The following is a 144,179-nucleotide window of genomic DNA, read 5'->3' as shown; positions in this document are numbered from 1 at the left end:
ACAAATGGGGAGAATCTCACACTCAGGTCCTTGTGGGTTTCCTGTCTGGGCATCTGGTTGGTCACTGTGAGGGCAGAGTTCTGGTCTTGCTGGGCCGAGCTTCAGGGCTGATCTTGTGTTCTGCTGTTCCAAAGACATCTTGAGCTTTGAAGACGAGAACTGTTCAGCCAGGCCAGTGGCTCATGTAGCCTGGCACTGATAGACTTTTCTTTGAATTTATCTAACCCTCTTCTAAAGCCATCCACCTCAATGGCTATCATTGCTTCCTGTGGGAACGAATTCTGTGTTTTAGTTGTGCGTGCCAAGCCACACCAGCTTTCAAGAATCAAGATATTCCAGATAGGGCTGGAGTAACCATTAAGCAAAATAAGCATGTATGACGCGGGTGGCGCTGTGGGTTAAACCACAGAGCCTAGGACTTGCCAATCAGAAGGTCGGTGGTTCGAATCCCCGCGACGGGGTGAGCTCCCGTGGCTCCTGCCAATCTAGCAGTTTGAAAGCACATCAAAGTGCAAGTAGATAAATAGGTACCACTCTGATGGGAAGGTAAACAGCGTTTCCATGCGCGGCTCTGGTTTGCCAGAAGCGGCTTAGTCCTGCTGGCCACATGATCCGGAAGCTGTACGCTGGCTCCCTCGGCCAGTAAAGCGAGATGAGCGCCGCAACCTCAGAGTCGGTCACGACTGGACCTAATGGTCAGGGGTCCCTTTACCTTTACTTTAGGGCATGAAGGGAAGAGGGGCACCATGAAAAATTCCCATTGAACACTAATTTCACCAGCATTTTCACTCCTCAGTGTAACGAAAAATGTAGAAACAAAATTCAGCCGTGCTGAACTTTATAAAATAATTGCAGAAGTCAAGGCTGAGTGTGCCTTTCCAAACGTGGACATTTGCTTTCGTATATTTTCAACACTCATGTTCACCAGTGGCTCAGCCAAGCGTTCCTTTCCTCAGTTGAAGTCAATTAACAACCCCAACAGAAAAACTATGCAACAAGGCAGGCTGGATACCTTATCTCGACTAAGTATAGAAGCAGAAGCGTTACGTGAGATTGGTTTTGAAGATCACAGACGTTGCAGTTAGAAAAAGCAAGAGAAATTTTTTCAAATACAAATAAAGTGGGAGTATGCCAAAACAAACATAATTTTCCATCTTACTGTCACTTCCGTTTCATTTCGACAAAATGAACTTTTATTTTACGGCTTGTTATTGTTTACTTTTTGAATCAGATATATATGGGCGCACCAAAATCTTTTAAGTGCGTAGGGCCTCTAAAAGTCTTTACCCATTTAAGTAATCTGTATTCAGTTATTTTTAAGAAAGAAAATGAAGTACTTAAATGTAAGAGAAATATGGAAACTGCAAAGAGACAGAGGGAAGTGAATTAACCAGGTTAGTGGAACAGAAAGAGTGTGATGGTAAAAAGAAAGAAAGAAAGAAAAAAGATGGAATACGAACGTAAAGTCTTTCTAGGAATTTTGTGTATAGAATATCCAAACTATGGTTTTTTTACTCCTTAAATAATTTTGTGTATTTGACAAAGATATTTTCTTTTTTTCTTTCTCTTTGTCAGGCAAGGCCTCTTTCCACCTGCCTTGCTCCACCCTCTAGTCTCTGCTTCTCAATTTGTATTGCATTATTTTATGTACTGTGGCTTTCCATTGCTTTATTGGTTATAGTTTAGAAATTATTTATTGTAACTGCTGAGTAGATTTCTGTATAACTTTCTTATGTTGATATTATCATTATTATTTTACACTATCCTAATGATTGTTGAATGTTTCTTTTATTATTATTATTATTATTATTATTATTATTATTGATACAGCAAGAAAAAAACACAAATACCAAATTACACACAGGAATAACAATAGACACATAATTTTCTTAACAAACAATAAAACATAAATTGGTCTTAACACTAAAGACCCAAGCTCCCGTCGATTCCATATTTCGATTTCATATTACTTATTGCCAATACACTCTTTTATCACAATTAAACTTTTCCTTAATATATCTAATTGCAACTATTACTGAAGTTCCTCGAATGCTGCAACAGAATTTAAACTACTATATTTATCTTTCAAATATTCTTTGAAAACCTCCCATTTTGAGACAAATTCCTGTTTTGATTCATTCTTTATTTTTTTCTGATACACCGTCTAATTTGGCATATTCTGTCAGCTTTTGGATCCAATCCTGTATAGAGGGGATTTCATTACTCTTCCATTTTGCCGCGATCAGAACTCTTGCTGCCACCGTCGCATATAAAAAGATACCCTTCCTCTTTTGCGGAATATCCAGATCTGTTATTCCCAGGAGGTAGGCCTCTGGTTTCTTGGTTTCTTTTATATATATATATATATATATAGCTTGCTTATTTTAAAGTTTTGTTTTACCATCACATTTTTGCATTGCATTAGATTGTTATAAGATGTGCATTTTTTGTTTCTTCAGCTCGTAAATTGCCTTGAGAGTTGCAAGATAGAAAGATGGTATGTTGTTGTTGTTCTTGTTGTTTAGTTGTGTCCGACTCTTTGTGACCCCATGGACTAGAGCACGCCAAGCACTCCTGTGTCCCACTGCCTCCCACAATTTGGTCAAACTCATGCTGATAGCTTTGAGAACACTGTCCCACCATCTCATCCTCTGTCGTCCCCTTCTTCTTGTGCCCTCCATCTTTCCCAACATCAGGGTCTTTTCCAGGGAGTCTTCTCTTCTCATGAGGTGGCCAAAGATGCTGTCTAGGTTTGTCATCGCTTTTCTCCCAAGAAGCAGGCGTCTTTTAATTTCGTGACTGCTGTCACCATCTGTAGAGATCATGGAGCCCAAGAAAGTAAAATCTCTCACTGCCTCCATTTCTTCCCGAAAGACGGTATACAAACTAAAAATGACGACGATGATGATGAATACTTGTGCACAACGCCATTCACGTGGACCTCTTCCTTCCCCAGCTGGGTTCCTGGGGCAAGGAGGATCACGTTGACAAAACCAATTGCTTCCGAGTGGCGTGTCGCCCTCGGAACAAGCGAGCTAATGACGCTTGCCCGCTGGTGGGGCTTGGGAGCAATTAGCTCTCGCAAATCCCAAGACAAGCAGTCTGCAGGCGGACTAAAAGGTCTCGCAGACAATGGAGGCCCCTACGGCCTCGTGGACCTCTGTCAGGTCCGTGAATGTCACTCGCCACCGCAGAGGCCGCGCCGGCCCTTTGATGGCCGGGAACCCCAGGCTTTGGAGCTGGGCAAGGAATGTCTTCCCGGTTTGGGGGCTAACCTGTCAGGTCCCCACAGTTGGCAGAGCCAAGAGGACCCAGTCAATAAACAAATAAGAAGGCCGAAATTGTTTTCCTTTTGTGATGCGCTTGTCAGCATTAACATTCCTGGGATGTTGTCCGACCCCCGTCCCTTTGTAACGGGGACTGAAGCCGCTTGCCGTTTCCCGACGGCGGTTCATTTCTGGACATTTGTTTGCCAATCTGTGCTCAGTTGACGGGAGCTAATTTGCAGATTAGCACAATTGCTTGTTTGCATTCGGGTCTTCCGGCAGCTGAGCAGGAAAGAGGATTTCCAATGCACACACCCAAATACCCACCCTGCTTTCGCTGTGTGGGCAGGGTGTGCGCTTTTGTGGCTAGAGTGATGCCCTGGGAGCAACGCCAGATTTAGGGTGGTGCGGGTAGGTCCCCCCCATGCAAGGTGCCAAGCTGAGGTGGAGCAAAACCGAGAAGATCTGTAGTTGAGAAGTTCCATTCGGGGGCACAAGAATTTGGCCTCACACAGGGCAACTGAATTATGTGTTCCTTGGAAGACAATTTGTGTTCCTTGGAAGACAGGTGGAATGTAAATGTTTTAATAAACAGCAGAACTACAATTCCCAGCACCCACAAACTATAGTTCCCAGTGTCCTGGTGTGTGTGTGCGCTTTCAATGTATGGTGTGTACACAGCCACTGATTAGTTACTGTCCTGTGCATTATTTCAGCTGTCCATGGTGTGGAAAACGCCACTTCGCCGACAGATTTGGAGATGCCATCTTGTGCGCAGTACATGGAATCAGGGTGAGGAGCAGCATCGCATCCTTTGCTTCAGGCTGCAAAATGGCTTGATCCTGCCCTGCCGGCAAAGCTGCTCTTACGCCCTTAAAACAGATAGCCAGCACGCACGCCCCCCCCCATCAGTAGACAACCTCCAGGATATGGAAATAATTGTGCCTGACTTAATGGAAGTTATCAGCAAGTTTCCTGCCAAACTGAAGCATCGTGCACATGGCAGGAGAGATGTAATTCACAAGTATTAATAAAACACACACACACACACAGAACAGCCCAGCAACCCAGGGGCCGCGGCGCACTGATCACATCAGCCCAGATGTTCGCGAAATGAAAAACAGCCCCAGTGCGTGGCCTCTTGTACTGATGTAAGGGAATGTTTAACATGTGACAGGGTCATTATATATCACAGAATGTAAGAAACGTCATGGAGAAGGATTTCAGCGCAGTCTGAGGGAATGTGGCATTGTTAACTATTTCAAACGTAGCTGTTTGGTGCAGTCAGAAAAATTCAGAGAGCCGTGTAAGAAGGAGCGACTCCCATTGAGAGCGCCTCCAGATGAACTGTTTGTCAAGCATTTGCCCTGATTTGCTCGCACAAAGCTTGTGCAGGGCTTATACTACGTTAGATCACAAGGAGCATTCATTTCTAACTGCTTTGCGGGGTGTTAAACATCTCCCCTTTGATCCACCATTTCCATTTCCCCATCGCCTTCCAACCCACAAAAGTCCATTTTTAAAAAAGAAGTGGATTTCTTGCAACAAGCACTTTTGTTGTTGTTTAGTCGTTTAGTCGTGTCTGACTCTTCATGACCCCCTGGACCAGAGCACGCCAGGCACTCCTGTCTTCCACTGCCTCCCACAGTTTGGTCAAACTCATTCTGGTAGCTTCAAGAACACTGTCCAACCATCTCGTCCTCTGTTGTCCCCTTCTCCTTGTGCCCTCCATCTTTCCCAGCATCAGGGTCTTTTCCAGGGAGTCTTCTCTTCTCATGAGGTGGCCAAAGTCTTGGAGCCTCAGCTTCAGGATCTGTCCTTCCAGTGAGCACTCAGGGCTGATTTCCTTCAGAATGGAGAGGTTTGATCTTCTTGCAGTCCATGGGACTCTCAAGAGTCTCCTCCAGCACCAGAATTCAAAAGCATCAATTCTTCAGCGATCAGCCTTCTTGATGGTCCAGCTCTCACTTCCATACATCACTAAACAAGCCCCTTCATGGATCACTGCATTGCTGTGGCGAAGGGGCTTGAATAACTCAGAGAAGCTATGAACTATGATGAGCAGGGCACCCAAGATGAACAGGTCATAGTGGAGAGTTTTGACCAAATGTGATCCACCTGGAGCAGGAACCTGGCAAGCCACTCCAGTATCCCTGCCAAGAAAACTCCATGGACAAAGACAACAAGCACTTTAATCCATGCTAATTGCACAAACCTCACAGAGTTGCAGTTCCCAGGACCCTTAAACTAAAACTCCCAAGATTCTTTGAGGGTAAGCATTGTGATTTAAATGGATGTGAACTTTATGTATTGCCTCTGATGCCAGGCAAAAAAAGGCGGGTGATAACAAGCAGTATGTTACAATGGCTGTGAAGACGGATGAAGGCTGCAGCAAATAAGAATCTACCAGTCGCTGTGATACTCATGCCATCGGGATATAGCCTTACTGCAAAGACTGTGCGTTGGTCAGCGTGCCCTGGTGTACGCACATAAAACAAATTCACGCGCAGGCGTCTTCCAGAAACCCACCCTAAACCCAAACCCCCAAAAGTCCCATGGCAATTGGCAAACTGCAATGGGGGCAGTGAAATCTAGAAGCCCCTAGTCATGAACCGGCACATGGGTGGCGGATACAGATTCAGTCGCTCTGACTCAAGGAAAGAGGCAGTTGAGCAGCTCGGCAGCTGTCTCCATGACTGAGCAGCCCTTTTTAGGATCCACTCTGCTCACCCCGAAAAGGGGGAAGGGCTAGAAAAGGTGCCCTAAACGTAGTCTGCCTCCCTTTCCGCCTGACCGGATCCAGAATTGGCCTCCACATTCACTTTCGAACTCACTGTTAAAACTGTGTTTATGGAAGACAATCTTACTGGCTACGAGGGATCACCAAAGACTCACGCAATGGGACTTTCATTTTCTCTCTTCTCCCCATGCATTCCCAACCCTCTGGAGCAGATTTTTTTTGGGGGTATGCAAGACAGCCATGGGCAGAAGAAGAGGAAGCTCTGTCATGTCTGTCAAGCGAGCAGAACATCAGTGCTGGGTACAACCTGGAGTCTTGCCATGTATTTGGGCATTGTTATTTTCTAAATAAGTTACAGCATGGGTAGGCAAACTAAGGCTTGGAGGCTGGATCTGGCCGAAACGCCTTCTTAATCCGGCCTGCGGACGGTCCAGGAATCTGCGTGTTTTTACATGAGTAGAATGTGTCTTTTTATTTAAAATGCATCTCTGGATTATTTGTGGGGCTATAGGAATTCGTTTATATATACCAGTATATTTTTCCAAAATATAGTTCAGCCTACCACATGGTCTGAGGGAATGTGGACCAGCCCCCTGCTGATCCCTGAGTTACAGGGTAGAAAGGGCATTGCAATTTGCACCTCCTCACAAAAAAGCACTCAATGGAAGTTTAGACTTCTGAGAAATCAAGGCTTCCCAGCGCATTCTTGTGTGAGCTCCTGTAAAGGTAAAGGTAAAGGGACCCTTGACCATTAGGTCCAGTCACGACCGACTCTGGGGTTGTGGCGCTCATCTCGCTTTATTGGCCGAGGGAGCCGGCGTACAGCTTCTGGGTCATGTGGCCATCATGACTAAGCTGCTTCTGGCGAGCAAGAGCAGCACACAGAAATGCCGTTTAGCTTCCCGCCGGAGTGGTACCTATTTATCTACTTGCACTTTGACGTGCTTTCGAACTGCTAGGTTGGCGGGAACAGGGACCGAGCAACGGGAGCTCACCCCGTGGCAGGGATTCGAACCGCCAACCTTCTGATCAGCAAGTCCTAGGCTCTGTGGTTTAACCCATGGCGCCACCCGCATCCCTATGTGAGCTCCTGTACCAATTTGCAAAACACCATATCTGTCAGGGAATCGGTTGGGTTCTCTGTTTTGCTGAGCCTCTCAGGATTGCTCCTCTCCATCCCATGCTCTGTACCCTTGGACTGCTGAGCAGCAAGCCCCCGCCATCCTCCAGGGGAACAGGGGGCATGGGGAGGAAGCACCCCCTGCCTCTTGGGATGAGCACCAGCAAGGCAGAAGACCATCTGCTCCCTTCCATTGGAGGGTATGTAACTTTGAGCAACCTCTGCAGCTGGAGGCAGCCATGCTTCTGAAGAGGAAAAGGGTAAAGGGTGGCGCTGTGGTCTAAACCACTGAGCCTTGGGCTTGCCGATCAGAAGGTCGGCAGTTCAAATCCCCATGATGGGGTGAGCTCCCATTGCTCGGTCCCAGCTCCTGCCAACTTAGCAGTTCGAAAGCACGTCAGGTGCAAGTAGATAAATAGGTACCGCTCCGGCGGGAAGATAAATGGCGTTTCCGTGTGCTGCTCTGGTTTGCCAGAAGTGGCTTAGTCATGCTGGCCACATGACCCAGAAAAACTGTCTGCAGACAAAACGCCGGCTCCCTTGGCCTGTAAAGCGAGATGAGCTCTGCAACCCCAGAGTCGTCTGCGACTGGACTTAACTATCAGGGGTCCTTTACCTTTTTTTTTAAGGTAAAGGAGCCCTGGATGGTTAAGTCCAGTCAAAGGCGACTCAGGAGTTGTGACGCTCATCTCACTTTCAGGCCGAGGGAACCAGCGTTTGTCCACAGACAGCTTTCTGGGTCATGTGGCCAGCAGGCTAAGCCACTTCTGGCGCAACGGGACACCGTGACTGAAACCAGAGCACATGGAAACACCGTTTACCTTTCCGCCACAGTGGTACCTGTTTATCTACTTGCACTGGCATGCTTTTGAACTGCTAGGTTGGCAGGAGCTGGGGCAGAGCAACGGGAGCTCACTCCGCCGTGGGGATTCGAACCGCCGACCTTCCAATCGGCAAGCCCAAGAGGCTCGGTGGTTGAGACTACAGGGGAATTTCCTGCAGGTTTCCCATTGGAACAGCTGTTTTGAGAATAGGATGCTGGACTATGTTCTCAGTTGGCATAATAATATTGAAGAGAACTTTGCCGCATGGGCACCTATGAAGGAAGTGCAAATGTGCTCTCTTTTTTTGGATTACATAAATTATCCTTTCAGAGGCTGAAATCCACACCAAGGAGGGGAACATGGGGCTGGAGTTTCAGGAGGTCCGTTTACACTTGGGTCCGTTTCTTCATGAGCGAACATGGCACCGTGATCTGCTTTCCATTTGCTTGTCAAATACCAGCACCCTTAAAAAAACTAAAAAGCCATGGCACTAAATCCACCATTCTAACCTAACATCTACCCACAATTACTGCAGAAATAAGTCAGCAATTTTGAATTATACAAGCACAAAGGAAAACATCTGTAACCAATCACCATTTTTCTTTTCTTTTCCTCACCCCCCCCCCCGCCCCCAATCTCCTTTTGGCCATTTTACGTCTCGAAGTTCTCTACACAGTTTTTGCAACCCTTGTTTTAAAAAATAAATAAAAATACTAGTAGTAAAAGTTGTTTTTTTAAAAAAAACACACACACCAAACAAACGGTCTCAAGGCTGGGAAACACATATGAACTGGAGGTTTAGCCTGAAGAGAGAATTTTTACGGCTGACTTATAACCCCCTGAAAAATAGGGGTTTATAATGGAAATGCTGACAGACCTATAACTAGAACAACAATGTGCGTAGAGGAATTGAATTTCCAAGTTATCTCCTGGCTGCTTTATGCGAGCAACACAGCGGCAGGAATCTGTGCATCACACACCGCAAAGCACAATTTATCAATTGCAGGCAGCCCAATGAAATAAATATTACGGTTCTCTTTATAGGGAAATGCCTGGAATGATAGGCGGTGATAATGGAGCAACTCTGCATGGGTTTGTATCTACTATATATTTTGGGAAATGGTTTGTTCATTTGTTCTCAGGGGCCTCTTGCGATATCATTGGCAAGCTATGAATGAGGGCTCCCAAGATTTGGGTGGGGGGTTCTCATCACTGACTGCATGCCAGCCTCCGCCATTTGGGTTCAAGGTGGTGAAGAGAAGCAAGATATGGGTGTGACTTTGCCATTTTTATTTATTTACTTTGTTAAACAGGAAGGGCTGTTTATCCTGTGGTAGGCGTGGCAGTCCTCATTGGTGTTTGGACGCCGGTCGCCATTTTGAATCCAGATGCTGGACCCCAACGTGACTTTGGTGTGGCTGGTTTTTGACACGACGGGTAAAAACTCACAACTTACATTCAAAAATCACGATGTTTTTATGTTTCAGGAAAGTTCCAAGGCAATGTCAGGCACTCCCCTGCTAGTGTGTGTATGTGCGCTCGTGTGTGAGAGAGATAGAGAGAGGATGATTTGGCCTCTAAGTTTTTGTTTTTATTTTACAATCAATTCGGGTTGGCACTCGACCATGATCAAAGCTATTAGAGGGATGGATTGCACACAAGATGATAGATAGATGATAGATGATAGATGATAGATAGATAGATAGATAGATAGATAGATAGATGATAGATAGATGATAGATAGATAGATAGATGATAGATAGATAGATAGATAGATAGATAGATAGATAGATAGATAGATATAGATAGATAGATAGATAGATAGATAGATAGATAGATAGATAGATAGATAGATATAGATAGATAGATAGATGATAGATAGATAGATAGATAGATAGATAGATAGATAGATAGATAGATAGATAGATAGATAGATAGATAGATGATAGATAGATGATAGATAGATAGATAGATAGATAGATAGATAGATAGATAGATAGATAGAGATATAGATAGATAGATGATAGATAGATGATAGATAGATGATAGATAGATAGATAGATAGATAGATAGATAGATAGATAGATAGATAGATAGATGGTAGATAGATAGATATAGATAGATGATAGATAGATAGATGATAGATAGATGATATATGAGAGAGAGAGAGAGAGATATGAGATGATAGATATAGATATAGATAGAGATAGAGGTATAGATAGAGATAGATATAGATGATAGATAGATATATATAGATGATAGATGATAGATAGATGATAGATAGATAGATGATAGATAGATAGATAGATGATAGAGGAGAGAGAGAGGGAGAGAGACCCCTTCAAATGTACCAGGTGGAAACATGTAGATGCAAGAGTATGGTCAAAACGAGACATTATACCAGGCATAGGCAAACTCGGCCCTCCAGCTGTTTTGGGACTACAACTCCCATCATCCCTAGCTAATAGGACCAGTGGTCAGGGATGATGGGTGTTGTAGTCTCAAAACACCTGGAAAACTGCTATCCCGAATAACATTTTTTAAGGGAGGGGCTGGGGATGAGTTCATGAAACCAACGGGGCTGGAAGTCAAAAAAAAGAAAAAAAAAAGAGCCTGAGACACACTGCTCTCTGGCTTCATAGGATCGCCTCCTCGATCCAGGTTTGTGGCCGTTGCCGCCAGTCCAGAAGTGGATGGTTTTGCGGCTTCCGTGTAAGGGAAGAAAAGAGGGAGGTGACAATTGTTCTAGCAGGTGTGTGCAAATGGGGCGGAACAAAGGCGCTAATGGGAAAAGCAAATGGGAGGCTCGCATATCTCAGGCGCATGTTAAAGCCATAGCATTGTGGGAGCATGTATCAGATTTTTTTTTAAAAAAAAATGAATTCAATAATATTTTCCCCACCCCCTCAGACTGAGTTGAGCAGGGCAGGGGAGTTGAATTAGTTTCAAGAAAGGAAGAATCCCCATTTAGAGCTCTCAGATAAACCGAGAGGGTTATTCTGCTCTGACCCACAAGCCATTTCTCTCTCTCTCTCTCTCTCTCTCTCTCTCTCGTCCACATTTCTGCTTGTCCTGGCTTTTGATGATATTGCATACCAATTCATTCCCCTGGGTCCGAGAGATTTTATTATTGTTCCTCGTGGTGCCTTGCAAAATCCGCTCTTACCCGCTGAATCGGATCTTATCAGACGCATGGAAAATCCAAAGAGAGTTTGAGCTTCAATCCGGCTCGGAAGAACGGATTTTCGCAAGGCACAAACGTGGAACGAGAAATGCTCCCGGAACCTCTGAGAAGGAACCGGTACAGGAACCCAAATACAGGTCTAGCAGAAGTGTGCATAAGCCCTCAGTAGCTCTCAATACCGTTGGCCGTGGTGTCCACCCAGACCATCTCTGAGTTGGGAGCTGGTGGCACAGCGATGCCATGGTTCTGAAATCTAGGGTCCCAATCAAGGGAAGTCATGTTGTTGTTGTTTAGTCGTTTAGCCGTGTCTGACTCTTTGTTACCCCATGGACCAGAGCACACTAGGCACTCCTGTCTTCCACTGCCTCCCTCATGCTGGTAGCTTCGAGAACACTGTCCCACCATCTTGTCCTCTGTCGTCCCCTTCTCCTTGTGCCCCCCCATCTTTCCCAACATCAGGGTCTAGAGGGACGCTAGAGATAAGGAGGCTGCCTGGGAGGGGGGAGGTAAAGACAGCAAGCTTGCAAAGGGGGAAAACAGGAAGACTAAAGCGATAAGCAGAAAAAATAGTAGAAAGGGAGAAGCAAAAAACTGCTCCAGCTAAGGACAAGGCACTAAGGCAAAGAAGAGGGAAGGGAGTGTTGAAAGGAAACAGCTGATCAGTAGGATCGGAAGAGGGATAAGGGATGCTAATGGAGGCTGCCTGGGAGGGGGGAGGTAAAAGCCCATGGATCCTCAGGATTTTTGCATTGGGTCACCCCAAATTCACCATCAGATCACATAACATGTCCATGGCTACAGTCTGCACCAAAAACAAACAAACACACCCACTGTTTTGTGGGGCCACAATGGCACAAAAACGTGGTGCCAAAGCACAGATCCACATGGATCCTTAGGATTTTTGCATTGGGTCACCCCAAATTCACCGTCAAATCACATATCATGTCTGTAGCCACAGCATGAACCAAAAGAAATCATACATCCACTGTTTCTTTCAGAATATTTTTTCCTTCTTTTCCTCCTCTAAAAACTAGGTGCGTCTTATGTTCAGGTGCATCTTATGGAGCGAAAAATACAGTATACCAAATAAATAAGTAAAACATGCAATGGGGCTCCTTCCCACACCAATGCAGCAGAGGATTATGGGACATGTTTTGCTTTCCTGGTTGCTTTGGCAATCAGCAAACCGCGGAGAGAAATGTTGCTTCCATATTTGCCTTGCCCCGTTCAATATTTGTTATTGGAGGAAAAAGCCTATCTCCTTTTGATGTGATCTGGAGCAGAACAGGCCCAGCTAAGAGATTACTTTCATATCTTAATTTCCCCCCCGAGGAAGAGCTTGTATGTTCAAAATGTGTCAGGGAATTAGTTTGGCCGTAAATTATTTTCTGCACCTGGCCGTCACTGCGCTACAGAGCCTCCTTGCTCTGCGGCTGAGGCCTCCTCCGTCTGCCTGAAATCCCTGGCGAATGTCCACCACGTGTCCCCAAGTGTTTTGAGACGAACGTCTCCCTCCTTTGCACTGAACGCGTTCGGCTCAGCACACCCCACGGCGCACGCAAAGCGAACCTCTTGGCCGGCTGCAGGAGAGAAACCGGCCCTCAAAGGCTCCCGAGAACGAACAGCCACCAGGAATCGTATCCAGTTAGCCTGCATTTTTATTGCCTTAAATTTATGCAGCTCCATGCTGGGCAGGAGGGAGGGAGGGAATCCCTCTCCTCCACCGCTGCATTTTCATAAAAGTTTGCAACAAGTCAAAAGGTAAATAGGTTAGCTTCGTGCTGCAATAAATTGTGCTTCCCCCTCTCTTTACAAGCTCTCCAGCTGTTTATGCAAAAATGTAGCAGTAACAATAAAAGCGAACCGATAGTCCCTGCACATTCATTTCGCCGTAATGAAACCTCTCCCCCCCACACATGGTCTCCTGCAGTCACCTTCCCAAGAGAGGTGTGTAAGGTAAAGGTAAAGGTAACAAAGGTCCGTATAGTTAAAGCTATGGTTTCCCCAGTAGTGATGTATGGAAGTGAGAGCTGGACCATCAAGAAGGCTGCTCGCCGAAGAAATGATGCTTTTGAATTATGGTGCTGGAGGAGACTCTTGAGAGTCCCATGGACTGCAAGAAGATCAAACCTCTCCATTCTGAAGGAAATCAGCCCCAGATCCTGAAGCTGAGGCTCCAAGACTTTGGCCACCTCATGAGAAGAGAAGACTCCCTGGAAAAGACCCTGATGTTGGGAAAGATGGAGGGCACAAGGAGAAGGGGACGACAGAGGACGAGATGGTTGGACAGTGTTCTCGAAGCTACCAGCATGAGTTTGACCAAACTGCGGGAGGCAGTGGGAGACAGGATTTCCTGGCGTGCTCTGGTCCAGGGGGTCATGAAGAGTCCGACACAACTAAACGACTAAACAACAAAAAGTAAAGGAGCCCTGAACGGTTAAGTCCAGTCAAAGGTGACTATGAGTTTTGCGGTGCTCACCTCGCTTTCAGGCTGAGGAAGCCGGTGTTTGTCCACAGATAGCTTTCCTGGTATTGTGGCCAGCAGGACTAAACCACTTCTGGTGCAACGGACACCATGACGGAAACCAGAGTGCACGGAAACGCCGCTTACCTTCCCGCCAAAGCGGTACCTATTTATCTACTTGCACTGATGTGCTTTCAAACTGCTAGGGTGGCAGGAGCTGGGACAGAGAAACATGAGCTCAGCCTGTTGCAGGGATTCTAACACCGACCTTCCGATCGGCAAGCCCAAGAGGCTCAGTGGTTTAGACCACAGCACCGCTCATCCCTCATGCTCCAGAGAGATGCGTGTGGCATTCTGCACCGTGGAAAGGCGTCATTTTCACCAGGTGGAAGGAAAAGGTACTTGTGAGCACCTTCCCAGACTCCTAAACCATTGGCTTCAATGACCAGGGCACTGAAGCACTTTACTCCTCTTGAATCTATTTATAAAAATATTTATATACCATGGACTGTAAAAAAACCAAACAAAAAAAAACAGAGCAATTTACAGCAATTGTACATAAAAACCACACCACAAAACATACCATGGAAAGTATAAATCAGAAATCAAGTAACGGTTGTACAAAGATGTGTATTTAATGGCCTGCATAAGCTTGCCAAAAACGTTTTCAGCTGGCATTTAAATGATGAAACACAGGCCACCTGCTGAATCTCTTATTAGCAGAGTATCCCACAAAAACTGTTGTTGTCAGATGGGCCGCACCGACTCAGGGGGTTGTGCAAACCTAAATTTCTCATACGCACTCGAATCCCTCCTGCAAAATATGGACAGTCTAGGGGTGAGCAAAAGAGGTCCAGATTGAGTGAGCTCCTCATTTCTGACTTTTCCATTTCATTTTGCTTCAGAGCTGCCATCTTTCCGTTCCGCTAATAAACAGCGTCCGCTCCTCAATAGTTCCTACTGGGCTGGCTCAGCAGAATCACAAAGCAACGTTCCTGAAAATATTGCCCTTTCGAAAAGCAGCATCTTTTTCCATGCGGCCTCATAGCAACACCTGGTTGCCGTTGTTTAAACAGCACTGCTGTGCCTGATCTCACAGGGGAGTCCTCGGAGCAGCTTTTAAACACCTGCTTGCAGTTTTACAGCCAACAGCACGAATACCTTCCTAAAGTACAAACTAGGTGCAAAAATTCATGCAGCAGGTGAAACTGCTCATCTGCTCATTAAGTTGTGGCTTTTAGCATGCAGCTCCACAGTGCAGGAACACACAATACATTAAGCATTAAAAAGTTCCCTAAACAGGGCTGCCTTCAGATGTCTTCTAAAAGTTATGCAGTTATTTATCTCCTTGACATCTGATGGGAGGGCGTTCCACAGGGAGAGTGCCACTACTGAGAAGGCCCTCTGCCTGGTTCCCTGTAACTTGGCTTCACGCAGTGAGGGAACCGCCCTCAGAGCTGAACCTCAGTGTCCGGGCTGAACAATGGGGATGGAGATGCTCTTTCAGGTATACTGGACCGAGGCCATTTAGGGCTTTCAAGGTCAGCACCAGCACTTTCAATTGTGCTCAGAAACACAGCTGTCATTTTGGGCCGATGAAGCTCAAATACAGGAAATGAGGCGTCATGTTTGAAGTCCCAACAGGTGTGCTGGGGCCAGGGGGTAACCCGAGAACTACGGTCCAGGTCCGGTCCAGAATCCATAGGTTCCACTAGGAGTCAGTCCAACAGGGTCAAGGCAGGACACGAGGCAGGAAACCAGGCAAGGACAGGTACAGGATCTCAGGCAGGGTCTGGCATACAGCAATGTTGCTCCCACAACCTGGGGCGGGGTCCAACAGCCTGTTATCTTTGTCAGGGTAGCGGCCGGTCCTGATCCCCCGGCGGCTCGCCTCCCTGTTTCGCCCGAAGGCGAGCACTCTTCCTGCGAGTACTCAGGTCTCTCCTTCTCTCAGACCTGAGTCTCTGCAGCTCGGGAGACGTCGGTGGGTTACTAGACCCAGAGGCCGCCTCAGCCTCCCCTGACCCAACCGGTAGTGGAGCAGCTGTAAGTGATGGTCCAGCTGGAGGCAATGAGGGAATCCCCGCATCTGGAGCCAGGGCAGGCTCAGGCCCCTGACTCGGCCCAGCTGGTGTTTGTTGCAGGGGAACCTGTGCAGACTGGGACTCTTCAGGATCAGACCCCAGACTTGGTTCAGGTGATGCCTGAGGCAAAGGATCCGGTGCAGACTGTGTCTCCTCTGGTTCCGAGTCTGAGCCCGAGTCCCAGGCCATCACAACAGACAGGGGCCACATTTGTCCAAAAACATTGGTGTCGTGAGAGTGCGTGTGACCCCCACTCCCCACTCCCCTGACCTATCCTGCATTTTGCCCTGACCAAAGGTGGCATCCCTAGAGGGAACACACCTCCACTGTTCAAAACAGGCCTCATCCATGTGTCACGTCCTATACGAACAACATCCACACACCTCACCCAAATGGCCCGCTGGAGACTTAGAGTCACTTCCTGGTGTCACATCTTAAAAAAGATAATCTTGGGATCTGCCCCCCCCCTCCTCTAAGGTACGCAGAGTATTTAAATCTTCCAGCACCTCACAGCTCTCTAATCCTTTCTGCCAGGCACATCAATAAATATCCCAGAGATGCATGGCAAAACATTTCTTCTTTTAATAACTCCAGCAGCATGGCAGGGCTCTTCCTCCCCACTCCATTACATCATCATTATCAAAGTCGAAAGGAAATTAATTTTGTTTTCCGAAGGCTTGGCAACGAGTCGGCTTCGCCCGACATCTGCTGTTTTCCTACCTAGGTCATTCTCCGAAGCACAGTCTCCCCCCTTCTTACTTCTCATAACAGTTTATCATGCGCTGCTCTTTGCCAGGGAAATAAAACGTGCAGCGAGATTTCTCACCGGCCCCGTAAAAACGTGTAAAGCTAACCCTAAAGCCGATAGTCATCGTCTATATTTCACTTTCAAAATAGGTTGGGGTTGGGTTTTTTTTGCTGGTTTCGAAAGAGAGAGGCAGAAAGAAAAGAGAGCAGTTTGGCCGGGGGGCGGGGAGAGCTGGGGGCGGACATTGGAGGAACTTCTCACCAAAGACTGTCAAGCAAAAAAATAACCTCTCTTGGTCTCTGCCTGAAATTTATTACTCTCCCTGCTGCATTTTGTTTTAACAGATGGGCCTTTATCAGCAGGGTCTATGGGCAGCCTACCAGTTCCTTTCAGGAATGGGGGACTGTCTCTATTGACTTGGGCTCTTATCTCGGCACTTAGAGCTATATTCGGACCACAACATTCTAGCGGTTTTATTTTCATTTATTGATGCAGAAGATAAAGCACAGAGAATCTTATGTTCTCCTGAGTGCAGCCAGGCTACCTCTCATAAGCCTTCCCTGGCCCTGTGCGTTGTCGACAGATATCGAGGGTGGCTGTCACGTACATAGCCTCCAAGTGTCCCGATTTCCCAGGGACAGACCCAGAATTACAAAAGCCACCCTGGCTTCAGATTTGATCCCAGAATGAATGAATGAATCTTTATTTGCCTCAGCCACCGGCCATAGCAATAAAACAACAATACGATATACAAAGAACAAAGATTTTTTTAAAAGTCAATTATATAAAATGCATCTTAGGGTTTTGAATCAATAGTTTTAGTATGTGTGAAATAGTGGATCAAGATCAAATAGTGGATCTTATTCTGATTGCCCCAGCTAAAAACCTTGCCACCTTTGCAGTCGCCTGCTCATCTTGATCTGCCAAGAGAAGGGACACTGTGGCAGTGGTTGGGTGACCAGGAATGGACAATAAAAGAGGGGTGATAACTTCATTCCTCAAGACTTTATAAAGAGTGCAAGCCAGAAGGGCATACACCACCAATTCGGTACTGCCATCTCCACAGGGACATAAGCGCTTTTCGTGTGGAACTTCTTGGAATGGTCCCAGAATGTCCCTATTTCACCCGCCAGTACTGAACTCGGGCAAGAGGATGAACCGGTGTCTGTCCTGACCAACTGTGGTTGCGAATGCCTGCGGCTGTGAAGGAGCAACCCATTTCCTCTCTGTGGCCTCTTGGTTGTTGTTTTTCAAATGCTTTCTTGCATGCTCTGTTACTTTTGGGTCGCTGTGAAGTGCAACCCGAAAATATTTAAGCTGAAGCGTATTCATCCCAAGGTATGACTGTAAATATTATTTTTTTAAAAAGAGAGAGATGCATTATAAGTAAAAGCACACATTCCACTCATGTAAAAACACCAGGCAGGCCCCACAAATAACCCAGAGATGAATATTAAAGAAAAGCACACATTCTACTCACGTAAAAACACCAGGCAGGCCCCACGAATAACCCAGAGATGCATTTTAAATAAAAGGACACAGTCTAGTCATGTAAAAACATGCTGATTTCCAGACCATCCGTGGGCCAGATTGAGAAGGCGATTGGGCCAGAACCAGCCCCTGAGCTTTAGTTTGCCTACCCTTGCTCTAGACGGTCCAGAAGGATGCTATGGTCAATAGTATCAAAGGCCGTTGAGAGATCCAGCAGAACTTATACTGTAAATCTCTACTGTCTTCCTCTTCTCTAGAAGGTTGAGGAGGAAGGGGTGGATGGTCTCCACCATGTCTCCTCAGCCGAGTCCCTCACACCTTGTCTCAGCAGGTTTTTGGGAACAAGTGATTTTAATGATTAGGCTGGTGCCATGTTGTTTTTATCATAATGATGGCTTTAATAGATTTTATATCTGTATATCGTTTTGATCCTATAAATGCCCAATTGTTTTCTAATTATTGCTTTACAGTGGTACCTCGGGTTACATACACTTCAGGTTACAGATGCTTCAGGTTACAGACTCCGCTAACCCAGAAATAGTTCTTCAGGTTAAGAACTTTGCTTCAGGATGAGAACAGAAATCGTGAGGCAGCGGCGCGGCGGCAGCAGGAGGCCCCATTAGCTAAAGTGATACCTCAGGTTAAGAACAGTTTCAGGTTAAGAACGGACCTCCGGAATGAATCACCGTATTTTTCGCTATATAAGATGCACCAGACCACAAGGCGCACCTAGGTTTTGGAGGAGGAAAACAAGAATAAAAATATTCTGAATCTCAGAAGCCGGAACAGCAGGAGGGATCGCTGGCAGTGAAAGCAGCAATCCCTCTTGCTCTTCTGGCTTCTGGGATAGCTGCGCAGCCTGCATTCGCTCCATAAGACGCACACACATCTCCCCTTACTTTTGGGGAGGGAAAAAGTGAGTCTTATAGAGCAAAAAATACGGTAAGTACTTAACCCGAGGTACCACTGTATTGTGATTTTAGCTGCTCTTGTTTTTATCTACAGATAGGTAGCTGTGTTGGTCTGCCATAGTCAAAACAAAAAAAATTCCTTCCAGTAGCACCTTAAAGACCAACTAAGTTAGTTCTTGGTATGAGCTTTCGTGTGTATCTGAAGAAGTGTGCATGCACACGAAAGCTCATACCAAGAACTAACTTAGTTGGTCTTTAAGGTGCTACTGGAAGGAATTATTTGTTTTGTTTTTATCTGTAAGCCGTCAAGGGACAATGTGGGGTATAAATAAATTTACAACAACAACAACAACACAATTCTAATCAAACCTAATGTTCCCCCAAGCCTAGCTGCGCCCCTGTGGTATTTATCAAGGCACCAACTTCCTTCTCCAGCTCTGAACCCCAGAGTTAGCCTACCGCTGGTGTTTTCTGCTGCCCTTTTTAGCTCATGAACTTTATTCAGCAGCAGTCCTGGCCCTGAGACAGCATGGGGGAGTTGCTATCTCTTATCCCCAGTCCAGGGGTCTGTTTCTAACGCAGCTACATTGATAAACGGCGCTCTGATTTTGCTCCATAACAAGTGAGAGATTAAGCACTAGGGTGAGAGCTGCTGCTGCTCTCTGGCTGCCTTGGAGCTGGAGTTACGGTCCTGAGGACTTTTCTAAAAGAATTCTGAATTGGTGCAATAGCATCCCTGCACAGGTGGGACAAAGGAAGGGGGTGGATGTGAGAGAGAACTGTGCAGCAGCCAGCTTTCAGGGACTGAAGCGACACGAAGGATAGAAGAATAGAAGAAGATGGAGCCAAATGTCCAACTAGGTAAAGGTAAAGGGACCCCTGACCATTAGGTCCAGTCGTGACCGATTCTGGGGTTGCGGCGCTCATCTCGCTTTATTGGCCGAGGGAGCCGGCGTACAGCTTCCGGGTCATGTGGCCAGCATGACTAAGCCGCTTCTGAAGAACCAGAGCAGCGCATGGAAACACTGTTTACCTTCCTACCTATTTATCTACTTGCACTTTGACGTGCTTTTGAACTGCTAGGTTGGCAGGAGCTGGGACTGAGCAATGGGAGCTCACCCCGTCACGGGGATTCGAACGGCCAACCTTGTGATTGGCAAGTCCTAGGCTCTGTGGTTTAACCCACAGCGCATGTCCAACTAGCCATTTGCAAAAAACAACAACACCTTTGTCCAAAAAAGCTCCACAACTCTTGTGTCCGGATTATTCCTTTTTAAAAGCCATCTGCTCTGCATGAAGCAGGCGTCTTTCTTGGGAGAAAAGCAATGACAAACCTAGACAGCATCTTAAAAAGCAGAGACATTACCTTGCCAACAAAGGTCCGTATAGTTCAAGCTATGGTTTTCCCAGTAGTGATGCATGGAAGTGAGAGCTGGACCATAAAGAAGGCAGATCGCTGAAGAATTGATGCTTTTGAATTCTGGTGCTGGAGGCGACTCTGGAGTGTCCAATGGATTGCAAGAAGATCCAACCTATCCATTCTGAAGGAAATCAGCCCTGAGTGCTCACTGGAAGGACAGATCCTGAAGCTGAGGCTCCAAGACTTTGGCCACCTCATGAGAAGAGAAGACTCCCTGGCAAAGACCCTGATGTTGGGGAAGATGTAGGGCACAAGGAGAAGGGGACAACAGAGGGCGAGATGGTTGGACAGTGTTCTCGAAGCTACAAACATGAATTTGACCAAACTGCGGGAGGCAGTGGGAGACAGGAGTGCCTGGAGTGCTCTGGTCCAGGGGGTCACGAAGAGTCGGACACGAATAAACAACAAGTTGGCCATCAATTTGAACGGGTCTACTTTGGAGAGAAGGAAGAATGGATGCATTGCATCGAAACTGCATAGGGAAGACCAGTTGGGTTGGTTTGCCTTGCCAGAAAACAGCACGCTTTGGGACTCACAGCACACTTCTCTTGGGATGACTGCTCCTTCTTTTTGATGCAGGAGCTCGGAAGCTGGAGGGCCGCGAGAAGAAACCAGAGACTCTCTAAGATGGAAGGAAGAGGCCTCATTGGTCAGGAGTAGCCAATGGGATGCCCTGCATCTGCTGCTAAACTACAACTCCCATCGTCCTTGACCATTGGCGTTGCTGGTTGGGGTTGCTGGAAGTTGGTGTCCAGCAACATCTGGGGAGAACTTCTGTATTAGGTCCTCTATCCAGTGGTGCTTTTGAATTCTGGTGCTGGAGGAGACTCTTGAGAGTCCCATGGACTGCAAGAAGATCAAACCTCTCCATTCCTAAGGAAATCAGCCCTGAGTGCTCACTGGAAGGACAGATCCTGAAGCTGAGGCTCCAAGACTTTGGCCACCTCATGAGAAGAGAAGACTCCCTGGAAAAGACCCTGATGTTGGGAAAGATGGAGGGCACAAGGAGAAGGGGAGGACAGAGGACGAGATGGTGGGACAGTGTTCTCGAAGCTACCAGCATGAGTTTGACCAAACTGCGGGAGGCAGTGGAAGACAGGAGTGCCTGGCGTGCTCTGGTCCAGGGGGTCACGAAGAGTCGGACATGACTAAACGACTAAACAACAACAAAGCTCTGCATGAAGATGTACAAATGATCCTTACTGTCTAACCTCCCCGTAAACAAAACACAGCAAATACTGAATAAACAGTTGCCCTTGTTAAATCTCCCTGCAGTATTTGTGCAGACAAGTCAACATGAATGATCAAGAAAGCAAACAAATTGGAAAGGACCTGCATTTTACAACTGTGTGTGTGGGGGGGGGGGGAGCTAAACCCCTCCCCATTTTTCCTGCCTGCACCCTGACGCTTGGAGCACTTTCTTTGCAGCCCAGTTCTGATACCAGAAGGGAAGTGGCTCAGAGGAGAAAAGTTATTCATGCTGCAAGTTGCTCAGTTGCTCTCCCCAATAGGCACCATTGCTCCACTGGGTTAGGATGGAGAAACATGGTTTCCCCCAGTCTTCGCGGTCAAGGTACAACTAAGGGTAGGGGTGGAATTCAATTCAGCTCACATTCAAAGGCGAATACATGAATCGAAACACAGCCATTCTTCCCAATTTGCACGTCCCTGAATTTTGCAGTGCCCTTCTCCAGCCCTCTGATAGGTACAAAAATGGAATTGCTAGGGTAAATTGCTAGGGGAAAACACATGGCTCCATACAATGAATCCTGGAAACTGTGGTTTGCTCAGCGCACTGGGAATTGTAGCTCTAGGGGAATAAACTGCATTTCCCAGCAGGGGCCGTCTTAAGCATATCCGGCGCCGTGGCGCAAACAGTGGTGTAGTGTGGGTTGTCAGCACCCGGGGCAAGGCAAGTAATTTGCGCCCCCTAACCTGTGCTCAGCGCACTGGGAATTGTAGCTCTATGGGAATAAACTGCATTTCCCAGCAGGGGCCGTCTTAAGCATATCCGGCGCCGTGGCGCAAACAGTGGTGTAGCGTGGGTTGTCAGCACCCGGGGCAAGGCAAGTAATTTGCGCCCCCTAACCTGTGGATTTGCGCACCCTAACCCTAACCCCCAGATGTTGCGCCTGGTGCGGCCGCCCCCCCTGCACCCCCACGCTACGCCACTGGGTGCAAAGATCCCTCAGGCGCCCGCCCTTTCCCCAGAGTTGTCAACCCCTTTTTTAGGGCTGGAGGAGGCGGGCAGTGGCTGGAGGGCAGCTCCTATGGCAGGGAAGAGGCGGAGGCTGAACACAGTGCCTCCCAGCTCAGCTGGACGCTTCGTGCTAAAGTGGCCATGGCAGGCAGCACACCGAGTGAGCGAACCTGCGCTGAGCGAGCGAGGGCGCGTGCACTGCTCCTGCTGAGCGCCGGCTCAGTTTTTTCCCTTTTAGTCTTCTGGCGCTCTGCAGAATTCGGTGCCTGCAGACTAAAAGGGGGGAAACTGAGCTGATTCTTCAGCGGGAGCAGCTCACACACCCTCTCTCACTCAGCGCGCTCATTCGGTGTTCCCTGGCGCCCTCATGAACTTGGCACCCTGGTGCCCTGCGCCACTAGCCTCTATGTGTAAGACGGGCCTGTATCTGTGCCTTAAATGCATGGTCTGAATGAGACCCCTGCTGCATCTGCTTTGGTCCTTGGCCTTACTAGCGAAGGAGAGAGAAAAGGAAATCTGGGTGCATGAGCAACAACTGTTTCTAGGCTGGGTTTTGAATCATAACGAAAGCATATCGGGCTCCTTGGGAGTGTCACCCAGCTGCAAGAAATTCCTCCCCTCCAGCCCCCTTTGATGGGTCCCCAGCCTTTCTTTGTGTTACACTCGGCTAAGGACCACATGCCCTTCTGAAGTGCGGCCATGCTTGAATTACTTCATCTGCGTATAAATTTCATAGTTATTTGAAACACATGCAAAACGCAGATACCAATGTACTCTAAAATTGATTAAATATCTGCCTCATTAAAGTATAAAACCTGCAGCGTAAGAGGCCCCTCTGGAGTCTTCACTTTGCATTAAGGCTGCTAACCTTTGCCAGCAAAATACTATTCTCATTTTGGCCGGGGTTTAAGGGTGCCACATCCGCACTGTAACAGCTGCCTCTTTCCATGAGAAACGGGCGCACAAAAAGCTTGCAGAGAGAGGCCACGACAATACTTTGGCTCGCCTTTGAGTACAGCAGGGGGTGAGGGAGGTTTCTTCAATCCTAGGGCCATGTTACCTTCTGGGCAGCATCCCGAGAACCATGTGCCTAGGAGAGGCAGGATTAGAGGCAAAAGTGGGCAGAGGGTATTTTAGGGACGTGGGTGGTGCTGTGGTTGAAACCACCTAGCCTCTTGGGCTTGCTGATTGGAAGGTCGGCAGTTCGAATCCCTGCGACGGGGTGAGCTCCCGTCGCTCTGTCCCAGCTCCTGCCAACCTAGCAGTTCGAAAGCACACCAGCACAAGTAGATAAATAGGTACCACTGCGGCGGAAAGGTAAATGGCGTTTCTGTGCGCTGCTCTGGTTTCGGTGTTCCGTTGCGCCACAAGCGGTTAGGTCCTGCTGGCCATATGACCCGGAAAACTGTCTGCGGACAAACGCCGACTCCCTCGGCCTGAAAATGAAATGAGCACCACAACCCCATAGTCGCCCTGGAGTGGACTTAACTGTCCAGGGGTCCTTTACCTTTACCTTTTTACCTATTTTATGAACGAAGACATTACCTTTGGCAAGTCCCTTCCAACTTTACAATTCTAGGATTCTGTGATTGGATGTTCATAAGTTCTAATGCCTCAAGGTCCATAAATAGCAACACCCTAGAGGTCCCGGGCCCTAAGGAAGTTAGATTGGCTTCAACCAGAGCCAGGGCCTTTTCAACACTGGCCCCGGTCTGGTGGAACGCTCTGCCTCATGAGACCAGGGCCCTGTGGGATCTGATTTCTTTCCGCAGGGCCTGTAAGACAGAGTTGTTCCGCCTGGCCTTTGGCTTGGAGCCAGTTTGATTCCCTCCCCCTCTTTCCTTTTCCTTTTTCCTTTCTCCTCCTGTGATGAGGCTGCAGTTTAATATTTTAATGTTTCAATATTTTAATGTTGTATTTTAATCTTGTTTTTAAGTTGTATTCATTCAACTTGTTTTTATTATTGCTTGTTAGCCGCCCTGAGCCCGGCCTTAGCTGGGGAGGGCGGGGTATAAATAAAAAATGTTGTTGTTGTTGTTGTTGTTGTTAATGTTACAGGAGAGGGAGAAGAAACTTTTCTCTATCCACTTTCTTCGAGCCGTGCGTGATTTAATAAATTATCATGCTACCTCTTACTAATCTTTTCTCTAAATTTAAAAGTCCTGAATGCACCAACCTTTCTTGCCTGTTGCTGCACCACTTTGCTAAATGCTACCTCAGCTGGAATAAGGGACACGGGTGGCGCTGTGGGTTCAACCACAGAGCGTAGGACTTGCTGATCAGAAGGTTGGCGGTTCGAATCCCCGCGACGGAGTGAGCTCCCGTTGCTCAGTCCCTGCTCCTGCCAACCTAGCAGTTTGAAAGCACACCAGTGCAGGTAGATAAATAGGTACGGCTCCGGCGGGAAGGTGAACGGCGTTTCCGTGCGTTGCTCTGGTTCGCCAGAAGCGGCTTAGTCATGCTGGCCACATGACCCGGAATTTGTACGCCGGCTCCCTTGGCCAATAAAGCGAGATGAGCGCCACAACCCCAGAGTCAGCCACGACTGGACCTAACGGTCAGGGGTCCCTTTACCTTTTTAGCTCAGCTGGAACCCACTTACCTGGTTGCTTGGAACCCAAACAAAGTGGAGCAGGATGAATACTGGGATCCTGGTTGTCTACTCTCCTCCGTATTTTTTACCTGTTGCCCTTGCAGCTGTGGCTGAACCTGGAGTACAAACTCTGGTTCCAGAGCAACCAGCTCTCTCTTTCAGAAACAGGACTCAAGGATCCTCAATTAGGGTTCGGTACGCCAATCCATAGCCTCTTCCTGGCCCTGACGTAAACAATGCCACGGTTTTATTTTATATTTCTGGAGGGGGAAATGCAAACGTAGAAAAAAACACATTTTGCTTTCATGATTCTTATTAATCTAATGTTCTTATTGGCATACCACGATGGTCCGTGAGAAATTAAGAGATGTGGTCAGTGGTCCCCAAAATCTTTGGGGTGAAAACGGAACTGAAATGAAAATATCTGGCAAACCCCCAATCTGAATGTACCTAAACTCTTCTCTGGAAACTGAAATGAGTTCTAAATTAACTTCCCCCGGTCAAATGCCAATTTTCCTGGAGCCTGATTCCCCCAATAAAGCAAAGCAAAGCAGTCAGGAAGTAAAGATGGAGAGCAAAAGGAAAGCTGCAAAATTAAATGGCTATTCCTTTGCATGTGGAATTTGGTGCAAAATACTTCCCTATAAATAGTTGTCCATAAACGCAACTGCAGCAAACGTATTTGGTAAATGCCGGGGTCAAAGGTCCTCGATGTTTATAGCCTTGTAAACTCAAAGGCAAGTAAATTTATTGCTGGAATGAGTTTCTGAGTATTGGCCACCATAAAAACCCTCCACTCCAGGTACGAGAGGCCTCATCAATTCTCTCTGCAGCTATTGCAGGCTTGGGGAGCCACCATTTGCTTAGAAATTCAAGCAGATATAGAATCATAGAATCATAGAGTTGGAAGAGACCACAAGGGCCATCGAGTCCAACCTCCTGCCAAGCAGGAAACACCATCAGAGCACTCCTGACATATGGTTGTCAAGCCTCTGCTCAAAGACCTCCAAAGAAGGAGACTCCACCACACTCCTTGGCAGCAAATTCCACTGTCGAACAGCTCTTACTGTCAGGAAGTTCTTCCTAATGTTTAGGTGGAATCTTCTTTCTTGTAGTTTGGATCCATTGCTCCGTGTCCGCTTCTCTGGAGCAGCAGAAAACAACCTTTCTCCCTCCTCTATGTGACATCCTTTTATATATTTGAACATGGCTATCATATCACCCCTTAACCTCCTCTTCTCCAGGCTAAACATGCCCAGCTCCCTTAGCCGTTCCTCATAGGGCATCGTTTCCAGGCCTTTGACCATTTTGGTTGCCCTCCTCTGGACACGTTCCAGTTTGTCAATGTCCTTCTTGAACTGTGGTGCCCAGAACTGGACACAGTACTCCAGGTGAGGTCTGACCAGAGCAGAATACAGTGGCACTATTACTTCCCTTGATCTAGATGCTATACTCCTATTGAGTATAGCCAGGTTTGCCATTTTGAATCCATCCTGGGCTGCCTGCTCAGTCATTGGCCATTTCCTGGGTAGAGATGTACCACTAGGTGAGCAGCTATAGGGTTTCCCTTGGATCTGGTCCTATAGTTACAAACCCACAAAGAACCTTCCGTCAGCCATGGCTGATACAATCACAGCTGTGACTCCTCCAAGAGAAAGATAGATTGACCTCAGTTCTTCATGCCCTGACAACATCTGGTTTGGACTACTGTAATGTGATGGACATGGGGCTGTCCTTGGGGACCACTCAAAAGTTCAACAAGTACAAAACACAATGTCTAGATGCCCAGGGTCAGCAGAAGACCTTTTGCTGCTAGAAGTGGAGAAAGAGATGTCTTCTCCCCATTTCACACACAGAAGCCAACAGCAGTGGCAGCTGAATCTTGTTCCAAACCACAGGAACCAACTCCTAGGAGCTGAGGTCCCTTCAGCCCCCCTCCAATAAATTATTTGAGGGGCCCAGGGGCCCACAAAATTGGTCAGCATTGCCATTGAAACGTTTTGCATGAGCCACATCTAGCAATTGATTATACAGGGGGGGACTTACTCAAGTTGGCACCCCTGTTCTAAACTAGTAATTGGATAGCATCTTTCCCTGCACCTGAGAGAGCAGACTAGGTTAGGGGGCCCAAGATAGTCTATGTAGTATACAAGGTAAGGGATGTGGGTGGCACTGTGGTCTAAACCACTGAGCCTTGCCGATCAGAAGGTCGGCAGTTTGAATCCCTCAACGGAGTGAGCTCCCATTGTTCTGTCCCAGCTTCTGCCAACCTAGCAGTTCGAAAGCATGCCAGTGCAAGTAGATAAATAGGTATCACTGTGGCGGGAAGGTAAATGGCGTTTCCGTGCACTCTGGTTTCTGTCAAAGTGTCCCATTGTGCCAGAAGCGGTTTGGTCCTGCTGGCCACATGACCCGGAAAGCTGTCTGTGGACAAACACCGGCTCCCTTGGCCTGAAAGTGAGGTGAGCACCACAACCCCACAATCACATATGACTGGATTTAACCATCCAGGGGTCATTTACCTTTTTTCTTTTTTCTTTACCTATGTAGTATACACAGTCCTGTCCTCCAACAAGGGGGAACAGCTGAGGGATGGATTGCTCAGGAGAAACCATGGGCATCATCTGTCAGAGAAGGGCAGGATATACTGGTAAATGTGGATGTCAAAGTTATGATGGACATGCTTTTAATTCAACGGGCAGAGAGAAGAGAAAGGGCCAGCTTTCCCATTCCATTCAGTCATTTGCTTTCTATGATCAACTGAAGTTTCTGCATCCATTTTTACAGAATCTTTTCACTGGGTTCTGAGGCTACCTGTAAACAATTTATTTGGTTATTTCTTGAGAATGTCTCAAGATTCTACTTCTGAGGAGGACCATATTGCTCAAAATGCGTAAGGTATTCCCTTTTTGCTTTTACCAGCACCTCAGACCCCCTCTGTGTGTGTTGTTCCATAAATTTTTGGACATGTTTTAATTGTTGTAACCCATCTTGGGACCTTAGGGTGAAGGGCATGTGATGATGAAACCTTTTCCTGATGTTTAGTCAGAATCTCCTTTCTTGTCCAAAACATCTGGAAAGCATCAGGCTGGGGAAGGCTGTTCTAGAACACTGATATGTTCCTCGGCACTCCACTTGCCATCAAACACTGGAACTATTGGGATTTACTTTCCAGTAAAACCATCACTGAGCAAAACCCAGCTACTGGGAATCATAGCAGGGCCTGCTCAGTGATGGCACCCTGTGTTCCCACAATAAGGTAGGTTGTAAACTGCCCTGTGATCGCTGGATGAAGGGTGGTACATAGATTTAATTAATAAATATTAAGAATAAGCTCAACTGGGTAGCAGGGGTCAACAAACTTTTTCAGCAGGGGGCCAGTCCACTGTCCCTCAGACCTTGTGGGGGGCTGGACTATATTTTTTTTTGGGGGGAATGAACCAATTTCTATGCCCCACAAATAACCCAGAGATGCATTTTAAATAAAAGGACACATTCTACTCGTGTAAAAACACGCTGATTTCCGGACCGTTGCAGGCTGGATTTAGAAGGCGATTGAGCCACATCTGGCCCCCGGGCCTTAGTTTGCCTACCCTTGTGCTAGAGCATGGTGCTGATAACGCCAAAGTTGCAGGTTTGATCCCCATAATGCACAGCTGTATATTTCTGGATTGCAAAGGGTTGGACTAGATGATCCTTAGGGACTCTTCCAATTCTATGATTCTCTAGATAAGGCAAGCTCTGATTTAGGCTGGTTATCCATTCCGGATGAAGGAATGGGTTTCCCAAACCCAAAACTGACTGTGCAGGCATTTTTAAACTGCACCAAAATCCCCATTTTAACCTGGTTTCCAGACTCCACCAAGGGCTGCATAGCATCTTTGTTTCTGTGTTAAACACAGACACTGCAAGGGGGATGATTTACTGCTTTGTCCCCTGTAACCCTCTCACTTTTCTTCTCATCTGTCTGAACATGGGGTGGGGTGGGGGGGTTAAAACCCCATCCCTTTTGACAACACTACCTTTTTCCATACATTTGTACATTTTTACTTTTGATCAATATTTAACAAGTGGTTTGTAAATCGCCCAGGGTACCTTATGCAACAGAGTCAATAAGAAACAAACCTATTAACAAAAACATTAAGATACCAGGTAGCTCAAAGCACAGTGAATTGATGACATTCAAATTCTGAAACCAGTACATGATTACATGATTGTATTAGTAATTGAAACCTTCCCAACTTTAACATGAAAACACAAAATTTGACATCATGAGCAACTCATGTCACTTTTAAAGTTAAAGACCAAATAATCCTTTTTTATACTTGTACTCTGCAAGACTCTAGGTGTTTTAAGGTCTGTTTCCCAACCCCCTAAGATGCAGCACAGTAGATGTGGCAGAATCGGGAACCCCTTCATGCAGGGTTCTATCCCTGGTGCCTCTGTGCATCGGCAGAGCCCATATATATATATTTTTTTCCGGACTATTGCCACATCCACGGAAGCGGGGCAGATACATGCTTTTCCTTTGTGAAATTGTGCATATTGTGATCCTGTACGGTTTTTGCGATTGTTTCTAATTGTTTTTTACCCATTCTGTGTGCCGCGGCCCACGCTGGAATTGTTTTTACAGCATAGGAAGGGATATAAATCTGGGAAATAAATATAGGCTGTTTTGACACGGATCAGGAATGTGGTTCACAGGGAGTTTTTCGGCTATTTTATGGGCAGACTCCCACCTCGCCTGCCCTTCTGCATGTGCTGGGCTGCATGCTTGATTGAACTGAAATCAGGTATTCCACAGGCGACGGCAGCCAAAATCTCAAAACATTTTAGGACTTTTTTCCCTTTTTTTTTTAAGGGCATGAAAAATCAACCTTATAAATCAAATTCACAACACTGTAGATTTCAGGCGGCTTTGTGACACCTCCTGGAGAATATCGGTAGCGCAAAGAGACACGCACGATCTCATCTCCTCACAAAGAAACGTTTGAGACCTACTGGAGCAAAATCTAATCTTTCCTCCGGTATTTTAATAGGAGGGCAAAGAATGTGTTTCCTGCTTTAATCCAGACAGAATTTTGAATAAGTCTCTGTGTGGAGAAATTAATCCCTGTCACTTTTGGTTGTCTTTGCATTTTAAATCGCCGCCGATAATGCACCGAGTTCCAAAGCGCACCAGATAATAGAACTTTAAGGTGGATTCCAAACTCCCCCTTTCCTCCCTCCACATCAGCCCCCCCCATTGCGTCAACACGGCATGTTGCGAAGGATTATCAGTGGGGTGGGGTGCACTCACAGCTTGCAAAAGATGCCAGCAGGCTTAGTGCCCTGCACAAAACAATGGTTTATTCCAATACGGGGATGGCGAACCCATGGCTTTGGGCAAATCCCATCTTCCCTGACTATTATCCATGATGGCCAAGGTTGATAGGAAATGGAGTCCACCTTCTGAAGGGCCAGAGCTCCCCCATGCCAGCTCTAATGGATGGCAGACTGGGTGCAGCCTCACCCCAGCCTAGTGGGAAGAGAAACTCAGTGAGTAAGAGAAAACATTGCTGCTACTTACTTAAACTAGGGTCGGTCTTGTAGGAGACCGTAGTGCCCACAGTCTTGGAGGGTTTCAAAAGAAGATTAGGCAGTTCATGGAAGAGAAGGCTATCAATGGCCATGATGGCTCTGCCTCCACAGTCAGAGGCAGCAATAATAATAATAATAATAATAATAATAATAATAATAATAATAATAATAATTTATTTATACACAGCCCATCTGGCTGGGCTTCCCCAGCCACTCTGCGTGGCTTCCAACAAAATATTAAAATACAGTACAGTGGTACCTCAGGTTACAGGCACTTCAGGTTACAGACGCTTCAGGTTACAGACTCCGCTAACCCAGAAATAATGCCTCAGGTTAAGAACTTTACCTCCGGATGAGAACAGAAATCGCGTGGCGGCAGCGCGGCAGCAGCGGGAAACCCCATTAGCTAAAGTGGTACCTCAGGTTAAGAACAGTTTCAGGTTAAGAACGGACCTCCGGAACGAATTAAGTTCTTAACCCGAGGTACCACTGTAATGCATCAAACATTAAAAGCTTCCCTAAACAGGGCTGCCTTCAGATGTCTTTTAAAGATAAGTTAGCTACTTATTTCCTTGACATCTGGTGGGAGGGCGTTCCACAGGGCGGGCGCCACCACCAAAAAGGCTCTCTGCCTGGTTCCCTGTAACTTGGCTTCTCGCAGTGAGGGAACCGCCAGAAGACCCTCAGCGCTGGACCTCAGTGTCCAGGCAGAACGATGGGGGTGGAGACGCTCCTTCAGGTATACTGGACCGAGGTTTCTGAACCCTAGTTGCTGGACACCTCAGGAGGGGAGAGATGCTCTTGTGCACGGATCCTGCTTGCTGGCTTCCCAAAGGCATCTGGTTGGCCACTGCGAGAACAGGATGCTGGACCAGATCTGGCCTGATCCAGAAGGCCCTCCCCATGTCCCACCGGGATCTGAAGCCCAATTGGCAGGAACTTCTCTGTGGTGGCTCCTCGTCTTGTCTCTAATGACCCTTCTCTAGCAGAAGGATGCTTTCTTTTATTTAGCCAGGGCTATGGTCCACAAGTAGTAGTTTCCCAGTAGTGATGTATGGAAGTGAAAGCTGGACCATAAAGAAGGCTGATCGCCGAAGAATTGATGCTTTTGAATGATGGTGCTGGAGGAGACTCTGGAGAGTCCCATGGACTGCAAGGAGATCAAACCTATCCATTCTGAAGGAAATCAGCCCTGAGTGCTCACTGGAAGGACAGATCCTGAAGCTGAGGCTCCAAGACTTTGGCCACCTCATGAGAAGAGAAGACTCCCTGGAAAAGACCCTGATGTTGGGAAAGATGGAGGGCGCAAGGAGAAGGGGACGACAGAGGACGAGATGGTCGGGCAGTGTTCTCGAAGCTACCAGCATGAGTTTGACCAAACTGCGGGAGGCAGTGGAAGACAGAAGTGCCTGGCGTGCTCTGGTCCAGGGGGTCACAAAGAGGTGGGCACGACTAAACGACTAAACAACAACAACATGGTCCACAAATTGACTTGTAAATATGTGGACTTGATTTTAGCTGGCTATCTGTACTGAGTTCATACAGAAGCAACTCACAACTGGGGAAGAGCTTCCTGGCAGGAGGTTATATTGCTTATAGAGCAAGGCAAGTGGGCAGGTTGGTATGGTTCAAACGCATCAGCGGAGCCAATCTGGTGTTTCTGCTGTCATGTTTGCACAACACAGACCTCCTCCCACCTCCCAAGCAGTAACTGTTGCAGCTCCACCTGGTGAGCCATTTCTGAGTTTATAGTGAAATATACTCAAAGTCGAGAGTGGATTTCATGCCCTTTATTCAGCTCATAGTGGTGAGGAGGAATGGAAGTTCCCCCACAATATCTGCTTTATATACATTATTTACACAATGGGCCCAACGTGATTGGCTAATTCCGGGATTGTCCTGTAGGCCAATCAGGTTGTGGATTCACTTCCACCTGGAGCTGGATTGGGTGGCTCCTGCGGACCAGTCAGACGGCTGCATTGTTCTAGGACCAATCAGACTGCTGCATTCTGAATCCTATTGTTCTAGGACCAATCGGACTGCTGCATTTTGGGTCTTATTCAACTCAGTACATAACAATAGGATGTTTTAGCTGCGTTATAATTAATTAGAATTATAATTGTTATGCAGCAATAAAACTGCTAGCACATTTGCAAAGCTAAGCAGGGTCTGGTATGGTTTACAATTGGATAGGGGACAGCGTGTTGAGATTCCTGCATTGCAGGGGGTTTGAAGAGATGACTCTCAGACTCTACGATTCTATTATTATTACCTGTCCTTCACCAGTAGGCCCCAAGGCAGGTCCCAACATATTAAAATCAGTTTAAACTTGATTACCGTCACATCTCAGGTAACAAAGGCCAGGGCAAAATGGTGCATCTTCTGCAAAAGTAATATGGTGAAGAAGGCAGATGGACATCTGTGAGGAGTGTAGCCAACAACTTAGGAGCTGCTACCAAGGAGACCCTGTCCTGGGCCACCAACCCTGGACTTCTCTCTGCAGACCTGGGAGGGGCTGTAACTAACCTGAACACTTTTAATTGGGCCTGGAAGTGGACTGGCAACTGATATGTGCTTTCTTGCTATACCATTCGGTGGGGAAGTGGGGTACAAATTTAAGTACGCAAATATATGACCCCACCAGGCCAAATTCTTTGTGACTGCCATTAAACTTAGAGAACAAGCCGTGCTACCGTAATGACTGGGACACGGGTGGCGCTGTGGGTTAAACCACAGTCTAGGACTTGCCGATCAGAAGGTTGGTAGTTCGAATCCCTGCTACGGGGTGAGCTCCCATTGCTCGGTCCTTGCTCCTGCCAACCTAGCAGTTCGAAAGTACGAAATGCAAGTAGACAAATAGGTACCGCTCCGGCGGGAAGGTAAACGGCATTTCTGTGCGCTGCTCTGGTTCGCCACATCACCCAGAAGCTGTACGCCAGTTCCCTCGGCCAGTAAAGCGAGATGAGCGCCGCAACCCCAGAGTCAGCCACAACTGGACCTAATGGTCAGGGGTCCCTTTACCTTTACCATAATGACTAAGGCTTTAAATGACAATTTTAGGTTATATTTTAGTGATTAAGATTTAACTGATATGTTTTTAACTGCTGTTATATCTGTATCATCCCTGTTATGCCCTACTGCAAATTTAAATGTATCCCTATTGTGTGTTATGACCTCCCTGATATCGTATGTGCGCTGGAACTGGTCTGTGACCAAAATAATAAATCGACGACGACGACCCCACCAGCGCCCCCTCTCATGCGCTGTTATTGCCTTATTGCAATACAGTGGTGCCTCGCAAGACGAAATTAATTCGTTCTGCGAGTTGTTTCGTCTTGCGATTTTTTCGTCTTGCGAAGCACGGATTCCCTGGGTATTAATGGTTTGAAGAAAAAGGAAACAAACTCGCAAGATGTTTTCGTCTTGCGAAGCAAGCCCATAGGGAAAATCGTCTTGCGAAGCAACTCAAAAAATGAAAAACCCTTTCGTCTTGCGCGTTTTTCGTCTTACAAGGCATTCGTCTTGCGAGGTACCACTGTATTGCCTTGTTAGTAGATCTTCTGTTATTCCTCTGGTCAGTGCATCTCTCTCCGCAGGTTCTGAGCGTTCCCTCTGGATGCAAGCGAAGAGGTAATAAACATATTTGTTTCATTACAACGTCTTTTAAAATCATATATATATATATTTATATATATATGCCAGATAAACACCACTCAACCAAGTGTAAGCTGACCTCCAGCCAAAGTACACATTAATTATCCAGCTTAAGTCAGGCGGATGCTCAAGGGAAGGAGAGATAAAGTTACCCCCAGCTGAATACTTTGTAGTTAGCACAAATGTAATATAAAGCGAACCAGAGTTTGTCAAGTGTCTGTCTGGATTTTCAGTTTTCATTAGTGCCCTAATTAAAACCACATTTCTCGACTATATTACCTATAACAAGAAAGGAATGAGAAACGAGGTTGTCAAGGTCAGGCTCTCCCTGCTCTTAACGCTGAGGATCTGCAGGCCACGGGGCTGGATTTTGGTGTAAACCAGAGCAAGAGGGGTGGAATGTCACGTCGCAGCCGAAACCTTTTTTGCGGGCAAAGAGGCGAGCCCATGAGATCACTTCCTCCTAACCGCCAACAGAACGCGTTTATCGGGTCGGCGCTTCTGAGACAGGGAGGTGGGCAAGGGTGGTGGCGGGCAGAAATGACAGGCACCCTGGGCCTGTGTCTCGTGACCCCCGTAGCCTCAAAAACGGGGAGCAGGCGAGGTGTAATTTGGGCTGTGCCTCACTACTTGTTAGTCCTAGGACCAGGGTCAGATTTAGGTTTGATGAGGCCCTAAGCTACTGAAAGGGATGTGGGTGGCGCTGTGGGTTAAACCACAGAGCCTAGGACTTGCCAATCAGAAGGTCGGTGGTTTGAATCCTCACGACGGGGTGAGCTCCTGTTGCTCAGTCCCTGCTCCTGCCCACCTAGCAGTTCGAAAGCACACCAGTGCGAGTAGATAAATAGGTACCACTCCAGCGGGAAGGAAAACAGCATTTCCGTGCGCTGCTCTGGTTCGCCAGAAGCGGCTTAGTCATGCTGGCCACATGACCCAGAAGCTGTACGCCGGCTCCCTCGGCCAATAAAGCGAGATGAGCGCCGCAACCCCAGAGTCGGTCATGACTGGACCTAATGGTCAGGGGTCCCTTTACCTTTAAGCTACAAAATGTAATGGGGCCCTTGATATGTCCAGCTGCCAACAACAATTTTTTGTGTGTTTAATATATGCTATATGGTAATTTATGGACCTAATAGGAATCTATAGCCATTTGCACATAACAGTCCGTGCAGAATGTAGGCACCCTGTATATAGAAAGGAGCAAACCAGTGATATTTGAGGGAGCAGGCAAGCAGCCGGGGCCCATGACTTACATCATAGGAGCCTACACAACATAAAACACTGTTGCTATGTGTAGGTTTTATTTTATTTGTTTATCTTATATTTTAGAAATGTACATCCAGGGTTTTTTCCCCTTTAATTTTCTTGGGGGCCCCCAAGAGAGCGGGGCCGTAAGCTATAACTTGTTTAGCTTATACCCAAATCCGGCACAGGTATTATGGCAGGGTGCCAGACAGATACAATGAGAGAGAGAGAGAGAGAGAGAGAGAGAGAGAGAGAGAGAGAGAGAGAGAGCGCGCTGCCATTTGGGTGCTAACCTCAGGTGGCAGAAGCGCTCAGCAAAGACTCTCTGGTGAAGATCTTCATTGTGGTTCTTCAACGCCTCTTGCCTGCTTCTCCCTTTGGCTGGAGAATGAGAGATGTTACGTACTGAAGTTCTCACCCTGGGGCAGCAGGGGGATACTGTAGATAGTTTTCACTCAGGTCCACATATGCAAATAAGGGATTGAAAGTGACGTTCAGTGATTGGATAGTTACAGAAAGCGGTTACTGTTGCATTGTAGTACAGCTCTATATAAGCAGGCTGGCTGAACCCTTCAGTTCAGTTCTGTTCCGGCCTGTGAATAAACAAGAGCTGTTTGAAGAATTGCTGTGTCGTCTGGTATGTTCACCCACAAGAGACAAGGATCCTGTTTTGCACATAGAACCACAGGTATACAGAGCTGGAAGGGACACAAAGCACCATTTGGTCCAACCCCTTGGAATGCAAGAATCATATGACTGGGGAAGGGTAAGCCATCCCATCTACTTAGGTATGGTCCCAGTAGACCTGAAGGAGCATCTCCACCCCCCATCGTCCAGCCCAGACACTGAGGTCCAGCTCTGAGGGCCTTCTGGCAGTTCCCTCCTTGCGAGAAGCCAAGTTACAGGGAACCAGGCAGAGGGCCTTCTCGGTGGTGGCGCCCGCCCTGTGGAACGCCGTCCCATCCAATGTCAAGGAGATAAAGAACTGCAAAACATTTAGAAGATATATGAAGGTAGCCCTGTTTAGGGAAATTTTTAATGCTTAATGATTTATTTATTTATTTATTTATTTATTTATTTATTTATTTATCTATTGGAAGCCGCCCAGAGTGGCTGGGGAAACCTAGCCAGATGGGGGGGTATAAATAATAATAATAATAATAATAATAATAATAATAATAATAATGTATTATTATTATTATTATTATTATTATTATTATTATTATTATTATTATTACAGACTCTAGAACAAGGGTGTGGTGTTGTGTGTGATTCATCTCTTTTACATTTTCATTCTTAGCAGGTACAACAAATTATCCCAACCCGCAGACATCTGTATGTGTTGCAAGGCACTAGGATTTCATGCATTAAAAAAAAAAACAACAGGACAATGTTTCGTTTGCCAAAAAAAAAAAAAGCCATGAAATGGGAACCATAAAAAAAAGGATTCCTTTTTTAAAAAGAAAAGAAACCCAGGCAAATGTTTCTTTTTAGAAATAGTGGCTTGCTTTTAAAAAGGGTCAAGGGCCGGGTGGGAAGAGAACGTCCCGTGTGTCCCTCTCTGCTTGAACCTCCTGGACGCTGGTTGTTGCCAGCTCTCGGGCGAAGGGGCTGCTGGGCTGGGGAACCGGGTTTCTCTCCCAAATGTCCTTTTGGCAGGCAAGAGGCCCTCCGTCCCAGCCGGCTCCAAGACCACCGCAAGAGGCAGCCGTGTGGCCTCAGGTGCCAGCAGGAAGCTCTCGGGGGCCCAGATGTTCTTCCTGGGGGGGGAAGAAAGAGCAGGAGGCTGTGGCATCTGGAAGCATCAGCTGCCAAGAGGGGGCTCATCATCTGCCGCTCGCAGGTGCTGCCGTTCCTGCTGGCACGCGAGGAGAGCGGAGCGAACCTGACACCCCAAGAGGATGTGTTTTCGGCTTAGCACAGCACAGGCTCCTTGCGGCCGCCCAGAGGCTGGGGCTGCTTCGAAGCATCCCAGATGTTCCTGCAGGCCCTTCGGTCCAGGGTCTGCTGAATGCATTAGGGCTGTGGAAATGCACCAGGCTCTCTCTCTCTCTCTGTGTCTGTTTCTCTGTCTCTCTCTCTCTCTGGCACAGGGGCTTCTGAGATCCCTTTGCCTCTCAGATCTTTTGTAGCCAGGGCCGGATTTAGGTTTGATGAGGCCCTAAGCTCCTGAAGGTCATGGAGCCCTTGATATGTCCAGCTGTCCTTTGCCAACAACAAATTGACACTGTTTTTTGTGTTGAATATACGCAATATGGTAAAACCTAAAGGGACCCCTGAGCATTAGGTCCAGTCGTGGCCGACTCTGGGGTTGCAGCGCTCATCTCGTTTTATTGGCCGAGGGAGCCGGCGTACAGCTTCCAGGTCATGTGGCCAGCAGGACTGAGCCGCTTCTGGCGAACCAGAGCAGTGCACGGAAATGCCGTTTACCTTGCCGTTGTACCTATTTATCTACTTGCACTTTGACGTGCTTTCGAACTGCTAGGTTGGCAGGAGCAGGGACCGAGCAACGGGAGCTCACCCCGTAGCGGGGATTCGAGCCACCAACCTTCTGATCGGCAAGTCCTAGGCTCTGTGGTTTAACCCACAGCGCCACCCGCGTCCCTTTAGATACCTATTAGGTAAAACCTAATAGGTATCTGAAGCCAATTGCACATGTTGCCATGCAACCACTCCATGCAGAATGCAGGCACCCTATATATATAGAAGGCTTTATAGGTCAGAACCAGCACTTTGGATTGGACCTGGAAGCTAACTGGTAGCCAGTGCAATCGGACCAGGATCAGTGTAATATGCTCAAACCGTCCTGCTCCGATGAGCAATCTGGCCACTGATTTCTGCTCTACCTATCTATCATCTGTCTGTCTGTCTGTCTGTCTGTCTGACCAGAGTGGCTGAGGCAACCCAGCCAGATGGGAGGGGTATTATTATTATTATTATTATTATTATTATTATTATTATTACTTCCCCAGCCATCATCTGGCTGTGTTATGCCACCCACGTGACAGGGACTCAAGGCAACTTGCAGCCAAATTTTAATTTCATTCCGTTTATCTGTGGAAGGCGCTGTCCACGATCCCTTCCCTTGCACGTTTTCCCTTTACAGCCATTCTGTGAGGCAAGATCAGTGGAAAGGTTGCCATTGGCTCAAGGTGACAGGTGTCAACGTGTATATAATGTTGATGTGCTTCGAGATCCAACGAGGGAGAAGCTTTGTGATGTAGAACGGGATGAACCTTTTTAATCAGAGAAATATTGGAGGGTTTGGAATGCTGTCTGCACAGGCCTCGATGCCCACTAGGGCAAAGGGGCTGCAACCTATAGCCCTGGGATGGGCAGCCCTCTGGATCTGACAGGGTTGGTGCAAATAGCAGGCGAATTGCCTTCTTCGGCTCACCTAATTCTGGCCCAGACTCCCAGGGGTGCCCTGATGAACATTCAGAGGGTGCAGCCTTTGGGTCTAGGTTACAGTACTGCGACCCACAGCCCTGGCACAGCCTGGTCACGTCATACATGCATGGAAGGGACACATACAGCGTTTTCTGTGGACCCAAAATTCTGCCTTCTTCTGCCATCCAGAAAGCAAATTTGGGATGAGTATTGAAAGCCAACAGCTCCCCCTGCTGGCTATTTTCAATATTATTGAATATTACTGTATTTGTGATAGGTAAAGGTAAAGGGACCCCTGACCATTAGGTCCAGTCGTGACCGACTCTGGGGTTGCGGCGCTCATCTCGCTTTACTGGCTGAGGGAGCCGGCGTACAGCTTCCGGGTCATGTGGCCAGCATGACTAAGCCGCTTCTGGCGAACCAGAGCAGCGCACGGAAATGCCGTTTACCTTCCCGCTGGAGCAGTACCTATTTATCTACTTGCACCTTGACGTGCTTCGAACTGGTAGGTTGGCAGGAGCAGGGACCGAGCAACGGGAGCTCCCCCCATCGCGGGGATTCGAACCGCCGACCTTTTGCTTGGCAAGTCCTAGGCTCTGTGGTTTAACCCACAGCGCCACCCGCGTCCCCTATTTGTGATAAGTTGTCTATTTTCAAGTTATGTTTTTGTGATGACATGCTTGTGTTGGATCAGATTGTTATAAGGTCTACGGTCTTCATTGTTTCTGCAGCTTGTAAACCGCCCTGTTTATGGTAATATAGAAAGGCAACGTACAAATTAAATGTGAAATGAAATGAAGAGGAATCACAATTAATCTATGATTCTATGAAAGTTTAGCATTCATCCCCTGCACAGATTTTTAATCTCCGCCTTGCACTCACCCAGCTAATTTAGACCAATGGTCCCAGTTTCTTAACAGCATATTTGCATTCCAAAGGGCCTGAGCAGATCACCCAGCAAAGAGCATTTCTTTACGGAATTGCAATATTTGTGGATGAAGCCGCTTCCTCCAACATCCTTCGTCCTCTAGCTTACAGGAAGAGGAAAGCACACGATGCGGGTGATGCGAGGCGCGTCGACCGGCCGCTCATCTCCAAAGACGGAGGAAATCCCCATGTCTAAACAAGGATCGTTAAACTGTAACATCTGGAAGGCAGGCGAGCTGTCCGCTGCAGAAGATCTCATCAAAGGACCTCGGATAACGTGCAAATGCGTCCCTGAGGGCCCTCTGGCCTTCCAGCTCCTGCGCCGAGAGATGATAGCGCAGCCTCCCTCCATCTGTGGGGCTGACAAGGAGGCCTTGGGAGAGCATTAACGCAGAATTAACACACAGAGGCAAATGCATAGTGAAGGGTTTGTCCCAGCCAGCGCGTGTGAGGCCGGTGATGTATCAGTTTGGGAAGTTACAGTCCAAGTGGGGCCATGCATCAAATCCTGGGAACAATTTAACACAGTGTTTCTCAAACTCGGGTCTCCAGCTGTTTTGGGACTACAACTCCCATCATCCCTAGCTAGCAGGTCCTGTGGTCAGGGGTGATAGGAACTGTAGTCCCAAAACACCTGGAGACCCAAGTTTGGGAAAACCTATGCAGTTTCGATGTAATGCATCCATTCCTCCTCCTCTCTAAAGTAGATCCATTTAAATTGATGGCCAACTTGTTGTTGTTGTTTAGTCGTTTAGTTGTGTGCGACTCTTCGTGTCCCCCTGGACCAGAGCACGCCAGGCTCTCCTGTCTTCCACTGCCTCCCACAGTTTGGTCAAACTCATGTTAGTCGCTTCGAGAACACTGTCCCACCATCTTGTCCTCTGCCGTCCCCTTCTCCTTGTGCCCTCCATCTTTCCCCACATCAGGGTCTTTTCCAGGGAGTCTTCTCTTCTCATGAGGCGGCAAAGTTAAGGAGCCTCAACTTCAGGATCTGTCCTTCCAGGGAGCACTCAGGGCTGATTTCCTTAAGAAATCAACTTAGGTCCACTGATTTCAGTGTTGAAGCTTTTGAATTATGGTGCTGGAGGAGACTCTTGAGAGTCCCATGGACTGCAAGAAGCTCAAACCTATCCATTCTTCAGGAAATCAGCCCTGAGTGCTCACTGGAAGGACAAGTTTTTGTTTTGGAAATCCACATATTGGCATAAACCCTAAGAAATTGTCTTCTGTTCCTGGTGCCTTTGCAAAAGACAATAGAATTCCTCCCCTCCCTTCCCCCCAAAAAGTATGTTATAAATCTGTTAAATAAAGAAAATAAAAGCACACAGGGCTGGGTCCCGTTCAATCAGGAATCACATGGTGACTGGTGTGATGTCACAATGTGACATGCTGATGTCACAGGAGGTCAGGGAATAGAAGCGTGCAAGTCAACACAAGTGATCAGATACTGGACTCATCTACGCTAGTGAAGAAAAAGCGTTTTATATGCGTTATAACAATGTGACACCAGAGGGCGCTGTGGAGTTCCATCTTCTGCCAACGTGATTTCCCACTGAGGTTTATAACACGTTTTCCTGAAACGCTTTTTGGATGTGTCTAGATCCATCCTTGACTTAGGATGCTGTCATCAAAGGCAACCGAGGGCATGTTAAAAGAATAACAATCTTTTTTTCTTGAGTGCACAAAAAGGAACCTACTAAGAGTTTTCCTGGATCAGGCCAATGGCCCATCTAGTCCAGCATGCTGTTCTCACAGTGGCCAACCAGATGCCTGGGGAAAACCCACAAGCAGGTTTTGAACACAAGAGCATCTCTCCACTTCTGTGGTTTCCAGTCTCTGGTATTCAGAAGCTTTGTTGCCTCCAACCGTGGAAGCAGAGGATAGCAATTGTGGCTGGTAGCCATCGATAGCTGTCTCCTCCCAGACTTTTTCTAATCCTCCTTTAAAGACATCTAAGCTGGTGGCTGTCACTGCCATGTCCACTGCCATGTCCTTGAGAGCCAGTGTGGTGTAGAGGTTAAGAGCGGTAGTCTCGTAATCTGGTGAACCGGGTTCGCTTCCCGCTCCTCCACATGCAGCTTCTAGGTGACCTTGGGCCAGTCACACTTCTCTGAAGTCTCTCAGCCCCACTCACCTCACAGAGTGTTTGTTGTGGGGAAGGAAGGGAAAGGAGAATGTTAGCCGCTTTGAGACCCCTTCGGGTAGTGATAAAGCAGGATATCAAATCCAAACTATTTTTCTTCCTTCCCTGCCCTTTTTTTGAAAGATGAGCGCCTCCTTGGTATGCTTCAGGGACAATCCAGGGATTTAAGGAATGGAGAAGAGGCAGGCCTCAAGGCAAGAAGTAATCCCAGTGGGAGAGGTTTAATTTGAATGCCAAAAGGTAGCCATCAATAGCTCTCTCCTCCATGACTTTTTCTAATCCTTTAAAGACAGCTGGTGGACGTCATTGCCATGTCCTCCAACATTTCTCAGTAGAAAATTGGGACGTGTGTCAGCCTCCCCTGTCACAGCCCCTAGCTGGCAGCTGCCCACTCTCTCCCAGTGCCAGATTTACGTATAAGCTAAACAAGCTATAATAATAATAATAATAATAATAATAATAATAATAATAATAATAATAATATATTTATACCCCGCCCCATCTGGCTGGGTTTCCCCAGCCACTCTGGGCGGCTTCCAACAGAATATTAAAATACAATAATCTATTAAACATTAAAAGCTTCCCTAAACAGGGCTGCCTTCAGATGTCTTCTAAAAGTCTGGTAGTTGTTTTTCTCTTTGACATCTGCAGCTTAAGCCCCCACTCTCTTGGCCCCCCCAAAAAAAATTAATGGGAAAAAAACCCTGGATGTACATTTCCAAAATATAAGATTAAAAACAAATAAAATAAAACCTACATACAGCAACAGTGTAGGCTCCTAGGATGTAAATCATGGGCCCCGCCTGCTAGCCTGCTCCCTCAAATATCACTGGTTTGCTCCTTTCTATATATAGGGTGCCTACATTCTGCATGGACTGGTCGCATGGCCACATGTGCAAATGGCTTGAGATGCCTATTAGGTCCATAAATTACCACATTGCATATATTCAACACAAAAAACAGCGACAATTTGTGACAGCTGGACATATAAAGGGCCCCATGACCTCCAGGAGCCTTAGGGCCTCATCAAACCTAAATCCGGCCCTGGCTCTCTTCCATCCTCACGCCCTTCCTTGGCCTACAACACACCTCATGCCGCCATGACAGAGGTGGCAGCTTTGGTGGCATAGCTGTCAACTTTCAGATTTGAAAATAAGGGATCAGCAGCCTTGAAAATAAGGGATCAGCAGCCTCACCTGTCCCAGGGACAGTCTATGGGATATCTAACCATCCGGGATAGCAGCGGGAAGCAGCGGGAAATGGCGTAGGAATAAGGGAATTTCCCGCAAAAAAAAGGGAAGGTTGACAGCTATGTTTGGTGGCAGTTGAGGGGGCGGCAAGAGCGTTACTCATGTCTGCTGCCCCTGCTCCGGTGGGGAAATGTCTTCCCTGCGGACAAGAGTTCCACTTCGCACAAGTGCTGGCTCATCCTCCTCTTTTTTTAAAAAAAAATAATAATTTTTATTCATTTTCCAAACAAATTTTATACAATCAACAGATTATTTTGCACTCATTCTTCAATTTTTGACTTCCCTCAGTTTCTCTGTCAATCTTTCGTAAAATTTCTATTTATTGATGCATTTCTAAACATATTGCCTTTCCCAACTCCTTTTCCTCTTACTCTCTTTTTTGCAATATTTCTTACTATCTCACAGAGTCTCTTCAAAACCAACAAGTGTCGTCTGTACATCACATATATTTTTCAGATATTCTGTAAATTTCCCCCAGTCCTCAATAAACTTTTGGTCTTTCTGATATCGAATCTTCCCAGTCAATTTGTCCAGTTCTGCATATTCAGTCAATTTCCTTCTCCATTCTTCCACTGTTGGAATTTCTTCCTGTTTCCATCTTTGGGCCAGAAGTATCCTTGCGGCAGTCACTGCATATTGAAACAGTTTACAGTCTCTCTTATTAATTTCGTTTCCTACCATTCCTAATAGAAAGGCCTCTGGTTTTTTAACGAACGTATATTTCAACATCTTTTTCAATTCATTGTATCTCATTTCCCAGAAGTCTTTCACCCTTTTACACTCCCACCACATATGATAGAAAGTACCTTCTTTTTCTTTACATTTCCAACACTTATTGCATGTTTTATACATTTTGGCCAGTTTAACTGGTGTTACATACCATCTGTAGAACATTTTCATTACATTTTCTTTCAACGCAGTACATGCCATAAATTTTAACCTTTCATTCCATAATTTCATCCAATCATCATACTGTATATTATAACCAGTCTCTTGCCCAGTGTATCTTTACTGCTTTTACCTCTTCATATTTTGTATGCCACTCCAGCAACATTTTATACATTTTAGACAGATTTTTATACTCATTATTCAATACCTCATCCTCCTCTCATGTCTGGTGGCGGCGGCGCTGGAGGGGGAGAACGGGACATTCCCGGGTGAAATCAGAAGACAGGGGAAGGTTGTCTCGCAGTTTGTATGTCAATTTCTCCAATTCTGCAGAGTCCATCAATTTCTCTTGCCACTGTTCTTTTGTCGGGGGTTTCCTCATTCTTCCATCCTTGTGCCATTAAGAATCTTGCCGCCGTTGTCACATACATAAACAGATTCTTTATTTTCCTTGGCAGGTCTTTTCCTACGATCCCTAACAAAAATGCTTCCGTTTTTTTTTACAAATGTTAATTTAAACATTTTCTTCAACTCATTATATATCATTTCCCCCCCAAATTTAATTTCTCTACATTCCCACCATATATGGTAAAAAGTCCCTTCTTTTTCTTTACACTTCCAGCATACATTTGACCCGGTTTTGTACATTCTTGCAATCTGTACTGGTGTTATATATGTTATATGCCATCTATACATCATTTTCATATAATTTTCTTTCGAAAGAGAACAGTCTGTAAATTTTAAATCTATTCTCCACAAATTTCCCCAGTCTTCAAATTGTATATTATGTCCTGAATTGGACTCCTTGGCAGGTTTTGAATAGACATACACAAATTTATTGTTTGTTAACATAATAGGCAGATAATTTAAGGATCTTTATAATCTTACAATATGCAGAGAATAACATGTGTTGGAAAACCAGAGAGAGGAGCTGAAGGAAGTCTTGGGGGAGGGAGGGAGGGGGGGAGGGTTCTTCTTGGAGAGGGGGGAGGGGAAAATGGGGTGTGTGTGAAGATGATAGTTTTTGATAATTTATTATGTTGAAATTCTTAATGTTGTTGTTGTTGTTTAGTCGTTTAGTCGTGTCCGACTCTTCGTGACCCCCTGGACCAGAGCAGGCCAGGCACTCCTGTCTTCCACTGCCTCCCGCAGTTTGCTCAAACTCATGCTGGTAGCTTCGATGACACTGTCCCACCATCTCGTCTTCCGTCATCCCTTCTCCTTGTGCCCTCCATCTTTCCCAACATCAGGGTCTTTTCCAGGGAGTCTTCTCTTCTCTTCTCATGAAGTATTGGAGCCTCAGCTTCAGGACCTGTCCTCCCAGTGAGCACTCAGGGCTGATTTCCTTCAGAATGGAGAGGTTGGATCTTCTTGCTGTCCATTAGCTCTCATTCTTAATAAAATAATTCTTAATAAAAACTATTTTTTTTATTAAAAAAAAGAAGCCAGGGAAAACTTCTGTAATTCCACGAATGTCCCGGGAAAACAGGGACACTTGGCGGCTATGCACTGCCTCCTGGAAGAGCAAGGTGTTTTTAGGCCCTGTCAGAAAAGCTCCCAGGAATCATCCTGTTAATTCCGCCTCCCTCCTGGCGCTCAAGAGAACTCCCTACCCTGAAGATGCAGCCTCTGCGTCTTATTTGCGTCTCTCCATCTGCTTTCTCTCTCTTTGTGTGTGAGTGCACGTTCAGCGGCCCCCCAACTGCGCTCTTGAACCTTGGCGACCGGCCAACGCAGCCCCCCCCCCACTTTTTCACGTCTCGCTTCCAATTTCCATCTTATTAAAGACATGTCCTAACTTCAATGTGTGTAACATAAACAGTATCGCAAAGAGGAAGAATTAAAGCAGGCTGTCCCTGAGTGTAGCTGCGAGGGCTGGCGGAGGACGGGGGGGAGAGAGGAATTTCACCGCATGCTTATTTCATCTTGAGGGGGCGAGGGAAGGGGGGGCTGCTTGATGCTCAGGCACAAGATGAACCCCATGTTGCTTTTTCCACAACGCATTTTGGCCCCCTTGGCTCGAGCCCCTCAGGAGTTTCCACCCGTGTTGTTCTTCTCGGCGAGTTTGTGATACCGTACCCCACTCCCGCCTATCTCCCGTAATCCTCTCTGTCAAGCCCGCCGCGTCCATCACGAGAGAAATTTGGAGCGCTGCTGTGGCGGACATCTGGAGAAGGTTCGTTTGCTTGAAACCGTGAGCCTCTCTCTCTCCTTAATGCACCCCTGAGAAAGGGCCTGACGGGCCGCATACTTCTGCAAACCGTTCCCAGAAAGACCTAATTTCCTGGCGTCCCATGTGGTGTCAATAACAGAGCCCTGAGATGGAGCAGGCACTTATGAAATATTAAATCTCCGTTCGGGCTTTGCCCAAATTCAGACCACCTGTGAGCAAGTGGCTCGCTGCAAGGAGGACTCCAAACGTCGGAAACTTGGGGCATATGTGACCGATAAGGCATAATCAATATCTTTTGGAGAGTTTGGCACAAGAAAGGTCTTGACAGTAGTGTGTCAGGAATCTGGGGTAGGGGAGTGGCTGGTGAGCATACGATTTGGTAGGGGGAGGTTTCAGACACATTGCTCCATTATTATAAATCTTTTAAGGATTCAAACAGTATCGGGTCACGGAGATTATTAAATTTACTGTCCTTGGCTGAGAAGAGGTCTTTATTATTCATCCATCTGTCGAGGAGGGGACCAGGCATGGCTGACGTTTCGTGACATTTGAATTAGATCATATTGGCCCACGCCAATGAAAACAGCCTCTCAGTGTTTTAATGTCATGATTTAATTCCTTCATTGATACTGGGAGGCAAAGGCGAGGAACCCAGTGGAAAGGCTTCAGTCAGGGCTGGGGGGGTACCTTAAATCACTCAGCTCCACACCCACCCGCACCCCGTCAGAGGGCAATATTACAGGACCGTCACGTCTCAAGTAGGGGGTGTGTGTTTTACATGCAGCAATGCTTTTACGTTGCCAGATCTCCCGTTTTTCTTTCTTTCTTTTAATAAAGTACAATAAATTTGGGAGCCTGCCTAAGCAAACAGAGAAACATCTGGGATCTTTTCTGCCGGCAAATGCTGGTGGACGTTTGACCTCAGAGTGGATTCCAAGATCCGAGTGTTAATTAGCAGCGCTGTTTTACGGCTTGCCAATGTTTGGACATCTGGGGAAGGGCACTTCCTGGAAGGTGGAGGAGTTGATGCCACAGTTGGAGAAAAGCTTAAGTACCTGAGAAATGCTAGGGTGGAACTCTGCTTAGCTGCAAAGCTCACAAATGATTAAGACACGTTGTTTCCCAGCCAACTTTGCAACGAAAGAGATCAAACCAAGCTCATATCAGCATTCTGTCTCTGCAAGCATTCCGGTGTGCCTTTCTTTTAATATGCCGTATTTTTCGCTCCATAAGACACACTTTTTTCCTCCTATAAAGTAAGGGGAAATGTCTGTGTGTCTTATGGAGCGAATGCATGGTCCCTGGAGCCAAATTGCCCAGGGGCGAAAAGCAAATAATGCTTTTTTATATTTAGAAAGAGGGAAGGGGGTGTTGAAATGAAGCTGCTGAGCAGCTGATTGGCAAGCGATCGGGAGGGAGATAAGGGACGCTAGTGATAAAGGAGGCTGCCTGGGAGGGGGGAGGTAAAGACAGCGAGGAGAGGAGAGTAGACAGGAATACTAAAACAAGCAATGAGGAGAGAAATTAGAAGGAGCAAAAAGCAGCTCCAGCGAAGGAAAAGACGCTATTTTTGCAAACATGTTCCCTAACCTGATGCATTTTTCATGTTGTGTTCGTGCTGTTGTTGTTTAGTCATTTAGTAGTGTCTGACCCTTCATGACCCCATGGACCAGAGCACACCAGGCACTCCTGTCTTCCACTGCCTCCCATAGTTTGGGCAAACTCATGCTGGTAGCTTCGAGAACACTGTCCAACCATCTCGTCCTCTGTCGTCCCCTTCTTCTTGCGCCCTCCATCTTTCCCAACATCAGGGTCTTTTCCAGGGAGTCTTCTCTTCTCAGGAGGTGGCCAAAATATTAGAGCCTCTGTTTCAGGATCTGTCCTTCCAGTGAGCACTCAGGGCTGATTTCCTTCAGAATGGAGAGGTTTGATCTTGCAGTCCATGGGACTCTCTGTTGAATGGTTTCTTTAAATGTAAGGGTTCATCATTGTTCCACCCGATGTGTATGTCTTTAAGGGACCAGAGCAAGGGCCAGAGCAAACAAAGAGACCCAGTCTTACAGCTGTGAAATATAGCAGGTGCTGCTGAGTTGTATTGATTAAGCTGTGTCAGCAATTGGGTGTAGTAATTAAGGAGCAGCACCCAGCTCTCCCATTACCCTGGGGGATGGGTTGGTGGTTGGGTCTGGTTTGTTGTTGATGTATTTAGTGTAAATGCAGTTTTTGTTTTTATTATTAAAAACCTTGTTTTAGTTATTTTTGAGTCCCTTTGTAATGCATGGTCTCCCCAGCAAGCTCTCTGCAGCGCTACCATACTGCAAATAGCCAACACTCCTGTCTTCCACTGCCTCCCGCAGTTTGGTCAAACTCATGCTGGTAGCTTTGAGAACACTGTCCCACCATCTCGTCCTCTGTTGTCCCCTTCTTCTTGTGCCCTCCATCTTTCCCAACATCAGGGTCTTTTCCAGGGAGTCTTCTGTTCTCATGAGGTGGCCAAAGTATTGGAGCCTCAGCTTCAGGATCTGTCCTTCCAGTGAGCACTCAGGGCTGATTTCCTTCAGAATGGAGAGGTTTGATCTTCTTGCAGTCCATGGGACTCTCAAGAGTCTCCTCCAGCACCAGAATTCAAAAGCATCAATTCTTCGGCAATCAGTGGTGTAGCATGGGTGTGGGGACAGGGGCGGTTGTTCCGGGCACAATTTTCTTAGAGGCGCAAAATTTCAACACCAGGTGCTGCCTCACTACAGCTGGGTGCTTCTGTCACTGGGCTTCACTGAAAACGGCTTCTCAGTGTGAACCAGGAAGTGACCTCTCTGGACAACGGAATGGCTCTTCTTTACCTTATCTCTGCTGCTGAGATCTCCTGGGTGTTGTGGATGCCATTAGGCAGTTGAATGCGCATGTGTACTCTGTTGTTTCTGTCCCTACCCTCTGTGCAACCCTGGGTGCTGTCAACCCACGCTATGCCACTGGTTCATGCTGCAAAATTACTTTATACTTGTTTTTGCACACATTTTTTGGTTGGAGGATGTATCCTGAAATCTGGGAACGATGTTCCTGCTGTCAACGTGGGGAAAATTTGCGTCAAGCCCACCCTGAACCCCTCCACCAACCCCACTTGAACTGGGAAGACACTCAAGGGGCAAGGGAACCCTGTTTGTCATAATCCCAAATATTCCTGGTTTTGTTTTTGCACAGCTTTGTTGCACTGTAGTGCTGGAGTTCCCCTCCAGGTGGCAGTAACATGGTGGTGTTTGGGAAGAACAGCATCCCCAACATCACCATGCAACAGAACAACATGTGTGGACTCTCCAGTAGAAATCCATCACCTGTTCATTATTACAGTGGTACCTCAGGTTACATACGCTTCAGGTTACGGACTCCGCTAACCTAGAAATAGTACCTCGGGTTAATAACTTTGCTTCAGGATGAGAACAGAAATCGTGCTCCGGTGGCACGGCAGCAGCAGGAAGGCCCCATTAGCTAAAGTGATGCTTCAGGTTAAGAACAGTTTCAGGTTAAGAACGGACCTCCGGAACGAATTAAGTACTTCACCCGAGGTACCACTGTATTACAGGGACGCGGGTGGCACTGTGGTCTAAACCACAGAGCCTAGGACTAGCTGATCAGAAGGTCGGTGGTTCGACGGCGGGGTGAGCTCCTGTTGCTCGGTCCCAGCTCCTGCCAACCTAGCAGTTCCAAATCATGTCAAAGTGCAAGTAGATAAATAGGTACCACTCCGGCGGGAAGGTAAATGGCGTTTCTTTGTGCTGCTCTGGTTCGCCAGAAGCGGCTTAGTCATGCTGGCCACATGACCCGGAAGTTGTACACCGGCTCCCTTGGCCAATAAAGCGAGATGAGCGCCACAACCCCAGAGTCGTCCGCGACTGGACCTAATGGTCGGGGTCTCTTTACCTTTACCTTTACCACTGTATTGCACTCAGTGACATGTTGCAGAAGATACCTGCAGAAAAAACCACCCATCTGAAAACTTTTTCTATTATTTAATTAACACCATATAATTAACAAATTGTCAGCAAAACAATTACAATCTATAAAACACTGTTACTAAGCCGGCGACAAGAAACAACAACAATCACAGGCTAAACATCACAGTTGCAGCATAAGGCATGATTAACAAATCATCAATAAAACATTATGAACAGAATAGCAGCTGAAAAATAAGCTGAACACTGTTTTGGTGTTCATATACTCTCTCTCTCTCCTCCCTTTTTGTAAAGGGAAATGTGTGGGCATATATAAGCCACGTATGGGGAATCAGTGGCCTTCCAGGTGCTGGTAAACTACAACTCCCATCATCCCAGACCATCGGGAATGCTGGCTGGGGCTGATGGGGTTCAAGATATGGAATGTCAGAAATAATAATAATAATAATAATAATAATAATAATAATTTTATTATTTATACCCCGCCCATCTGGCTGGGCTTCCCCAGCCACTCTGGGTGGCTTCCAAAAAAATATTAAAAATATTAAAATACTGTAATACTGTAGTGATGTATGGAAGTGAGAGCTGGACCATAAAGAAGGCTGATCGCCGAAGAATTGATGCTTTTGAATTATGGTGCTGGAGGAGACTCTTGAGAGTCCCATGGACTGCAAGAAGATCAAACCTCTCCATACTGAAGGAAACCAACCCTGAGTGCTCACTGGAAGGACAGATTGTGAAGCTGAGGCTCCAGTACTTTGGCCACCTCATGAGAAGAGAAGACTCCCTGGAGAAGACCCTGATGTTGGGAAAGATGGAGGGCACAAGGAGAAGGGGACGGCAGAGGACGAGATGGTTGGATAGTGTTTTCGAGGTTACCAGCATGAGTTTGACCAAACTGCGGGAGGCAGTGGAGGACAGAGGTGCCTGGCGTTCTCTGGTCCATGGGGTCACGAAGAGTCGGACACGACTAAACGACTAAACAACAACAACAACAATACATCAAACATTAAATGCTTCCCTAAACAGGGCTGCCTTCAGATGTCTTCTAAAAGTCTGGTAGTTGTTGTTCTCTTTGACATCTGGTGGGAGGGCGTTCCTCAGGGAGGGTGCCACTACCAAGAAGGCCCTCTGCCTGGTTCCCTGTAACTTGGCTTCTCACAGTGAGGGAACCGCCAGAAGGCCCTCGGCGCTGGACCTCAGTGTCCGGGTAAAACGATGGGGGTGGAGACGCTGCTTCAGATATACTGGGCCGAGGCCGTTTAGGGCTTTAAAGGTCAACACCAACACTTTACCAGAGCTTGTAAACAGCTGCCCTGGACACAGAATTGACCTGCGCCTCCATTGACAGCTGTGAGTCCAGAATGACTCCCAGGCTACGCACCTGGTCCTTCAGGGGCACAGTTACCCCATTCAGGACCAGGGAATCCTCCACACCTGCCCGCCTCCTGTCCCCCCAAAACAGTACTTCTGTCTTGTCAGGATTCAACCTCAATCTGTTAGCCGCCATCCATAACTTCGCCATAACTTTCCTGCTAGAGGCACTGGTGTGTATATCCAAGGACACAGGGCTGATGTGCAGGTCTGAGGCAATAATCTCCAGGTCTTAATGGTGTCAACAATCCCCCGTCGATTCCAGGGCCGTCATTGGTCAGGTTGCTTTAGTAAAGTATGACACCATCACCACCTATATCACAATGGAATCCTCGGCTGTGTTTGCTTTCCACTCGGGCTGCAGTCCTGTGCACGTTTACTTGGGAGTAAGCCCCCTTCAACTCAGTGGGACTTACTTCCGAGTAAATATGCACGGGCTTGCCCTGTTACTTGGCTCCGAGTTCCTGGAAAAGCTGTGAGGCAGCCCTTTGGCCTGTGAACTGGTGTGATAGTTGACTGACGGCGTCTGTCATGGATGTATCTGGTGACTTAAAGACAATGAGAGGTAGGTGAGGTAGTCATTCTGAATTGATGTTGTTGTTGTTTAGTCATTTAGTCGTGTCCAACTCTTCGTGACCCCCTGGACAAGAGCACACCAGGCACTCCTGTCTTCCACTGCCTCCCGTAGTTTGGTCAGACTCATGTTTGTAGCTTCGAGAACACTGTCCAACCATCTCGTCCTCTGTCGTCCCCTTCTCCTTGTGCCCTCCATCTTTCCCAACATCAGGGTCTTTTCCAGGGAGTCTTCTCTTCTCATGAGGTGGCGTAAGTCTTGGAGCCTCAGCTTCAGGATCTGTCCTTCCAGTGAGCACTCAGGGCTGATTTCCTTCAGAATGGATAGGTCTTCTTGCAGTCCATGGGACTCTCAAGGGTCTCTTCCAGCACCAGAATTCAAAAGCAACAATTCTTCAGCGATCAGCCTTCTTGATGGTCCAGCTCTCACTTCCATACATCACTACTGGGAAAACCATAGCTTTAACTATACCGACCTTTGTTGGCAAGGTGATGTCTCTGCTTTTGAATTAGCCTCCCCCAATTGGCCTACAATTCCCATCATTCCTACTTAGCACATCTTGATCCTTGAGGAATAGCAATGTCCATTTTGACAATCAGAATTTTTTTCTTTTTTTAAAAAAACAACACCACACTTTACTTAATTCTTGCAAGAACAAAACAAGCAAGAACTTCTTATCACCGTAGAGCTTTCTCCTGGAGAATGGCCCAGATTGTTACCTACTCACCATTTTACAAACCTTCCCCGACAAGAACTTTTAAAGCTACAAGTATCTGAGAAGGAAGGAGACATGGGGGGGAGAGAGGAGGAATGAGCGAAACTGTCCGTTTCAATTTCACTCAGTTCCGCATTTCCCCTGTCTTCAGTTCTCTGCATTGCCCTCTCAGTTTGCAGTTTATAAAGACCTTGTGAAACTGAATAGCTCAGCTGGTTAGAGTGAGGTGCTGATAATGACAAGGTTGCAAGTTTGACAGCTGCATATCCCTGCATTGCTGGTGGTTGAATGATATGATCCTGAGTATCCCTCCTAATCCTACAATTCTATGATTCTATGAAAGCTCATCGTTTGTTTGTTGTTGTTGCAAATTTCTCCTAACATGCGCATTTTGCGTGCAATTTTGCAAAGCAATTTCCCCTAATATAATGCAATTTTTGATGTTATTTTAAGTCATACTTCTGTGGAGACACTTTACCGTAGAATAATATTACCATACACGTTTCTTGTTTCGAAAACTCCACTGCGGATTTCGGAGAAGTGCAAATTCTGCAGAACGGTTGTGCATTGGTTCACATATAATTTTGAACATGTGAAAATTTGGTAGGTTCGTCTTTAAATGCAAAATAAATAGAACATTTCCCCCACTCCCAGGAGAGGACTGAAGACTGGGTGTGCAGGATTACGTCAAACTAAATGTAACACTTGCAAACAGCTACATCTTGTTACAGCTTGGAGGGGGCATATTATTGTTTGGCGAGAGAGATGTTTTTCATTCTCATAACACTGACAGGCTTATTGGGAAATGATATAGAATGAAATGAAAAGGATGTTTAAAATAACGTTCGTAAAAAAAAAAAAACAGAAGCTTTTCTCTTGGGAATTATAGGGACAGAACCACTGTATAAAAGCTTATTCATGTATGCTACTACAGTGACAAAAATGTTACTTGCCCAAAAATGGAAAGGAAGAAGTCCCAGCAAACGAAGAATGGATACAAAAACTTATGGAATATGCAGAAATGGCAAAACTTACCAGAAGAATAAGAAATCAAGATAACAAACTTTTTATACAAGAATGGAAATGGTTTATTGAATATTTACAGATAAATTGTAAACAGATAACAACATTGGCAGGATTATTGTAATAACCTGCAGTTTCACAAGAGCATATATTTAAAGAAGATGAATAAATGAGCAAATTAAGTTAATTAGGACAAAAAGGAGCAGTGGCGTAGCAAGGTCAGGTGGTACCCCATGCAGAAAATTTCTTGTCCCCCCCCCATTGAATATTTTTATTTTTGCCTGCAAAAATGGTTTGACTTTATTTCATATTTTTTGGGAGGGGAGCCAGAGTTGGTGAGCTTTATTGAGCTTATTTTGAGAGATTGCATGCCTTGCGACAAGGAGTCTGCCTGCTGCCCTACAGCTGAGGTTGAGCCAGCAGGTGGACTGTTTTGGAAGCCTGCGCTGTTAGTTTCTGTTCTTATCACTGTGCAGCTGCGTGGAGTCACAGGAGTCTGTTTACATTCCTGGGATTCCATACCATTGGAGTCTCGTGGGAAAGGAGACGGGATGTGACGTTAGTGGTTTCCTGTTTCCTTTATTCCTTTGTTCAGTTGCTCTCTGCTTTCATAGAGAGAGGATATCTTTTCTGTTCTGCGTAGTTTAGAAAGAAAACCCTTTCAATGTAGCCAAACCTCTTGTCTCTTCGCTGTGCTGGGAACCCTGCTGGATAGAATGTGCTTCAGGCCTTATGAAAGGCTCAGGCCATTAAACATGTCGGAGGCGATTTCAAAGGCTCAGCTCAGAGGAAGATGAGGCCTTATCGGCTTGGCCGAGCGGAGATTCCAAAGCATCTCTCACAGGCGTTGAGTGCCACACAGCATTTTGTCACCCCCCTCAGAGGTGACACCTGGGGCACTCCACACCCACCACACCCACCTTGCTTTGCCCTCAAAGCTTGAGGAAGAGGCAATTGTTGCATTCGTGGTTCTTCATAACCAGCAGATCAGATACGCACACCCATCAGTGACAACCAGTACAATGACCCGTGTTGCCTTTCAGAAATTTACAACTACATCTGCTGCAGTGCTGAGCAAAATGCTGACCTGGCTGCCCAAAGTCTCATCCAATGGGCTGGACCACCGAACATTGATGCCGTCATCCATGTGTTGGTGGAGATGCTGAAGGAGGTAGGAACAGAACTGACATCATGTTTGGGTTGTATCAAAGCCCTACTCAGAGCAGATGGGCCAAAGAGAGCAGGGCGTGTCGAATTTTTAAACTTTCAAATTCCAAAAATGAGTCGTATGTATAACAAGACATGGGAATTCAAAATATATTTTTGGTTACATTAATATAATTTAGTTTTGCTTGGTAAGTAAAACGTGTAAAATTGCATAGCATCATTTAAATGATTGCCAAGTACTTGCAGTTATTATTGATATTATTATTTAGCATAACCTGACATTATTATTTAGCATATTACAGTGGTGCCCCGCAAGACGAATGCCTCGCAAGACGGAAAACTCGCTAGACGAAAGGGTTTTCCGTTTTATGAGCTGCTTCGCAAGACGAATTTCCCTATGGGCTTGCTTCGCAAGACGAAAACGTCTTGCAAGTTTGTTTCCTTTTTCTTAACACCATTAATACAGTTGCGACTTGACTTTGAGGAGCAACTCATAGAACGCAGTGTACATAGTAGCCTTTTTTGAGGTTTTTAAAGACTTTGGTGATTTTTGAAGCTTTTCCCAAACTTCTTTTGCAGCCATTTGGTAAGTTAAGCTTTTAAAACTTTTTTGGGGGGCTTTGGATTTTGGGTTGGGGTGTTTGGAATTCAAGGACTTGGTGTTGGGGAGGGATTTGCAAGAATCTGGAAGCTTGTGTGTGTGTTTTCTGCATTTTTATGATTTTCTGTGACCATTGGGCCACTCTGCTGTTTTTTTAAAAAAATTCTGGATTTGAATTTCTGTGTGCTGGGTGGCTGGGGGAACAGTTGGGGAGGGGTTTGCAAGAATCTGGAAGCTTGTGTTTTTTTTCCTGCATTTTTATGATTTTCTGTGACCATTGGGCCACTCTGCTGTTTTTTTAAAAAAATTCTGTGTTTGAATTTTGAAATGCTCTTTACAGTATGTGTGACTTTAAAGAGCACTTAATAAACTCTTGTTGTATCAAATTTGGCTTTGTTTGGACTTTTTTTGACCATAGGAACGCATTAATTGATTTTCAATGCATTCCTATGGGATTTCATGCTTCGCAAGACGAAAAATTCGCTAGACGAAAAAATTCGCGGAACGAATTAATTTCGTCTTGCGAGGCACCACTGTATTATTTACCATAACCTTCCAGTAGGCAAAATTAAAATTCTTTGGTTTTCTGAAAGCAGTTTTTTGCTTCTTCATCAAACGTAGACTCACCAAGCTAAATATTGTCCAGTCACAAAATAGCAGATTTGAATTCCTCACCCACACAAAATTATTTTTAAGACCCCTTGCATATGAAATTTGCAAAATTTTTGTTTCGCCGCCTTAAATGACATGCTCTACTAAGGCAGTCAATTCCAATAATGTCAATGAGAACATTTGAAGTAGGATGAATGTTGACTGTAACTCTTTAATCTGAATATCGCCACAAGAATTTTCAGGGACCTTTCTGGTTAGTTAAGAGTGACTGTTGTACAAAATCCTGTTTCTTAGAGTAGGACTGCACATCTCAAAGAAGAGAGAGTTGCCTTTGAAAATGGCAGCCTTGTGTCTGACTCTCTATCCCATCTAGTTAGGGCTACATTTGAGACCTTTTAGTTTCTTCTTCTTCTTCTTCTTTGGCGATCCCTCGTAGCCGAGTAAGATTGTCTTCCATGAACACGGTCTTAGCAGTGAGTCCGTAAGTGACTGTGGAGGCCAATTCAGGATCCACACGTCCTTCCACAGTGGGGACATTGGTTTCCAGGCGGGAGTTGATCACGGTGTGGATTTGCCAAGTGTGCCTTCCTCTTAGCACGTTTCTCCCTTGCGTCCTGAGTTCAAGTGTCTTCAAAGCCCATGACACCTTTGGTAAAGGCTGTTCTCCAACTGGAGCACTCGCAGTCCAGTGTTTCCCAATTGTCGGCGTTTATACTACATTTTTTTTAGATTTGCCGTGAGAGAACCTTTGAACCTCTTTGGTTGACCACCAGCACTACCCTTTCCATTCTTAAGTTTGCTTTGGAAGACGATCATCAGGCATCCACACAACATGACCAGTCCAACGAAGTTGATGTTGAAGAATCCTTGCTTCAACACTGGTGATCTTTGCTTCTTCCAGTACACTGGTATTAGTTCGCCTGTCTTTTCAAGTGATGTGTAAAAAATTTCAGGGACACCGTTGATGGAATCTTTCGAGAAAAGGTGACTAAGGCGGAGGAGGAAAGGCCAGTCATGACTTAGTTGTAGTTCTTCAAACCTAGATTGTTCTTTGGGGATGTTGAAGAAAAAATTTAAGTGGCCAGCTCAGGTCATTGTCTTACACAGAAGCTTGTCTGAGAAGTTCAACAAGTTCCCCCATTAGATCCCAACCCTCACTGGGACAGAAGGCCAGGAACTGGGCAGCATAATCTAGACTGACCACCACAACCCACAAGACTTTCTGCTTCCTTAGAAAGATGCGTCTGGGAGAATCGCCCAGCAAGCCAATGATGTCCTCCTATCTCTGGCAAGCTCTCTTTTCAATGACGTGATGTACAGACTTCAAAAGAATGTCAAGACTGGGATCCTCCCTCACCACATGGTCTTCAGGACGCTGGGGAGCCTGGCCTCTCGCTACGGTAGGGCTCCCTCCAGTTCTTCACTGTTGCATGTTCTCCCATTGAAGGAAAAAAGGGCTTGATTCCCATCTCAGATAGGATGCAAATTACATATGGGGTGTGGGGGGAAACACTGAGGACTAGTGATTTATTTATTTATTTGTAATAATATTACAATACAATATAATATTGTAATAATCTTCTTTCCGTATAGTAAATTGCATTTGTTACTCAACAATTATATTCCAATTCAACAAAACTAGTGACTTCCCACTTGCCCGTCATCGCTGTTTATAACTCAAAATACATACAATTGCATTTTAGGGTTCCGTCTTAATTTTTTTCTTCTGTTTTCTTACACTTTAAACTCTGCTGTGGTCTTCGCATATGGGAAATAACTTTTTATACAGACAAGAAAAGAGTTTCCAGTCTTCTTTAAAAAGATTCTAAATTTGATAATACAAAAACCAAAAAATATAATCCAGAAACAATGGAAATGTTTAAATGATTATTTATGCAGACAAAGATTAAATGTGAGGTATTGGTTGTGTTTAGAATAAATTTATGAAGGATTTAGAAAACTTATTGATTAGAATATTTGTGTGAGATATGGGAAAAATACGGAATAACAGATACAATCTTGTATATAGGAAGTGCAGTGTAAGCGATGGAAGTCAATCAATAAATTTTATTATTATTTTCATATCAAGATATTTGTAGAATAAATTTGGAAGAAATTCTTCCAACTTTACTTCTTCTTTTCTCTTTATTTTTTCTTCTTCTTTTTTCTTTTCTTCTTTTTTATATATGTATGTGCTTATCCGAAATATGTATGTATGTATTTGCAATATTTTGAGTATATTTTGTAAAAATTATGTTAAATAAATTAAATTTAAAAATAATAAATAAATTTGTATCTTCTATCAGCGCCGTCTGTTTCACCCTTTCTGCATCTTCCAAGATTTCCATCAACCATTCTTCCTTTGGAAAGAGGGTTTTTCTCTCCATAGGTGCAGGTTGTCTGGGCCCCCAGGTTCCCGAGTACCCACAAAATTCCCCATTAAGGAGCCAGGCACCTTCAAATTTCAGCATAAAGACCGTTGAGGAAAAGTCACTTTAAATATTTTTTAAATTTTCTAAATTGTCAAAAGGATTTTTTTTTTTACTGAGGACTAGTGACTTGACAAAGCTGGTTCTGTTTAATTTCACCCAGGCCACACTAGGGGATCTAACCTCAGGAAGGGCCACACTGCAACAGAAGATTGTGTGTTTGCATACCAAAACCAGCTGAAGTTCAGTCCCATATAGAAGCATGTGCCCAGAGTTCATGATCCTAAATTGTAATAAATCATTACCATCCGCTAACGAAAGTTTGCTTGTGTCTCTTCACTCAGCACTCAGGTGTATCCCGTTTTTGTCACTGACCTGTGTGTATTTAAGGGTGATGATTAAGTGGCCCATGACTAGCCACATGAAAGAAGCAATATGTTACGGTGAGTGATTCTTTTTCTTTTTTGGGCGGGGGGGGGGGAATGGAATATCATCATCTTCCTTCCATTCCAGTATAGCCCCTACAACTGCTAACTGTTCCTTAAAGCCCATCATCTGTGCCATTCTCTGTGCGCCCCTTCTAAGAGAAGTTTGGAAGGCAATGAGACAACAGGGCCTATTTGGTGGTGGCCCCCTGATTGTAGAATGCTCTTTACAGGCCGGTTCGCCTGGCACCATTGTTGTGCTCCTTCCAGTGCCAGACTGTGGGGGAAAATTCCCCTTCATTCAAGACAGAAGCACTTTTTGGGGGGGAAAGGAGGCGGGCAGGTGTGGAGCATTCCCTGGTCCTGAATGGGGTAACTGTGCCCCTGAAGGACCAGGTGCGCAGCCTGGGAGTCATTTTGGACTCACAGCTGTACATGGAGGCCCAGGTCCATTCTGTGTCCAGGGCAGCTGTCTACCAGCTCCATCTGGTGCGCAGGATGAGACCCTCCCTGCCTGCAGACTGTCTTGCCAGAGTGCTGCATGCTCTGGTTACCTCCCGCTTGGACTACTGCAAAGCGCTCTATGTGGGGCTACCTTTGAAGGTGACCCGGAAACTGCAACTAATCCAGAATGTGGCAGCTAGACTGGTGACTGGGAGCGGCCGCCGGGACCACATAACACCGGTCTTGAAAGACCTACATTGGCTCCCAGTACGTTTCCGAGCACAATTCAAGGTGTTGGTGCCGAACTTTAAAGCCCTAAACAGCCTCAGCCCAGCATTCCTGAAGGAGCGTCTCCACCCCCATCGTTCTGCCCAGACGCTGAGGTCCAGCTCCGAGGGCCTTCTGGCAGTTCCCTCACTGCAAGAAGCCAAGTTACCAGGCAGAGGGCCTTCTCAGTGGTGGCACCCGCCCTGTGGAACACCCTCCCACCACATGTCAAAGAGAACAACTAGCAGACTTTTAGAAGACATCTGAATGCAGCCCTGTTTAGGGAAACTTTTAATGTTTGATGCATTACTGTATTTTAATATTTGTTGGAAGCCACCCAGAGTGGGCGGGGTATAAATAATAAATTGTTGTTGTTGTTGTTGTTTGCCCTCTCCCCAACCACCTTTGGCCAGCCCAGCACGTCACCATTTTTCATCCAACTACAGCCCATGAAATACAACTGACTCAACACCTTTTCCTTTTTGCTGTACATGTCAGAGTTGCTTTTCACTGTAACAGTCAGCCATTAGAAGGACACTGACACACTGGAACGTGTCCAGAGGAGGGCAACCAAAATGGTCAAAGGCCTGGAAACGATGCCTTATGAGGAACGGCTAAGGGAGCTGGGCATGTTTAGCCTGGAGAAGAGGAGGTTAAGGGGTGATATGATAGCCATGTTCAAATATATAAAAGGATGTCACATAGAGGAGGGAGAAAGGTTGTTTTCTGCTGCTCCAGGGAAGCGGACACAGAGCAATGGATCCAAACTACAAGAAAGAAGATTCCACCTAAACATTAGGAAGAACTTCCTGACAGTAAGAGCTGTTTGACAGTGGAATTTGCTGCCAAGGAGTGTGGTGGAGTCTCCTTCTTTGGAGGTCTTTAAGCAGAGGCTTGACAACCATATGTCAGGAGTGCTCTGATGGTGTTTCCTGCTTGGCAGGGGGTTGGACTCGATGGCCCTTGTGGTCTCTTCCAACTCTAGGATTCTATGATTCTAGTTTCCCATTTGACTGGTTCTTGCCAATCTTGTGATCAGGTCCCATTGTTGTGCCCGTGACACGGGTCTGAGTAATAACAGGCCTAACAGTATTTCCACCTCAAGACAAATACAGTGGTACCTCAGGTTACATACGCTTCAGGTTACATACGCTTCAGGTTACAGACTCCGCTAACCCAGAAATAGTGCTTCAGGTTAAGAACTTTGCTTCAGGATAGGAACAGAAATTGTGCTCCGGCAGTGTGGCAGCAGCAGGAGGCCCCATTAGCTAAAGTGGTGCTTCAGGTTAAGAACAGTTTCAGGTTAAGAACAGACCTCCGGAATGAATTAAGTACTTAACCCGAGGCACCACTGTATTTTTTTAACCCCACTCCTAGGAATTGGGATAGAGCGAAGGGTCAGTCTTCCATTGTGGCGAAGTGTGGACCCACAACCCCCGACTTTCAATTGCTTCAGTGCCAAGCAATCGCTTCTCAGACGCTTTCTCTCTCTTTTTCAACTCATTCAGTTATGGAACATTTCTGTGCGGCAATCAACTATTACTACAAAAACTGGAGAGAGTGTTCGTTCCCAAGAGAGACAGAAGCTCAGCTTTGCAACCCTGTCATTCCCATCTATCAACGCTTGGCTGGCGATTGGCTGAATGACGAGGAACCAAAGGTGAGAACCAGGAAAGTTTCATCTTATCACAGCCGCGCCCAAAGCAGAGAGTAGCTCCCCTTCCGGGCCGATGGGATTAGCTTGGAGGGGGGGCGCTAAGCGGCTAGGGGGCAGCAGGGGGCGCTGGAGGTATAAATGAACTATCAGACTTTGCAAAGCTGGTACCCCTGGCTCAAGTTCATCAATTCTGTTGAATTAATTGTTTTTAATATTCGATAGGGAGCCGCCCAGAGTGGCTGTGGAAACTCAGCCAGATGGGCAGAGTATAAATAAAAAAAAAAGGTAAAGGTAAAAGGACCCCTGACCATTAGGTCCAGTCATGACTGACTCTGGGGTTACGGCACTCATCTCTCTTTACTGGCCGAGGGAGACGACATTTGTCCGCAGACAGTTTTTCCAGGTCATGTGGCCAGCATGACTAAGCCGCTTCTGGCGAACCAGAGCAGTGCACGGAAACGACGTTTACCTTCCCGCCGGAGTGGTACCTATTTATCTACTTGCACTTTGACGTGCTTTCGAACTGTTATGTTGGCAGGAGCTGGGACCGAGCAACGGGAGCTCACCCCGTCGCGGGGATTCGAACCGCCGACCTTCTGATCAGCAAGTCCTAGGCTCTGTGGTTTAACCCACAGCGCCACTCGTGTCCCGCATACATAAATTATTATTATTAATTAAACTAAATCGTCGCCATTGGGTTTTGAATAAATGTGTACAGCGCCCTTCATGCATGGATCTCAGGGCAGTTCGCAACATTGCAATACAAGACAGCTGCTCCAGACAGACCCTCTGGTCAATGGTTATCAAAAGCCACTGAGAAGTCGAGGAGAATTAACAGGGACACATTGCGCCTATGTCTCTCCTGGAAAAGGTTGTCATACACAGTGAAAACAGTTTCTGTGCCAAAATCGGGCCCAAACCCCCATATGATATGGATCTAGAAAATCAGTTTCCTCCAAGAGCACCTTGATCGGGTCTGTGACCACCCACTGGAGAACCTTTGCACTGGTTTGAAAGCAGCACTCAGCTCCATGGAAAATCTTTCCATGTGTGTCCTTTTGCAGGTGAAGGAAGCCTTGATGAAAGCTCAGTGGCCCATGCTAGGAGCTCTGGTCCGCTGCAGAACGAAGCAAGATGAGATCATCAGGAAGATCCCACAAGTCCTTCGAGACAGCAAGATTTTGGATTCTTTCCTCATTGCCAAAGTAAAGGGATATTTTTATATATATAAAAACACAACCAATTTTATAAGTTGTGCGTCTTTGCTTTTCAATTTGTGTTATTTTATGCGCTGTGACTTACATTTATTTTTATCAGTTACATTTTAGAAATTATTTATTGTAATCGCTAAGAGTGAATTTCTGTTTAAGTATTATTATTTGCTGATATGTAATTTTATTGCGCAGGGGACACAGGTGGCGCTGTGGGTTAAAGCCTCAGCGCCTAGGACTTGCCGATCGAAAGGTCGGCGGTTCGAATCCCTGCGGCGGGGTGCGCTCCCGCTGCTCGGTCCCAGCGCCTGCCAACCTAGCAGTTCGAAAGCACCTCCGGGTGCAAGTAGATAAATAGGGACCGCTTACCAGCGGGAAGGTAAACGGCATTTCCGTGTGCAGCTCTGGCTCGCCAGAGCAGCGATGTCACACTGGCCATGTGACCCGGAAGTGTCTCCGGACAGCGCTGGCCCCTGGCCTCTTAAGTGAGATGGGCGCACAACCCCAGAGTCTGGCAAGACTGGCCCGTACGGGCAGGGGTACCTTTACCTTTACTAATTTTATTGTGCACTATTGTATCCTAATGGATTATTGAGTATTATATTATTTGATATAAGTCGTTTTTTAAAAAAACGTTATGTTTTTATTATGACATGTTTGAATTGGATCAGATTGTTATAAGGTGTGTGATCTTTCTTGTTTCTTCAGCTTGTATTTTTTTTAAAATAATTTTTTCCCCAGTTTTACATAAAGGTTGTACACAACAAACATAACAATTCTAAAAACAAATAAGGTTCCTTCGAATCTTCAGACCTCCTTCCTTCCCTCCATGGATTCCATTTCTTAAAAAAAATAAAATCTGCATCTTATACGGTAATTTATCTATTATATAATCATAGTATCCAAAATCCATGTTACGTTGTGTCCTTGTATTCCTGCCAATGATTTCAACAGTGGTCTCTCAAATATGTTAAAAAGTTATTCCAGTCTTTTAAAAAATACATTTTCCCCCAAATTTTTTTATTAGTTTTCACAATACTATAAACAAACAAACAAACAAACAAACACACAAGACAAACAAACATAAATCATAGCCTTCTTGAAAATTACACTAATTAGCTTTGTTAGGTGACTTCCTCGCTTCCCTTTGGTTGAATTTAATTGCATGTCCTTTTAACAGTTTTCCAAATCCCAATTTTTATAAAATTTAACTTAAGCATTAACATCCTTAGATCTTCACCTTATGGAATTAAACATATTAATTCATCACTTAACATAAAAAAAATCCTTAGCCCATTAGGTCTCTGCAAGCTATTTCCAGTCAGTTTAACTTAACAAATTTAACTAAATAATCATTCAATTTATTCCAATCTTCCTGACACTCCTCCTCCTTCTGGTAGTGGACTCTTCCGGTTAGGTCGGCTACCTCTGAAAAATCCATCGTCTTCATCTGCCATTCTTCTATTGTTGGTAATTCTTGGATTTTCCACTTTTTAGCTAACAAAATACGAGCAGCAGTTGTGGCATACAAAAATAATTTAACATCTTTCTTGGGCAATTCCAAACCTAGTCTTTAAAAAAAAAATACTTGGTCTTCCTGGTTTCTGATCTTTCCCGTCAATCTCGACCTACATTGGCTCCCAGTACGTTTCCGAGCACAATTCAAAGTGTTGGTGTTGACCTTTAAAGCCCTAAACGGCCTCGGTCCAGTATACCTGAAGGAGCGTCTCCACCCCCATCGTTCTGCCCGGACGCTGAGGTCCAGTGCCGAGGGCCTTCTGGCGGTTCCCTCATTGCGAGAAGCAAAGCTACAGGGAACCAGGCAGAGGGCCTTCTCGGTAGTGGCGCCCACCCTGTGGAACGCCCTTCCAGCAGATGTCAAAACGATAAACAACTACTTGACATTCAGAAAACATCTTAAGGCAGCCCTGTTCAGGGAAGTTTTTAATGTATGATATTTTAGTGTTTCCTGGTTTCTATGGAAGCCGCCCAGAGTGGCTGGGGAAACCCAGCCAGATGGGCGGGGTATAAATAATAAATTATTATTATTATTATTATTATTATTATTATTATTATTATTATTATTATTTCTGCATATTCCACCAGCTTGGTCTGCCCCTCTTCTCTTTCGTACTACTTCTTTTTCCCATTTCTGAGTTAGAAGCATCCTTGCTGTTACAGTTGCATACATAAACAGTCTTATGTTTTCTTTTGGTAGTTCAGCGCCTATAATACCTAACAAAAAAGCCTCTGGGTTTTTTTAAAAAAACAAAAGCTATCTTAAACATTGTTTTCCTAACCCACTTTAATAATAATAATAATAATAATAATAATAATAATAATAATAATAATAATACATTTTTATTTATTTATACCCCGCCCTCCCTGGCCAGAGCCGGGCTCAGGGTGGCTAACACCAGTAAAATTACAATAAAACATAATGGGGGGGACGACAAATTTAAAACACAGGTTAAAATGCAATTTAAAATGCAGCCTCATTTTAATAATAGCCCTTAGATCAAAACCATAAGGGGAGGGAAACATAAGGGTCAGACTGAGTCAAAACCAAAGGCCAGGTGGAACAGCTTCGTCTTGCAGGCCCTGCGCAAAGATGTCAAGTCCCGCAGGGCCCTGGTCTCTTGTGACAGAGCTTTCCACCAATTTTACTGGTGTTAGCCGCCCTGAGCCTGGCTCTGGCCCAGGAGGGTGGGGTATAAATAAAGTTTATTATTAATATTATTATTATGAGAGAAAGGTGGCTGCGTGACTTGGCTCTTTTATGGGGTGAGCCAGAGTCATGCCCATCTCCCTGGTCACAAGCAGGGGGAGGACACTCCAGACCAGTGGAACAGGAAGTTATACTGGCTGGAGTAACATCTCCCTGCCTGTGTCCAATTTAAGAAAACAAGGAATGTTGTGTTTGACTGCGCCAATGGATAGGTAAAGGTAAAGGGACCCCTGACCACTAGGTCCAGTCGTGACCGACTCTGGAGTTGCGGCACTCATCTCGCTTTATTGGCCGAGGGAGCCGACGTACTGCTTCCGGGTCATGTGGCCAGCAGGACTAAGCCACTTCTGGCGAACCAGAGCAGCACACAGAAACGCCGTTTACCTTCCCGCCGGAGTGGTACCTATTGATCTACTTGCACTTTGATGTGCTTTTGAACTGCTAGGTTGGCAGGAGCAGGGACCGAGCAACGGGAGCTCACCCCGTCACAGGGATTCGAACCGCTGACCTTCTGATCAGCAAGCCCTAGGCTCTGTGGTTTAACCCACAGCGCCACCCACTTCCGCGCCAATGGATAACATCCCACAATTACAAATGTGGCCATGTCACAGATGTTTATAAGGGCATGAACCGATTCTTTTTCTTTTTCTTTTTTAGAGGCTTAATATTTTTTTGGACGTCTGCGAGGAGTACAAACCCCCAATCCCAAAGAAGATATCCCAGGCAGTTTGTGACTTTGTATTCAAGCAGGTAAGACATCAGGGAAGCTGGTGGTTTTTCTGACGCAAGTGACCTTTGTAAACGTTTGCACCGCAGGCCCAGGTCAAGGGAGACGTCGTCAATCGTGTCACCTTTGGAAATGACCTGGGTGCGCTGTACACTTGTCGTTTGTGCAAAGGGCAGCTGCTGGGTGGTTTGGGCCAATTTTATCCCTACCAGAGAGACCTCAGAAGAGTCAACATGGCCTCCACTTCCATGGGTTGAGAGCCCAAGAACTGCCTCTACTGGGAACTTCTCAGCCAACATGGTAAAATTAGCACCAGAGTCCAGTAAAGCGAGATGAGCGCCGCAACCCCAGAGTCGGCCACGACTGGACCTAATGGTTAGGGGTCCCTTTACCTTTACCTTTATTTTATTTTATTTTATTTTTTAAAGAATATTTATTAACATTTTCAAAATTATACAATACAAAAGAGACACACAAAAAATAACAAAAATACAAAAATGCAAAATTAAAAACAATTAAAAACAAGTACAATTTCCATTCCTTATTTTCTATTAACTTATTTCCCAGACCTCCTCTCACCTCCCCTTTTTGTATTCCAATTCAAATTATTAACTCCTTGTGTAACTTATTATAACTTATTATAGCTTATTCCTCAATTACATTGCAGCTGGTAACCACTTAGTTTCTGTCCAACATCATTCTAACATCCATTAATTTTACAATACTTCTGTAAATAGTCTTTAAATTTCTTCCAATCTTCTTCCGCCGACTCCCTTTACCTTTACCTTTAGGGACGCGGGTGGCGCTGCGAGTTAAACCACAGAGCCTAGGACTTGCCGATCAGAAGGTTGGCGGTTCGAATCCCCGCAACGGAGTGAGCTCCCGTTCCTCGGTCCCTGCTCCTGCCCACCTAGCAGTTCAAAAGCACAAAGTGCAAGTAGATAAATAGGTACCACTCCGGCAGGAAGGTAAACGGCGTTTCCGTGCGCTGCTCTGGTTTGCCAGAAGCGGCTTAGTCCTGCTGGCCACATGACCCGGAAGCTGTACGCCGGCTCCCTCGGCCAATAAAGCGAGATGAGTGTCACGACCCCAGAGTCGGCCACGACTGGACCTAATGGTCAGCGGTCCCTTTACCTTTACTGTGCCGGCAATGCGAGCTGGGGATGGTTTCATAGCAACCTAGGTACCGACGTTACTTGATCTCTTCCAGGTAGTCCCACGCAGTACTTCAGGGCAACAGAAGATAATGGAAAGGTTCAAGCACCAACGGTTTGCGGTGGAAAAACAGAGCCAAGAAGGGGAATCGTTCTCGTGTCATCTGGTAGCTTTCATAAGAATCTGCCTTATCTTTGAGTCAGCTCACTGGTCCATCTAGCTCAGTATTAGCTGATGGCAGGTCTCCAGGGTTTCAGATAGGGCTTCCCCAATTTGTCTTTACTTTCTTTGCTTTCCCCAATTCTACCTGGAGGTGCTGAGAATTGAAGTGGAGCTCTCCTTGAAACTGACCCAGAAACTCCAGCGGGTGCAGAATGCCGCAGCGAGACTCCTTACGGGGTCTTCGCTGCGGGGTCACATTCATCCAGTGCTTTACCAACTGCACTGGTTCCCGGTGGAGTACAGGGTCAGGTTTAAGGTGCTGGTTTTAACCTTTAAAGCCCTATGCGGCCTAGGACCCATTTACCCCCTGGACCGCCTCTCCTGGTATTCCCCACGGAGGACCTTACAGTCTTCAAATAAAAACATCTTGGAGGTCCCGGGCCACAGGGAGGTTAGGCTGGCCTCAACCAGAGCCAGGACTTTTTCGGCTGTGGCCCCAACTTGGTGGAATGCTCTGTCCCAAGAGACTAGGGCCCTGCGGGACTTGACATCTTTCCGCAGGGCCTGCAAGACAGAGCTGTTCCACCAGGCCTTTGGCCAAGGCACAGTCTGACCTCCTTTCTCCATCTGTAATCCTCAAAGAACTCTAGCCCAACGGTTGCCATTAATTTGACTCTGAATTGATTTTAGAATGAATTGATTTTAGACTGTATTTCAATTAATTGATTGTGATTTTATGTAAACTGTGTTATTTTTACTGTTGTTAGCCGCTGTGAGCTCGGCTTCAGCTGGGAGGGCGGGATATAAATAAATTTATTATTATTATTATTATTATTATTATTATTATTATTATTATTATTATTATTTGAGGTCCTTCCTTTGTATGCACAGCCAATGCTCTGCCACTGAATTTTGGCCCTCCCCCTATTTTGTTGCTATTTATTTATTTTACTAATTAATGGGCTTTTAGACCTTTTTTAAAAAAAAGCCATGCACATTGAAAGGAGCTTTTGCAGGAGATACAAAAGCGATTCAACATTGTAAGAACACACACACACACACACACACACCACATTTAAATAAAACAGCAACAGCACAGTAACCAAAGGTAACAGGAACTAATGCTAGTGATCAGCTTGAATGATAAGTTTTTAGAAGCACCCCATTGTTGGTGCCTGTCTGATTTCAACATCCCACCTGGCAGGTGCCACAGCGGAGAAGGCCCTGCTCCATATCTCCACCAAACAGAGCTCTGTACAAATTCTTATTCTTATTATACCCCGCCCATCTGGATGGCTTTCCCCAGCTACTTTGGGCAGCTTGCAGCACATTTAAAAACATAGTAAAAGGTCAAACATTGAAAAAACTTCCTGATGCAGGGCTGCCTTCTGATGTCTTCTAGATAGTTATAGTAACAATAGTAACAATAGCTGCAGCTGCCAAACCAAACCTAAGGGCATGGGTAGGCAAACTAAGGACCGGGGGCCGGATCCGGCCTGATTGCCTTCTAAATCCTGCCAGCGGACGGTCCGGGAATCAGCGTATTTTTACATGAGTAGAATGTGTCTAATAATAATAATAATAATAATAATAATAATAATAATAATTTATTATTTATACCCTGCCCATCTGGCTGGGTTTCCTCAGCCATTCTGGGCAGCTTCCAACAGAATACTAAAATACAATAACCTATTAAACATTAACAGCTTCCCTAAACATTGCTGCCTTCAGATGTCTTCTAAAAGTATGGTAGTTGTTGTTCTCTTTGACATCTGATGGGAGTTCCACAGGGCGGGTGCCACTACTGAGAAGGCCCTCTGCCTGGTTCCCTGTAACTTGGCTTCTCACAGCGAGGGAACTGCCAGAAGGCCCTCAGAGATGGACCTCAGTGTCCGGGCAGAACGATGGGGGTGGAGACGCTCCTTCAGGTATACAGGGCCAAGGCCATTTAGGGCTTTCAAGGTCAGCACCAGCACTTTGAATTGTGCTCAGAAACATACTGGGAGCCAATGCAGATCTCTCACGACCGGTGTTATATGGTCTTGGCGGCCACTCCCAGTCACCAGTCTAGCTGCCGCATTCTGGATTAGTTGTAGTTTCCGGGTCACCTTCAAAGGTAGCCCCACGTAGAGCGCATTGCAGTAGTCCAAGCGGGAGATAACCACAGCATGCACCACTCTGGCGAGACAATTTGCTGGCAGGGAGGATCTCATCCTGCGTACCAGATGGAGCTGGTAGACAGCTGCCCTGGACACAGAATGGACCTGCGCCTCCATGGACAGCTGTGAGTCCAGAATGACTCCCAGGCTGCGCACCTGGTCCTTCAGGGGCACAGTTACCCCATTCAGGACCAGGGAGTCCTCCACATCCGCCTACCCCCTATACCCCAAGAACAGTACTTCTATCTTGTCAGGATTCAACCTCAATCCATTGGCCGCCATCCATCCTCCAACCAGGCTGGGGGCCTTCTTACATGACTGGCCCTTTCCTGATCAGAAAAGATGGTTTCTTCAAGCCAGCAGCCTTTTTCTTCTTTCTTCTTACAGTCTTCTTCTGAACACCGGGAGCTCTGCATGGATCACCGGAATGTCCTTATGGAAGCCTTTGCACACTTGGGTAAGAGATCCTGTGCCCACCCCCCACAAATGCACCCACCAAGTGTTGCCTGACTCCAGCTCCCATCACCCCTAAATATCCTTCCTTCCTTCCTTCCCTCCTTCCTTCCTTCCCTCCTTCCTTCCTTCCTTCCTTCCTTCCTTCCTTCCTTCCTTCCTTCCTTCCTTCCTTCCTTTTGTATACCTTTGTTCCACAGTTGAAGCCATGCTCATCGAAGCTTGCAGCATGAAAAAAAATACATTTCAACAAAACAATAAATAAAACATTAAAAAACACACAACCAAACTGAGCAATTTCCACACGAAGCACACAAGATCTAAAATAAAGATACAAAAAGACAACATCAAACCCAGATATTCACTAGGCCATGTTGGGCTGATGGGAGTCCTACAAGAAGAGAGGGGTCTGGCTTCTCCACCTCCAGACCAGAGACCTGAAAATATCATGTCCTTCTTGGTTTTCCTCAGAAATGTCAGGTCTTAGGTCTTAGATGAATCTGTCAGTTGTAGTTTCTGTCAGTTTCTCATTTTCCAGTTTTCATTTCTCCACATTTCCACATCAGACCTATCATCTATCTATCATCTATCTATCTACAGTGGTGCCTCGCAAGACGAAAATAATCCGTTCCGCGAGTCTCTTCGTCTAGCGGTTTTTTCGTCTTGCGAAGCAACCCTATTAGCGGCTTAGCGGATTAGCGCTATTAGCAGTTTAGCGGCTTAGCGGCTAAAAGGCTATTAGAGGCTTAGCGACTTAGAAAAAGGGGGGGAAGCGGAAAAAACGCAAGACTCGCAAGACGTTTTCGTCTTGCGAAGCAAGCCCATAGGGAAATTTGTCTTGCGAAGCGCATCGAAAAACGGAAAACCCTTTCGTCTAGCGGGTTTTTCGTCTTGCGAGGCATTCGTCTTGCGGGGCACCACTCTATCTATCTATCTATCTATCTATCTATCTATCTATCTATCATCTATCTATCTAATCTATCTAACCTATCATCATCTATCTATCATCTATCTATTCATCTATTCTAGTGCTCACAAAAATTCACCACTTTAGTTCAAATTTCTCCTAATGGACACATTTTTGCATTCACAATTTGACCTAATAACACACCTCGACAAATACATTTGTGTGTCTAATTTTCATCAATATAAAATAACAATAACAATAACAATAACAATAATAATAACAACAACAACAATAATAATAATAATAATAATAATAATAATAATAATAATAATAATAATAAATTTTATACCCCGGCCATCTGGCTGGGTTTCTCCAGCAACTCTGGGCGGCTTCCAACAAAATATTAAAATGCACAAATGTGTGCATTTTGAAGCACACTTCCCTGCGGTAGATGCATTTTTGTACACACTGCTTGGCCAGAGAACTACATCGCAAAATTCAGAGAAGGGCGAAGGGCAAAAGATTGCTACGTCTTGGTGTTCTCATCTTGTTTCGGAAATGGTGAATTAGGTTGGCTAGCTTTTAAATGTGAGCTGAATCAAACCCACACATATACACTTGCAAAATAATGATTATGATGGTCTGTAAGATGATGGGATGTCTGACTTGCCGAAATTTGCCATTCCTTTCCTTGCAGTCGGCTGCTGTCCCGTCGATGCTCTGGACTTTTTGCAGGCTCAGATGAAGGAGGACTCTGAATATATCCGTGTGGGATTCTTAATGCATCTGAAAATGATTGTTGGCAATGACGGCCGTAAGTAGCAGTGTCCACAATCCATATAACCGGCTTAGGTGCATAGAAGAGTAACATTATCATTTACAGAGAGTTTTTAGGTAGGGTTGGTCAGGCTTCAGTTTTGCATGATTTGCTTTGTATTTTTTTAACGCCACCTACCAGGGATACTGTAAGTAGCCCATAGCCTGAACCAGGAAGAGGTTGGGTACCCCTTGAGATGCCTTGAGATGCCTTGAGAGCCAGTGTGGTGTAGTGGTTAAGAGCGGTAGTCTTGTAATCTGGTGAACCGGGTTCGCGTCTCCGCTCCTCCACCTGCAGCTGCTGGGTGACCTTGGGCCAGTCACACTTCTCTGAAATCTCTCAGCCCCACTCACCTCACAGAGTGTTTGTTGTGGAGGAGGAAGGGAAAGGAGAATGTTAGCCGCTTTGAGACTCCTTAAAGGGAGTGAAAGGCGGGATATCAAATCCAAACTCTTCTTCTTCTCTTCTTCTTCAAACTTGATGATCCAATGCTCCTAGCTCGAGTTCAGCATCTGATTTGGGACCATTGAGATGGGCAGATAGAGCTGGGAATGGGCTGGGCGGGTTTTGCAAGGAAGGGCGCGTCATTTTTTGCAAGGAAGGGCACATCTTGAAAGACCTACATCGGCTCCCTGTACATTTCCGAGCACAATTCAAAGTGTTGGTGCTAAAGCCCTAAACAGCCTCGGCCCAGTATACCTGAAGGAGCGTCTCCACCCCCATCGTTCTGCCCGGACACTGAGGTCCAGTGCCGAGGGCCTTCTGGCGGTTCCCTCACTGTGAGAAGCCAAGTTACAGGGAACCAGGCAGAAGGCCTTCTTGGTAGTGGCGCCCACCCTGTGGAACGCCCTCCCACCAGATGTCAAAGAGAACAACAACTACCAGACTTTTAGAAGACATCTGAAGGCAGCCCTGTTTAGGGAAGCTTTTAATGTGTGATGCATGACTGTATTTTAATATTTTGTTGAAAGTAAGCCAGAGTGGCTGGGGAAGCCCAGCCAAATGGGTGGGGTATAAATAATAATAATAATAATAAATAATAATAATAATAATAATAATAATAATAATAATAATAATAATTTATTATTATTATTTCACGGATGCTTTTATGAGATGCAGCTGACAAATGTCCATGTTAGAGCCCCACTGAAATCTGCTCTGCATCTTCTGCTTCTTTTAGCGTGTGAGAGCAGAAATAAGAAACAGCCGATTGTGGAAGCTGTGAAATGTCTTCTGGACGACCACCGTGAAGGGGTAAGATCAGGGCAGGGGCTCTTTTTGAGTTGCTGAAATGCTGGAAGATTCGGAACAGATACGGTAAATGTTACAGCTTTCTTCTCCCTCCACTGTTTGAGGTAGAATTTCTCTGAACATTAGTTGCTGTGGTTTCCATGGCGAAGTTCCATAAGTTAACTCTCTGCTGCATGAAGAAGCTCTTTCTATTACCTTTCCTGAATTTCCATCATTCCATTTCATTGCATGTCCACTAGTGTTATGAGAGGGGAAGAAAAACTTTCCTCTATCCTCCTTCTCCATGCATAATTCTTACAAACGTCCCTCATGTCTCCTTTTACATGCCTTTTCATTAAAACGTCCCAAACACTTCAACCTTTCGTCGTAGGAGCGTCAGCTTCCATCCCCTTGGTCATTTTGGCGGCCCTAACCTTTTCCAACTCCTTTGGGAGCTCAGGCGACCAGAACCGCGCACACAGGATTCCAAATGCCATCGCTCCCTAGATTTGTAGAATGGTATTGCGGTATCGCCTTTCGAAAGGTGAGATGACTTTGCTTTCCCCACTGCCACAGGTGAGAAAAGCACTCCTGCATTTCATCAAAGAGCTTCTTTGCTCTCAAAACGTCGAGGGATGTCCCGTGTGGGAGATGGTTGTCTACATCTTCAGCCAGTTCACTGTGCACATCAGCCATCAAGTAAGTCGGGAAACATGCCGCTAAAATGCTCTGACAATATAGGAGACTAAGGAAGTCAGATTATCCTCCACAAGGGCCAGGGCCTTCTCAGTGATGGCTCCGACCTGGTGGAATGCTCTGTCCCAGGAGACCAGAGCCCTGCAGGATTTAACTTCCTTCCGCAGGGCCTGTAAGACAGAGCTATTCTGCCTGGCTTTCAATTTGAACTTAGCCTATCTTTTATTCCCCTTCCTTCCCTTCCTCTCCCCCTTTTATGAAGATTACTCACTCTGGGATCCCACAGCTAATTCTCCCCTGGTCTCCTCACTGGCCCAAATAGGACTAATTTAGCCAGCTAGCCCTGATGATTATCTAATGTTTATTAGATGGATTTCCCCCCTAAATTGATTTTTTAATTCTGAATTTATTGTTATTCACGTTTTATACTGTATTTTCTACTGTTTTTTGTTGCATCAATTAAGTGTTTTGAATTTGTTGTTAGCCGCCCTGAGCCCGGTTTTCTGAACAACATTGGGAGGAACCACAAGTTCCCATTCCCCTCTTCCAAAAGCCTCTTTTCCTCAGTCGAGCCACTTACAGTGGTACCTTGGTTTACAAACTTAATCCATTCCGGAAGTCCGTTCTTAAACCAAAGCGTTCTTAAACCAAGGCGTGCTTTCCCATAGCAGCGGGCGACTCAATTTACAAATGGAACACACAAAATTAATGGACTATGCAGAATGGACAAAATGACAGGAAGGATTCGAAACCTGCGGGACCAGAGATTTACAGAAGATTGGAAGAAGTATATTAGTTATTTGAAGAGCAACTGTAATCAACAAATTACTCTAGTAGGACTACAAGAAGTTTTGTAAGGAGAAATATACGAAGTGTTACAAAGTAGAAAAAGATAGAGATATTGGTTATGAGTTTGAAATGTAATAGGGCAGATAAGAAATGCATACTGAGAGATTAGATTGGAAAATTTTCAGACAGGATTGATGGAAATTTTTTGAATAAGATGTAAAAGTATGTTTAATTACTGTTGAAAATGATATGTTAAAAAAACTAATATAAAATTATGTTTAAAAAACAACAACAAATGGAACACACTCAACATGTTCTTATTCCAAGGCAAAGTTCACAAACCAAAACACCTCCTTCCGGGTTTGCAGCGTTCCTAATCCAAGTTGTTCATAAACTAAGCTGTTCTTAAACCAAGGTACCACTGTATTTGCCTCTCTTGTCAAAGCACGGGAAAGACCCTGCAGTCGAGCAGAAGGAGAAAGAAGAACGGATTAAGGAACTCTGCATCGACGTCTTGGAGAATTTGAACACCTCTGCGGAAGGGATGAGCAAAGTGAGTGATTTGTATGAGTTTTTACGGAAGAAGAGCCCTCCTGGGTCACAGCACAGGTCTGTGAGAGCTCTGTTACAGAATTATGGGGGGGCAGTGGCGTAGCGTGGGGGGTACAGGGGGGGCCGGCCGCACCGGGCGCAACATCAGGGGGCGCGCTCACACTCGCAGTTCTCTGCCCCTACCTGGCTCCACGGGTTAGGGGGCACAAATTACTTGCCTTGCCCCGGGTGCTGACAACCCACGCTACGCCACTGCGGGGGGGGGCACATCTTTAAAGTTAAATATTACAAATATTATACCTGAATGTATCCTTTCAACTTGACAGCTCTGGGAAGTTACCTTGCTGTAAAAATAATATAAAATCATCTCCTTTCCCAGTTTCCTCTATTCCAAAGCTATTTTCCCCTTGAAAAGGGACTCCAGGAAGTTCCCAGAGGTGACAATTGCTGGGCTCATTGTTAGCCAAGGGAAGCCAAATCTCATCACCTGACTCGCCTCAGGCTCCAGACATGCAAAGGAACTTCTATTGTACTTTTGGGTGGTGGGTACTTAAGACATATTTGTCTATGCTCATCTTATACCTGAGTCTTGCCTCACCATGTCTGCTTATGCTAATCTTGCACCAAGGACTTGTCTGGACATGTTTGCCAAGGTTAACCCCTCCCCTTTTGTGACATGTCAGCGATGTAGCAATGATGCTGTACGAATACGGTGGGAAAGTTTTAAAAGTCTTTGTCACCCCATCCTCGGGGTTCAAATTTGCTCTTTGAACCTATTGCGCAATCTACTTTGGTCTACAGCTATTTGCTCTGGTTGGCTGGAATCCTTCCTTTATTCCGCAGGAACCTGCGGGCTCTGCCTGACCAGCAGCCTTGCCACTAGATTTTTCCATAACAGCTCCTTGCCACATACCACAGAGGAGAGATTCAGTTCAGCTTGCATGTAAAGGCTAACCCATGGGTAGGCAAACTAAGGCCCGGGGGCCGGATCCGGCCCAATCGCCTTCTCAATCTGGCCCACGGATGGTCTGGGAATCAGCGTGTTTTTACATGAGTAGAATGTGTCCTCTTATTTAAAATGCATCTCTGAGTTATTTGTGGGGCCTGCCCGGTGTTTTCACATGAGTAGAATGTGCGTTTTTATTTAGAATTCATCTCTGGGTTATTTGTGGGGCATAGGAATTCGTTCATTTTTTTATCTCCAAAACATAGTCCGGCCCCCCACAAGGTCTGGGGGGACAGTGGACCAGCCCCCTGCTTTAAAAGTTTGCTGACCCCGGGCTAACCGATCAAATTAGCTCTTTCTGATGCCAAGTGCAAGCCGAAACTCACATATCCTGTTAGGGATATGTGTTAGGGGGAAGTTTGCCAAAGGACAGTTAGGTGTTAGTGAAAATAACATTTAAAAATGCATTGTGTTCGGGGAAATTGCTTGCAAAGATGAGCACGTTTGTCAAAACTGCATACGAAATGGGTTCATTAGGAGAAATTCGCACCCAAACGCTGATGAATTTTCATGAGGTCTTTAAAAGAAACTGCAAAATGTGGAGAACTGAATTTGAGACTGGAAAAAATGAGAAACCTCTCAGGTGTTTCTATTTAGATTAGTTTCTTTTATCTTTGATTTTTAAAAAAGGTATTGGAAACTTAAAATCAACCTTTGCATACTTTCTTTCAAACTTTAATAAAATCTATTGAAAAAAGAAAGGAACAATGAGAAATGGAGAAAAGCGAAATTGACAGATGCAGTCTGAGAGCCAGATTCCCTTATGGGGATCCTACTGGGGGCCGCACGTCGGTGGTGGCACAGAGGCATCTACGAACGCTCAACATCTCTCCATCCTCTTTTGGGGCAAGCAAGAGGCAGAAATCACTCCAGGAGGCTGTGGCTGCAGGGAAGGGGTGGGATTTGAGCCCCAAAGCCTGAGCTTCTCCACCCCAACAGAGGCAGACTTTGTTAATATGATGTCCTGAGCAAGAACAAAGTTTACCCTCGCCGCCAAAAAATATTTCTTATTTTCACAATAATTCATTTTGGTACTCACTGGGCCTAACTTTGAGTAGCTACCCGAATAAATATCGGTACAGTGGTCCCTCGGGTTACGTACTGTCAGGGAACTGCCATCGGAACAAGAGGAGGAGGCGAGGCTCCACGACGATGCTAGAGAGGGGCCAAGTAGGGAGAGAGGCAGGTCTCCTGTTGGGGAAGAAAATCAGCGCAACACCAGGGATGGAGGGGGGCCAATGGGGGAAGCAGAGAGCAGGCTCAGAGACTCTTCACTGGACACCAGCGGGGAGAGCACAGGTCCTCCGCTACCCACGCCCTCCCTGCGCGGAAGACTTCCGCGCAGGGAGAGTAGGAGGAGACTGGGCATCAAACAACTTTTATGTTGGAAAAGGTTTAAGAAATGCCCACTGCCGGATGCTGCCAGCGACTGAAGAGCCACGAAGTGAGGGGCTGTCCAGCCAGGAAAGGTTTAACCAGGCCACCTAGCCAGGAGTGGCGGCAACTTACGCACGAGCAACCCCATATAACCATTACACGTACTTAATTCGTTCCGGAGGTCCATTCTTAACCTGAAACTGTTCTTAACCTGAAGCACCACTTTAGCTAATGGGGCCTTCTGCGGAAGCCAAATGATTCGGAACCCGAACGCCAAAAACCTGGAAGTAATTGCTTCCATTTTCGAACGCTTCTTGGAAGTTGAACAGCTTCCGATGTGCGTTTTTCTCCCCCCTCTCCATTGACTTTGAAGCCAGCCCATTGATCCTCAGTTTTTGAACATTTTGGAAGTCAAATGGTCTTCCGGGACGGTTTAGGTTCGAAAACCAGGGTTCCACTGTATTGTTGTTTTTGTTGTTGTTGTTGTTGTTGTTATTTGCCCCCTGTGCAGGGGAACCACCCGAAATCTGGCGTTGACCCCAGTTGATGAGTACAGTGGTACCTCTGGTTAAGAACTTAATGTGTTCTGGAGGTCTGCTCTTAACCTGAAACTGTTCTTAACCTGAAGCCCCACTTTAGCTAATGGGGCCTCCTGCTGCTGCCATGCCGCTGGAGCATGATTTCTGTTCTTATCCTGAAGCAAAGTTCTTAACCTGAGGTAATATTTCTGGGTTAGCGGAGTCTGTAACCTGAAGCATCTGTAACCTGAAGCTTATGTAACCTGAGGTACCACTGTATTGATCTCAGCCCTAGCTGAGCCTATCATCACAGTGGTTCCAGTAAAACAGAACCCAGCTCCAATTGGAACAAAAAAACAAATCGCATCTCTCTCCTCTTTGCAGGCTCTGTGGCCACGGCTCCTCTTCTTCGTTGTACCAGCTCCATACACCCCAACGCTGACCCCGCTCTGTAGATGCCTGAAAGAAATGGCCTTGGGCCGAGAGGACGACGCGACACTATTCCTTGGCTCTTGCAAAGGAGGTTTGTGGAAGGAGGTTGTCAAAGGCTTGAATGAGGGCAATGTGCTGAGAGGCACCCTCCACTCTCTTCCCACCATGTGCTGTCCACTCTCTTCCCACCAGTGGGCCAGTGTGGGAGCTATATATGAAGCCAACGACAGAAAACCACACTGACCTTCCAAGCCCGGCATACTGAATTTTCTTCTTGTTTTTCTTTTTAGTAGGCCTTCCAAGCGCCCACGGATTGGTAGCAAGGCTTCTGGTGAGGAATGAGTAAAAAAAGCAGGGGTTCCCCCCCCCCTTGAAAAATAAAATAAGCAAGTGTGATGCATTTCAATATATCAGATCCCCTTCCCCTGGGTATTTATTGACCACCAATATAGGAACTTCAATTTAAGTGTACTGCCAAGGCCAGATTTAGGTTTGATGAGGCCCTAAGCTACTGGGACGTGGCTGGCGCTGTGGGTTAAACCACAGAGCCTAGGACTTGCTGATCAGAAGGTCAGCGGTTCGAATCCCCACGACGGGGTGAGCTCCCGTTGCTCGGTCCCTGCTCCTGCCAACCCAGCAGTTCAAAAGCACCTCAAAGTGCAAGTAGATAAATAGATACTGCTCCGGCGGGAAGGTAAATGGCGTTTTCGTGCGCTGCTCTGGTTCGTCAGAAGCGGCTTAGTCATGCTGGCCACATGACCCAGAAGCTTTACGCCGGCTCCCTCGGCCAGTAAAGCGAGATGACCCCAGAGTCGGCCACGACTGGACCTAATGGTCAGGGGGCCCTTTACCTTTAAGCTACAAATAAACCAGTGTTAGGCAACCTAAGGCCCATGGGCCACAGGCGGCCCACGGGGGTCATTTAACTGACCTATGAGCTGCCCTCGAACCGAGCCGCCCACTAAGTGAGTCCCCACGCATGCTGCGCTAAACCAGTGTGGCACAGCACAGGGACTCGCTTCCGTGGTGCCAGAAATCACGTCTGCACAGACGCAGATGCTGGAATTTGCAGCCCAAGGAGGGATCTCCGCTGGAGTGAACTGGCCCAGGAGAGGTAAAGCTTGCCGACCCTGAAATAAACCATATTCCAGCGGCAACCTGCCTTATTTACGGGCATTCTAACCACAAGCTTGTTCTAGCCAGGAGCACAAGCAAGTCTGGGCTGCCTGGAGTTGTCTAGCAGTTGCAGCATTGTGGAGAAAACAACAGCCTCATTCCTCACGCTCTCCTGCCGGCAGGTTTTGGCATCCAATCCGAACCAAAGAGGGAGCTGGGCGCTGCAACTCTTACACGCCCTGCACTGCAACATCCACACGGCCATCACCAAGCTGTGGGCCAAGCAAATCCCATTCCTTTGGGAATCCTTCCTAAGCAAGGCGATGATACAAACAGGTAAGCCTCCTTTGCGCATGGCTAGCCAGAAACACTTTCTCCCTGGCCAGATAGACAGAACCACAACCACCAGTGGTGGAGCTTCATGCTCCAGCACCGGGGGGCAGAAGGGGGCAGAGAGCAGGTGGGGGCAGGGCTGGCGCATGTCCTGGGGGCACAGCCAGGGGACCAGCCATGATGGCACCCCACCAGGATGGCGCTGCCAGGGGCGGTGCGCTCCCCCCCCCCCGCACTCCTCTTCCTCCGCCAGTAACAACCACCCTTTTCTTTTTTACCTGGGAGTAAAATTGAATATCTGGCTGTCAGGTGGCCATATTTGCCTGTCTAATGTGATTATAGAGACACGGGTGGCAGTGTGCTCTAAATCACTGAGCCTAGGGCTTGCTGATCAGAAGGTCGGCAGTTCGAATCCCCACGACGGGGTGAGCTCCCGTTGTTCAGTCCCTGCTCCTGCCAACCTAGCAGTTCGAAAGCACGCGCAAGTAGATAAATAGGTACCGCTCTGGCGGGAAGGTAAACGACGTTTCCATGTGCTGCTCTGGTTCGCCTGAAGCGGCTTAGTTCATGCTGGCCACATGACCCGGAAGCTGTCCGCAGACAAATGCCGGCTCCCTCGGCCTGTAGAGTGAGATGAGTGCGCAACCCCAGAGTCGTCCGTGACTGGACCTAAAGGTCAGGGGGTACCTTTACCTTTACTTTAGTGTGTTTATATACCAAGGTGGTGTACATGGTTCTCTGCTCCCCATTTTACCCTCTCAACAGCCCTGTGAGGTAGGTTTGGCTGAGAGACAGTGACTGGCCCAAGGTCACTAAGTGACTTGTAAGATCAAGTCCTTACAATAGCAGAATGCGTATTACTTGGCACTTGCAACAGATGCTGGTATTAACCTTTGAAGCCTGAAATGGCCTGGAATGTTGAGACCCGAAGGACGTTTTAGAAAACAGATTGCCATGTTCTTATTACCATGTTATTTCACTATTAATTCGGTGGTTTCATGTTTCAGCTAAAGTGGCACACTTTCCTCCCCTTTTTCTCATAGAAAGCACTGAGATCAGGAGCCAGGAATGGGAGAAACAGCTGCTGCAGGTAAGGAACTGCTGAGATCTCACCTGCAACAGGTGGGGATGTGGTAGGGCAGGTCTGAAGATTTAACAGGCCTGGGTACTAGCTGGTTATCCCTTCATTTAAGCCAGTGATGGCCAGACTTGGCCCTCCAGCTGTTGTTGGACTACAGTTCCCATCATCCCTGACCACTGGTCCTCTTAGCTAGGGATCATGGGAGTTGTAGTCCCAAAACAGCTGGAGGGACAAGTTTGGCCATCACTGATTTAAGCTCTTGAGTCAAAGCATTGGTCCAACGAACTCAGTTTGTTGCTGGGCTCCCAGCTCCCAGCAGTTCGAGCAAGCGTGGCCAATGTTAGGTAATGATGGGATGTATAGTCCTAAAGACTTGGAAGGTGAGGTAGAAATTCTGCAGAATCCATTTGCAAGGACACAGCCTTCACTACAAAACCTATATAATTTGGGTTGAGTAACTGTAACTCTCCTAAGGCTCCAAGACTTTGGCCACCTCATGAGAAGAGAAGACTCCCTGGAAAAGACCCTGATGTTGGGAAAGATGGAGGGCACAAGGAGAAGGGGACGACAGAGGACGAGATGGTGGGACAGTGTTCTCGAAGCTACAAACATGAGTCTGACCAAACTGCGGGAGGCAGTGGAAGACAGGAGGGCGTGGCGTGCTCTGGTCCATGGGGTCATGAAGAGTCGGACATGACTAAACGACTAAACAATAACAACAACATGTAAAGAAAAGAGGGAACATTTTATCACATGTGGTGGGAATGTAAAAAGGTGAAATGCTTCTGGGAGATGATATATAATGAGTTGAAAAAAATGTTGAAATATACATTCATAAAGAAACCAGAAGCATTTCTATTGGGCATTGTGGGGAGTGACATAAATAGAAAGGAATGTAAGCTCTTTTTATATACAATAACAGCAGCAAGAATATTATTGGCCCAAAAATGGAAGCAAGAAGAGTTACCGACGATTGAAGAATGGATGATGAAGTTAATGGACTATGCAGAATTAGATAAACTAACAGGAAGGATTCGAAACCAGCGGGACCAGAAATTCGCGGAAGACTGGAGTAAATTTACGGACTATTTGAAAAGTAATTGTGAATAACAGACGGCGTTTGTAGGGTTGCAAGAAGGTTTGTGAGGAGAATTATTAGAAGTATTGTAAAAATGGACAAGGGGGAGGATAATTTGTTAAGAGATGTAAAGGCAATATAAAGTTAAGAAATGCATAAGAAGTGGTTAAAACGGTGGATCATCAGAAGGGCTGATGGAAGTCTAAAAAGATTGTATAAGTGATAAGTTTTGTGGTACATTTTATAATTTATATGTTAAAATTAATAAAAAATATTATGAAGAGAGGGTCAAAAAAACGAAACAACAACGGTTTTCAAGGACTATGGTTGGAGGAAGGGAAGGTGAAGTGGTTGGTTGGAAAACAAATAGCCGAATGCTTGGCAGGGGGTTGGACTCGATGGCCCTTGTGGTCTCTAAACATTAGGAAGAACTTCCTGGCAGTAAGAGCTGTTCAACAGTGGAATTTGCTGCCAAGGAGTGTGGTGGAGTCTCCTTCTTTGGATGTCTTTAAGCAGAGGCTTGACAACCATATGTCAGGAGTGCTCTGATGGTGTTTCCTGCTTGGCAGGGGGTTGGACTCGATGGCCCTTGGGGTCTCTTCCAACTCTATGATTCTATGGTTCTATGAATGATGTGTTTTTCCTACATTAGGTGGTTTGCATTCCTGAATTAAAAGCCTGACTAATCTGGTGTGTGCCCCCAAATATTGAACTCCCAAAGGGAATTCTCTCCCGCAAGGGTCCCTCATCCCTGTTTTTCATCTCCCTTCTTTGCAATTGTAGGGTTACCATTCTGGACAGGAAAAGGTTGTTGAGCTTTTTTTGCAAAAAGAAATTGGATGTTTTGGAGCTATTTTTGAGTAAAATGGGCCAAAACAGAACTGCCTACATCGGTTGCCATACGTTCAGATTTCCCTGGACTTTTGGGAAGTGATGGTAGACAACATATTTTGTTTCTGCTTTTGCTTTTTGTCCATAGTTCCTGAGAAGGACCCTGGAAACCATTGATGACAACACTTGGACCCAGAATCTGAGCAGAGAACTGGAAAGTCAGATGACGAGCTACGCCCAGCAGTCTCCCGAAAGGGTGTGTATCTCTCCAAAGGCATTTCTCCTCGTTCCTTTGCAAATTAATTAACAAAAGGCATGAAGTCTGGATTAGGGTTGGGCAATATCTGGTTTTCAGCATCACCAACTAAACATCGCGATATATCATAACATCTGAAATATGGATGGAGTTATTTAGAGGCACTGGCAGGCATCACAATTTCCTCCGAATTGTGACTTTTAATGGCACCAGGCTCTTGCAATTTGCTGGAGGATTGCTGAGCCAGAAGAATTAGCAGGGGCTGCAGGAATCGAGAGAAGCATTGACTGGTTTCACATCATGATTCGTGATATATTACCAGGTCAAAAATTAGGAAACCGATATCACAATATGGACTTCAAACCGGTTTTGGAAGATAGACCTATATATTGCCCAACCTTAGGAGAGTCCTCCTTAGCCAGGACAAAGCTGCATACAGAAATATGTATCATATTTTTCGCTCCATAGGGCGCATCGGACCATAGGGCGCGCCTAGTTTTTAGGGGGGGAATACAGAGAAAAAAATTATTCCCCCCCCAGCCCCAAAAAGCAAAGAAGCCAAGACAGCGAGCGGGATCCATCCCGCTGGCTGTCTTGGCTTCCTCTTTAGCCACGCACAACCTCTCCAGCCAGGAGAGACTGTGCGTGGCTTCGTTTTTGCCACGGGGCTGGGGCAGGGGAAGCCCGAGCTTCCCCCGACCCCAGCCCCCAAAACAGGTCTAGGAGCGGCGGCAAGATTGCGCGCAACCTCGCCGCCACTCCCGGAGCTTGCAGGGCTGGGGGCGGGGGAAGCCCGAGCTTCCCCTGACACCTTGGAGAGCCTCTGCCAGTCAGTGTAGCATAGGTGCCAACTCCCCAGGGCCCTGGGTGCCTGAGCACCCACAAAATTCCCCATGAAGGGGCCGGGCACTCACAAATTTCAGGGCCATGTACACTGCGTGGCACCAACGGTCCTGGGCACCCACAGTCCCTGGGCCAAGTTGGCACTCCTGCAGTGCAGACAATACTAAGCTATATGGACCAATGGTATGACCCAACTTCCTTTGTTCTTCTCCCAGTGTGGTGTAGTGGTTAAGAGCGGTGGACTCGCAATCTGGTGAACCGGGTTCACTTCCCCGCTCCTCCACATGCAGCTGCTGGGTGACCTTGGGCCAGTCACACTTCTCTGAAGTCTCTCAGCCCCACTCACCTCACAGAGTGTTTGTTGTGGAGGAAGAAGAGAAAGGAGAATGTTAGCAGCTTTGAGACTCCTTCGGGTAGTGATAAAGCGGGATATCAAATCCAAACTCTTCTTCTCTTCTCCCATGATGCACCTACTATGATCGGTGACATCAACATCTAGCACGGGGGGTGGCAAGGTTTACCTCGCCTAGGCCAGTTCACTCCAGCGGAGATCCCTCCGTGGGCCAGATCGCATGTGCTCCCATGATTTCTGGCATCTGCACATGTGCAGGTGCAATTTCCAGCACTGCAGAAGTGAGTCCCCGCACCATGCTGTGCTGGTTTAGCACAGTGCGCAGGGACTCGCCGAGCAGGTGTGTGATGGCCTGGGATTCGGACTCGGAGGCTGAACCTGAGGAATCCCAGCCTGCACAGGATTCCCCGCCTCCAGAACTAGCTGAGCCGGGGCTGGGACCTGAGCCTGAAGGGTCCTCACCTGTGCTGGATCCTCAGGTGCAGGCACCAGCTGAGTCTGCTCTGGCTCCTGAGGTGATGGAGGACCCATTGCCTGCAGGTGCTCCACTCTCAGCCCCGTCAGAGGAAGAGGAGGTTGGCTCTGGGTCCGGTAACCCTCCCGCCTCTCCTGAGCTGCAGAGGCTCAGGGCAGAGAGGTGGAGGGAACTAAGTTCCCGCAGGAGGAGTGCTCGCCTCCAGGCCAGGAGAGGCGAGTCACCTGTGGACCGGGGCCGTCCTATGCCTTGGGGCAGATAAAAGCCAGCCAGCTCCAGTCCCAAGTTGCTGGAGCAACATTTGTTGGTAGCCTGTTCCTGCCTGCATCCTGTCCTGCTGGAGCTCCTGTCGTCACCCGACTCCCTGCCTTGGACCCAGCTTCAGCTTTGATGAACTGCCTCCATTCTGCACCCTCGGACTGGACTCGGACCTCGCCTCACGGTTAACCCATGGGACCAGCACAGGGTGGCTCAGTTGGGGGCAGCTCGTGGGGCGGTTAAACGACCCCCATGGGCCACTTCTGGCCCATAGGCCTTAGGTTGCTGACCCCTGACCTAGCCTGTCCTTTCCTTATTCTTCCTTTTCAGAGGTTCCTCTATAAATCTCTGGGAATTGCCCTGACCTGTTGTGAAGACCCAGCCTTTGTTCAGAGTCGGATGAAGCACTTGATAGAAAACGCGAACTATATGGAACAGCTCGAGAGAGAGGTGCGATGCTGGTGGGGCCACTTCTGAACCCTTCAAATGTGATTTCTTTGCTTTGTCTCTTTGCTACATTCCCTGCTTCTCAGACCAGAACGGGCTCCTCAAACCGTCTGCGATTAACATCCACACAAAAGTACAATATTACTAGTGGCAGTTTCTTCCAACCCCCCCTCCCACCAAAAAATCAGTGGGTGGTATAATACAAGGTCCAGGCTGTCAGTTTGCATTTCTTAGTGCGGAAAGTATTGCTCTAATACGTGTAGAGATCTTTCCTATTCTAATTCATTCAAGAGGGTTCTGGAAGCTTCTCTGTGTGAAAGAAACAAGCAGAAGGTTCGTGATGTTTGGGTTATTTCTTACGAGAAGCTGAGTACAGCTGGCTTAATCTGGTTCTCTTATCTCTTCTTTCAAGGCCATGAAAGTAAGGCTAGAAGGAGCCTGGGTTTCACTTTCTGTCTCTCTATCTTTCTGGTGTGGTGTTCTGTATATAGTGTTGAGGTTTATAGACTTATTATAAGTTATTGTAAGTTTAAATTAAGTCTGCTGCAACTGGATTTCTTATGGACAGCGCCAACCCTGAATGTATTGGATTTGTGACCATGATGCTCATTTGCCTTCAGTAGCAGTAAAGCTCTGCTGGATGAAATACGATTGCCTCTGGTCTATTTTTTGGGAACCCTGCAACGTGTTTAAGTTTTTACTCCGCTAACTATACATTGGAGTTCTGCTCTGGATCAACACTGAGTTGAATTTCATGACCCAGGCAAAGCGTGTTCTCCATAATAGAGTGTTGCGGTGGGGGCCAAAAAGGCCACCCCACTGTTGTTGGGCAAATTGGCCACATGCTGTGATTGGGCAAGGAGTATTGCTGGGGGAGAACGTTATGTTGCTAAAGTGTGGGAGGGGTCAGAGGTCTTAAATACAGGGCTCACAGCCTGGGGCCTTCTCTTGGGCTGCGTGCACCAGATCACCCACCCACCCTCCCTCCCTGAAAAGTGGGGGGGGGGTCATTGTCCTCTGACCTTGCTATGCCTGTCATGGGGTCATCCGCCTTTGGGGCAGGGACCTGGTAGGAATTTTGTCCATTTGGCTGATTGGCTGGGGCCATTTAGTTTTTGCCTACTGCGTAGCAAATCGTCACAACTTGTAAGGTTGGCGGTTAGGCATTGGCTAAAATTGGTTGGTGGAGGGGTAAGTGCCTACCCCTCCAATGGTGGTGCGGAAAGGGAATTCCATTAAAGGAACCCAGGGGCTTGCCATCCCTTTCGTCCTAGTCCCTGGCATTGGACTTGGGCCGTGCAAGCCCCCAGGGGCATGAGGGTGACAAGTGAGGGACTGAGGCCAAGCTTCATTTTCTCCCCAAAAGTTGTTTCTCTCACTGGCTTCAACTGGAATCCGGAAGTCAGTTCTGTCCCTGGGGCAAGGACAGATAGTCGTAACCAATGCCTAAGCAACCACTCACGTGTGTGTATTTAAATAAAGTTGTGGCCAAATTCATGCCAAAAACCTTAAACAAAAATTGATGTGTGAAGTGTGAGTTATTGGGGTGGCCTGGGGGACCTCGACGCGCAACTCCCATTTTTGGCGCAACCGACATGTGCGCGATCATGCACAGACACACAGTGCCAAACCAGGAAGTGATCTGGAAAAGCCATAAAGACATCACCAAAATGTTTGACCTCAAACTCATGGCATCCATTTTTCTCTCTGGGATTAGTATGTATTTCATTTTTTTATTTCAGATGTTTCTGTATTCTCTTCCTCACCCAAGCTCCTCAGCAGAATACATAAAAATTGCAAAAAGTAAAATAAAAATTACAGTGTATAAAAATCGCTTAAAACATAAAGGTAAGGGGTAAAGGGACCCCTGACCATTAGGTCCAGTCGTGGCTGACTCTGGGGTTGCGGCGCTCATCTCGCTTTATTGGACGAGGGAGCCGGCGGACAGCTTCCGGGTCATGTGGCCAGCAGGACTAAGCCGCTTCTGGCGAACCAGAGCAGTGCACGGAAACGCCGTTTACCTTCCTGCCAGAGTGGTACCTATTTATCTACTTGCACTTTGATGTGCTTTTGAACTGCTAGGTTGGCAGGAGCAGGGACTGAGCAACGGGAGCTCACCCTGTCGCGGGGATTCGAACCGCTGACATTCTGATTGGCAAGCCCTAGGCTCTGTGGTTTAACCCACAGCGCCACCCGTGTCCCAAACGTAACTAAACATAAAAACAGAAAGCACTGAGACCTGACAAGGCTGGCCAGCTGATTCTTTTCTATTTCTATTCCCCTTTACAGAAGATCATCCAGATCCTTTCTTTTTCCGCTGTGGGACATTTAGATCTGACCTTAGCCACGTTGCAGGAATTTGGAGCTGGGATGGGTCTGAAAATTAAGATGTCCTCTATCATCAGCCGCTACAAGGTAATGGAAGAGAGACTCCTCTTCTGGGTTAAACGTGGTGGGTTTAAGAACTGCCTTACAAGAAAGGAGATTCCGGTTAAACACCAGGAAGAACTTTCTGATAGTAATTGCGGTTCAGTAGGGGAACGGTCTCCCTTGGGAGCTGGTGGACTCTCCTTCCATGGAGGTTTTTAAGCAGAGATTGGATGGCCGTCTGTCAGGGATGCTTTCGCTGAGATTCCTGCATTAAAGGGGGTTCGACTAGATCAGGCAAACTCAGCACTCCAGATGTTTTGGGACTACAACTCCCATCATCCCTGACCACTGGTCCTGTTAGCTAGGGATAATAGTGGTACCTCGGGTTAAGTACTTAATTCGTTCCAGAGGTCCATTCTTAACCTGAAACTGTTCTTAACCTGAAGCACCACTTTAGCTAATGGGGCCTCCTGCTGCCGCCACGCCGCCGGAGCACGATTTCTGTTCTCATCCTGAAGCAAAGTTCTTAACCCGAGGTACTATTTCTGGGTTAGCGGAGTCTGTAACCTGAAGCGTATGTAACCTGAAGCGTATGTAGCCCGAGGTACCACTGTAATAATAAAATTTTATTTATATCCCGCCCTCTCCAGCTGAAGTCAGGCTCAGAGCGGCTGACAACAATAAAAGTAACACAGTTTACATAAAATCACAATCAATTGAAATGCATTCTAAAATCAATTCATTCTAGAGGGCAAAAAGGCACCTGAATCGTGGAAAGAAGCGTACATCACACTTATACCAAAAACAGAGGCTGAAAAGACCCAGATTAAGAACTACTGCCCTATATCACTACTTAATGTGGATTATAAAATTTTTGCAGACATTTTGGCAAAAAGATTGAAAAAAGTGTTGGTGGGCGAGATTCATAAGGACCAGGCTGGCTTTCTTCCAGGAAGACATTTATCAGACAATGTGAGAAATATAATAGATATTATGGAGTTATTAGAAGAGAATATAAACACTAAGGCAGTATTGATATTTGTGGACGCGGAGAAAGCCTTTGATAATATTTCCTGGAGTTTTATGAAGAAGAATCTACAAGGGATGGGGGTAGGCCAAGGATTTGAAAATGGTATAGGTGCTATATATTCTGAACAAAAGGCAAAGTTAATTGTAAATAATGTGATAACTGAAGAATTTCGGATAGAAAAAGGGACACGACAGGGGTGCCCAATATCCCCACTACTTTTTATATCGGTGCTGGAGGTCTTGTTAAATATGATAAGAGGGGACCAGCTGGTTAAAGGGGTTCAGGTCGGAGCTAAACAATATAAGCTGAGGGCTTTTGCAGATGACTTAGTACTTACCTTACAAGAGCCAGACACTAGTACGAAAAGAGTTTTAGAATTAATTCAAGTATTTGGTCAAGTAGCAGGATTTAAGTTAAATAAACAAAAAACTAAAGTATTGGAGAAAAATCTAACACTGGATGAAAGGGAACGGTTTCAGAATGAAACTGGATTAACTATAGCCACGAAGGTAAAATACTTGGGGATTAATATGACATCTAAGAATGTGAACCTATTTAAAGACAATTATGAGAAATGTCGGACAGAAGTAAAGAAAGATCTAGAAATATGGTCAAATTTGAGACTTTCCTTGTTGGGCCAAATTGCGGTTATTAAGATGAATGTTTTGGCTAGAATGCTGTTTTTGTTTCAAACATTACAGATTGTGGACAAAATGGACTGTTTCAAGAAGTGGCAGAAAGATATATCTAAATTTGTCTGGCAGGGCAAAAAGCCCAGAATAAAATTTAAGATATTAACTGATGCAAAAGAAAGAGGGGGATTTGCCCTGCCGGACTTAAAATTGTACTATGAATCAACAGCGTTTTGCTGGTTGAAAGACTGGCTACTTCTTGAGAACACAGACATTTTAGATCTAGAAGGATTTAAGGTTTGGTTGGCATGCGTATATATGGTATGACAAGGTAAAAATTCATAAAGGCTTTAAAAACCATATTGTTAGAAAAGCTCTATATAATGTTTGGATTCATTATAAAGATTTGTTGGAAAATAAAACCCCAAGGTGGTTGTCGCCAATGGAAGCCAAGGAGGTGAAAAAACTTAATATGGAATCTAAATGGCCGAAATATTGGGAAATTTCAGAACAAGAGGGCGAAAAAGTCAAATTACAGAGTTATGAGAAATTGAAGTCTAAAGTACGAGATTGGCTCCATTATTATCAAATAATGGAGGTATATAAACAAGACAGAAAAATTGGCTTCCAAGTGGAGAGATCAAAACTAGAAACAGAATTGTTAGATCCCAATACTAAGAATTTGTCAAGTATGTATAACTTGTTGCTGAAATGGAATACACTAGATGAGACAGTTAAATCAGCTATGATCAAGTGGGCACAAGATATTGGCCACAATATTATGTTTGCTGACTGGGAACAGTTATGGACCACCGGTATAAAGTTTACGGCATGTAATGCCTTAAGAGAGAATATTATGAAAATGATTTACAGGTGGTACATGACCCCAGTCAAGCTTGCAAAAATTTATCATTTGCCCAATAACAAATGTTGGAAATTAATGAAACTGAAGGTACTTTTTATCACCTCTGGTGGACATGCCCGAGGATTAAGGCCTTCTGGGAAATGATCTATAATGAAATGAAGAAGGTACTTAAATGTACCTTTTATAAGAAACCAGAGGCTTTTCTCCTGGGCATGGTCGGCCAATTGGTGTCAAAGAGAGATAGGACTTTTTTTATGTATGCTACTACAGCAGCAAGGGTACTTATAGCAAAGTATTGGAAGACACAAGAACTACCCACTTTGGAAGAATGGCAGACGAAGGTGATTGACTACATGGGACTGGCTGAGATGACTGGCAGAATCCGTGACCAAGGAAAAGAAACGGTGGAGGAAGATTGGAAGAAGTTTAAAGTTTATCTTAAGAACGATTATAAAATTAATGAGTGCTAAAATGTCGAGGTTAAGGAAGAAGAGGATTACAGCTGTAAATGATAAATTAAGTGAGGATTTGCTGAAAGAAATTTGGAAATAGGGATGCAGAAAGGAGAGGTATGGGGAAGTCGGAGAAGTAATATTTATGAAAAGAAGGATGTGAAATTATATTTGTGTGTGTTTATGTGTATGTTTGTCTTTGTAAAGTGTATTGTATTGTATTGTGTTTAATATGTGTTGGAAAATCAATAAAAATATTATTTAAAAAAATCAATTCATTCTAAAATCAATTCATAATCATATTAATGGCAACCATTGGACTAGAGTTCTATGAGGATTGCCAAAGGAGGGGGTCAGACTGTGCCTTGGCCAAAGGCCTGGTGGAACAACTCCATCTTGCAGGCCCTGCAGAAAGATCTCAAGGCCCGCAGGGCCCTGGTCTCTTGTGACAGAGCGTTCCACCAAGTCGGGGCCAGTACTGAAAAGGCCCTGGCCATAGTTGAGACCAATCTAAACACTTTGCAACTTTGGACCTCCAAAATGTTGTCATTTGCAGATCTTAAGGTCCTCCGTGGGACATACCAGTACGAGGGTCCTAGGCCGTATAGGGCTTTAAAGGTTAAAATCAGCACCTTAAACCTGACCCTGTACTCCACCGGGAGCCAGTACAGCTAGTATAGCACCGGGCGAATGTGATCCCGCAACGACGACCCCGTAAGGAGCCTTGCCGTGGCATTCTGCACCCGCTGGAGTTTCTGGGTCAGTCTCAAGGGCAGCTCTATGTAGTTGTAGTCCCAAAACATCTGGAGGGCCGAGTTTGCCTATGCCTGGACTAGATGAGCTTTGGTGGTCCCTTCCCTTCTATGATTCTGACTCCAATCTCTCTATTTCTTGTTCCTTTCCTATTATTCTAGCTTTAAGGGCATTCCCTGCTCTGCAAATCCCTTTTCTCACCTTACATTTCTTTCCGGTCTGCCTTAGAAGGCACCACCTTTTTATCTCTGTTCCCTTAAACTGCTTACTCTGCAAGCAGAGTGGATCGCCTCCCAAGAACTCCTCTCTCCCCTGCTGCTTCTTTCAGCTTTCCTCTTTTTAATTCCTCCCCAAGCCCATGGCCTCCCTGTCAGCATTTCTGCTTTATCTCTGCACAGCGCCAGGAGGGACATGAGCTCCCGCTAGCCCAGACCTGGTTTCCTGCCAGTGGAGCATCCTACATGGACTTACAGGGGCACGACACCATCTCTGTTTCCTCCTCACACTTGCTCCTTAAAAAAATCTTTGGGGTGTCATTTGGGACTTGCTGAGGGAGAGGATAAAGTTGCTGTGATGTGTTTACAAGCTCATTTTAGTGAAGGACGTTCCAGGTTTTGCAGAGATTCATGAGGTCCTTTACGCCTCCCAAATTCAGATGAGTGAGCTTGTGGAAATAATCCTTAAAATAAATTTGTGGGATTTTTTTTTAAGAAAAGAGGAGATCAGTTATTGTGTGTGTGTGTGTGTGTGTGTGTGAGAGAGAGAGAGAGAGAGAGAGAGAGAGAGAGAGAGAGAGAGAGAGAGAGAGAGAGCGCTAGCTCCCTAATTCAGATGAGTGAGCTTGTGGAAATAATCCTTAAAATAAATTTATGGTGTTGTTGTTTTTTAAAAAGAGGAGATCAGTTATTCTTTCTCTCTGTGTGTGTGTGTGTGTGAGAGAGAGAGAGGGGGGGGGGAGAGAACAAACAGGCAATAAGCAATTAGGTAAAGGTAAAGGGACCCCTGACCATTAGGTCCAGTTGTGACCGACTCTGGGGTTGTGACGCTCATCTTGCTTTACTGGCCGAGGGAGCCGGCATACAGCTTCCGGGTCATGTGGCCAGCATGACTAAGCCACTTCTGGTGAACCAGAGCAGTGCACAGAAACGCTGTTTACCTTCCCACAGGAGCGGTACCTATTTATCTACTTGCACTTTGACATGCTTTCGAACTGCTAGGTTGGCAGGAGCAGGGACCGAGCAACGGGAGCTCACCCCATCGCGGGGATTCGAACCGCCAACCTTCTGATCGGCAAATCCTAGGCTCTGTGGTTTAACCCACAGCGCCACCCGTATCCCTTTTTTGAATAAGCAATTAAAGGGTGATAAAGTGACTCTTTGTCAGTATTGCTGCTGCCGTGCCGACCAGGAAGCAATAGGATCTGTAAGGAGGAAGCTACTAATTAAAGGTCCGATAGCGCTGAAAAACCACAAAAAGCATTTCCCAGTTTGCATTGAGCAAGCTGGTGCTTCAGTTCTTTGTTGGCGGGAAAAACAATAGCCTCAAATCAGGTTGGCAAAAAAATAAAGGAGGACAAGGTTGAAAATGCTGGGTAGCAAGAATCTGGCAACGGTGTGGTCTAGATTCTCTGCAAAAAGTGAAAACAAGGCTGGTGATTTCAGGTTTAAAGTTAAACAGCTCATGCGGAGGCTGCCAAAATGGAACAAGAAGCACCCATGCCCAGTAACTTTTTCTGTTGCTCAGGACTACCAGCAGGGCAGACGGGGTCACGTCCACCAAACGCTGATGCTCACCTACGGCAAGGTGGCTCTCCAAGCCCCCAAGGAGCTCCTCCTGCCCAGGGTGGAGGCCGACATAATGAAGAATGTCCTCTGCTATTACCGGAAGAGCTGCCAGGCAAGTGCTTTAAAGGAGAGGGTGGTCTTTGCCACAGAGCTGGTTCCAGAGGGTGGCAAAGTTCAATGGGCCTTAGTCAAGGACCCATCATCCCTGCCAGCACTAAGAGGTCCTTTGAAAATCTTCGTTGTAGGTCTTTGTGGAGGGCAGGATGGAATGCTCACCCAAAAACCTATGTCCTTTTAAATGTGTTTGTGAGAAGAGGTTTATTGGTTTATTTGTGCATATTATTGTTTTCGTTGTGTATTTTGGCTTCTCGTTTTGTATTTTTATGTTGTGAACTGCCCTGTGAACTTCACATGAAGGATGGTATGCAAATTTTAATAATAGTAATAGTAACAGTAATATTAGAAGAAGATGATAATGGGCTGACTGTTGTGCTGTGTTTGTTATTTGGCAATTTGTCCAGGTAATTTGTCCATTTCATTTGTCCAGGTTTTGGGCGTCAGCATTGAGAATAAGGTGAGCAAGGAATTATCTGACTTGGAGTCTTGAACAGGTAAACAGCCCCTGGGTAGTTAAGTCCAGTCAAAGGCGACTATGGGATTGCAGCGCTCATCTCGCTTTCAGGCCGAGGGAGCCAGCGTTTGTCCACAGGCAGCTTTCCAGGTCATGTGGCCAGCAGGACTAAACCGTGTCTGGTGCAATGGAACACCATGACGGAAACCAGAACGCACAGAAACGCCATTTACCTTCCTGCCACAGTGGTACCTATTTATCTACTTACACTGGCATGCTTTGAACTGCTAGGTTGGCAGGAGCTGGGACAGAGCAATGGGAGCTCAGCCCGTCGCAGGGATTCGAACCGCTGACCTTCTGATCGGCAAGCCCAAGAGGCTCAGTGGTTTAGACCACAGCGCTGCCCGTGCCACCTAGCCCAACACCCCATTCTCACTGTGGCCAACCAGCTGCCCCCAATGGAAAACTTAAAAGCAGCACTAGAGCTCTCTCCCCTTTGTGCAAATTCACCCAAAGTTTATTGAAAATTCCTCCATATATAAACATTTTTGCATACTATATCCGTTTCTGCAGAGCAATGTTTCCTAATACAGTATAATAGTTTGGGGTTTTTTTGCATGTTTTCTTTTGGCAACGCAGGACTCCAATCTCAAGCTGGCCTTTGTTGAGAGCACAACAGACATCTGCCAGGCTATCTGCGAGACCCAGGACTTCCAGAACTTCACCTTAACTTGCAAAAAGGAGCTCTTGGACATCTTGCTGGTGAGGAACCTGACATTCTGCCTGAGGCTATGGAAGCTCCAATCACTCAGAGAGTCCTTTGCGTGAAACTTTTTAACAAAGGTGCAGAACCTCTCCTAGGATTGTAAGGGAGTAGGTTTCCTGATGACATCATGGGCTCCCAGCCAATCAGCACTGTGCACAGCCAGCTCCTGCTCCATATTTGCAGAACGGTGTTATTTCCCCAGAGGTCAGCCCTGTAGTGCTAATGTACTTTTGTGGCTAAATGCAGCGGCGGCCATTCAAGATCCACCTTGGTGCTCCTAAAATGTCGCCTCTGTATCCTTCCCTCATGGATTGATTGCCCCTTAGCCTTTCAGGTAAGTTACTGTATTTTTCACTCCGTAAGACGCACTTTTTTCCTCCTATAAAGTAAGGGGAAATGTCTCTGTGTCTTATGGAGCGAATGCGTGGTCCCTGGAGCTGAATTGCCAAGGGGCAAAAAGCAGATTGTGCCTTTTTTTTTTTTTTTAGAAAGAGGGAAGGGGGTGTTGAAACAAAGCCGCTGAGCAGCTGATCGGCAAGCAATCGGGGAGGGAGATAAGGGACGCTAGCAATAAAGGAGGCTGTGGCCACAGCACGGACCACAAAAAAACATACATCCACTGTTTCATTCAAATTTTTTTTTCTTGTTTTCCTCCTCTAAAAACTAGATGCGTCTTATGGTCAGGTGCGTCTTATGGAGCGAAAAATATGGTAATCACTGGCTTAGCAAAGAGGGATTGATTCTTTATTGGTATCCTTTGGAAACCATAGAGGCCATGGCATGTCAGTGGAGGAAATCTCTCTGTCCCTCAAGGGTTTTTTCCCACCCCAAATTCCTTTTGCCCTTTGCCCATCTTGTGTTCACAGGATTTCATCAAGGAGGAACCACTGGACACTCTGAATACTGCACTTCGTCCCCAAGCCATCACTGCCCTGGCATTCCTGAGGTAGGTGTGTTTCTTAGCTGTTTTCCACATAATTTCTTTTCACAGAATCATAGAGTATAAAGGGACCAAAAGGGTCCTCTAGTCTAACCCCTTGCAATGCAGGAATCTTTTGCTCAGTGTGAGACTCGAACCCATGACCCACGAGATTAAAGAGTCTCAGGTTCTATCAGTTGAGCTATTCCTCTTTGGATTCTGTCTGGGTTGTTTAAGAGACTTTGGCAACAGCCATCGCTCCCTCTTGTGGGAGCAAATGTTCCACAACCAAACTGAGGTCCAGCCTACTATTCTTCAGATGTCCACAAGTCTCTCCTGTGTGACTTATTGGTCCACCTTCCTCCTGCCAGCAAACTGAAGCCATGTTTGGCCATGGAGGAAATTCGCAATCTCCTCGATCAGAGCATCAAAAGTTTGTTTCCTCTTCCTTCCCTGGAGCAGCTGAAAGAGACGGCGGGGGATGCTCTAAAGATCGAGGTAAGTGGCAAAAGTTTATTTCCAGATCCTCTTTTCTCATCCACATGGGGGTTTCCTGGATGCATCTGATTGGCCACTGCCCGGATCATACCAAAGAGCGGGACCAGGGCCAGATATAGGTTTGATGAGGCCCTCAGCTACTGAAGGTCATGGGACCCTTTATACGTCCAGCTGTCCTTTGTCAACAACAAATTGTCACTCTTTTTTGTGTTGAATATATGCTATATGGTAGTTGATGGACCTAATAGATATCTAAAGCCATTTGCCCATGTTGCCATGCAACCAATCCATGCAGAATGTAGGCACCCTATATATTTGTTGTTGTTGTTTGGTTGTTTAGTTGTGTCCGCCTCTTTGTGACCCCCTGGACCAGAGCACGCCACGCACTCCTGTCTTCCACTACCTCCCGCAGTTTGGTCAGACTCATGTTTGTAGCTTCGAGAACACTGTCCAACCATCTCGTCCTCTGTCATCCCCTTCTCCTTGTGCCCTCCATCTTTCCCAGCATCAGGGTCTTTTCCAGGGAGTCTTCTCTTCTCATGAGGTGGCCAAAGTCTTGGAGCCTCAGCTTCACCCTATATATAGAAAGGAGCAAACTGGAGATATTTTAGGGAGCAGGCTAGCAGGACCCATGACTTACATCATAGGAGCCTACACAAAACAAAACACTGTTGCTGTATGTAGGTTTTATTTTATTTGTTTTTAATCTTATATTTTGGAAATGTACATCCGGTGAATCCGGCACTGGGTGGGAGTTCAATTTAGCTCACATTTTAATCCAAGTTTCCCCCAGAAAGAGAGAGAGAGAGAGAGAGTCATTCTCACCTCTCCAAATTTCGTGGTGCAGTTATTCAACCGAGAATTCACACAAAAATTTGCATGCTGTGTATACTGAATGTGGGAAAATGCATTAGATGCGGAAAATCCTCTTCTGCTCGTGTCCTGCTTGCAGACTTCCAAAAGGCATCTAGCTGGCCACTATGAGAACAGAATGCTGGACTAAATCCGCACCCTTTGGTCTGATCTAGCAGCCACGTGATCCAGGTTCAATCTCTAGCACTGCCAAGTAGGAATGCAGACCTAGGCTGGATCTACACCGATTGTAAAAACACACACAGAATAATAGCTGACAATGCAATTTCCCATTGACGACGGATCGCTGCCCTACAGCACCCTCTGGTGTCACATTTTTATAACGCATTTTTAACGTGTCAGGGAACTGACATCGGAGCCAGAAGTGGGGGCAGGGCTCCCAAGCGATGCCGGAGAAGGGCCAAGCAGGGAGAGAGGGGACTCAGCAGCTGGGGAAGGAAATCAGTGTAACACCAGGGATAAAGGGGGGTGGATGGGGGAATCGGAGAGGGGGCTCCAGGACTCTTCACTGGAGACCAGCGGGGAGAGCACAGGTCCTCCGCTACCCACACCCACCCTGCGCAGAAGACTTCCATGCAGGGAAAGGAGGCGTAGACTTGGCGTCAAAGAACTTCTTTGCTGAAAGAAGTTCAAGAAACGCCCACTGACGGATTCTGCTAGTGACTGAACAGCCACGAAGTGAAGGGCTGTCCAGCCAGGAAAGGTTTAACCAGGCTACCTAGCCAGGAGTGGCAGCAACTTACGCACGAGCAACCCCATATAACCATTACATAACGTTAGAACTGACCAGTGTGGACCTACCCCTGCTTGAGATCGCACAACTCTGGGACATGATGTTAATGGGCAACTGACAAGCCCTGTCCACAACAGCCAAACAGACAAGAAAATCACTGCTTTTCAATCAACCTGGCATAGTTATATTATGTATGTGGCATTGCTAGAACATGGTTATAGGCAGTGCTCTTTTCCTGGCCCACAGCACAATTTGGAGCACATGAAGCACATATTTTAAATATTATTATTTCCTCCTCCCCGTTCCTGCTTTTGTATAAACCTTGCAGACCAGCACTGCTGCGTATACAATATATCTTTTGAGCTGCGGACAACAGTTCAAGCAATGGAGATTGTTACGTCTTATTTTTATGTTTGTTAAGTTTGTGATGATATTAGCATATACACTTTGATAAAGCACTGTGGAGTATTTGGAGATGATTCTTTGACTGTGTGCAATCGTTTTATCTTTGATAGTTTTTTTCATTTAAAATTAAAAAATAAAAGTGTGCCACTTACCTCTGCAGCTGCTTATTAGAGCATTTTAAAAAAACACTGCTGGCAATTCAGTCATGGATCTCCAGACGTCCCATCTAGCTTGGCCCTCCAAGCTCCCTACTTGCATTATAGGGATGGATGGCAGCTAACAGATTGAGGTTGAATCCTGACAAGACGGAAGTACTGTTTTTGGGGGACAGAGGGCAGGCGGGTGTGGAGGACTCCCTGGTCCTGAATGGGGCAACTGTGCCCCCGAAGGACCAGGTGCGCAGCCTGGGAGTCATTCTGGACTCACAGCTGTCCATGGAGGCATAGGTCAATTCTGTGTCCAGGGGGGCTGTCTACCAGCTCTATCTGGTACGCAGGATGAGACCCTATCTGCCTGTGGACTGCCTCGCCAGAGTGGTACATGCTCTGGTTATCTCCCGCTTGGACTACTGCAATGCGCTCTATGTCGGGCTACCTTTGAAGGTGACCTGGAAACTGCAATTAATCCAGAATGCGGCAGCTAGACTGGTGACTGGGAGTGGCCGCCGGGACCACATAACACCGGTCCTGAGAGATCTGCATTGGCTCCCAGTACATTTCCAAGCACAATAAAAAGTGTTGGTACTGACCTTTAAAGCCCTAAACGGCCTCAATCCAGTATACCTGAAGGAGTGTCTCCACCCCCATTGTTCTGCCCGGACACTGAGATCCAGCTCCGAAGGCCTTCTGGCGGTTCCCTCATTGCGAGAAGTGAGGTTACAGGAACCAGACAGAGGGCCTTCTCAGTAGTGGCGACCGCCCTGTGGAACGCCCTCCCTTCAGATGTGAAGGAAATAAGCAGCTATCTTCTGAAGGCAGCCCTGTTTAGGGAAGTTTTTAATATTTCATGCTGTATTGTTTTTAAACACTTGATTGGAAGCTGCCCAGAGTGGCTGGGGAAGCCCAGCCAGATGGGCGGGGTATAAATAATAAATTATTATTATTATTATTATTATTATTATTATTATTATTATTATTGTTGTTGTTGTTGTTGTTGTTGTTGTTGTTGTTGTTGTTGTTGTTGTTGTTATTGTTATTGTTATTATGCTTTCAGTCCCTGTACTCTTGCTCCATGGACGCCCTCAGGAAACTCGTGACGAGCATCGTAGAGGACCACCCAACACCTGAGCTGATCGTCGAGATGTTCCAGGTGAGCCGCAGGAGAAACTCTCTCTATTTGCGTTCATTGCTTTGGATTAGGCAACCAATTCAGAGACCTTTTCAGGCAGCTGGAGATGCTTAAAAGGCCTCCCCCACGACTTCCCTGCCTTCACAGGTGCCCCTGCTCTGCCAAATCCACTCAGGAATGGATTGCCTTTTTTATATTAGCTTCCAGACTGTCTTCCAGGGGATACTCACACAGAGAACATTGCAGTCGTCTTTCTGCTAGGTTACCAACGCATACATCTGTCAGTATTTCTTAGTGCAGAAAGTCTTGATCTGATGTGTAGAGATTTTTTCCTATTCTACTTAATTCAAGAGGGTTCTGGAAACTTCTGGAAGCTTCTCTGTGTGAAAGAAACTTCAGGATGTTTGGGTTATTTCTTCAGAGAAGCTGAGTACGGCTGGTTTAAACTGGTTCTCTTATCTCTTTCTGTCAAGGTCATGCTGACTATAAAAGTCAGGCCAGAAGGAGCCTGGGTTTCACTTTCACTTTCTATCTCTTTTCCCTCTAGTGTGGTGTTCTGTACATACTATGTTTAGCGTTAAGGTTTTATACTTACAGTGGTACCTCGTGTTACGGACGCAATCTGTTCCAGAGGCCTGTCCGTCATGTGAAATGCCCACAACTTAAAACACTGCATCTGCGCAGGCGTGTGGCGCGATTTGACACTTCTGCGCATGCGGGAAGCACCATTTAGTGCTTCTGCACATGCGCGAGTGGCAAAACCCAGAAGTAAGCCGTTCCGGTACTTCAGGTTGCCACGGGACGTAACGCAAAAAGACGCAACATGAAGCGGACACAACACGAGATATGACTGTATTATTAGTTATTGTAAGTTTAAGTTAAGTCTGCTGCAATTGGATTTCTTATGGACTGTGCCAACCCTGAATGTACTGGATCTGTGACCATTATGCTCATTTGCCTTCAGCAGCAGTAAAGCTCTGCTGGATGAAATACAATTGCCTCTGATCTATTTTTTGGGAATCCTGCAACTTGTATAAGTTTTTACTCTGCTAACTAACTATATGTTGGAATCTGCTCTGGATCAGTATTGAGTAGAATTCCAATGACAACATCACGGTGGCAAGGCCGTGTGAGAATAGCCATAGCTAATGAGGTGGACAAAATTGGCACTGTGTTTTTATATTGCAAACTGCCTTGTGATTGTCAGATGAAGGGCAGGATAGGAATTTAACAAAAATAGATTTTCTAATATCAGTTGCATTTGCCTTCCTGCTCCGCCAACAGCTCATAGACCCCTGGTTCACCGTATCGGACAGTAGCAGGGAGAGGGCGCTGCAGGCAAGCTCCCAGACCCTCGCTGCCTTCCAGGAGAACTATCAACTCCCCGTGAGTTTCCTTCTCTTCACCTGCTTGCCAGCTGCCCAGTCTGCACATCTCTGCCCACTATCCCAAAGACTCCAGCGGGTGCAGAATGCTGCAGCGAGGCTCCTCACGGGGTCCCTGCCATGGGAGCATATTCACCCAGTGCTTTTCCAGCTGCACTGGCTCCCGGTGGAGTACAGGGTCAGATTTAAGGTGCTGGTTTTGACCTTTAAAGCCCTTCACAGCCTAGGACCCTCGTACCTATGGGACCGCCGCTCCCGCTATGCCCCACAGAGGGCCTCAAGGTCCATAAATAGCAACACCCTAGTGGTCCCAGGCCCTAAGGAAGTCAGATTAGCCTCGACCAGAGCCAGGGCCTTTTCAACACTGGCTCCGGCCTGGTGGAACGCTCTGCCACATGAGACCAGGGCCCTGCAGGATCTGATTTCTTTCTGCAGGGCCTGTAAGACAGAGTTGTTCCACCTGGCCTTTGGCTTGGAGCCAATTTGATTCCCTCCCCCTCTTTCTTTTTTTCTTTTTCCTTTCTCCTCCTGTGATGAGGCTGCATTTTAATATTTTAATGTTTCAATATTTTAATTGTTGTATTTTAATCTTGTTTTTAAGTTGTATTCATTCAACTTGTTTTTATTATTACTTGTTAGCCGCCGGGTGGGGTATAAATAAAAATTATTATTATTATTATTATTATTATTATTATTATTATTATTATTATTATTATTATTATCTGTAAGCAACACCATTAAAATGCAGTCTTTAAAATGACTTAAAACAACTCACACTCGCAGAAATGAATTGTGAACGGCTCTGAATGTTCACATTTTTGCAAGGATTTCTACCCGTCCCCCCCAAAAATATAATATATTTTCCCTGTTACTTTCACTGATATGTCCATGTTTGTACACACTCCCCCCTAATTTTTCCACGCTTGTACACGTTATTTGGGCAGATAATTTCAGTGCAAAATTCAGAGAAGTGTGACTTATGAAAGTTCACGCATTCGTTCGAGAGGGGCAAATCAGGTAGCTTCTCGTTGAAAGTCAATCAGAATCAGATTTCTCCCCAGCCCTGGTCACCATCCATCTCACAAGTGGCGTGGAGGGGGGGACCCCCTGTCAAGAGGTCCTACACATGAGTAGGCCTCCGGCAGAGACACATACTCGACTAGAATGTTCTCTCCCATCTGGTCTGTCGGGAGCTTCAAAAGCTTTTTCCAGCCCAAACATCACAGCAACTGATACCAAGAGGCAACACACTTCAGGATCAGCAGAGTATAAGCAGTCAGCATTCAGACTCAGTAGCGCAGCTTTTCGGCTAAACTACGTTTATTTACATATACCGTATTTTTCGCTCTATAAGATGCACTTCCCCCCTCCTAAAAAGTTAGGAGAAATGTGTGTGCATGTTATGGAGTGAATGCAGGCTTCACGGGCTATCGCAGAAGCCAGAACAGCGAGAGGAAGCGCTGCGCAGCACTCCCTCTCACTGTTCTAGCTTTTGGTTTAGCCGTGTGAAGCCTCCACAGGGCAGTGGGGAGCCTTCATCCCGCTGCCCTGCGGAGGCTTTGCGCAGCTATCCCTGGCTTTTGTGGGAGGTGGGTGAAGGGACTTCCTTCACCTCCCAGAAAAGCCCCCAAGAGCCGTGTTCCCTTTGAAGAGCATGCGGCTCTTGTGGGAGGTCGGGGGAAAGCCAGGAGACTTGCTTTCGCTGAAGCCAGGAGAGCAAGAAGGATCAGTGCGCACCGATCCTGCTTGCTCTCCTGGCTTCAGGGATAGCCCCGCAAAGCCTCCTGAGTGAAGAGGAAGGAGCGCTCCCTCTTCGCTCAGGAGGCTTCTTATTTCTTGTTTTCCTCCCCTAAAAACTAGGTGTGTCTTATGGTTGGGTGCGTCTTATAGAGCGAAAAATACGGTGCACACTCGGAGCATCTTGACTCAGCTCCTTCCTTTTCAGCATCAGACAGCAAAGAGGGAGAACAAAGGGACAAATGTCCTACAACCCAGTAATAAAAACATCCTGTCTCCTTCACTTCCCACAATGTGGAATGAAAACATACACTGTCATGTGATATAAACAATCCCATGACTGCAACACGGGGAAAGAATCCTAACATACACACACACACAAAAAAACCCTCCCGCCTCTGTTGCAGGTCATAAAGATCAGGCAGGCTCAAATGAACAGATTTTTAAAAAATCTTTCTTTTTCTGTAGGATGGAGAAAATTTCCAGCAGTTTGGGTCGCTGGTTGCTTTCCTTGCCCCCTACACCTGTGATGGTTCTGTCAGGTGCCGGCAGTGGGCTGCCCAGTGCATTAGTTGCCTTTTGCACATACAAGGTGAGGATGTTTTGAATGGGGGCTGCGTGAACCCCCAGCCTTCACCCCCCTTTCTGATTGGTTGGTTGGTTAGATGACTGGTTGAGTGATCAATTTAGTTTTATGGAGGAGAGAAGCAGAAGAAGAAGAGTTTGGATTTGATATCCCGCCTTTCACTCCCTTTAAGGAGTCTCAAAGCGGCTAACATTCTCCTTTCCCTTCCTGCCCCACAACAAACACTCTGTGAGGTGAGTGAGGCTGAGACTTCAGAGAAGTGAGACTGGCCCAAGGTCACCCAGCAGCTGCATGTGGAGGAGTGGGGAAGCGAACCCGGTTCACCAGATTACGAGTCCACCGCTCTTATCCACTACACCACACTGGCTCTCAATGACTATCAATGACTACTAGCAGTGCTTTTTTTCTGGGGGGACGCATACCCCTAAACATTCTGTGAATCTTTTTAAAAAATAGTATTTTTATTAAATTTTACAAATTTGTGTTCAACAGTCATCAACAATAAACACAAAGTGTGAAAAAATCCCTTTCCCCCCTCCCCCCACCGACTTCCCTCAACTCCCCCCCTGTTATTTTCCAAAAAAATTACTACTTCTATATCTTGATTTCATAGCCTTCTACATAAGTGCTCTTAGAAATTCTTATTTTTATACAATACCGTTCATCCCCTATATTATACTTGTATATTTTCATATCATTATTCAAACTTTTTTTACATTCACTTTGCTTAGTTTCATTCATTTTGCTTTAGCCAAACCCTGCGAGTGAGTCTAGTTCTTTACAATATTGCTGTAAGTACAACATGAACGGATTCCAGTCCTTTTTAAAGTCTCTGTTATTGTTATCTCTTAATCTTCCTGCACGTTTTGCTGTTTCTGCTGTGAATCTTTGTACTTTTGTCCATTTACTGTTTTGATCCCCCCCCCCCCCGATTTGAACTATAAAATGATGGTTTTCTTGAGTCAAAATGAGTAGCACTGGCTACCAGCCATGACAGCTGTGTTCTTTTTGCACAGCTGGAGGCAGCAATGCTTCTTAAGACCTGTTGCTGGAAACCAGAGGAAGGGACCTGCTTCTGGGTTAACAACAACAACAACAACAACAACAACAACAACAACAACAACATATTATTCTTTGAAGGAGAACTACTTGAAAACGATTTACGGGTGGTATTTAACTCTGAGTAGGGACGCGGGTGGCACCATGGTTTAAACCACTGAGTCTTGGGCTTGCCAAAGAGAAGGTCGGCGGTTCGAATCCCCACAACGGGGTGAGCTCCCGTTGCTCAGTCCCTGCTCCTGCCAACCTAGCAGTCCGAAAGCACGTCAAAAGTGCAAGTAGATAAATAGGTACCGCTCCGGCGGGAAGGTAAACGGCGTTTCCGTGCGCTGCTCTGGTTCGCCAGAAGTGGCTTAGTCCTGCTGGCCACATGACCCGGAAGCTGTACGCCGGCTTCCTTAGCCTGTAAAGCGAGATGAGCGCCAGAACCCCAGAGTCGGCCCCTAATAGTCAGGGGTTCCTTGACCTTGACCTTTACTAGGTATAGTATAAGACTGAATCAGATAAGTGCTGGAGATGCAAAGAAGTTGAGGAAACATTCTTTCATATGTGGTGGACTTGCAAAAGGGTAAAATAGTATTGGGAAATGATCCATAATGAATTGGGGGGATGTTTAAAAGTACCGAATTTTTCGCTCTATAGGACGCACCCGACCATAGGACGCATCTTGTTTTAGAGGGGGAGAACAAGGGAAAAAAATTCTCCCCCTCTCTGCTCAGCGCCCCTTCAGCGAAGCGGCAGGAGAAACGGAGCCCCTTCCATTTCTCCTCCCTCTTGGCTGAAGGGGCGCTGCACAGCTCTCCCTCTCTGCTGAAGCCAGGAGAGTCTTGCTCTCCTGGCTTCAGCGAAAGGAAACCGAAGCCTCCGGAGCACAGCGGGAATTTGCGCTGTGCTCCGAAGGCTTCAGGCGGCTATCCCTGAAGCCTGAAGAGCGAGAGGGGTCAGTGCGCACCGACCCCTCTCGCTCTTCAGGTTTCAGTGAAAGCAATGTGTAGCCTCCGGAGAGCGGAGGGAGCGCTTCCTCTGCGCTTCAGAGGCTTCGCGTTGCTATTGCTGAAGCCAAAGAGCCTGCATTTGCTCCATAGGACGCACACACATTTCCCCTTAATTTTTGGAGGGGGAAAAGTGCATCCTATAGAGCAATAAATATGGTACTTTGCCCAAAAAACCAGAGTCCTTTCTGTTGGGGATAATTCAGACTGAGATTCCCAGATGTCAAAAAAGGTTATTTATGTATTTCACTACTGCGGCCCGTGTCCTGTTAGCCCCAAAATGGAAAACAAGCAAGGTCCCTACCAAAGAAGAGTGGCAACTTAAGTTGATAGAATATGTGCAGCTTGCAGACTTAACATATAAAAGAACAAGTAGAATAAAAGAACATTAAGAACATACGTTTAGAGAAGATTGGAAAACATTTATTGAAAATATGGGAAATAACTGTGTACAGCTGAAAACGTTGGCAGCATTAAGATAAATTCAACAGTGTAAATAGGTTTTGATGGATGCAATAATGGAATACTGAATGGTATAGTTTCTGTAAAATACGCAAGGATTTATGATATGTAAAACAAACCATGGAAAGAGAAGAAGGGAAGTCATTGATATCTTAAGGATGTAAAAATGAGTACTTTGAATTGTGAGTAACTTCCCACAACGGAAGTGGCGGACAGAGACATGTGTAAGCATTATTTACGGGCGTTTATTCAGCATACCGTAGTTCAGGAACAAAGGGAAAACATGTCTGCTTCCCTTCGTGTCCAAGCACACAGCAGTATAGCAAAAGCGATATACAAACAGAAGTTCCCAGCAGACTGTGCTGGAATTAAACAGGCATGTGACACACAACAATCATGACTGTTCCTTTGAAGGTGGAACGGAAATGTATCCTAACACTCCCTTCTTGCCTTTTCTTTCCCAGCTCAGTCAAAAATCACAGCAGAGGAGGAAGAAGAAATGCTGGCTGCCTGTCATGACCTGAAGGCAGAGGTCCCCAGCGCTCTATTCGAAGCTTCATGCAGAATGGCCAAGGTGAATTTCCCAATCATTTGGCTAACATCTGTGGACTAGATATCATTAAATCACAGAACTACAGAGTTGGAGGGGACCCCAAGGGCCATCTTAAGGTCCATAAATAGCAACACCCTGGTGGTCCCGGGCCCTAAGGAAGTCAGATTAGCCTCAACCAGAGCAAGGGCCTTTTCAACACTGGCTCCAGCCTGGTGGAAGGCTCTGTCTCATGAGACCAGGGCACTGCAGGATCTGATTTCTTTCCGCAGGGCCTGTAAGATGGAGTTGTTCTGCCTGGCCTATGGCTTGGAATCAACTTGATCCACTCCCCTCTTTCCTTTTTTCCTTTCTCCTTCTGTGATGGAACTCCTATTTGGGGACTTCCCTGGCTTTTTTCTGGCCCATGTAGGACCAGTCTGGATAGTTAGCCTTGGTGAAGACTTGACGTTTTCATCCCCCAAAAAAGTTTCTACTGAAATTGAGGCTGCAATTTAATGTTTTAATGTTGTATTTTAATCTAGTTTTTAAGTTGTATTTCAATCAATTGGTTTTATACCTGGTGTTAGCCACCCTGAACCTGGTCTTGGCTGGGGAGGGCGGGGTATAAATAATAATAATAATAATAATAATAATAATAATAATTATCCAACCCTGAGAAATGCAGGAATCAGAGATGAAGAATTCGCAACACGTGTCCATCCAAGCTCTGTTTTAAAATCTCCAGCAAAGGAAAACCCACCACCTTCGAGGGAGTACATGCCACTTCCATTTCTTTGACGATTTCCCCCTCAAGGGTCAGAATGAACTGCAGTTGCATTTCAGTGCAATTGTTATTGTGATCATAGATTCACAATCCTGGCGTTTTCACAGGTGGTCAGCGTGCATTTCCCAGCAGATCAAGCCCTGGATTTCATCGAGGTCATCCTGGAAGACCTGGTGTCCGGAAATGAAATGTGCGCCATTTCTGCTGGCCGCTGGCTGCTAACCATCCTTTGGGACTCCGGAGACGCTATGGGAGCACAGGTGACCACTTGCCACTATGGGGGGGGGGTAGCCTTATTGGAGTTCACCGATCGGGTCTGCGTTGCTCCAGGACAGGAGGAAGGAAGTCAAATGACACCGAGGTTGGTTCAAAGAAAGAGTTTATTCTGCTCTCCGGATAGCAGAAGACACTTGCGTGATCAAGTCCACAGCAAGTCCAAAGAAATGACAAGTTTCATGCAGTAAGTATATATATCCTCCAGGGACCCTCTCCCTCCTTCCCATGTAAACCCAACCACATCAGCCTATGTACGCAGGTTGACATCACATATATTCTTGCTCTGGTATTCTTAACCATAAAAGGGAATCCCTTCCTGTACTTCTGACCATAAAAGGATTTTCCTGTTCCTACTCTTATCTTGGAGGAAGAGGTCGTCATCTCCGAGAACACGCTCTGGCACTGTTCCCAGATTAGGTCTGTGCGTCTTTTTTTATTATTATTATTATTATTATTATTATTATTATTATTATTATTATTCAATTTTTCCAATACAAAATTTTATACAATTCATACTTCTTTTTTATATCCGTTCTCTTTTTGACTTCCCTCAACTTGACTGATACTCCTTCCCTTCTTAATTTCTTACACATTTCTAAAACCTTACTTCCATTATTTTTATAGATTAAGTCTTATTTTGCTCACATTCTAACATTTCTTCTTACAGAGCTTCATTGAAGCTTACAAGCGTTATTTGATTATCACTTAATTTATGCATATACTCTGTAAACTTTTCCCAATCTTCTATAAATCTCTGATCTCGTCGATTTCGGATCCTTCCCGTCAGTCTATCAAGTTCTGCATAGTCCATCATCTTCATTCTCCATTCATCTAGTGTAGGCACTCCTCTTGCTTCCATTTCTGTGCCATCAATATTCTTGCTGCAGTCACTGCATATAAAAATAATTTCCTTTCTTTCTTATTTATCTCGTTCCCTGTAAGAACGCTTCTGGTTTCTTAACAAAAGTGTATTTAAACATTTTCTTCAATTCATTATATATCATTTCCCAAAAGCTTCTTACTTTCTTACATTCCCACCACATATGATAGAATGTGCCCTCTTTTTCTTTACATTTCCAACATTTGTTACATCCTTTGTACATCCTTGCTAACTTCACTGGTGTTACATACCATCGAAACATCATTTTCATCACATTTTCTTTTATTCTTGTGCATGCAGTGAATCTTAAACCTTCTTTCCATAAGGTCTGTGCGTCTTTTGTGGTCAGCACATAAGATAAGGCACAGACGCATCATCCCTGCTCTACTGGAGCTTGGCAAGGTCACTCATTGCCGCCACGGACTGATAAGGGAGAGAGCTTCGAGCACAGCCGGGTTTTTGTTTAGATATTGACTCAGAGCTCAAGTTAATGGATTTTAGCTAAGGAAAAATAGGGATTTTGGTGAAGTTTCAAACTGCCTGCACAGTCAGTTTTGGGTTTGGGAAACCCATTCCTTCAGGGGGGCTTTTATAAGCTTTGTTTGACATGTGTCGAACAAGTCTCCAAAGGCACCAATCTACAGTTGGTTGTTGGAGTAGGCTTTGGCTGGTGTGGAAACTTGGCTTTAGGTATGTTTCCGAGCACAATTCAAAGTGTTGGTGCGACCTTTAAAGTCCTAAACGGCCTCGGTCCAGTATACCTGAAGGAGCGTCTCCACCCCCATCGTTCTGCCAGGACGCTGAGGTCCAGCGCTGAGGGCCTTCTGGCGGTTCCCTCATTGCAAGAAGCAAAGCTACAGGGAACCAGGCAGAGGGCCTTCTCGGTAGTGGCACCCGCCCTGTGGAACGCCCTTCCAGCAGATGTCAAAGCAATAAACAACTACCTGACATTCAGAAGACATCTTAAGGCAGCCCTGTTCAGGGAAGTTTTTAACGTGTGATATTTTACTGTATTTTTGGTTTTTATGGAAGCCGCCCAGAGTGGCTGGGGAGGCCCAGCCAGATGGGCGGGGTATAAATAATAATAAATAATAAATTATTATTGAGCAGAGGCAGGGATCATGTTTCATAGTCTTCCTTGGGTGAAGGGCACATGCGAGTTGTGGGTGGGGCTGAATGGGCAAGTTGGCTGAGTGATGGGTGCGACTCTCACCTTCGCACATTCTGCCCATGGGTAGGCTCTTCCTACATGTACCCATCACTCCAAAAGATCCAACCAGGTAAAAGCTCTTGCAGAGGACACAGAGCAGGGCCAGGGAGGGGTGTGGCCTTGTAGAAGGGAGTGTGGCCAAAGAGAGCCCCGGGGGCCAGGTAGAGAGGCTAGGGGGTGCATGTGGCCCCCATGGCTGAAGTTCCTCACTCTTGTTTTGGAGCAACCAATGAACATAAACCGAAATTAAATTTTGACCTAACCAGCTTAGCACAGCAGAGCACCACTGGGTCCTGAATGAAGTACAGTCATACCTTGGTTTTCAAACGGAATCCCTTCCGGAAGTCCGTTCGACTTCCAAAACATTCAGAAACTGAAGCATGGCTCCTGCAGCCAATTGGAAGCCGCAGAAGCCACGCCGGATGTTTGTCTTCCAAAAATCATTCAAAAACACTCACTTCCGGTTTTTGATTCGGGAGCCGAAATGTACGAGTTCCAAAGCGTTCGGCAACCAAGGTACAGCTGAACTTGGTTTTACTTTTACAAAAACAAAGCAGATACTCTTCCATTGAGCTACAGCCTTTCCCCCAAATAAGATTGCAATGTTAATCTGTTCGTGGTGTGCACATTCCTTGGACCAGCCCACTCCCTTGGGCTGTATAAGAGTATAGAAATATAGGGCTGGAGAAATGCCTCTCTCTGAAATCCTGGAGAGCCATTGTGAGTATGATAAAGGGCAGCAGGCCTAGTGGCCTGGCTCAGGACAAAGTAGGTTCTTATGCTCCTCTGTTCAAAGAAAGCAAAGTAGTGTTAAAATTCTAAGAAGGTATTTGGAATTTCTAGAATGCAATTGACTCAAACGAGTGGGAATGCTGATAGTAATGCAGGAATTGCCCCTGTCAGGTTTCAGAGATCCTGGACATTTTCTACAGCCGCTTGCCCACCATCAAACAGGAAGATCTGCGGCAGGTCCTTGTGGAAGCTGTGGCTGCTGTCTCCCATTTTCACCTGGACACCGTGATCGAGAGCCTATTCTGCCGCCGCCTCCCGATGGACAGGTGCATGCCAGAATTAAGCTGAAGCTTTTGTACATTTGGGGGGAGATTGCATCTGCATTTCAGCCCACAAATTGGACCCACTGGGTTTAAGTGAACGGTGTTTGTGGGGAAACAAATCCTCTTCAACTTATGTGTTGTTGCATTGCAGTGAAACAGGTGAACTCTGGAGGACTCTAGGCAAAGACCCTTCCCAGGCCTTACTAATTTTATGCAAGTTAGCGGCCAGGGTGGCAGAGCCTTCAAGTCTGGAAGCCCCTTTCTCCTCAGGCAGCAATGAGAGCATGGAATTTGCAGATGAAGGACCTCTCAAGGTGAGCGAGAAGAAGGGAGGAGCCGTTGAGAAACAGGGAGGGATTCTTAGAGGGGTTTTTTTGTTCTTGGTTGAAGAGGAAAATATAGGTATATATGAAAAAGAGAATTCCAGGATGCCTAAGATCCAGGTTTGGGGCAAGTACTCTTTGGTGAGAGAACTCCAGCAAAAAATTTTCTCTCCTATGTTGTTTCCAGAGTCCCTCTCTTCCCTCTTAACATAGAAAGAGACCACACATTTTGTGAGTTAAAAATGCTTTACTTACAAACTCTTCCAAGGTCACATTCATGTGCTTTTCCATACAGCACTCAGAAAATCAGGCAGTCTTGGAAGGTGGACTCTTCTTCATCAGAGGTTTTTCAGCAGAGGCTGGATAGCTGCCTGTCGGCGATTCTTTAGCTATGATTCGTGCATTGCAAGAATTTGGGCTAGATGTCAGGGACTGGGCAAAGAAGGATTGATGGAGACCGCCTCCCCGGCCTGACCCTTCCAGAGAAGAAGAACAGTTCAGAATTACAACAGGGGTTTGAGGGAGATCACAGCTCAGAGGTAGATGAGGGGGAAAGCTGGGAAATAAAGGGAGAGGAGGAAGAGGAACCACCAGGAGGGCAACAGCTGACGGACACAGTGCCCTTAGAAAGCATTCCAGACCCGACCCTCCCAGGACCCGGCGGGCCTTGAAAGTAGGAGAGCAAAGAGCTCAGAAGCAAAGGGCCCTCAGCACCACCCATAGAGGAGATGATGAATGAGGAAGTGGGAGAAAAAGGGGGTGGAGAATCACTTGGGACAACGCCATTACTCCAAGAGGCTGAGTTCCAAGCCTCTCTGTAAATAGTGAATAAAAAACAGATGGTAAGGACTTTTCCTTGTCTTATCCGTTCCTCACAACCTGCTGTGGGGTTGTTTCCTCTGCCGCTTGATACTAGATGTTGTTGTTGTTGTTTTATTTATACCCCGTTCATCTGGCTGGGTTTCCCTAGCCACTCTGGGCGGCTTCCAACAGAACACTAAAATACAATAACCTATTAAACATTAAAAGCTTCCCTAAACAGGGCTGCCTTCAGATGTCTTCTAAAAGTTTGGTAGTTATTTTTCTCTTTGACATCTGGTGGGAGAGCGTTCCACAGGGCGGGTGCCACCACCGAGAAGGCCCTCTGCCTGGTTCCCTGTAGCTTTGCTTCTTGCAATGAGGGAACCGCCAGAAGGCCCTCAGCGCTGGACCTCAGTGTCTGGGCAGAACGATGGAGGTGGAGATGCTCCTTCAGGTATACTGGGCCGAGGCCGTTTAGGGCTTTCAAGGTCAGCACCAACACTTTGGATTGTGCTCGGAAACATACTGGGAGCCAACGTAGGTCTTTCAAGACCGGTGTTATGTGGTCTCGGCAGCCGCTCCCAGTCACCAGTCTAGCTGCCACATTCTGGATTAGTTGTAGTTTCCTGGTCACCTTCAAAGGTAGCCCCACATAGAGTGCATTGCAGTAGTCCAAGCGAGAGATAATTAGAGCATGCACCACTCTGGCGAGACAGTCTGCGGGCAGGGAGGGTCTCAGCCTGCGTACCAGATGGAGCTGATAAACAGCTGCCCTGGATACAGAATGGACCTTCACTTCCATGGACAGCTGTGAGACCAGAATGACTCCCAGGCTGCGCACCTGGTCCTTCAGGGGCACAGTGACCCCATTCAGGACGAGGGAGTCCTCCACACCTGCCCGTCTCCTGTCCCCCAAAAGCAGTACTTCTGTCTTGTCAGGTTTCAACCTCAGTCTGACCACTGGAACTCCTTCTGACTCTACAATTCCATGATTCAGTTCTTTGATGGCCGTTTTACTGGAAGACGTCCTCTCACACACCCAGGTGTGCTTTCATTCTCCTGCTGTTTCTCTGTTCAGGCCACTTGCGCCATCTACGAAGTCCTGTCTGTGCTACACACCGAAGAGGGCATTCAGGAGCTGTTCCCAGAGCTGTTCTGCACTCTCCTAAAGCAGGTCAGCAAAACCCTGGAGAAGAGGATGCCCTTTTATGAGGGTCGGCGGAGGCTGTTTCTGAGAGAGCATCATTTGTCTGAAGGCAACCCTTGCAGGTCAGTCTCCCACTTTGCCCACCTCTTTTTGCACGGGCCTCCTCTGGAAAAATTATAGATCTTGGGTCTGGGCTTTGAGTTAGAAAAAATGTTAAGAATCTCATTTATTAGGGGAAAAAAAGGCATACCTGTTGGGCATTACTGATTCAGATATTCCTTAAAAAATTAAAGATCTTTCTTTGTATGCAACAGTGGCAGTGAGAGTTCTTATAGCTACAGGGTGGAAGAGCGACAGAATTCTTTCTAGACAAGAGTGGATACAAAAATTGACTGAATATGCTGAATCAGATAGTCTATCTGAAAAAATAAACCGAGAATTGAATTTGTATCAAAATGAGAAGCCTTCAGAACATATTTTAAACAGAATTATACCATGTTAAAATCTGTAGCAGCTTTTGAGTCATCCCAGCAGCTTTTATTAATTGGTTAGATAAATATACGGTAAAGGTAAAGGTAAAGGTACCCCTGCCCGTACGGGCCAGTCTTGACAGACTCTGGGGTTGTGCGCCCATCTCACTTAAGAGGCCAGGGGCCAGCGCTGTCCGGAGACACTTCCGGGTCACGTGGCCAGCGTGACAAAGCTGCATCTGGCGAGCCAGAGCCGCACATGGAAACGCCGTTTACCTTCCCGCTGGTAAGCGGTCCCTATTTATCTACTTGCACCCGGAGGTGCTTTCGAACTGCTAGGTTGGCAGGCGCTGGGACCGAGCAGCGGGAGCGCACCCCGCAGCAGGGATTCGAACCGCCGACCTTTCGATCAGCAAGTCCTAGGTGCTGAGGCTTTAACCCACAGCGCCACCTGTGTCCCGTAAACATTTATAAATTGTGAAAATATTGATATAAAAAATAGTATTTTGATACGGCAGTAAATTTATGTAAAAAGAATTAAGGAATAAATGGGAGGTCAGGTATAAAAGGTAATGAGATTTTTATTTTTATTGTAACATGAAATTGCAATCACAAATGTCATAATTTTTATCTTATTATCAGATTGTGTAAATTTTATTTTCTTTCCTTTTCCCTCCCCTCTTAAGTTGTACCCATTTTGGGTATTTATTATTATTATCATTGTATGTAATAAGCATGGAAATAAGCATGGGGGAAAATAAAACAATAACATAAATAAATAAAAGATCTTGGGTATGGGCACCAAGCCTTATGAGGAACAGTTGAGGCAACTGGGTATGTTAAGCCCGGAGAAGAGGAGACTGAAAGGTCATATGATACCTGTCTTCAAATAACTGAACGGCTATGTCACATGGAAGGTGTGATGGCCTAGGACTCGGACTCGGAACCAGAGGAGTCTCAGTCTGCACCAGATCCTTTGCCTCAGGCACCACCTGAACCAAGTCTGGGGTCTGATCCTGAAGAGTCCCAGTCTGCACAGATTCCCCTGCAACAAGCACCAGCTGGGCCGAGTCAGGGGCCTGAGCCTGCCCTGGCTCCAGATGTGGGGATTACCTTGTTGCCTTCAGCTGGGCCATCACTTACAGCTGCTCCACTACCGGTTGGGTCAGGGGAGGCTGAGGCGGCCTCTGGGTCTAGTCACCCACCGACGTCTCCTGAGCTGCAAAGACTGAGGTCTGAGAGAAGGAGAGACCGGAGTACTCGCAGGAGGAGTGCTCACCTTCAGGCGAAACAAGTCGGGGGATCAGGACCGGCCGTTACTCCAACAAAGATAACAGGCTGTTGGACCCCGGCCCAGGTTGCGGAAGCAACATTGCTGTATGCTAGATCCTGCCTGAGATCCTGTACCTGTCATTGCCTGGTTTCCTGCCTTGTGTCCTGCCTTGGCCCTGTCGGACTGACTGCTAGCGGAATCTATGGATTCTGGACTGGTCCTGGACCGCGTTTCACGGGTTACCCCTGAACCCAGCACAGAAGGTGGGGCACGATTGCTTTCTCTCACTGTGGAAGGTAGGACCCAAAGTGATGGATTCAAGCTACAAGCAAGAAGATTCCAACGAAACATTAGGAATAACTTTCTGACAGCAAGGGCTGTTTAAGAGAGGAATGGACTCCCTCGGGATGTTGTGGACGCTCCTTCCTTGGAGGCTTGTAAGCAGGGATTGGGTGGCCATTTGTCAGGGGTTTTTTGGCTGAGATTCCTGCATTGCAGGGGGTTGGACTAGATGACCCTAGGGGTCCATTCCAGCTCTACAATTCTATGGCTTCCTGTGACAGCAGCCCTTCTGAACAAGTAATAATAATAATAATAATAATAATAATAATAATAATAATTTATTATTTATACCCCGCCCATCTGGCTGGGCCTCCCCAGCCACTCTGGGCGGCTTCCATAAAAACCAAAAATACAGTAAAACATCACACGTTAAAAACTTCCCTGAACAGGGCTGCCTTAAGATTTCTTCTGAATGTCAGGTAGTTGTTTATCTCTTTCACATCTGATGGGAGGGCGTTCCGCAGGGAGGGTGCCACTACCGAGAAGGCCCCCTGCCTGGTTCCCTGTAGCTTTGCTTCTCGCAATGAGGGAACCGCCAGAAGGCCCTCGGCGCTGGACCTCAGCGTCCGGGCAGAATGATGGGGGTGGAGACGCTCCTTCAGGTATACTGCATATACAGAGGCCTCTCTTGTCTGCCTGCAAGAACTGAGCTAACAACTAACAACAACATAGCATACAGATGTGCAAACCGTGGGCTTCCTCTTAGACAGCTGCACATGCAGAGTTCCAGCTTTATGACTTCTTTCCATGCAAAACAGGTATTTTATTTTTATTTTTAATTTCTATCCTGCCCTTCTTCCCAATGGGAGCCCAAGACAGCAAAAAGCTAGGAAAGCAAAATGCTATAAAATAAAATAAAGACATTTAGTACATCAACAAACAATGAAAACATCAAGTACATCAACAAACATTTAAAAACAGTCACATAACCCTCAGTTATTAATTTCCAGGTTGCCAGGAGCCATAGCTTTCGGCCATCAAACCTCCCAAATGAATAGAATTGTGTGTTGCTGTTTTTTAATTGCTCCTGAATGTTAATAATGAGAGAGGCAGACACATTGCACCAGGAAGAAGGTTCCACAAAGGGGGAGCCGCCACCAAGAAGACCCTGTTGCAGGTTTAGGTAGTTGGATCTCAAGCCATTTATGGCTTTGCACGTTAATCCTAACCCCTTGAAATATGCCCAATAAGTCACCCACAGCTGCTGGCTCAGTGCTTTTAGGACCAGAGGTGACCAGAAGTGGCAGACCATTTTGGCTTGAGAGCAGTACATGTGAAAAGGATCTAGGAGTCTTGGTTGACCACAAACTTGACATGAGCCAACAGTGTGACGCGGCAGCTAAAAAAGCCAATGCCATTCTGGGCTGCATCAATAGGAGTATAGCATCTAGATCAAGGGAAGTAATAGTGCCACTGTATTCTGCTCTGGTCAGACCTCACCTGGAGTACTGTGTCCAGTTCTGGGCACCACAGTTCAAGAAGGACACTGACAAACTGGAACGTGTCCAGAGCAGGGCAACCAAAATGGTCAAAGGCCTGGAAACGATGCCTTATGAGGAACGGCTAAGGGAGCTGGGCATGTTTAGCCTGGAGAAGAGGAGGTTAAGGGGTGATATGATAGCCATGTTCAAATATATAAAAGGATGTCACATAGAGGAGGGAGAAAGGTTGTTTTCTGCTGCTCCAGAGAAGCGGACACGGAGCAATGGATCCAAACTACAAGAAAGAAGATTCCACCTAAACATTAGGAAGAACTTCCTGACAGTAAGAGCTGTTTGACAGTGGAATTTGCTGCCAAGGAGTGTGGTGGAGTCTCCTTCTTTGGAGGTCTTTAAGCAGAGGCTTGACAACCATATGTCAGGAGTGCTCTGATGGTGTTTCCTGCTTGGCAGGGGGTTGGACTCAATGGCCCTTGTGGTCTCTTCCAACTCTATGATTCTATGATTCTATGATTTCCAGTCTGTATTGGCCTGTTCTGCTTCAAGTATCTGACTTTGACCTTCTTCCGATTCAGATGTCCTTTCTGTGCCCTTTTGCTCCATAGACTTTCTGTGGCAAGTCTGAAGGCTCTCGTGTTGAAGCTTACTACTGATCCAACACTGGCAGAGTTTGGAGAGGTGAACATCTGGACTTCACTTGGTGACCCTAGAACCCACCAGGAGGGGGCTTCTCTGCTGGCCAGGTGAGGGACTTGGGATTTCTTAGTGAACTAAGTCCTTCATTTGATGTTTGCCACACTTCCCCTTGTATTCAGGAGCAGTGGACTATGGAGCTGAGGAACTGTCACATTCCTTTCTTATCCTATACAGAGTTTAGCAAGCCATCAATGAAACGTTTCAGGTTATCTGCTATATATTTGGGGAAATCGTTTGCCTGTTGGCTATGCATTTGGTCACCTTCTAAGAGATTGCAATCAAATTATGCAGGATGCTTCCTGAGATCAAGGAGCAGATTTTTGGACAATGGCCCGCCATTTAGAATCAATAATAACAACAACAATAATAATACCTTTATTGCCATTGTGCAACCTGTGTACAATGAAATTAAACCAGCCTCCCCCCGCCCAAACAATCAAGATGGTGGACTTAACCTTTCGGAACGACACTTGAAGGAATGGGTTTCCCAAACCCAAAACTGACTGTGCAGGCAGTTTGAAACTGCACCAAAATCGCTATTTTTCCTTAGCTAAAATCCATTAACTTGAGCTCTGAGTCAATGTATAAACAAAAACCCGGCTGTGCTCAGAGCCCTCTCCTTTATCAGTTTGTGACGGCAAGGATGACCTTGGCTGTTCCAGTAGAACAGGGATGACACGTCCGTGCCTTATCTTATGTGCCGACCATAAAAGACGCACAGACCTAAGTCTGGGGACAACACCAGAGCATGTTCTCAGAGATGATGACCTCTTCCTCCAAGATAAGAGTAGGAAGAGGAAGATCCTTTTATGGTCAGACGTACAGGAAGGAATTCCCTTTTAGGGTTAAGAATACCAGAGCAAGAACATATGTGATGTCAACCTGCGTACATAGGCTGACTTGGTTGGATTCCTGGGGAGGGAGGGAGGATATATATACTGGAGGATATATATACTGCATATATATACTGCATGAAACTTCTCATTTCTTTGGACTTGCTATGGACTGACCAAGCAAGTGCCTTCTGCTATCCGGAGAGCAGAATAAACTCTTTCTTTGAACCAATCTCGGTGTCATTTGACCTCCTTCCTCCTGTCCCGGAGCAACGCAGACCCAATCGGTGAACTCCAATAAGGCTACACACTGATTTTAACCAAATGGTGTACAATCCTCCCCAAGTTCAAGAAGTCTGTTTGGAAAGAATTGGAATCCGTAGACTGATGGTTTTAAAGTTGCACTGATTTTAACCACTGATTTCAAACTGCACTGGTTATTTGGGTTCTTAGAATTCCCAGGCAATGCCAGTTATGGGGATGATTATGGCAATAACAATAATAACAGCAATAATTTATTAGTAATACAGTGGTACCTTGGTTTCCAAACTTAATCCATTCCGGAAGTCCGTTCCAAAACCAGAGTGTTCCAAAACCAAGGTGTGCTTTACCATCAAAAGTAATGCAGACTTTTAAAAACAACCCCATAAACAGCAATTTAACATGAATTTTACTATCTAATGAGAGCATTGATCCATAAAATGAAAGCAATAAACAAATGTACTGCAGTCACACAATCAATCAATCAGTAGCTGAACTGGGTTCCACACAGTAACATAAAAAAGTGCCGCGAAAACAAAAACACAAAATAAATAGCATAAACAGTCAGACCTCAGCATAACACTCAAAATGGTGTTTCCGTGCGCTGCTCTGGTTCGCCAGAAGCGGCTTAGTCATGCTGGCCACATGACCCGGAAGCTGTACGCCGGCTCCCTTGGCCAATAAAGCAAGATGAGCGCCGCAACCCCAGAATCGTCCGCGACTGGACCTAAGGTCAGGGGTCCCTTTACCTTTTAAGATCGTCTCTATGAGAGTATATTGTATTTAATTATGGGGTATTGGAGTTTTTAGGGGGCTAACCTGGTTGGGATAGCAGGAATAGCAGGCTTGTTGGTTTCTGAATATCTGTTGTAGATTTTCAATTTCTTTGTTCTGTATGGGACAATGACAATAAAGATTATCATATCGTATCATATTGGGATGAAGCTGCTCTGAAATAGGGGAGCTCATATTTTGAATTACCCCAATTCAGTGTCTCCAATCTTTCATCCCTTTTTAGTTCATTGGGATGAAAGATTGGAGACATACTATTTTAAGTTATACAATTAATAATGAGAACTGAAAGAGGGTAGGGATTTGCTGAATTTGATTGGAAAAATGGGAACACAAAAAGGGAGGTGTGAGGAAGTCAAGAACCATTTTCTTCTTGTTTATGTTTTTTCATTATCTTTTTTCTGTATTGTTTTATTATGTATTCTTTGTTCTATTCTCTGTGTATTTTTGTTATCTTTGTTTTCTCTTTTTATGATGTATGCATTTCTATGCTTTTTTGTAAAACTTTAATAAATATCTTATAAAAAAAACAGAGTCCCTCACTCACCCACACAGCTGTGGAGGTGAGTATTGTTAAATTGTGGGTGAACATATCAGGCAACATAGCGATTCTTCAAACAGCTCTTGTTTATTCACAGGCCAGAACGGAACGGAACTGAAGGGTTCAGCCAGCCTGCTTATATAGAGCTCCAGTACAACGCAACAGTAACCATTTTCTGTAACTATCCAATCACTGAACGTCACTTTCAATCCCTTATTTGCATATGTGGACCTGAGTGAAAACTATCTACAGTATCCCCCTGCTGGCCCAGGGTGAGAACTTCAGTACATAACAAGTATCTTGTAATGTTTCTTTTCTCTTCTAGACATCTGTTTCAGAATCGACTTCTGGACCACAAGATCATTGAGAATGCCCTCCCCTGGATGACTTCCGAGTCCGAAAAGCTTCGGCTGACAGGAACTGCCTTCTTTTCAGAGGTAAGACCTGGGCATCTCAGGTGTTGCTTTCAAAAGGTGCCGTGGTATTTGAGCATAAGAACGGAGGGCTCTGGCTTGGGTCCAGTGCTAGTCCTAATCAGTGTAGACCCATTGAAATTAATGAACTTAAGTTTGCAATTCCCATGAATTTCAGGGGTTCTACTCTGAGTAGGACTAGCACTGGATGTGGTCCACTGTTTCCAGGAATGGCTCTGTGTTGTCATTGCGTAGGGCAGTAGCAGAGAGAAAACAATAGCAATGAACATTTCTTAGAATCATAGAATCATAGAGTTGGAAGAGACCACAAGGGCCATCGAGTCCAACCCCCTGCCAAGCAGGAAACACCATCAGACACCTGACATATGATTGTCAAGCCTCTGCTTAAAGACCTCCAAAGAAGGAGACTCCACCACACTCCTTGGCAGCAAATTCAACTGTTGAACAGCTCTTACTGTCAGGAAGTTCTTCCTAATGTTGAGGTGGAATCTTCTTTCTTGTAGTTTGGATCCATTGCTCTGTGTCTGCTTCTCTGGAGCAGCAGAAAACAACCTTTCTCTATGTGACATCCTTCTATATATTTGAACATGGCTATCATATCACCCCTTAACCTCCTCTTCTCCAGGCTAAACATGCCCAGCTCCCTTAGCCATTCCTCATAAGGCATCATTTCCAGGCCTTTGACCATTTTGGTTGCCCTCCTCTGGACACGTTCCAGTTTATCAGTGTCCTTCTTGAAATAGGGGAGCTTGTATTTTGAATTACCCCTATTCAGAGTCCCTCACTCACCCTCATTCAAATTTCTTATTGGGAAGAGGAATCGAAAGGACTTCCATAATCGAAAGTATATCTGTCTTCCTGAGAATGAGGAAATCCCAACGAAAGAAAAACTGATGAGCTAAGCAGGATTGGTCAAGTTGACATATAAACTGTGTGACAAGGACAATCGTGACTTCAAGGAAGAATGGGAACTTTTTACAGATTATCTAAAAAGACAACAAAATGATTTGGACTCCTTGGCAGTTTTTGAATAAACATCCACAAATTTATTGGTTGAATAAATGATAGATAAGGCAATAATGTGTACAATTTTACAATATGCAGAGAACAATATGTGCAAAGAAACTAGAGAGGGGAGTTGAGGGAAGTCCTGGGGGGGAGAGGGAGGGGGGAATAAAAAAGGGGGGCAAATGTAAATGGATATATTGATTGATAATATGTTTGTTAAAATTGTTTATACAAACACGCACACACACACACTGGTATCTCAGATTAAGAACTCAATTTGTTCTTGAGGTCCATTCTTAACCTGAAACCGTTCTTAACCTGAGGTACCACTTTAGCTAATCGGGCTTCCCGCTGCCGCCATCACCGCACAATTTCTGTTCTCATCCTGAAGCAAAGTTCTTAACCCAAGGTACTATTTCTGGGTTAGCCGAGCCTGTAACCTGAAGCGTCTGTAACCCAAGGTACCTCTCTCTCTCTACATATATATATTAATAATAATAATAATAATTAAGAGACGCCTGCTTCTTGGAAGGAAAGCAATGACAAACCTAGACAGCATCTTAAAAAGTAGAGACATCACCTTGCCAACAAAGGTCTGTATAGTAAAAGCTATGGTTTTCCCCGGAGTGATGTGTGGAAGTGAGAGCTAGACCATAAAGAAGGCTTATCGCCAAAGAATGGATGCTTTTGAATTCTGGTGCTGGAGGAGACTCTTGAGAGTCCCATGGACTGCAAGAAGATCAAACCGAACCATTCTTAAGGAAATCAGCCCTGAGTGCTCACTGGAAGGACAGATCGTGAAGCTGAGGCTCCAATACTTTGGCCGCCTCATGAGAAGAGAAGACTCCCTGGAAAAGACCCTGATGTTGGGGAAGATGGAGGGCACAAGGAGAAGAGGACGACAGAGGACGAGATGGTTGGATAGTGTCTTCGAAGCTACAAACATGAGTCTGACCAAACTGCGGGAGGCAGTGGAAGACAGGAGGGCCTGGCGTGCTCTGGTCCAGGGGGTCATGAAGAGTCGGACACGACTAAACAACAACAACATATAAATGCAACGAAATACGGTAAATAACTAAATGAAATTGTCTGTTTATTGGCAGGCGATTCGGGACCCCATGCTAGGAGAAAGGGTGCGCTTGAAATCCGTTCTTCCCCTCCTGATGAAGAGGGCAGGAGACCAACACCTGGGCACCCGGCAGATGGCAATCAAGGGCCTGGCAAATGTTCTCCTTGTGGCTGCAGACAAGGTGAGGCTTTGCTCTTTAAAGGTGGCGTTATTGCAGGACACCCGTGCGTCAAAGGCATCAGCTGAGCGTGGCAACAGGAGACAGGGCCTTTTCTGCAGTGGCTTCCTGCTCGTGGAATGCTTTCGCCAGGGAGCCTCCCCTGGTGCCTAAAGACAGACAACGAAGACGCCAGATGAAAATGTTCCTCTCTAGCTATGCATTCGGCTGATTAACATCCTATGGCTTTTTTTAATGTGCTTGTAGAACTGGCGTTATTGGTTTGCTTTTTGTTTTGCTGTGTATTTTGTGGAATTCAACATCCTGGTCTTCTGATCGTTCTATCTGTGCAAGCTGGATAGTTCCGTTGGTTAGACTGTGGTGCTGATTTCTTTCTTTTTTATATATAATAATATTTTATTAAGTTTTAACAGTAAATAAATTCACAAAAATACAAAGTTACAAAATACAAAAGTACAAACATAAAAAAGAAAAAGAAGAAAAAGAAAGAAAAATACATAAAAAAGAAAACAAAAATCCCTCTTTTTTAATTTCTCATCTTTAATTAACTTATTTTCCTGACTTCCTCACACCTCCCTTTTTTGTATCCCTTTTGAAAATTGGTTCAGCAAATTCATATTCTATTAGTTTGTCTATTATCAATCCGATCTTACATTTTACCTTGTTGCTAGAACCCCTTCAATTCATTTCAATGCCATCAACTGTGGTGCTGATTTCACCAAGGTCGCAGGTTCAAGCCCCATATGGAACATATTTCTGCATCGCAAGGAGTTGTACTAGACCAGGGGCAGGCAACCTAGGGCCCGGGGGCCAGATGTGGCCCAATTGCCTTCTCAATCCGGCCCGCGGATGGTCCAGGAATCGGCATATTTTTACATGACTAGAATGTGTCCTTTTATTTAAAATGCATCTCTGGGTTATTTGTGGGGCCTGCCTGGTGTTTCGACATGAGTAGAATGAGTGCTTTTATTTAAAACGCCTCTCTGGGTTATTTGTGGGGCAGAGGAATGCGTTCATTCCCCCCCCCCAAAAAAAAATATAGTCTGGGCCACCACATGGACTGAGGGATGGTGGTGTTGGGATACTGCCGGGGAGACGGGGGCATCAGTCAGGCTGGGCAATCACCTTTGGAACAGCATCAAACAACACGAGCCTCAGATACATTTAGAGACTCGGCACGCTCTATCAGCAAGAGTTACCGTATTTTTCGCTCTATAAGACGCACCAGACCACAAGACGCACCTAGTTTTTGGAGGAGGAAAACAAGGGGGGAAAATATTCTGAATCTCAGAAGCCAGAACAGCAAGAGGGATCACTCCGCAGCGAAAGCAACAATCCCTCTTGCTGTTCTGGCTTCTGGGATAGCTGCGCAGCCTGCGTTCGCTCCATAAGACGCACACACATTTCCCCTAACTTTTTAGGAGGGGAAAAGTGAGTCTTATAGAGCAAAAAATACGGTAATAAATCTTCTCGCAGCAGAAGTGGCGGACAGAGCCATGTGTAAGCATATTTACAGCATTTATTCAGCATAGTTCAGGGACAAAGGAAAATAATAATAATAATAATAATAATAATAATAATAATAATAATAATAATAAATTTTATTTATATCCCGCCCTCCCCAGCTGAAGCCGGGCTCAGGGCGGCTAACAACACTAAAACAGTGCAACATTATAAAAACTAATTAAAATCAAAATTGATGGCGACCATAAACTAAAGTTTTGTAAAGATTGCCAAAGGAGGGAGTCAGGCTGCGCCCTGACCAAAGGCGTGGTGGAACAGCTCTGTCTTGCAGGCCCTGCGGAAAAATGTCAAGTCCCGCAGGGCCCTAGTCTCTTGTGACAGAGCGTTCCACCAGATTGGAGCTGCAGCCGAAAAAGCCCTGGCTCTGGTTGAGGCCAGCCTAACCTCTCTGTGGCCTGGGACCTCCAAGTTGTTTTTATTTGAAGACCGTAAGTTCCTCTGTGGGACATACCAGGAGAGGCGGTCCCGTAGGTATGAGGGTCCTAGGCAGTATAGGGCTTTGAAGGTTAAAACCAGCACCTTAAACCTGATCCTGTACTCCACCGGGAACCCATGCAGCTGGTATAGCACCGGATGAATGTGATCTTGCAGCAAGGACCCCGTAAGGAGTCTCGCCGTGGCATTCTGCACCCGCTGGAGTTTCTGGGTCAGTCTCAAGGGCAGCCCCACGTAGAGCGAGTTACAATAATCCAGTCTGGAGGTGACCGTCGTGTGGATCACAGTGGCTAGGTCAGGGCGAGAGAGGTAAGGAGCCAACTGCTTAGCATGTCTGCTTCCCTTCGTCTCCAGCAAACAGCTAAAAGCAAAAGCTATATAAAGTCAGCCAATTGGTGCCAAAAAAGGATAGAACTTTCTTTATGTATTCTACAACAACAGCAAGAATACTTATTGCAAAGTACTGGAAGACACAAGATCTACCCACCCGGGAAGAATGGCAGATGAAGGTGATGGACTACATGGAACTGGCGGAAATGACTGGCAGAATACGAGACCAGGGAGAAGAGTCGGTGGAAGAAGATTGGAAGAAATTTAAAGTTTATTTACAGAAACATTGTAAAATTGAGGAATGTTAGAAGGATGCTGGAATGAAGTTATGTGGTTTTAGCAGTAATGTTATAAAGGATTAAGTAAAAATGGATTGTTAATTGGTGAGAATGTAAAGTTACACTATATTAAGATAAATTATTAAGACAAAAACAAAGGTGGAAAGGATTTGCTGAAATAGCTAATTGAACTAGAATACAAAAAAGGGAGGTGTGAGGAGGTCAAGGAAACAAGCAAATGAAAGATAAGTTATGGGAATATTCGATGTGTTTTTTAATTGTTTCTATTTCTCTGTTTTTCCTTTTTCTTTCTTTTTTGTAATTTTTTGAAACTTCAATAAATATTATTTAATAATAAAAAAGCAAATGCAATATACAAACAGAAGTTCCCAGCAAGTTCCCACACACAACAGTCATGCCTGTTCCCTTTTAAGGTGGAATGGAACTATATCCTAACAGGTGGACCAGCCCACAGCTGAAAAATGTTGCTGAACGCCTGTCCTTGACCACCCTCTGAGACCCTTCCAGTTCTACAATTCTATGATTCTAATATTTCAGCTTGCCAGACAGAACAATCCTTTCTCCCCCTGCTCCTAGCACTATACTGGGGTTTCTCCAGACACCCCCCAAGCCAATTTGTGGGGTGCATGTGGGAAGAAGGGGGGGAAGTCCCATTATGCAAATGGAAGTCCTTGCTGAGGGCTTCAGCTGACATGGGGAACCCTGCCCTGTATTTCAAACTCTTTATGGAAGGACCAAACGATTCATTAGAGCAGTGGGAGAATTTTATTCAATACAGTGGTACCTCGGGTTAAGAACTTAATTCGTTCCGGAGGTCTGTTCTTAACCTGAAGCACCACTTTAGCTAATGGGGCCTCCCACTGCCGCCACACGATTTCTGTTCTCATCCTGAAGCAAAGTTCTTAACCCGAGGTACTACTTCTGGGTTAGCGGAGTCTGTAACCTGAAGCGTATGTAACCCGAGTGTAATGGTTATATGGGGTTGCTCGTGCGTAAGTTGCCACCACTCCTGGCTAGGTGGCCTGGTTAAACCTTTCCTGGCTGGACAGCCCTTCACTTCGTGGCTGTTCAGTCACTAGCAGAATCCGTCAGTGGACGTTTCTTGAACTTCTTCCAGCAAAGAAGTTCTTTGACGCCAAGTCTACACCTACTTTCCCTGCGCGGAAGTCTTCTGCGCAGGGTGGATGTGGGTGGCGGAGGACCTGTGCTCTCCCCGCTGGTCTCCGGCGAGGAGTCCTGGAGCCCCCTCTCCGATTCCCCCATCCGCCCCCCTTTATCCCTGGGGTTACGCTGATTTCCTTCCCCAGCCGATGAGCTCCCTCTCTCCCTGCTGGGCCCTTCTCCGGCATCGCTTGGGAGCCTTGCCTCCTCCTCTGGCTCCGATGTCAGTTCCCTGACACCGAGGTACCACTGTATAAGCTAAGCAAGCTATAGCTTAGGGGCCCCACTCTCTTGGGGGCCCAAAAAAAATTAAAGGAAAAAAACCTGGATGTACATTTCCAAAATATAAGATAAAAAACAAATAAAATAAAGCCTACATACAGCAGCAGTGTTTTGTGTTGTGTAGGCTCCTGCGATGTAAGTCATGGGCCCCGCCTGCTAGCCTGCTCCCTCAAATATCACCGGTTTGCTCCTTTCTATATACAGTGGTGCCTCGGGTTAAGAACTTAATTCACTCCAGAGGTCCGTTCTTAACCTGAAACTGTTCTTAACCTGAAGCACCACTTTAGCTAATGGGGCCGCTGCTGCCACCGCACCGATGCACAATTTCTGTTCTCATCCTGAAGCAAAGTTCTTAACCCAAGGCACTATTTCTAGGTTAGCAGAGTCTGTAACCTGCAGCGTCTGTAACCTGCAGCGTCTGTAACCCGAGGTACCACTGTACTGCAGGCAAAATCACAGCCGCTCTAAACTAAGCCAAGAGGCAGTTGAGGTTATTTGAAAAGCCACATATGTATTGACTTAGACTTAATTAGACTTCATTTTTTCCCCAGGCGTATTTACTAAGAATAAATGCTAAAGTGTATCTGTGTGCTTGCTGGTCGATATATTTAATTTGGCCTCGTAAATTATTTCACATAAGGGATTGTGGATTTTATAGTCCCCCCTCCCCGTTTTTGTTCTGTATATCATTGCATCCGTCATGAAGATAAAATGAGTATTTTGAAAAAGGACTCTTGCCTCTCTGCCATATCATGGGTGCTCATCTAAAGCAAACAACATCCTGCAGGATTCATCTCACCCGGGATACAGTCTGTTTGCACTACTGCCTTCTGGCAGGAGATATAGAAACATCAAGTCAAGGACAAATAGACTGAAAAATAGTTTCTATCCAAGAGCTGTGGCCTTTTTGAATGCTGTAACTCGATAGTGTGACCTGGGAGTTTGATGGGTGTGGGTGTGGGTGTGGCTGGAATGTGGTTTGTTTGGTTGTTGTTGTTGTTTTGCTTTTGTTGTTTTTAAGGGATGGCATCCAATTTCGTTGCACTTGTGCAATGTTGCACTTGTGTAATGACAATAAAGAATCTATCTATCTATCTATCTATCTATCTAATGTCCTCCCTCCCAGGTGAAACAGCAGAAGAGGACCATTGTGGCTATTTTCCTGGGAACGTTGTACGACGCAAATGTGGTGCTGGAGGGTCTCAGAGCCCTTGCCCTGGTCTTTCCTTACCTGAAAAGGCAGGATGTGGGCTTCATGTTCAAAGACATCTCTACGAAGACCATCACCTACCTGAGTGATGTAAGCCAGTGATAGAACCCCCAACCCCACCCTTCAAATTTTCCTGAGATCCGACTTTGTGTTTCAAGTTACCTTCCCATGATGAACATAGGGAACTGCCTTGCAATGAATGCGTCATACTATGGTTCCATCTACTTCAGTGTCGTCTGCACTGACTGGCAGCGACTCTCTGGGGCTTTCAAGCCAAAAGGCTCTCCTAGCCCTGCCTGGAGACGCCAATGGGGAATGAACCTACGACCTTTTGCATGCGAAGCAGATGTTCTGCCAATGAGCTACAGCCCTTGCCATTGCTTGCTGCCAGCTCATCTCTGCTATAGGGAAGGGATGCTCTGCAGGGATGTTGCGCAATGGACCCTCCAGGAAGCTGTGGGTTGGTCTTGTGTGTTAGTTAAGGGACGCAGGTGGCGCTGTGGTCTAAACCACTGAGCCTCTTGGGCATGCCGATCAGAAGGTCAGTGGTTTAAATCCCCGTGATGGAGTGAGCTCCCGTTCCTCTGTCCCATCTCCTGCCATCCTAGCAGTTCAAAAGCACACCAGTGCAAGTAGATAAATAGGTACCATTGTGGCGGGAAGGTAAACGGAGTTTCTGTGTGCTCTGGTTTCCGTCACGGTGTCCCATTGCACCAGAAGCGGTTTAGTCCTGCTAACCACATGACCCGGAAAGCTGACTGTGGACAAACGCCGGCTCCCTTGGCCTGAAAGCAAGATGAGTGCCGCAACCCCATAGTCACCTTTGCCTGGACTTAACTGGCCAGGGGTCCTTTACCTTTAAGCATGTGAGCAAATTCACTCAATGCTCTTAAGCCCGTGGTGGCCAAACTCAGCCCTCCAGATGTTTTGGGACTACAATTCCCACCATCCCTGACCACTGGTTCTGTTAGCTAGGGATGCTGGGAGTTGTAGTTCCAAAACATCTGGAGGGCCGAATTTGGCCACCATTGTAAGCAAACCAGTCTCTCACCCTCCTCTCTCCCACCATCTTCAATATACAGGAAAGAATAACACTGGCCTGCATTACAGGGTTGTCGTAAAGGTTACTGAGAACTTTTAAAAAGTGGTTTGAACCGTCAAAAAGTTTGTTTCAGAAATACGAAGGTCTCTGGAGGATTTTTGTCTTTCTTTTCCAAACTTTCCCACTACACCACGGATAGCTAATGTTCTGCAAGCTACCGGGATTAAGAGGTTGAGGATCCTGTCTCCCCAACGATCACTTTCAGATTAAGAGCTTCACATTCTTCCTACTGAGATATGGTTGCCAGTTTGCTAGGATTACCCACTTTGATTGGAAAAATTAGCACTGATACAGGTGACACGTAACACCTATTCCACATTTGTAAGAACTCGATAGTTTAGCACCCACACTTTGGAACTCCCTGCCTCTTGATATAAAGTAGGCATCTTCAGTACAATTTGCAATTTTTGTTCAGGAGCATGAAAATTCACCAGTGGTTTAGTGTACATTTCTCCAATATGCACATTTTTGTATGCATTTCCTCCCCAGTACGTATCCCCTGCCCTTATATTCTTATAGGTACACTTTTTGGTGCCTGGCTGCTAAAAACATTATTATTTAGACAAGCCTACCCAGATGCTTGGGTGCGGGTGGCGCTGTGGTCTAAATCACAGAGCCTAGGACTTGCCGATCAGAAGGTCGGCGGTTCAAATCCCCGTGACGGGGTGAGCTCCCGTTGCTCGGTCCCAGCTCCTGCCAACCTAGCAGTTCGAAAGCACATCAAAGTGCAAGTAGATAAATAGGTACCACTCCAGCGGGGAAGGTAAACAGCGTTTCCATGTGCTGCTCTGATTCGCCAGAAGCAGCTTAGTTATGCTGGCCACAGGACCCGGAAGCTGTACGCCGGCTCCCTTGGCCAATAAAATGAGATGAGCGCCGCAACCCCAGAGTCGGCTTCGACTGGACCTAACTAACGGTCAGGGGTCCCTTTACCTTTACCTTTTACCCAGATGCTTAAGAAGAGTTTGGATTTGATATCCCGCTTTATCACTACCTGAAGGAGTCTCATAGCGGCTCACATTCTCCTTTCCCTTCCTCCCCCACAACAAACACTCTGTGAGGTGAGTGGGGCTGAGAGACTTCAAGGAAGCGTGACTGGCCCAAGGTCACCCAGCAGCTTCAGGTGGAGGAGCGGGGAAGCGAACCGGGTTCACCAGATTATGAATCTACCGCTCTTAACAACTACACCACACTGGCATGAATTTTAACCTGTTTCCGCAGTTTATTTTTGTCTTGATTTTAATGTTTCATCGTTTTGTGAATTGCTTTGCAGTTGCTGATTTCTTTCACAATCATGCAGTGTATACGTTTTATGAAATTATAAATAAAGAATGATAATCGGTTGCGGGTTGTTTCTTTTCCTGCCTACAGGTTGATGCGGAGATTCGCGAGGCATCATTCCATCTCTTTGGCATCCTGGCTAACTTGCCCAAATTCAGATACAGAACTTTTTTTGCTGAGCAAGCGAGGAAGAGTTTGGTGCCTCTTCTGATTCACCAGTGGGACCCCAATCCCAAGGTGTCTGAGGTAAGACCCAGAGCCCCGTCCATCCCATCTGGGTCACTGAATACCAAAGGAAAGTGATAGTTCCTTAGCCGTTGCCTCCTGGCAAAGTCACATTACGATGGCACAGGGTGAGGCCCAAAATAGAGGTTCCTGCATAATTTGATCTCTGAGAGATCTCTCATAATAACTGTCTAGACTGGCACCTCCTAGATCAGTGCAATCCTAAATGTGTCTACGCAGAAGTAAATCTGTCATGCTCAATGTTTATGTTATAGGAGTTCTGAGGTCTCATATATATAAATCATACGTCCATAAATTTACAAGGCAAACACATACATAAGTGCGTCTGAAATAGTACAGGAGAACAATCCTGAAACCATTTTGACTCTCCCAAATTGACCTCAAATGTTTCTCTGCAAGGAGGAAGGAAATGGGAAAATTTCCTCCCCTTTGTATCTTTGCTCACAAATCCTGTCTTAAGGGCGTACAGTGGTGCCCGTTCCGCGAGTCTCTTCGTCTAGCAGTTTTTTCGTCTTGCAAAGCAAGCCCATTAGCGGTTTAGCGGATTAGCGCTATTAGCGGCTTAGCGGGCTTAGCGGATCAGCTGATAAGTGGCTTAGCGGATCAGCTGATAAGCGGCTTAGCGGATCAGCTATAAGCGGCTTAGCGGATCAGCTGATAAGCGGCTTAGCGGATCAGCTGTTAAGCGGCTTAGCGGATCAGCTGATAAGCGGCTTAGCGGATCAGCTGTTTAGCGGCTTAGCGGATCAGCTGTTAAGCGGCTTAGCGGCTTAGCAGCTTGGAAAAAAGGGGGGAGGGAAAAAAATCCTGCAGGAACTCGCAAGACACTTTCGTCTTGCGAAGCAAGCCCATAGGAAATTTGTTTTGCGAAGCACCTCCAAAACGGAAAACCCTTTCGTCCAGCAGGTTTTCCGTCTTGCGAGGCATTCGTCTTGCGGGGCACCACTGTATCTGTGTATGAATAAGGTGAGCCTATAACCTGGATTCAGGAACTGAGTATTTAATATCACAAAAGAATGGCCAGGATGCCCAGGTAAAAGCAAACAGTGACCGTTATCGGGTATCCTGGCAGACAGGTTTTCTGCTGTAGATTGCATGTATGATGTTTTGGGGGGTGGTCTTGAGCTACAGGGGAGGCAATTTTCAAATGTCTATATAAACGCTTGCACACCATTGTTCTAGGTTCCTCTCCTCCCTCCCTGCATGGGGTGAGCGGGAGACCCTGTTGCAACAGTTTAATAAAGATCAGGCTTACTAGCTGCTTTGCTTCTCAATATTCTCTGGTTGGCCTCTGTTCATAGCTGTCAACCGTCCCTTATTTGGCGGGAAAGTCCTTTATCCCAGCGCCGTGTCCCGCTGCTGTCCCTTATTGATGACGTCCCTTAAATTTCCCGGGTTTCAAAGGAAGCAGCTCCTCTCCCTCCCTCCCTGCCGGCCAGGGAGGAGGGAGGCTCCAGCTGTGATGCTTGGCTGCGTTGCTCACCCAATAAGGAGTCTAAGAACGACTGGGGGGTGGAGCTTGCATGTCTTGTGCTGATCAAATTGGCTGCGTTGCCTGGGGACTCGCCTTTGCTCAGCGCTTCCCAGCGGAGAGGTGACGGTGGTTTTCCTTGCTGCATCCCCTTTGCCGGGTTGCTGCGCTGTGGGAACCACCGCTTGAGGCTTCGTTTGGCTGCTGGCTGGGCTTTCTGCCTTTGGCTCGGAGGGGCTCAGAAGCTGAACATACCTGTGTTTGGAATCGGATGGTTACGTCGTCGATGTCCCACTCACCCTTGCCGGGGAAAAGGTCTGTCTGGAGCGGGGGCACATGGTGGGGAAAAGGAAAGGAGGTGGTTGAGTACAATGGCGGGCGGCGATCTCGGGGGGGGGGCCTTTTGGATTTGTTTTGGAGGCTCCTTCGATTGACTGGTTGTCAATCGAAAGGAAAGGAGCTGGTTGTCTGAAATCCCTTATTTTGGCTGCTGATCCCTTATTTTCGAGGCTGCTGGTCCCTTATTTTCAAATCTGTAAGTTGACAGCTATGCCTCTGTTATTTTTCTCCTTCCGATTGAGAACCTACTTAAGGACTCTATACGGGCTCTTGGATACCCCATAAGGGAAAGAGAGCAGTATTTTCCTTCCAACAGTTTGGTTTCTGTAAATTATTATTTTCCTGCAGTGCATTCACGTCTTTGAAGGAGCCTACTGATAATTCTGGAAGTGCACAGTTCTGCTTTCCCCCCCCGCACCCTCTCTCTTCTTTCTTTCAGGCCTGCAGAGCTGCATTTCTACATTCGGTGCCATTTTTGGCCAAAGGGAAGTTGAGAGTCCATCTGGAAGAACTGTACACCACCAGCAGTTTGGGGCTCCCAAATTTACGCATGCACATATGCAAGCAGCTGGTGAGAGACAAAGAGATCCCCGAATGAGGGGGCTATCAGTCAGGCACAGGCAAACTTGGCCCTCCAGATGTTTTGGGACTACAACTCCCATCAGTGGTCAGGGATGATGGGAGTTGTAGTCCCAAAACATCTGGAGGGCCGAGTTTTCCTAGGCCTGCTATAAGTGCAGTGTCCTTGTGGCAGGAAGGCGGCAGTGAAGGAGAAATCCTAGAAGAGTTGCCGAGTTGGAAGGGACCCTGCGGGGTCATCTAGCTCAACCTCCCTGCGGTGCATGAAACCTGCCCACAGCTGTCCCTGGGTAGGCTCGAACCCCCAACAGTATGGTTAAAAGCCTTAGTGCTGAGTTGTCACAGCTTTATTCTGCAATAGAGCCCCCCTCGAGGGGACATGCTTCTCTGGTTCCTAAGAGGAGGCCTCAAGAAATCAGAAACTGGACACTCCACACCCAATATTACGGAAGGGGGGGGGGACAGGGAATAGACGGGAAATGCCTGTTGATTTTGTTTGTATATTTCATTTCTATAAAATGCACAGCACGGTGTTGGGTCATAAAACTCACAAAAGGAAAATTTGTCACAAAAGGCACTACAGCTATTAAAATTAGAATTAAAATTAAAATTAAAATTAAAATTAAAATTAAAATTAAAATTAAAATTAAAATTAAAATTATTTATTATTTATACCCCACCCATCTGGCTGGGCTTCCCCAGCCACTCTGGGCTACTTCCAACAAAATATTAAAATACCATCATACATCAAACATTAAAAACTTCCCTAAACAGGAAACTAAAACTAAAACTAAAACTAAATAAAAAAAAGAGTCATTTTGTCGTATCACTATTGCCTCTTTTTATTTCATTTATCTTTTTTTTTGGCAGCCAAGGAAGCTAATGAGAATGTTGTGTTTGATCAATGTCAGGTAAACAGCCACCCAGGGACGAGGAGGGAGCTCTTGAAAAAGACCAAAGCCTATTTTCCAAGCAGGTGGGAAGAGATCCAGATCCGAGCCCTCGAGTTGTCAGGTGAGAGGCCAGGCCGCCAGGGGCTGATGGGAGACGTAGTTTTCTCTCTCCGCCTGTGAACATGAGTTGTAGGAGTTTCTCCGAGATTTGGTGTTCAACATTAAGGACTATCAAAAAGAGAGGAACTGAGAGAGAATTAAGAGCCTTGGACGTGAGATCTCCAGGCTGATAGTAGATCAAGACTGATGGACACTTGTTGGGGGCTGAAACCGGGAAAGGGGGGGTGGAGTTTGGGAATCCAAAGGGTTCATAATTACAATTTAATCTGTTTTTATTTTTTTGTCATTAGTATGAAAATTGGGAAATTCGTGGAAGGGAATCTTGGTCGACCTTAGAAAAAATGTTTTAAGAATAAGAATTGATGGATAAGTATTTATGTTTAAGTTTGGATAAGGTAGAATTGGACTTTAAAATGAATTAAATTAAATGAAAATAAGGTTAGCAAAAAAAATTGAGGAAAGGGATGAAGGAGAAAAAGTAAAATAATAATATGTTAAGATAAATTATTAAGTTAAAGTTGAGAAATAAGTAATAAGGATTTGCTGAGTTAATAATTTGAATTGGAATACAAGAAGGGGAGGTGCGAGGAGGTCTGAGAAATAAGTCAAAAGAAATTAAGTAATTGAAATTTTATGTGTTTTTTAACTGTTTTTAAGTTTTGTATTTTTGTATGTTTGTTTTTTTGTTCATTTTTGTTTTGTTTTATTGTGGAAAAAGCTAATAAATATTCATTTAAAAAAAGAAGAACATGAGTTGTAGGTCTTTGCATGAGAACGTCAGTGTTTCATGTGAATGGTCCATGGTGTAATGTAATTATGTTTAAGTTTTTAAATGCAAATCACTTAGAGACCTTTCAGATAGCCAGCTACTAATAAGTCTAATAATTGATTGATTGATTGATTTTGATTGATTGATTAAAACATCTGCAAGGCACCAGGTTAGATATTATTGTTCTAGTCCAGGGGTCTGCAACCTTTAAGACAAAGAGAGCCACTTAGACCCGTTTCCGAAGAAAAAAAACCCGGGAGCTGCAAAACTCGTCATTATAAAAATAACTTTTTTGTCACTTTTTTATTATTTCTTTGTTTGACCCCTCAGAATTACTCCTCCTCATAGAAATAAACGTTAAATTAACAAGTTACCTTTGTGTGTGTGTGTGTGTGTTCTTCACTCCCCTTCAAAACAGTGACCAGAGTACATGCCCCTTACAATGTAGCGGGCGGGCGGGAAGGTGACGTCGGGACGGTGCGTGACTAACACACGCACCACCCCCATGCGACGTCACAGCCAGTACAGCGCCCGCCACAGTGGGGAGTGTCGGGGCGAACAATGCGCCTCCTCCCCTCGCTAGTATCCGCCCCGGAGCCGTGGCGAAGGTGTAAAAGAGCCACATGCGGCTCCGGAGCCGCGGGCTGCAGACCCCTGTTCTAGTCATATTGATGTATGCACACAGAGACACACACACATGGGAGAGAGAGGAAATACATTTCAGCAGACATGAAATCTTCATGAAAATTGGTGGTTATTGTTAAATATTTAAAGTACTTCATTTGCACCTTCCCCCTTAGACGGAGTTTACAGGAGGGTCCTCATCAGATTTTGAAATATACTCAAAGTGATTTCATGCTCTTTATTCAGCTCATAGTGGTGAGGAGGAATGAATGAATGTCCCCTCAAAGTATCTGCTTTATATACATTATTTACACAATGGGCTGCACATGATTGGCTAATTCTGGAATTCTACTGTAAGCCAATCAGGTTGTGGATTCACTTATATCTGGAGCTGGATTGGGTGGTTCTTGCCAACCAATCATACTGCTGCATTGTTTTAGGACCAATCAGACTGCTGCATTCTGAATCCTATTGTTCTAGGACCAATCAGACTGCTGCAGTTTGGATCCTATTCAACTCAGTACATAACAGATTTACAGTATGACAAGTCCAGGAATCTCACACTCATGTTACACTATTATACCACTTCGTGTGTTTTTAAAAATATTTTATTTATGATTTTCAGTTTCATACATTTCAGTCACTTTACTATCATTTTAACAGTTCAAAACTTCATTTTCTTCCCCCTCTTTCTGCAGTTCCTTAAATTTATTTTTAATATTTTCTGCATATCCAAATTAAATTAATTTGCTCATATTCATCTCCTTTAAATACATTTATAAAATTGCAGGTTATTACAATTATGCTGCCAATGTTCTTATCTGTCTACAGTTTGTTTGTAAATATTCAGCCAACCATTCTTTTATAAAAAGTTTGTTATCTTGATTTCTTATTTCCCAGTAAGTTTCACTATTATACCACTTTGGGCTCCCCAACCCTAAAGAATTCTGGGAAGTGTTGTTTGGGACAGGCGCCGTGAGTTGTTGGACGACCCCTGCTGCTCTTCCGGAACTACAATTCCCAGAGTTCCATGGAAAGGGCTATTGATTGTTAAACCACTCTCAATTTTACCCGTGGACTGCCATCTGTCCAGATTTTAATTTGCTCTGAACTAATTTTAAGATGTATTTTAATTAACTGATTGCCTGTTTTCATGTTCTTATGTTCTTTGTACAGTGGATGCTCGGGTTGCGAACGTGATCCGTGCGGGAGGCACATTCACGACCCACAGCTTACGCAACCTGCAGCGCCACATCTGCGCATGCGCAGGTTGCAATTTGGCACTTCTGCGCATGCGCAAAGCGTGATTTAGTGCTTCTGCGCATGCACAAGCGCTGAAACCCAGAAGTAACCCATTCTGGTACTTCCAGGTTTCGGCGCGTCCGTAACCCAAATCATGCAACTTGAAGCGTCTGTAACCCGAGGTATGACTGTATACTGTGTTAGCTTTATGGTGTTAGTGTGATAGGAATTTTGAGGTCTTAGATATATGGAAATGTTCATAAATGTACTACCCAAGTACGTACATAGATCAGCACAGGAAGACCGACCTGAAGCCATTTTGATTCCTAAACTGAGCAAATGTTTTCTCTGCAAGGTCAAAATGGAAAAGCCTCCCCATTGTCTTTTCCTTCACAAATCCTGTCTTAAGGGTATGTCTGTGTTTGAATAGGGTGTGAGCCTGTGACCTGGCCCAGGAACTAAGTATTTATCACTACAAAAGACTGGCCAGGCTCCCCAGGCAATCCAGTCAAGTAACCTGCCAGACAGGAGATAAACAAGGACAGGAGAAAAACAACATTCAAATTTCTGTTTTAGACCGCCTTTTCTGTGATGTAGGTATGATGTATCTGAGGGGTGGTCTTAGGTTACACCCCTTCTGTGATGTATGTATGATGTTTCTGGGGATGGTCTTGATCTACAGGGTGGCAATTTCAAAAGTCTTTATAAGGCCTTGCGTGCTATTTTTCTGGGTCCCTCCTCTCTCCTGCGGGTGAGGGGAGCACCCTGTTGCAACAGATCAATAAAGATCAAGCTTACTAGCCGCTTTGCTTCTCAATATTCTCTGGTTGGCCTCTGTTATTCTCTCCTACCAATAGGGAACCTATGTAAGGACTCTATATGGGCTCTTGGATACCCCATAAGGGAAAAGGGCAATTTTTGTTTACAACATTAGCCACCCTGAACCCAGCTCTAGCCAGGGAGGGCAGGGTACAAATGCAAATTTATTATTTTTATTATTATTATTAAACCGCTCTGGGGATTTTATAGCTAAGATGGCATCAGATACCTGACCTGTCCTTGTTTGACTTCTTTCCTCCAGGAGTTATTCTGGACTGCATGCAGCTCACAGAACTAGACGAGACTTTGCGGCTGCTGCTGCTGGCCTGTAAGTCACCCAAAAGTAGTGAATTGCACAGAAAATATGTTGGAATGTTAAGGATGGTCGCAGAGGATATATTGATTCAATATTATCCTTCCTTCCTTCATCATCATCATCATCATCATTTTTTTATTTGTACAGTGGTACCTCAGGTTACATATGCTTCAGGTTACATACGCTTCAGGTTACAGACTCCGCTAACCCAGAAATAGTACCTCGGGTTAAGAACTTTGCTTCAGGATGAGAACAGAAATCATGCAGCAGCAGCGGGAGGCCCCATTAGCTAAAGTGGTGCTTCAGATTAAGAACAGTTTCAGGTTAAGAACAGACCTCCAGAACTAATTAAGTACGTAACGAGAGGTACCACTGTATAACGCCAACGCTTTCTTACAATAATATCTCACAATACTCAAGGCGGTTTACAAGCTGAAGAAACAAAAAATGTACATCTTATAACAATCTAAAAATGTGTCAATAAAACAAAACTTTAGAATAAGCAGCCTACCTCAAATGAAGTAACATTCAAGAGTTATTAGAGTAGTATAAAATGATAATATCAACATAAAAAAGTTAAACAGAAATCCACTCAACAGTTACAATAAATAATTCCTAAACCAAAATCAATAAAACAACGGAAAGCCACAGTACATAAAAGAATACAATCAAATTGAGAAGCAGAGACTAGAGGGTGGAGCAGGGCAGGAGGAAGGAGGCTAGTGAGTCGTGTAGCAGAGCACATTCCCCTCTCCCCCCCCCTATTTTTGGGATAACAGTTTATTAATTTTCCAAAAATAAAAAAAATAAAAAAAAATAATAATATTCACATCCAGAAATTTAAACCACAAATCTTAATTGATCTTCCCTGCACTCCCCCTCCTGGTTCCATTATTTTACTGTTATTCATGCATGTCGTTAAAAAAACACATTCCCCTTGATACAGCAGGAAGCTAGTTTGCAGATTCGTTTGAACCTCGTTAGTTAAGCAATCCAGTCTGGCTTGATCAGACTGGATTCTTGCTGGTGTCCCCTTTGATCCCTCTTAAAAGAATATAGAAGCAAGAGTCTTTCCTTAAAGGTGACAAGAAGTTTACTCGCATTCAGTTCGCAGTATGATCCCTGAAGGCAGGCTTCAACTCCTAGCTACAGAACATGTTGTTGTTTAGTCGTTTAGTCATGTCCTACTCTTCGTGACCCCCTGGACCAGAGCACGCCAGGCCCTCCTGTCTTCCACTGCCTCCCGCAGTTTGGTCAAACTCATGCTCGTCCCTACGAGAACACTGTCCCACCATCTCGTCCTCTGTCGTCCCCTTCTCCTTGTGCCCTCCATCTTTCCCTACATCAGGGTCTTTTCCAGGGAGTCTTCTCTTCTCATGAGGTGGCCAAAGTATTGGAGCCTCAGCTGCAGGATCTGTCCTTCCAGTGAGCACTCAGGGCTGATTTCCTTCAGAATGGATCGGTTTGATCTTCTTGCAGTCCATGGGACTCTCCAGAGTCTCCTCCAGCACCATAATTCAAAAGCATCAATTCTTTGGCGATCAGCCTTCTTTATGGTCCAGCTCTCACTTCCATACATCACTACTGGGAAAATCATAGCTTTAACTGTACGGACCTTTGTTGGCAAGGTGATGTCTCTGCTTTTTAAGATGCATCTTTTTAAGATGGAGCAGGAACCGGCAAGCCACTCCAGTATCCCTGCCAAGAAAACTCCATGGACAAAGACAACAGGCATATAAAAGTTACAGAACATAGTGTGAGTTTATCCCATATGGGGATGGAGCCCATGTGCTGCTGGCTGAGAGCCAGCAGACAGCAAAATACATTAAGAGAACAGCTTCAAGAGAACAAAAATGGCTGCAGGAGAACATCATGGCATCAAGAGAGAGAAATGGCTGCCTGATTTGGCTCTTTTATGGAGTCAGCCAGAATCATGCCCATCTCCCTGGTCACATGCAGGGGGAGGAAGCTACAGACCAGGTGTAACAGGAAGCTGGAGTAACATCCCCCTGCCTGTGTCCACTCTAGGGAAACAAGGAATGTTGTATTTGACTGCTCCAATGGATAACATCCCACAAAATACTGTATTTTTCTGGGTATAACACGCCCCCGTATATAAGACGCCACCTACTTTGGGGGACTCCAATTTAAGAAAATGGGGAGGATTGCCCAAAGTTGCTGAGCCGAAAATCACTTACCCAACTGACAAACGCTGCCCATCGCATGCATCACAGAAGAAAACAAGCGTCTGACTGCTCGCCGCCACCAGCTGCCAATCAACCACCCAATTGCCGCCACCACAGCCAATCCTAAGCAGCCCTTGCCACAGCCACCAATCACCCACCCAATCGCCGCTGAAAAGCTCCTGCTCACGGCTGCAACCAATCGCCTGTCCCGCATATGCACTATCCGTGGCTCAGTTTTTTGGCTCAGTTCTTTTTCCTTTTTAGCCTGCAGGAGCCGAATTCTGCAGGACCCAGAAGGGTAAAAGGGAAAAAACCGAGCCAACGCAGCAGCAGTATATAGTAGTGGTAAAAGGTAAAGGGTAAAAGGACCCCTGACCATTAGCTCCAGTCGTGGCCAACTCTGGGGTTGCGGCTCTCATCTCGCTTTATTGGCTGAGGAAGCCGGCGTACAGTTTCCAGGTCATGTGGCCAGCAAGACTAAGCCGCTTCTGGCAAACCAGAGCAGTGCATGGAAACGCCGTTTACCTTCCCGCCAGAGCAGTACCTATTTATCTACTTGCACTTTGTGCTTTCAAACTGCTAGGTTGGCAGGAGCAGGGACCGAGCAACGGGAGCTCACCCCATCGCGGGGATTTGAACCGCCAACCTTCTGCTCGGCAAGCCCTAGGCTCTGTGGTTTAACCCACAGCGCCACCTGCGTCCCTTATAGTAGTGGTAGTCAGGTTCTGTTGGCATATCTGCTCTTGTTACTTGTAGAGTTGGTCCTCTGACACATCTGCCCCTCCTATTTCAGCGCTCGAGAAGCTTGAGGAGGCGCCCAGCCATGGCGTTCAAGGGGCAGCTGCTGAGGTGACTGCCTGCCTGCTCAAGAAGTGGGGGGGGGATCTGCTGAGGAGGAAAGTTGCCGGCCGAAGCAGGAGCAGCATCACCCAAAGGTCTGCCCCCATGTGGGTGCAACCCAGCACCATCACGGAAGTCGCTTCCGTCCAAGAACTCTACGAGTGAGGTTGGTCCCGTAAGTACCTCTCGCAGCGGTTGGAGAACCACCTTTGAATTTATGCATGGGAAGTTTGCATTGGGATTCAGAATTTGCAGAGATCAAATTCCTTGAGCATCCCACTTTGGAAGCAAGAAAGCAGGGGAGAGAGGAAGGGGCAATGCAATTGTTGTTTCAAGATTGGTTTGATTGTTTTAAAAATCGTCTAGAATCACCCTTTAGATACCATTAAGTTGTTGTTGTTGATGATGATGGTGATGGGTTGCTGGGTTTCCCCAGCCACTGTAGGGACACGGGTGGCGCTGTGGTCTAAACCACTGAGCCTCTTGGGCGTGCCAATCAGAAGGTTGGTGGTTCAAATCCCAGTGACGAGACGAGCTCCCGTTGCTCTGTCCCAGCTCCTGCCAACCTAGCAGTTCTAAGCATGCCAGTGCAAGTAGATAAATAGGTACTACTGTGGCGGGAATGGTGTTTCCATGCGCTCTGGTTTCCGTCACGGTGTTCCGTTGCGCCAGAAGCAGTTTAGTCCTGCTGGCCACATGACCCGGAAAGCTGTCTGTGGCAAACGCCAGCTCCCTCAGCTTGAATAGCGAGATGAGTGCTGCAACCCCATAGTTGCCTTTGACTGGACTTAACCATCCAGGGATCCTTTACTTCTACCCCAGTCACACTTGATCCAAAAGGGATAGGCTGTACCAAGCATAGCCATTGTGCATGCTCTTCAACATCTCTCCAATGAAAATAGGGACGTCCTGTTGTTGTTGTTGTTGTTGTTGTTGTTGTTGTTGTTGTTGTTGTTGTTGTTTATACCCTGCTCATCTTACTGGGTTGCCCCAGCCACTCTGGGCAGCTTCCAACATATATAAAAACATAGCAAAACATTAAACATTAAAAAAACTATACCAGGCTGCCTTCAGATGGCTCGGGGGTCAGTTAACTCCATACCCTCCAACTTTTCTCGAGTGAAAACAGGGACATCCTAAGGAAAAGCAGGACATTCCGGGTTGAAATCAGAAACCAGGACGGTAAATCCAGAACTGTCGCGGGAAAATAGGAACCCCTGAAGGGTCTGAATGTGGTGTCATCCATTTATAGAGCTCCCTTTGCCCCTTACTGTTTGCCATGCTGTCTGAGACTGACGGAGTCTTATCATTTGGCATCAGATGTGGGAGAGGGAAAGAGAGACTGGGGTGGTGGGTAGGGAGGACTTTTAAGGGAGAATCAATGGGTTTGTGGGAGGGTGCATAACCTTGCCACCTGAACATATAAATTTATTTATTTATTCATACATACATACATACATACATACCCCGCCCATCTGGCTGAGTTTCCCCAGCCACTCTGGGCGGCTCCCAATCAAATGTTAAAAACAATACAGCATTAAATATTAAAAACTTCCCTAAACAGGGCTGCCTTCAGATGTCCTTTAAAGATAGGATAGCTGCTTATTTCCTTCACATCTGAAGGAAGGGCGTTCCACAGAACGGGCGCCACTACCGAGAAGGCCCTCTGTCTGGTTCCCTGTAACCTCACTTCTCAAAATGAGGGAACCACCAGAAGGCCCTCAGCTCTGGACCTCAGCGTCCAGGCAGAACGATGGGGGTGGAGACGCTCCTTCAGGTATACAGGACCGAGGCCATTTAGGGCTTTCAAGGTCAGCACCAACACTTTGAATTGTGCTCTTAAACGTACTGGGAGCCAATGTAGGTCTTTCAAGACTGGTGTTATATGGTCCCGGCAGCCACTCCCAGTCACCAGTCTAGCTGCCGCCTTAGTTGCAGTTTCCGGGTAACCTTCCAAGGTAGCCCCACGTAGAGCACATTGCAGTAGTCCAAGCGGGAGATAACTAGAGCATGCACCACTCTGGAGAGACAGTCCACGGGCAGGTAGGGTCTCAGCCTGTGTACCAGGTGGAGCTGGTAGGCAGCCGCCCTGGACACAGAATTGCCCTGTGCCTCCATGGACAGCTGTGAGTCCAAAATGACTCCCAGGCTGCGCACCTGGTCCTTCATAAATGATAAGTTGCATGTTCTTCGTTTGCATTCTGTGTCATACATGAGCTTTGTATCAAATCAAAGTGTCTCATAATCACCAAGGAAGTGTTGTTTTAAAACGCTGGTGAATGATTTTATTTATTTACAGTATTTAGGCACATAACATGCTGTTCTGCTCTAAGAAGGCCTGGGCAAAATGAAGCTGTAGACTGAAGTAAGAATGGGGACGAAAAGCGATTTGATTCACAATGATAAGTTAATATTCCCAATTTGCACTTTCTGAAACAAGACGCGAACCAAATCTCAGCCATCTTTTGAAATTCAAACCTCCATGGATTTTGCTATGTGGTTCTCCTGCCAAGTGATGCGTACCAAAATGTTCATAGGAGATAACAGTGCGCAGGGGGGGAAATGCATTTCATGCTCGCAGAAAGGTTTTGAATCATAGCTTCTCTGAGGATTAGTGATGGCTAACCTGTAGACAGGTGGCGCTGTGGGTTAAACCACTGAGCCTAGGGCTTGCTGATCAGAAGGTTGGCGGTTCCAATCCCTGCGACGGGGTGAGCTCCTGTTGCTCGGTCCCAGCTCCTGATAACCTAGCAGTTCGAAAGCACGTCAAAGTGCAAGTAGATAAATAGGTCCCGCTCCGGCGGGAAGGTAAACGACGTTTCCGTGCGCTGCTCTGGTTCGCCAGAAGCGGCTTAGTCCTGCTGGCCACATGACCTGGAAGCTGTACGCCGGCTCCCTCGGCCAATAAAGCGAGATGAGCGCCCCAACCCCAGAGTCGGTCACAACTGGACCTAATGGTCAGGGGTCCCTTTACCTTTAACCTGTAGACACAGTTGGCTTGTCATCTTGAGATTTTAAGAAAACAACAACCCGTTGGTCTCTGTGCAATAATATTCCATTCTATCTGCTCCCAGGACATCTGGAGTGACAAAAGTCCCTGCCACTCACAAGAGAAGGACCAGATTTGGCCCACAGCAGGAGAAGAGACCTCATCACCCCTCCAAGAGCGAATGGCTCTCAGCATTATTTGGATCAATATATTCCTCACTGTTGTGGTTCTGTTGCCTCTCTGCCTTGCTCCTTTCTCAAAACAAACAAGCAAAAGTACTTCTAGAAATCTCCCACTCTGCGTGTCGGCAAATGAGCTGTGGACAGGTTCGAAGACATGAGGGTCAAGATATGCCAGTAGCAATATCTGTGGAGAGGTGAGTTTTGCTGAAGAGTCTGTTCAAAAAGTGAGTGCTGTGTTGAAAGGGCAAACCACCCTTTCAGGCCAGAAATTGCCATCCAATCTTCTTTCGGAGGCTGCGGGAGATGGAGGGGCTGAAGATGAAATTGTAGAGCAGACATGGGAGACTTCCAGCCCACATGCGAGTCCCAATTTAGCCCTTGTGGCTGTTTTCCCCCAAGCTACCTGCCCCACACCTGACACCATATGATCCCTGATTGGCTGAGATCATATGACGTCAGGTGTGGTACAAGTGAAAGAGCAGCTACTGTAGCCTTATTGGAGTTCACCGGTTGGGTCTGCATTGCTCCCGGGAGGGAGGGAGGAAGTCAAATGACACTGAGGTTGATTCAAAGAAAGAGTTTATTCTGCTCTCCGGATAGCATAAGGCACTTGTGTGGTGAGTCCACAGCAAGTCCAAAGAAATGAGAAATTTCATGCAGTATATATATCCTCCAGGCACCCTCTCCCCCCTTCCCCAGGAATCCAAGCACGTCAGCTTGTACACACAGGTTGACATCACAGATGTTCCTGCTCCGGCACTCTTAACCATAAAAGGGTTTTCCTTCCTGTACTCCTGACCATACAAGGGTATTCCTGTTCCTATATTCTTATCGTGGAGTAAGAAGGTCTCCTGGCACTGTTTCCGGACGAGTTCTGTGCGTCAGAGTGTGGTCATGATGTAAGATAAGACCTAGACG

The 144,179-nt window shown here is 46.0% G+C and overlaps 1 protein-coding gene across 7 annotated transcripts; it reads left to right on the top strand.

Annotated features, from left to right (window-relative positions):
* The first annotated feature begins 51,955 nt into the window (after nucleotides 1-51,955).
* LOC309368634 (maestro heat-like repeat-containing protein family member 2B) lies at nucleotides 51,956-143,309 on the top strand. 7 transcript variants are annotated; one of them, XR_014167834.1, is made up of 44 exons: nucleotides 51,956-52,181; nucleotides 54,972-55,099; nucleotides 57,543-57,708; nucleotides 59,082-59,180; nucleotides 61,382-61,533; nucleotides 62,595-62,735; nucleotides 66,127-66,219; nucleotides 67,407-67,517; nucleotides 70,060-70,129; nucleotides 71,730-71,846; nucleotides 73,030-73,103; nucleotides 73,656-73,778; nucleotides 74,980-75,117; nucleotides 78,402-78,540; nucleotides 78,740-78,780; nucleotides 79,748-79,901; nucleotides 80,942-80,988; nucleotides 83,037-83,144; nucleotides 85,403-85,522; nucleotides 87,809-87,934; nucleotides 93,365-93,517; nucleotides 93,953-93,979; nucleotides 94,616-94,738; nucleotides 95,609-95,688; nucleotides 96,033-96,159; nucleotides 99,383-99,478; nucleotides 100,742-100,843; nucleotides 103,048-103,171; nucleotides 106,143-106,252; nucleotides 107,102-107,254; nucleotides 110,264-110,418; nucleotides 110,567-110,729; nucleotides 112,618-112,808; nucleotides 116,816-116,953; nucleotides 119,659-119,770; nucleotides 121,879-122,025; nucleotides 127,180-127,353; nucleotides 129,737-129,892; nucleotides 132,142-132,273; nucleotides 133,193-133,295; nucleotides 137,011-137,076; nucleotides 140,044-140,256; nucleotides 142,397-142,455; nucleotides 143,165-143,309. XR_014167834.1 is itself a non-coding variant. In XM_081908867.1 (43 exons), exons 1-42 carry the CDS (start codon nucleotides 52,148-52,150, stop codon nucleotides 140,253-140,255), a joined length of 4,995 nt encoding a protein of 1,664 aa, XP_081764993.1. In that variant the 5' UTR covers nucleotides 51,956-52,147; the 3' UTR covers nucleotide 140,256; nucleotides 143,165-143,309. The 7 variants fall into 7 exon arrangements, 5 of the variants coding, with proteins under 5 accessions (XP_081764993.1, XP_081764991.1, XP_081764992.1 ...); XR_014167835.1 differs by having other exon boundaries at nucleotides 140,044-140,265; XM_081908867.1 differs by lacking the exon at nucleotides 142,397-142,455 and having other exon boundaries at nucleotides 75,010-75,117.
* Nucleotides 143,310-144,179: the final 870 nt, after the last annotated feature.

Source organism: Podarcis melisellensis (genome assembly GCF_964234715.1).
Source record: "Podarcis melisellensis genome assembly, chromosome: 1".
Lineage (NCBI taxonomy): Eukaryota > Metazoa > Chordata > Lepidosauria > Squamata > Lacertidae > Podarcis > Podarcis melisellensis.
The sequence above is the reverse complement of the archived record's forward strand: the minus strand, read 5'-3'. Positions and strand labels throughout refer to the sequence as shown.

What these genes read in the sequence shown, in the direction of transcription:
- LOC309368634 (XM_081908865.1), top strand. Translation starts at nt 52,148, where the DNA reads ATGGATGTATCTGGTGACTTAAAGACAATGAGAG. An exon ending in ACTGCCCTGGCATTCCTGAG is followed by an intron (nt 95,689 to 96,032) that starts GTAGGTGTGTTT and finishes TCCTCCTGCCAG; the next exon opens with CAAACTGAAGCCATGTTTGG. An exon ending in GGGGCTTCTCTGCTGGCCAG is followed by an intron (nt 116,954 to 119,658) that starts GTGAGGGACTTG and finishes TTTCTCTTCTAG; the next exon opens with ACATCTGTTTCAGAATCGAC.